Source organism: Callorhinus ursinus, unplaced genomic scaffold, assembly GCF_003265705.2.
Source record: "Callorhinus ursinus isolate GAN/ISIS: 27379988/994484 unplaced genomic scaffold, GSC_fseal_2.0 scaffold17, whole genome shotgun sequence".
NCBI classification, from domain to species: Eukaryota; Metazoa; Chordata; class Mammalia; order Carnivora; family Otariidae; genus Callorhinus; species Callorhinus ursinus.
In genome coordinates, this window is record NW_027397079.1 from 34,761,517 (window position 1) to 34,902,133 (window position 140,617).

The 140,617-nt window shown below is 49.4% G+C and overlaps 5 protein-coding genes and 1 long non-coding RNA gene across 9 annotated transcripts in view; 3 read left to right on the top strand and 3 right to left on the bottom strand.

Moving 5' to 3' along the window:
- PLPBP (pyridoxal phosphate binding protein) overlaps window positions 1-7,183 on the top strand; it is an 18,054-nt gene extending 10,871 nt beyond the window's left edge. The window contains exons 5-8 of the mRNA XM_025886184.2: window positions 2,449-2,583; window positions 4,230-4,372; window positions 4,811-4,909; window positions 5,815-7,183. Of these exons, the coding sequence (XP_025741969.2) occupies window positions 2,449-2,583; window positions 4,230-4,372; window positions 4,811-4,909; window positions 5,815-5,946 (509 nt within the window). The 3' untranslated portion in view covers window positions 5,947-7,183. The remainder of the gene's footprint in view (window positions 1-2,448; window positions 2,584-4,229; window positions 4,373-4,810; window positions 4,910-5,814) is intronic.
- A 13,380-nt stretch (window positions 7,184-20,563) lies between these two features.
- Window positions 20,564-54,801, top strand: ADGRA2 (adhesion G protein-coupled receptor A2). 2 transcript variants are annotated; one of them, XM_025886198.2, is made up of 19 exons: window positions 20,564-21,234; window positions 33,711-33,782; window positions 43,399-43,470; window positions 43,736-43,807; window positions 43,981-44,052; window positions 44,332-44,495; window positions 44,708-44,921; window positions 45,479-45,643; window positions 46,237-46,435; window positions 46,952-47,101; window positions 47,231-47,392; window positions 48,221-48,445; window positions 48,632-48,848; window positions 49,438-49,646; window positions 50,378-50,505; window positions 50,819-50,942; window positions 51,416-51,561; window positions 52,005-52,094; window positions 52,329-54,801. In XM_025886198.2, exons 1-19 carry the CDS (start codon window positions 20,972-20,974, stop codon window positions 53,578-53,580), a joined length of 3,996 nt encoding a protein of 1,331 aa, XP_025741983.1. In that variant the 5' UTR covers window positions 20,564-20,971; the 3' UTR covers window positions 53,581-54,801. The 2 variants fall into 2 exon arrangements, with proteins under 2 accessions (XP_025741983.1, XP_073758564.1); XM_073902463.1 differs by lacking the exon at window positions 43,981-44,052.
- A 282-nt stretch (window positions 54,802-55,083) lies between these two features.
- BRF2 (BRF2 general transcription factor IIIB subunit) lies at window positions 55,084-59,223 on the bottom strand. The gene is made up of 4 exons (XM_025886197.2): window positions 58,942-59,223; window positions 58,060-58,119; window positions 57,281-57,602; window positions 55,084-56,433 (listed from the first exon to the last, which is right to left on the bottom strand). Exons 1-4 carry the CDS (start codon window positions 59,093-59,095, stop codon window positions 55,704-55,706), a joined length of 1,266 nt encoding a protein of 421 aa, XP_025741982.1. The 5' UTR covers window positions 59,096-59,223; the 3' UTR covers window positions 55,084-55,703.
- A 6,647-nt stretch (window positions 59,224-65,870) lies between these two features.
- RAB11FIP1 (RAB11 family interacting protein 1) lies at window positions 65,871-97,509 on the bottom strand. Of its 2 annotated transcripts, XM_025885905.2 has the most exons (6): window positions 97,061-97,509; window positions 81,821-82,263; window positions 79,820-80,621; window positions 76,878-78,758; window positions 76,000-76,108; window positions 65,871-68,997 (listed from the first exon to the last, which is right to left on the bottom strand). In XM_025885905.2, the coding sequence occupies exons 1-6, from the start codon at window positions 97,429-97,431 to the stop codon at window positions 68,779-68,781; spliced, it is 3,825 nt and encodes a 1,274-aa protein (XP_025741690.2). In that variant the 5' UTR covers window positions 97,432-97,509; the 3' UTR covers window positions 65,871-68,778. The 2 variants fall into 2 exon arrangements, with proteins under 2 accessions (XP_025741690.2, XP_025741691.2); XM_025885906.2 differs by lacking the exon at window positions 76,878-78,758.
- Window positions 97,510-97,784: 275 nt separating this feature from the next.
- On the top strand, window positions 97,785-115,153 carry LOC112834843 (uncharacterized). Of its 2 annotated transcripts, none has more exons than XR_012381236.1 (3): window positions 97,785-97,941; window positions 98,354-98,430; window positions 114,526-115,153. It is a non-coding gene; the product is annotated as an uncharacterized lncRNA (long non-coding RNA). The 2 variants fall into 2 exon arrangements; XR_003211040.2 differs by lacking the exon at window positions 114,526-115,153 and adding an exon at window positions 108,894-109,518.
- A 15,644-nt stretch (window positions 115,154-130,797) lies between these two features.
- Window positions 130,798-135,394, bottom strand: GOT1L1 (glutamic-oxaloacetic transaminase 1 like 1). Its single transcript, XM_025886203.2, has 9 exons — window positions 135,181-135,394; window positions 134,289-134,470; window positions 133,866-133,977; window positions 133,511-133,620; window positions 133,199-133,291; window positions 132,955-133,105; window positions 131,828-131,993; window positions 131,219-131,361; window positions 130,798-130,993 (listed from the first exon to the last, which is right to left on the bottom strand). The coding sequence occupies exons 1-9, from the start codon at window positions 135,293-135,295 to the stop codon at window positions 130,845-130,847; spliced, it is 1,221 nt and encodes a 406-aa protein (XP_025741988.2). The 5' UTR covers window positions 135,296-135,394; the 3' UTR covers window positions 130,798-130,844.
- Window positions 135,395-140,617: the final 5,223 nt, after the last annotated feature.

A 140,617-nucleotide genomic window follows, 5' to 3' on the forward strand; every position in this document is an offset into this window, starting at 1 on the left:
AGCACAGATTGGTAGTAAAATAATATTTTTTTAAAAGGGGAAGAGATTAATGTCCATAATGTTTAAAGAACCATATGTATATTTGTTAATGCATAAGAAAAAACATAGGGAAAAACTAATAGGCCATTTATAAGGATAAAATATACAAAAGACCAGTAATCGAATGAAAAATGCTTACCCTCAATAAGAGAAATGCAGAATACAATAATAAATTCTACTTTTCACTGATCAGGTTTGCAAAAAATAAAAAGTCTGCTAATATCCAGTGTTTTGAGAGCATGAGTAAATGAGCACTCCACCATTTGCCAGGAAGATTCTAAAATGGTAGGGCTTTTTTGGATTTCTAGTATCTAACACAGTTTTAATTGTACTTCCTCCCTAACTAGTAATTTCAATTCTGAGAACTCATGTATCCTATAGCAACTTGTATATGTGCCCAAAGATCTGTTTCTAAGCTTTGGTTTTATAGTTAAAAAAAAAAAACAATATAGTTAAAAAAGAAACAATAAGAACAATGTTAAGTAAATTGTGATCATCTGTTCTGTGGAATGTTGCAGTTGTTAAAAGTACCAGTAGATTTATGGTACTAATGTAAAAAAAATTATGTAACTGGAAAAAAAAAATGCTAACTGGAAGCAAGCAACCCATAAAACATTTACTGTGATCCAGGGCGCCTGACTGGCTCAGTCAGTGGAACGTGCAACTCTTGATCTCAGGGTTATAAGTTATAAGTTCAAGTCCCACATTGGGTGTAGAGATTACTTAAAAATAAAATCTTTAGGGGAAAAAAAACCAGTATGATCCAATCTGTATGTTATTTAAAAAAATAACAGGAAATTATGCATCAGGGGGCTGTGTGTGTGTGATTGGATGGAAATACACTAAAATAGATGTGGAAGAATCCTCAGCCCAATGGTAATAGTGGTAGTTTCTAGGGTGAGAGGCTTTGAGTTTTTACTGCATATACTTCTATATTGCATTTTTTTTTTTTTTACTTCAAGCATGTCTACTTTTGGTCTCTTTTTTAAATACATATTTTTTTTAAGATTTTATTTGTTTATCTGACAGAGGGAGACACAGCGAGAGAGGGAACTCAAGCAGGGGGAGTGGAAGAGGGAGAAGCAGGCTTCCTGCTGAGCAGGGAGCCCAGTGCGGGGCTCCATCCCAGGACCCTGGGATCATGACCTGAGCCGAAGGCAGATGCTTAACGACTGAGCCACCCAGGCGCCCCTTTAAATACATATTTTTTAAAGTCAAGTAGCCTGAGCTCAAATTCAGCATTAAGAATATGGAGTCAGGGGACGCCTGGATGGCTCAGTCGGTTGAGCATCTGCCTTCAGCTCAGGTCATGATCCCAGGGTCCTGCATCAGGCTCCTTGCTCAGCGGGGAACCTGCTTCTCCTCTGCCTGCCGCTCCCCTTGCTTGTGCTTTCTTGCTCTCTCCTTCCCTCTCACACACACATAAATAAATAAATGAAAAATCTTTAAAAAAAAAAAAAGAATTTGGAGTCATGGGGCTCCTGGGTGGCTCAGATGGTTAAGCAGATCTTAGGGTCCTGGGATGAAGCCCCATGTTGGGCTCCCTGCTCAGCAGGGAGTCTGCTTGCCCCTTTCCCCTTGCCCCTCCCCACCAACTCTCACTCTCTCTCTCCCAAACAAATAAAATCTTTTTAAAAATACGGAGTTTGCCATTGTTTAAATTACAGCTCTAATATTTGTTAGTTTTGTAAACTTGAATACACTTTATCCTTTCTGAGCCTCAGTTTCCCCTCTCTGTAAGGTGGAGGTAATAATAGTGCTTCATGAACCATGGTAAAGATTAAAAAGCAGTAATGCATGTATACTGGTTAGCAAATTGCCTGTTTGACAAGAGCAAGCTGCTAATGTTGCTGATGTGTCTGTTGTTACGTATCTGAGGCAAGAGTGATGATACTTCATGTCACATGCTTCTTTGGAAAAGGAGATGGTTTCGATGACGTCAGCATCTCCCTTAGCTGTCATTCTGCCGTCCTTGTTGAATCAGAGCACCCCCGTCCCATAGTTTAAGAACATGGCGTTTTCATGCCAGGGAAGCACTTTGGCCTCCATAGTTATCCTTTCTTTTTGGTCATCTTGACCCAGTTCTCACAGTGTGAACTGAGATGTATAGTCCCATCAAGCCTGCTCTTGGGAATCTGCACAATTTCCAGCCCTCTTGAATGTGTGTGTCACCTGGTTGCGGTAGGTCACTATTTCCCTGATTGGTCCTTTCTGATGAGATAGCAGTGGGCCGACATTCAAACTGACATCTAGTAAAACCGTCAATAAGTCTGAACAGAACTGATACTTCACTGTCTTGTTCTTTTTCTGGGAAATAGTTCTTTCATCCACCAAGTCAAAAAGATTGGTTGTATGTTGCTTGCTGCAGTAGGGTGAGTGAAGAATTACCTTGCCTCTTTCTTGTTACAGCTGTCCCCAATCTCTTCATGCTGGAAACAGTGGATTCTGTGAAGTTGGCAGACAAAGTGAACAGTTCGTGGCAGAAAAAAGGTTCTCCTGAAAGGTTAAAGGTTATGGTCCAGGTTAACACCAGTGGAGAGGAGAGTAAGTGACCCGACCTGAATTGTAGATTTTTCTTCCTTTAGGATGGTTGAAGGTCAGGAAGAATGGCAGGCCTAAGTATCTGATAGCTAAGGTTCTAGAAGGAAATGACAGGCCTTTAAGTAAGCTGTTTTCTGTAGGATCTAGATGGCACAATGACATCTAAGCCAATCCATGTATAATTCTTTCATACATTGTGGTTTGGTAATTCTTAATTTTTTGGTGGCCCAGAATAGGACAAGTCAGGACGGGGACTGTAACTCTGATCTGAAAATTCCTAGAAGTCCATCACTCCTGAAAGAGATGGCATAGTTACATTTGTAACGCTCAGGTGTTAAAAAAATTATTTAGTGTTACATTGGGAGAGAATAGAAGAAAGTCACCAGTTAATATCTTTAAGGGGCTTGGGTTGACAGGGTAACCTAGTGAACAGAGCAGGAGCTTTGAAATCAGACCTCGGGTTTGAGCCCCCGCACTTTCCAGCATTGTAACCTCGGGCAAGTTACCTGACCACTCTGTACCTCAGCTTCCTTGGCAGACAGTGGTAATCATAATGGTGCCTACGTCAGAGGGTGTTGTGAGGATTGAAAGTGGTAATATGGGCAGAGCTGTTGGCAGGGAAGCCTGTACATCTTACTTGTTAGCACTTGTTAAGAGTAAGTGTTCACAGACCGACCAGCAGAACCCCAATATTTACCAAACCGTAACATGAAGGAACACAGTGCAGGCTGTTTTCCAGATAGACCCTCAGGCCACGTGTCCTGACTTTAAATCTCAGCTGCATAGTTTCTAGTTGTGTGACCTTGGACAAGGTACTGAGCCTCCTTGTGCCTCAGTTTCCTCATTTTTCGAGTGGAGATAGAGTACTTACTGTATCGTTATTATATTAAGTGAAAAGCTCTTAGGACTTGGCACATGTGCCTGACACATAGGTGCTCTGTAAATTGTAACAATTATTATTTCTGCATGCACCTAGATTATATAATACGTTATCAATATAGGTACATCTGAAATTAACTCCAGGTTGAGTCTGTGACATCATTCCTTGATAATTAGCTATAATTTGCTGTAACTAAAGATTAAAGTGAACATTCATAGCATCTCCATTTGATAAATGAGGGAAAGAGAATATCCATATTGCTTATAACTGCGTAACAAATAATCATTTGCAGCAGATTCCTCCTCCGGTTGTTAATTAGCAAGTTCCATTAAATTTTACAAATACATAGTGAACACTGTGATGCATACTTTATTTTAAAATGTTTACAGTCCTAATAAATTAATGAAACTATAGACATACCAGAGCTAGGAAAAGAATTCTCCGGTGAGTCTGGCATTTTGACAATGTGAGTCTTCTTGGTGTCCCAAGAAAAGCAGTGGTTTTTTCTCTTCCCTCTGCTCTAGCTGTTCTCAACGCAGATCACTGAGATTCAGATGATTATTGCTCATTTCATGACCAGAAGGGAAGCAACATAGACAAAGACCTCAAAAATAAAGTTACTCTTTAGGACTTGAGGATACATTTCTTTCAAGAAGTCCTCCAGCCCGAAAGTCACCTCCTTTGTTATAAGGAAGGGATGAAAATGAAGGCTTTTCTCTGGCTACTTCTAACATGTTGGTACTAGTGTCTTCTCTTCCTTTTTGTGAAGGTAAACACGGCCTTCTGCCTTCAGAGACAGTAGCCGTGGTGGAACACATAAATGCCAAGTGCCCCAGCCTGGAATTTGTGGGGCTGATGACCATAGGAAGCTTTGGCTATGATCTTAGTCAAGGACCAAATCCGGACTTCCAGGTACTGGGGGCCAAGGATGGGGTGGGGGGCGGATTGCTCGCATTCTAAGGAACCATCTTAGCGAAATGCTGTCACAGGACTGGCTGTCGTAATAAACTTCATAGACATCCCAGATATTGCCTCGGGGGTTATAGCCGTCTTCTGAACTCTTCTCATAAGGAGAGGAGAAAATAGGTTTCCAAAACCCCACAGACCTTTCTCAACCCCACTTGAACCTGGCTAAAACATGAGTTCTTTTCTTCCTTTTCCAATGGCTGATCAGTTTTTTTTGAAAATAGGAGCATTTGCTAAAAACAACTTTCACTTCTGGAAATTTTGACAGGCCTTGAAACCACTAGGAATCAATAATCTTTGGCAGAGATGTTCAGATTCAGCCACTTTCAGGCATCCTTAGAGAAGGCAGGAATAGAATAAATGTCACTCTTGTCTTTCTGTCAGGTGTTACTGTCCCTCCGAGAGGAGCTGTGTAAAAAGCTGAACATCCCCACTGAGCAGGTCGAGCTGAGCATGGGCATGTCCATGGACTTCCAACATGCAGTGAGTGTCCTCCCTGGGGGCCCTTATCCACCTCAAGGGGAGGGTCCAAAAGGCTACAGCAGGAAGCGGTTTTTACCAGAGGAATCTTTGAAAATGCCTCATCGTAGCAATAGGGCCCCAAATAGCAGTGGCTTTCAACTGTTCCAGCATCCCCCACCCCCTTCTTTTTTGAAATGAAATGTATAGAAATTATAGCCTGACACATAACTTTTTTAAACTCAATATTAATTCCCTAAGTGGATTCTAAAGAACTAAGAAGGGGTACCTGGTTGGCCCAGTCGGTAGAGCACGCAACTCTTGATCTCGGGGTCGTGAGGTCAAGCCCCATGGTGGGTATAGAGATTACTTAAAAGTAAAAAATTAAAAAAATTAAACTATGATTTTTTTAAGTTTATTTATCATATATGCTTTTCTGGAAGTAACTTGATAAAGTGCTAAAAATCAAAATATAAACTTCACTCTGTGCATCCAGTAATTGCATTCTTGGAAAGTCACATAAATCAGAACAGTGCAAAAATACTTTGTGTTTATAAGTACGATGGAACTGGATCCTGTGCTCAATCGGGAGGAGATTTTTTCACCTGCCTAATCATGGAGCATTAGGAAGGGCCGTGGGCTGTGAGACCTCTCATTGTGCCACCGCGTCTCAGTCACACAGCATGACCTCTCATATCCCCAGCCCCAGATAAGCGGCAGTCATCTTCCCTAATCATGGTGACCGCCAGGGACGGGCTTACTGATTTCTCAAACACACCCAAGGTTAACCACTGCGCCGTGGCCCTCTTCAGCTGCCTTATCGTTGTTGTTTGTAGAAGGCCCTCGAGAGCCACAGTGACAGGCACGGCTTCCGCAGCCGCTTCCTTATTTTAAACTCGGGCCCCGATACTTTCTCTTCTTTCCCGCAGATTGAAGTGGGATCTACGAATGTCCGAGTAGGAAGCACCATTTTTGGAGAGCGAGATTACTCCAAGAAACCTGCCCTGGACAAGTCAGCAGCCGACCTGAAGGCACCGGTGGAAGTGGCACAGGGACACTGAGGCCAGGGCCTGTCCAGGAGGACGAACTCTGCACTCAGCTGGATTTCCGTCTTGACAATCCCTGTGTTACAGCACGGCCGTGCCCTCCTTGTGACCTGCAGAGAACGTGCTGATGATGACATGTGTTGACTGAAACCATCTGTACTTAGGGTCTGACCCAAGAAGTTCACTTCAGGTAGTGGCTGTGGATTGGAGCTGAGAAATCTAGACATCTCCGCAGAATGGATATAAGTCAGCAGCCAGGGATTGAGTTCAGTTTCCAGGCCTGCCCGGGAATACCAACCAGCCCATGAATGCCTTCCCCAGGTTAAAATGTGGCCACTGATGGCTATAATCACCAAAGTGAGAGGGATTCACATTTGTCATCCCCTTTCATAGAAAATTATCTTCTTACAAACCCCTCCTGAGTAATTGTCTTTGCTGCTCTGGAGCAAGATGATTGCTGCCCCCAGTTTCCACCCCACCCAGTAAATATTTATCTCTGCTCTGGAATGGCAGTACAGGTAACTTCAGGAACTGGCTCAAGGCAGTGCTCCAAACCCAAATCATGGCTCCTGAGAGTTTATGGCACTCGCCACCTCGCGGTATTGACCCTGGAAATGACAGAGGTAACGTAAATGGGTTTGGGCCTTTCTAACATCCTCCTCAAGAGACAGGGCTTTGAGCTTTTTCCCCTGGGCTCTCCGGTGAGGAGAACTGAATGCTGTGATTTCTTCATCACCATAATCCTCTTAATGGTAATTTCTTATCAAAGACCTGTGAATCTCATCGCTTCCCAGAAATTCCTTCAAAGCCAGTTCAGGCTCACACTTCCAATGAGGCCTGGCTTTGAGGTTCCCGCCCCTGCAGAGCATTTTCCAGGCACATCTATAGCCTCCCCTCCCCTGCTATCCTGATAAGCCAGAATTTTACAACTTTTTGGTTGTTAATAAAGTAGCAAGATCTTCAAAAACCAGAAAGCACAATTCTCAGATATTCGTAACAGGTAACTTCGGTCTGCATTGTTTATTTTCTGGATATTTTTTCCTAATTTTTTCAAGCCCCAGTCTTTTAATTTCATGAAATAACTTCTAGAACCTATTGTTGCTGCTGAATGTAATTTTGTAAAACCTAAAACCATGATGATTCCGTATTCTTTCAGTCAGAGCTATAACATGTTTCAGAGTGTGTTAAAAATATGAGTTTGAATTATACCATCTGTGCCGATTACAAAGCAATTAAAAGATTTATTTTTTAAGACCTGGTGTAATGAGTGAGTCTAACAGGAGCGGGGCATCGGGGCCAACAGGTAGCAGTTGTGCCCATCAATTGACACCGTGCCAGCCCGGCATTAGAGGAGGATTTGCCCTGGGTCAGAGATGCAGCCAAAGCCACACCGTAGATGAAAGAGGAATTCTGAACTTCTAAAGGCAAGAAAATGAAATGCCGGCATTTCAGGAATTACGAAGGAAAGCGGTAAGAACCTCTATTTTAAGTGGCCTCTAGGTGGCGACATTGGCTAGCCTTGGGGCAAGCACTGGGACTCCACCAACGCAAATTTCCTGGGAGGGACCCCTCACCCTGAGTCTCACCCCTTCAGGGGGCAGGAAAGGAGGCCAAAGAGAACATGATTTTTCCAAGTGATAGGGCTGACTCTTGCAAAGCCACTAGGTTTTTCCAGATATCTCATTTCTTTGCTAACCGGACTAGGGGTCCAAGGGTGGCTGTGGAACACTGGGAAAGGTGACCTGGTCTAAGCTTTTTCATAAAGAACTCTCTGGATTGTGCCTTGAGATTGAGAACAATGAAGGAGGCAAGCCAGGGGAGGCTGAGTCAAAACCAGATAAGGAAAGGAAAGGAAAGTAGGTCTGTCCAGTGTACCCACAGCAGGCCAGGACCTTTGGCAGAGAGAAAAGTGAGCAAAACGGTGACTTTGATTTGGGTACACGTGATAGGCAGCAGATCTGAATCCTTCCAGATTTTCATCAGATCGGTGACAGCATCCACAGCAAGTTTCCTGAGTTAAAACAGCTGTTCCGGGACAGACCCACCATGCAGCCTAGCATTCTCTCCCTGCCCCCAGCCTGGGCCCTTGTCTGCCTCGTGCCCGCCTCAGAAGGTTCCGATGCTCAAAGGCTCCCGATAATCCAGCAAGGTTTTGTCCTTGCAAACTTCCTCAGAGATTCCAACCATTGCATCTCTTAATTACTCAAATTAACTCTACCCCCTCCCTTTTTTAAACATTCCCAGCCCATAAAGCACTCTCCCCTATATTCTCTCATTTTGCCCTCACAAGAGCTGATGGGATAATTTCAGCGACATGGTGTCCCAGAGAAGATCCTGTTCTCCTTTTCTGAGGTCCCAGTGGGTTGGTGGCAGAACGAGAAATAAGCTCAAGGCTCTTCATTCCCAGTCCAGAAGGGGATACCACTGGTATCTACTATTGTCCCGGGCTTATAACAATTGTTAAGTGGCATATTCTTAGATTTATAGGTTTAAAGTTAAGACAAGCATATTACCATAAAAGAAGTGTATGTTTTTAGTCTATTGTAGTTGTTGAGAACTGACACATTTTTAATGCAGAACAAACTTTGAAACCGCAGGCCATGGGGATGAGCAGGGAGGAGAGAATTAAGCCCAGCCTGAGTGGAATTAGCCTCCCCCTTCTGTCATCCTCCTTCCCTAACACACACATTCCTCCCCCGGATTCAAACTATCCCATGGGCTGCGAGGCCCCGATCATGCAGAGCTGTGCCCTTTTCCCCCCAGAGCCAGACTGACAGATGATTCTGTTCCCCACGGCTACAGCGGAGAAATGAGGTCAAATGGGACGTTCGTAAAACCCAAGACACCCCTGTCTTTCTGAAAGGAAGCGGCCCTGTGCTTTCCCCCAAAGCTCTGGACAGGAAGGACTCGCCCACCAATTTGAAGGGCTGCGCTAAGGGGGGTGTCGCCAGCGGTGCAATTGGAACCGATTTGCTCTGGGAACTGTGACCGTCTTTACCATGAAATCAGTTGAATGCTATTACATCAGCCTCATGACTAAGGGCAAAAGAATCCAAACTGTCCACCGAGAAGCTTTGCTAATCTGCCCTCTCCCCTCAAGAAGCACATAGGTGAAGAAAACGGCTTCCAGGACGCCTGGGTGGCTCAGTCATTAAGCATCTGCCTTCGGCTCAGGTCATGATCCCAAGGTCCTGGGATCGAGCCCCGCATCGGGCTCCCTGCTCAATGGGAAGCCTGCTTCTCCCTCTCCCACTCCCCCTGCTTGTGTTCCCTCTCTCGCTGTGTCTCTCTCTGTCAAATAAATAAAATAAAATCTTAAAAAAAGAAAAAAAGAAAGAACGAAAACGGCTTCCTTTTCCACAGAGTCTGCATCACCGGGCATCCACCGTAGCTGTGTGGGGCTGGGTGGCTAGTCACAGGGTAGGGGGCTCCTAACCTTCAGCTCCTCTCCTAAAACCCTTTCAAGGGCCCAAGGGACCTCAGAGCTAACACTCTATTCCCCATGAAGTCCAGCACAGATGAGCTGAAATGGAATATGCTAGGGACAAAGGGGAGGGGGCCTTTGGCACCTTTCTTGTATTTAAAAGATGTTTTCTGAGCTCACAAAGGAGCAGAAGCCACCGCCTGGGGGCCTGCATGTCTTCACTCTGGGGCTCGAGGGGCTCCCCACACACTCCCTGCCACACCCGTGCCCCAGCCCAGCTCCCCGGCTCTCGGGCTCCAGAGCAAAGCCTGACCCAGCTGCCAATCTCCCAAATAAGATCAATGTGTGACCTTACTCAGCAGCTGTACCAAAGAAACTAGCATAAACTAGGCCCAACTTTGAAGCCAAGAAGGGAAGATGAGAAGTTGGGAGAGAGAGAGAAAGAGGGGGGATAACTTGGCTGGACTTGAAAGGTGTCTTGTCTGTCTGTTCCCCATTAGGCGCAACTCTCTTGCAATCTGCAGCCTCGACATAATTCTTTTGACCAGAAACTCTCCAGAGAGATAGTGTCAGAAGGAAAAACAAACAGAATAGCATCTCTGACAGCAAAGTCACTGAAAGCCCTATTTGGGGGAGGGAAGGGAGAAAAGAGATGTCAGCGAAGGCACTCCACGGTGGGCCACGTGCGGAGCCGCGCTTACCCTGGAACGGGACAAGGGCAGGACAGGGAGCCCAGGCGAGGGCAGCCCAGGAAGTGAAGCTCCCAAGTCCTCTGCCCTACAAGCCCCCCTCGCAGCTGAGGTGCACTTTGTCTGGCTTTCTGACCTGTGCGCTCAACACCAAAACCCACAGTGCTGGGCTCTTTACTGAATCCCCCAAGAGGGATTCAGAAGGACTGTCTTAGGGGAAAAAAAGGGGTCCCCTGTCCTCACTTCCCCACTGCTGACCGCCCCCCAGCAGCAGCAGAAGGCCGAGGACCTAGCTCTCCCCGTAAACTGGCAGCCAGGTCCCCAGGCAGCAAAGACCCTTCTCCCCAAGACCCTTCGACCTGCCTTTGAGCCAAGTCTCCTAGGGTTGGGGAAGGCAGCCCCCCACCCATGTCTGCAGGAGCCCAGGGGGTAAGGACCAGGGAGTGGGGAATACAGGCCGGGAGAGAGCACAGTTCTGGGCTCAAGTTTCTGGGGCTGGCGTCCTGTTAGAGGAGAAAACTTTTTTTTAAGGGAAGAAAAACTAATCAGAAGAAAGAAGCAAGAGCTTTCCCCTGCCTTTCGGACTTGTTTATTACTAGGATATCTGATTGCAGCAGAGGAAGCAGGCACCGAAGCTAGGTTTTTATTGGCCATGAGCAAGAGGAATTCAGGGTTTGCCTCTGACTTGGCTTCCCCAGAACATGCAGCCCCGAAAGAAGAGTGCTCGCTGCTTTCAGGGAGTAGCTCGGTGCTCCGGGGCCCCCAGAACTCCCACTTTCTGCAGCTTCCACTAGAATTCCCTTTGGAGGATGAGGGCGGAGCAAGGGGCCCCCGCGTGGAAAGTGGCCTCATAAACGTTTCGGAGAGCAAAATAGGGGACAAAAGTTAAGAAGTTCGGAGACTGGCTCCAGGGGGGTGCGAGTGAGGCTGTGCTCACCGCCCCCCCGTTTCCACGTGGGGACCCGGAGGAGGGCAGGCCCGGTTTGGATGAAAGCGCACTGTCTCTAGCTGACAGAGCCAGGCGGGCTGCAGTCGCAGGGCCCGGCCTGATGGTTTCAATGTGTGGGGAAGATAAAGCCAGGATGTGCAGAGGCAGCCTCTGCCAACAGCTTCCTCAGCTGGGGCGGCGGGCCTCTGGGGAGGGGATTACCGGCTGGGCCTCAGGCTCGAGGAGCTGCTGCTGACCCCCCAGGGCTCCCCACGGACACCTCCCCGCATAGTCAGCCTGGCCTCCCTGCCCCCCCGCTGGCTTCCAGAGAGGGACACGGAGAAAGGGCGAGGGTGTCCCTCCAACTGGGGGCCTCTGGGGGAGCCCAGCCATCTCCCTCTCTTCCTCCCCCCCCTTTCCTCTTTCTAGCCACCTTTCCCTCTGAGCCCTCTCATAAGCCTTCCCCCACAAACCACGGGGGACAGGAAGAACCTCGAAGCAGAGATCTCGAAGAGTCCCCCGCAGACTCTAGCCGCAAATGCGGATAAGGACTGTCCCGCCTGACCCACCAGAAGCAGGACCCTGCTGCCGAGGGTGTGGGGACTTGGGGGTCTGCACGGGCTGGAGAGGGCAGCGCCTCTGCCTGGCTATGGCTCTCTTCCAGGTTTGACAGCCACTTTCCTCCCCTGCCTTGGTGTGCGTCTCTGGGACAGGTCACCGGCCCTCTCCGGGGTTGAGTGTGCGCCCGGGCCGTGCTGTCGGCTGTCCCCAGTTGGCTCTGCTCACCTGTGGGGCCCAGGCCCACTTTGGCAGCCACGATGCCACTGGGAGATCTGAACTGGGGCCCAGAGCATGGGGGTGTGGGGCTGTGGGATGGATGAACAGGGCTCTCACTGTGTCGGCTTCAAGGGGCCCAGGCATCAAAAGGACTTTATGCAGTCAGTTTGGGAACATGCTCACAGGGAGAGGAGCTGCAGGAGTAAAAGCAGATGGCCCACACTAGGGGTGAGGAGCTGCTACTGCGGGCAGGCACGCACACGTGCACACGTGTGTACCTGCACGTGCACAAACACACACACACACGTGTGCACACACACGCACAGCCAAAATGCTTGCTCCGAGACTCTGGAACCAGTCTGTCTGGGTTTGACTCCCCACATCTGTTCCTCACCAGTCAAATCACCTTGGGCCAAAGACTTAAGCTCCTTGGTGCCTCAGTTTCCTCATCGGTAAATAGGGGGTTATCAAGAGTGACTGCCTCCTGGTGTTGTTGCAAAATTTAAATGTGACAAAGCGTGGAGCCCCCAGGCTGGCTCAGTCAGTAAGAGTCCGCAACTCTTGATCTCAGGGTCTCGAGTTCAAGCCCCACGTGATGTGTAGAGATGACTTAAACATTTAAAGTCAAGGACACATTTTCCTTTAATGGGACAAAGCAGGTAAAGCGCTGTGCACAGAACCGGGCACATAATAGCAGCTCAGTAAATGTTGGTGCGTCTGCACCAGACCCACCCTGGTTGGGCTTTGCAGTCTGCTGAGTCTCCATGGAGAAACCGGGTGGAGCTCTGATGGACCGAGCAGATAAGGACCTTCGGGAAAGCTGGGGCCTTCCTTCACAGATGAAACATGATCCTCTAAGGCTGAGGAGGAAGGGTGACCTTCCGAGAGGCAGCTAAAGCTCTGAGTGCCCACGACAAGCTCTCCTTGCGGGCACCTCACTGGGCACATAACGAGGCTGGACGCAGAGAGGTGGGAAGGCCCAGCATCCCCTTAACGTGCTGCCCAAATGTGGACGCCCAAGCCTTCCCTTCCTGTCCCCACAGCTTTTAACTAAAGACCTTGCTGGGGACCGGGGCATAAAAACAGCAAAATCAGCCCAGAGTGAAACCAAAACTAGACACTCTGGCTCACATACCCTGGGCGTTGAGACTCTGGTGACACACCCAAACTCCCCAAGTGCAGTCCCCGGGAGGGAGGCCCAGGGAGGGGGCTCCTGTTTCTGCATTTCTCCCAACCTCCCCGTCCATGACCACGGGCCTGCCAGGGCCCCAAGGCCGCCAACCAGATCTTAGGTAATAGAGCCCAACCTCCTGCCCAGAAGTCTGACCTTGACCTTCCAGTGAAGTTGTGGGGGGGGGGTGGTTAGGGTACACAAAGTGGACAGGAGAGGAAAGGAGAAAGAAAAGACAGAGAGAGGGAAAGAAGCTGAGGGAGATAAGGGAGACAAAGGCTGAAGGGCCAGCCCAGAAACCCCCCATGGCCAGCTAGGCATCCAGAGGACAGCGGCTTCAGGGAATTGGGGTTCCACGCAAATTACAAATCCAACTTGCCAGGCTGCTGATCAGCCTCAGCTGTGTGTTAATGAGGCTCCCCGTGACCTGAGGGGCTTCTCAAACGCTCCAAGTGGGCCAGAGTGCCCTGCGGGGACAGGGAGAAGGTGACAGTGACCCAGAGAATCAGACTTGAAAATCTATGGAGAGCCACCACCCTGAAGGCCACCCTGGCCCGGTGGGGAGCTGGAGGGGGCGCTTCTCGAATTTGGACCTGCAGAGCCACCCTCAGACAGGGACGTCCTCTCAGTACTAAGGCTCCTTCAGTGGCTGTGTCCACAAATCCACAAAGTACAGAACTAAAAGCAGACCAGGTGAGAGCCACCTCTGGAGAGCTGGTTCCAGAGGAGAATGTTGCTTCCATGCTATTTCATTTCTAACCATGTATGTGCGCTACTTTGATAAAAATAATTTTTCTAAATAGTGGTGAGGACTGGAAGCAGGCTTAACTCTAGACAAAGTTTGAGGTCTGCCTCGACCTGGGCCCCTTGCCATGTGCCTTGCAAAGGGAGAGCCCAGTCTTCAATCTCACTGGCCCCCAGCTGACCCTGTCCCCCTGCATTGGGGGGACCCCTAACACTCCAGGCTTGTCTGGACCTCTCCTCCTGCCCAGAATAACACGAAAAGCCACTAAGTAGCTTTTTGCTCCTCTTCTGTTTTCTTTAGTGCTGCCTCAGGCCTCCCCTCCCCCATCCCACCCCCATCCACACACACTCGAGCTCTTCCGGCCAGTGTTGCTCAGCTCACCAGAAAAGGCCTTCCCTCTGTGACCTGATAAGGCTGTGAATGAGGGGCGCCTGGGTGGCTCAGTCATTCAGCATCTGCCTTCGGCTCAGGTCATGGTCCCAGGGTCCTGGGATCGAGCCCCGCATCGGGCTCCCTGCTCAATGGGAAGCCTGCTTCTCCCTCTCCCACTCCCTCTGCTTGTGTTCCCTCTCTCGCTGTGTCTCTCTCTGTCAAATAATAAAATCTTTAAAAAAAAAAAAAAAAAAAAAAGGCTGTGAATAGAGAGGCTTCCTGAGTCCTGATCCATCTGTAGGATCCTGAGCTGGAGAGACACACTCTATCCCCTGAGCTCTGAGGAGCCTAGGAGCCTGCAGAGGTGCCTCAGGGCCCACCTGGGAAAGGAAGGGGGGAGGAGAGGAACCCTCACCCCTCTGCCACCAGCCCCCCTTCACTCCCTCACACAACACGGGTTCCCCCCTGTCTAAGGCACCAAGCTTTTTCCTGCCCAGGCTTAGGGAAGCTCCTGGCCTCCTCGCCTGGCTGATGCCTGTCTACCCTCCAGGTTAGCCTCGCCACTCTCCCTCCAAGAGGACTTTCTGGTCCCCAGTGGACCCTACGGGCTCTCTGTTCCCCCATTATTCTAACGGCCCCTTTCCCTTCACACACATCACCCGTATCACAGTTGGTAATTATGGAATCATCTGTGCCCTTCTCTGTTCAATCACAGCCTCTCCTACTAGATTCTCAACTCCCTGAGGGCGGCAACCATAGCTTTTCTTTTGTTTTCTTTAACCATTGTATATCCAGCTCCGAGGCCCCCAGTGATAGACCAAACTCTTGATTTTCTCCCCCAATTTTATCCTTGCCTAAATGTTGCTTAAATGAATGACTAAGACTTCAGTAACACTTTGTTGAACAAATTAAATAAATGTGTCTTCTATTTGTTGAGCACTAGAACAGGCTGGAAATCATAGAAATAAAGAAGAGAATTCCCTCCTTGGGGACGTTAGAGGCTAATGGAAGAATCAGATACGTAAAGAGTGAACTCTAAGGGAGGACAGAACTGAAAAAAAAAATGAAATTCAACTGACCCCATTTGAGGATCTAATTGGCTTTACTCACTGATTCATGAATCAGGCAGCATCCCATCTAGCAAGTAGAACGGGGCTCCTTAAAGCTGTACAAAACTGAAGGCTTTTATAGGCAGAAGGGGGTGGGAAAAGGAAGTTTCTAGCAAAGAGTGGATCGGTTCAGGCAAGATCTCCTTCCTTTGGGAAAAGGCTTGGGTCTATCGGGCAGATTACCTCACTAGTGCTGACAAGGTAATTCCAGACTGACTGGTGAAAGGTCAGATTTCTGGGAAGGCTAAGACTAAAATTAGGCTGGGTATTAAGTCTTGGTTTGCTGATGTGGGGCTTAGCACAAGTGACTCTATTTTGGATCTGTTGTTTCTTTTTCAACAGTACCAATAAGAAAAACAGCAACAAGTCTAGGGGAGGAGCCTAGTGAACATTTACTGAGTACTTGTGTGTGCCAGGCTGGGGTGTTCTCTGACACCAATCAATTCCCCACTGAGTATCCTACAATACAGTTCCACTCAGAGATAGTGCAAACCCCACAGGTTAAGGGCTCAGTCCCCCACTTCAGATGCGAGTTGGGAGTCTTGGTCCACCCATACTTCTGACTGACTGGCTGTCAATCTGAGCTTCCCATGATCCCTTCTTCAGTTTCGGTAACTTGCTAGTATGGCTCACAGGACTCAGGAAAACACTTACTTACATTAGCGGGTTTATTTTTAAGGATTCAACGCAGGAACAGCCAAATGGAAGAGATGCCTAGGACAAGGTATGGGGAGAGGAGACCGAGCTCCCATGCCCTCGGCAGGTGTGTGGCCCTCCGAGCACCCTGATGTGCTCGCCAACCAGGAAGCACTCTGAATCTCACTGTGAGAGATTCTCTAGCCCTCAATCTCCGGCGCCCCTATTCCTTTCCCAGAGGCAGAGGCCAGTGGCAACAAAAGTTCCAACCCCGCCCCCAATCACTAGGCCTTTCTGGTGACCAGCCCCATCCGGAGGCTACCTAAGAGTCCCACCCTCAGTCATTAGCATAAATTCAGGTGTGATCAAAGAGGCTCCTTAGGATTAAGAAAAGACACTCCAACCCCAATCACTCAGAAAATGTCAAGGGTTTGAGGAGCTCTGGGTCAGGAACCAGGACAAAGGGCAAGTGTACTTTTGTGTTATACCACACAGGCATCATTTATATACAACTCACATCATCAGTACAGTTCTCTGAAGTAAATGTTATTTTTTATCCCCCATTTCACGGGTGAGAAAACTGAGACTTTGGTAAATTAAGTGATTTGCCCAAAGTCACATGATCCATAAGCTAGAGAGCCAGGATTTGAATCCAGCTGCAGAGTCCATGCTTGTCACTAAACTTAAAGTGCAGGAGATAGTCCATCATCTGAGGGAATGTGAGTAGATTTCACTTTAAGGGTGAGTCCAATTTAATAGACACAGAGATCATGACCATTTCCTGTGGGAGTGCCTAAATTATACCCAGGTACCTAACGTGGTAAAATCTGATCACCAAAGGGAAGCCCTTGCAGGCCCAAATATTTATCCAGGTAGCCTCTCACAATTCTTTCTTTTTTTTTTTTTTTTAAGATTTCATTTATTTGAGAGATAGAGCAAGAGAGAGAGTGTGTACAAGCATGGGGAGCGGCAGAGGGAGAGGGAGAAGCAGGCTTCCTGCTGAGCAGGGAGCCCCATGTGCGGCTCGATCCCAGAACCCTGAGATGATGACCTGAGCCGAAGGCAAATGCTTAACTGACTGAGCCACCCAGGTGCCCCAGCTTCTCACAATTCTTATTCATTCCTTCTGGTTGAGGCACGAGCATTTCTCCCTCATGAATACCCAGTGTGAGTGTTCCAACAGGACAGGCAGCTCAGCAACTGACAGGACAGGGAAGAAGGCAGAGAGCTCCCAGGATGGCCCAGCGCAGCCATTCTGGGAGGCAGGTAGGAGAACGGGGCTGGGGGGTGGGGGTGGGCTGGGTGTCACAGGCTCTGTGCCTCTGCAGTGTCTGTCTAAGCTAATGGAGCTCTGGAGGAATGTCATATTTGCTTTACCAACCCAATTATGGGCCATTATCTCCTCTACTGTTGTCCTGGGTCTGTATTAGGACCCTGCTTCTGAAAGGCCACAAGGGAGTTAGAAAACCTAAGAATTCATGGGGCACCTGGGTGGCTCAGTAGATTAAGCATCTGCCTTCAGCTCAGGTCATGATCCCAGGGTCCTGGGATTGAGCCCCACATTAGGCTCCCTGCCCAGCAGGAAGTCTGCTCCTCCTTCTGCTGCTGCCTCTCCCGTTGCTCACGCTCTCTCTTGTTCACTCTCTATCTCAAATAAATAAATAAAATCTTAAAAAAAAAAAAAAAAAAGAAAACCTAAGATTTCAAAGGTGAACATCCAGGTTGGGGCCCCCTGCCAGCTGGGGGGAGAGAGTAGCACGTGGGGCTGGGACTCTTGCCGGCTCAGAGTCTTTAGTCACCCCTTCCTTTCTTCTAGCTGAGCAGCAAGGCTACTTTGGAAAGTTTCTTCCCTCCTCGATTCTATTAGACTGGGGGGCGGGGGCTGGCCCTACTACAAGCTATGGTTTGGGAGTGGACACCTCTAGAGATTCTGCTCAGAAAGGGCCAGGGAATCAAAATGAGAAAACCTCAAGGAGAAGTAAACTTTGGGGGGAATTGTTGAGAGCCCCTTCTCCTCCCTACAAATTACAGAGCACAGTGGTTAAAAATTTGGACTCTGGAGCCCAGAGTGACTGGGTTCAAATCCTGGTCCTATTACTTACTAGCTTGTGTCCTTGGACTACTAAGGTACCTTTTCAAGCCTCAGTTCCCAGTCTGCTAAAACAGTCATCCCCATCCTGTTGGGAGGACTCAATGAGCGAATTCTTATAAAATGTAGTCAACAAATGTCTGGCACATAATAAGCCCTCAGTAGATGTTAGCTCTTGTAGTCTGCTCCGAGCTCGGAGGGAGGAGACACCGACCATTACCCCCACCTTCCACCCTCAGCTGCTCCTATCGGAGGGGCTAGTCTACCAGGTGGTAAGAGGCCCCAGCTCCTCCTTGACAAGGAGGACTGGATCAGCATTGAAGCTGGGGGCAGAGAGAGAGGTTGGCTAGCAGCTAGAACCTAGCAAAGGCAAGTTTCTTTTGAGAGAGGCAGAGCAGACGTGAGCCCCAGATATTAAGGGAATAATGATGGTTTAGTAGACTCAGGTGGGTTACACTCTGCCCTAAACTGGACTAAAACTTTTGGTAAGCCCCCCCCTCTCTTGCTTCAATAGGATCAATTCAGCCTCCTCTCTATTATCATGGTACCTTACCCCTAGTCCGTTAAAAAGCTTATCACACTATCAGGGTGTATTTAATTGGCCTAACTCCTTAGCCAGATTTCTTGAGATATGGACTAAATTTGAGTTCTCCTTCCGATTCAAACAAACCTCAAAATAAAAAAGACGTTCATGTGGGCCACTCATCCATCCCACCCTGCTCCTCTGAGGACAGATAAGCCAGCTTCCTGTAGGAAAAGCTTTGAGTGGCTCAGAGGAAAGAGCACTTGAAAAGCAACCAGAGGGTAAATCCCCACCCCTGGCTCTTTACTGCTCATGATTCAGTTTCCTCATCCACACTTGTAAAATGGGAAAATAACTTCTGCCCCATTCACCTCTCTGCAGGGGGAGGGTAAGGAAGCCAAACATGATGACATACGGAACAGGACAGCGTTTTATTCTTTTTTTATTTTTTTAATTTTTACTTATTTAGCAAAAAGAATTGACAAAAAAACCCTGTGTGACCTAGGCCAGAGGCCTCTCCTCCTCCTCTCGAAGTTTCCCCTGCCCGGGAGCAAGAGAGTTGACTGGCAGACCCTGCCTGTGGCCAAGGCTCCATCTCGACCCTGCCAAAGGAATGCAGTCTCAGCCTGCCCCCGTGTGCGCAGAGGGCTCCTGCTGGGGAGTCCATTCCCCTTCTCTCTTACTCCATTTGCAATCACTATTTATTTATCTTTGGAAGTTGAAGGCACCAGAGCCTGCAGCCGGGAGAGACTGGTGGAGCCAGAGAGGGAAAGTGAAGAAGCCAGTGTCTGGGCCCAGGGTCTGCCTCTGAAGGGCCAGGGAGGGAAGGTGTTTCCCTGCAGAGGGGGCTGGGAGACTGGACGGAAAAGCCACGGGGCTGGAAAAGGTGCCACACACACGAGCAGGGCCAAGACCACAGAAAGGAGGTGGCGGCGACCTTCTTTGGCGATACAGTGAAAAATGCGGAATAGGAGTTCTGCCCAGGGATCCCCCAACCCAGGCAGCCTGCCCCTCAGCAGCAAAGGGTCTATTAAGTGTCAGAAAAGGCAGTGTTTGTGGGGAAACTGAGGGAGCAGACACACTAGGCCACACTTCCTTTTCCGTCTGTCCCCAGCCCCATTCCCAGCTTGCATCACAGTCCATCTAGGATCCTCAGGCAACTTTCACTCCCATCCCCCTTTGTCAAGGTCAGACACGACCCAAAGCCACCAGCCCTGTGCCTTTGGGAACTGAGTGCCGCCTCTCTTCCACTAGCTCATTCAAATGCCACAACTGACATTCATAAACTAGGAGGCACGCAGAGCCCCATGCTGACCCCAGAGATTAGATACTCCAGGACGTTAGAGGCTGTATCCAAAGTCAAATAGAGCCATCTAGAATGAAGCTCTCCTGACTGACTCACAGTGCAGTGCTCTTTCCACACCCCGGCCCAGATCCCTGCTTTTCTTCCCATTTCTCTCATTCCTACTGCCACCCAAACACACACACACACACACACACACACACACACACACACACACTGGGATATGGAAAAGGTAGGAGGCCAGATCTAGCCTGTTGCCTTGGCCTTTGACCCCTCCGTGGCCGAGTGACATGCACCCCCCGCTGGGTGAGGTCACTGGCAGCAGAGGAGGGTCTGAGCCTTCCTAAGTCTCTGGTTTGTATCCTGCAGTGGCTGGAGCAGGGCTGCGGGAGGGAGAGCCGGCTTCCAGACTGGCCCATCAGGTCAGGGGCCAAGAGAAGCCGAGTGTCAGCAACGCCAGGGCGGTGAACAAAGTTCAATCCCAACCCCAAACAAGGAGCACCAGCCATCTTTGGCCAAACCCGCAAGTCAATGAAAGACCCAGAACAAGGGGGTGCGGGCTGAGCAAGAGCGAGGGAGGGTTTCGTGGAAAGTGATGTTGGTTGGCTTTGAGGGCTGGGATGGGTTGTGGAGAGGAAGAGTCCTGGCCCCAGGGGAAGAGGGGCGGGAGAGAGAAGGAGTCTCGGCCCAGGGCGGGCTCGGGGACACGCGCGGCCTCAAGCAGCCTGGCCCGCTCTCGCTCCGAGGAGGGCAGCGGCCGGGCTGCGTAGCGGGAGGCGCTAGGGCCTCGCGGACGGGCGAGCTGGCGAGGGGAGGGCGCCCTCTCCAGAGGGCGGGCGGGGGCTGGCGGCGGCGGGAGCGGCGCCGCGCCGAGCTGCCTCCATCCATGGCACGGAGCGGCGGCGGCGGCGGCGGCAGCAGGAGGAGCCCGGCACGATCCGCTAGGTCCCAGCCCAGCGCGGAGCGAGCAGGCGACGCGGAGGGACCCGGCCTCAGGCGGCCCGGGAGCACGGCGCAGAGACTCGGGCCGCGCCGCCGGGGGCCGCCCGCGCAGCGCTGACAGCCGCGCCCGCGTCCTCCCCGCCGGGGCGCTCGCCGGACATGCCCCCGGGGCGCGGCGGCGGGGACCCCGGGGCTTGCCTCCGCCCAGGGCCCCCTGCCCCGCCCTCGGACGCCCCGGGCCCCCGCTGAGCACGCCTCCCGCAAGCCCAGGTCCCTCTGGCCGGCGCGCAGACGGGCCCCAGCGCTGTGGGTCCCCGCGGGGCGATGGGCTGATGGGCGCCGCGGGACGCAGGATGCGGGGGGCGCCAGCGCGCCTGCTGCTGCCGCTGCTGCCGTGGCTACTGCTCCTGGCGCCCGAGACCCGGGGCGCGCCCGGCTGCCCCGTCCCCATTCGCAGCTGCAAATGCTCGGGGGAGCGGCCCAAGGGGCTGAGCGGCGGCGCCCCCAACCCCGCGCGCAGGAGAGTGGTGTGCGGCGGCGGGGACCTCCCCGAGCCTCCCGAGCCAGGCCTTCTGCCTAACGGCACCGTGACCCTGTGAGTACCCTAGTCGGCCCCGCCCGGCGCGAGCCCCGACGAGGGGACGAACGGAGACAGGACGGGAGGGGCGGGAGGAGGGGGACGGGGACCTTGCCGCCACTTCAGAGACTCTGGGACACGCCTGAGTCCGGGCGCCGAGCAGGGAGACTTGGAGAAGTACGGGGAGGATTAGGGCTCCAGGGGTGTGGAGGAAGGAAGGGGCTTCGGGGGGCGGCTGCGCCCGAGAGAGGGGCACCACCGGCGCCCACTCACCTGCACAGGTGAAGGGAATGCGCGCTGGCGGGACGCCCACGCCCCTTGACTTTCCAGCCTGGGCTGGTGTTGCAGACTTCGGGGACGTGAGGTGGGTGGGCTTGGGGAAGGCTCGGGAAAGATCGACGCCCGCGGCCTCAAAGGTGGCTGCGGTCGTTACCTCCGCGGACGCGTCCTTGGCGGGACTGGAGGAGTCTCCCGGGTTCACCCCGCAGGCCTGGCTCCTCCAGTGGGGGGCGCCCCATCCGCCCCCCCCCCTCCCGCGAGCCTGCCAGCCCCGCTTCCAGCTCGTCTCCATAGGGCAGGCGGAGGGGGGAGGGTGTCGGAAAATCTGTCCTTGGGATTGCGGCGCTTCTGGCCTGAAGGAGACCCCGGCGTCCCGGTTCGTCTCGGGCCCCTCTCCCTCTGCGCGCGTCTGTGAAGTGAGCCGTGCGCCGGGTCCTGCACCCCGCCCTCTTCTTTGCCTCCCCTGGGTATAACCCGAGCTTTGGCTGTTAATCGATTGACTTCTTCGCTCCAAGACTGCGAAAAATAAAACCCGGCTGAGAGGGAGGCGGCTGCCTCCCAGCCTCCTTCCGTCCTCCCGTTTCCTTTCCCAGCCAGGGCCCTACGGAGCCCTCACTCTGGGGCCTGCGAGCGCGGCCCCTCGGGCCGCGCCCCCACCCCAAGCCTCCTCGATGGAGGTCTGAAGCCCCCCCCACTGCCGCAGGAGAATTCGCGACCCCAGCCCGCCGCCGCGGTTTCCTGCTCGGACCACGTGCTCCCAGCTCCACGCACGCCGTGGAGTGGAGGGTCCGGCCCGAGCGGCGGCCCGTGCCTTTCCTGTCCCGGACCCAACCTGCAAGCGCTTCCCCTTTGCTGTCTTCCTGACCCTGGTGGCAACCGTTTCCCCACCGCCCCTTGCCCAGACTTGGGGCTGGCTCACAGTCTATCCTGATTGTGTCCAGAACAATGCAGTAATGCCTCTGGTTGGGTGAGTTCAGAGGCTGCCGGCTTCCTGACAGGACACGACTGGTCAGCCTCTGACGTTGGCCGCCCGGCCTGCATTTTCCCCAGCTGGGGTTTGTGTATGTGTGTGTGTGCGCGCGCGTGCTTGAGTGTATGTGTGTGCACTGGGGGGGGGGGTTTGGAGGCAATGTGTCTGCTTCTCTCCCACGTCTCAGCAGCAGCTCTGGAATATGGCCGTGGCCTGGGAAGGCAGCTGGGGCTGCTCATTCCTGGTCTCTTTGACTGTCCACTGGTGTTAAAGGGTCCAGACAGGCCCGGGCATTCCCCAGCCCACTCAGATCTGGAGGAGAAATATGCTTGCTGTGTGGAATCGTTGGGCCGGTGTCTGTGTGAGCCCCCGCTGGGCAATGATAACTCAGTTCAAGAGAGCGAGGTGTGTGTGTGTGTGTCTATTCGATCTTGTGGTTGTACTTACACACATATGTGGGACACCATCTCCCTGTGTGTCTGCTTGTTGGGATTAAGGAATCCACACATACTGAAGGCAGAAAAGAGGGGGAAAACATTAAAAGGTGGTTTTGCAGTACATCTTAGAATGATTTGGTAACTAATGCTTTCCAGCCATAGCTAATTCCCATCGACGCCACTCCAAGGAGTGAGCGCAGCCGACTCTCGGTGCGAATATATTGTGACAGAGTGGCAGCAAACGTGACTGCTGGCTCACCTTCCCATCCCAAACCATTCCCAGAGGAAGGGCCCCTTCTTTGTCCCAGGCCACTGACCTAGCTGGCTTAAGATACCTTGCAAAGGAACAGCTCCTGAGCCTGGCTGGGCATCCCCACAGCGATGACAGGGCAGGCCCTAGAAGCTCCGAAGAGCCCGCTGGTCCCTCAGCCTGGAGTGTGGCTGAATCCCAGCCACAGACAGATTTCTTGAGCTCTCCCTCCAGGCTCCACCTAATCCCGACCCTGATTGCTGGGCAGGGGCTCTCCTCCCAGGGCTCAGCCCCTCCAGCGCACCCATCCCTGCCCAGCATGCCTCTTGAGGGAAGAAGGAAGAGAAGTGCCGGGAAGGGGCTTCAGCCTGGCAGCAAAACAGGAGGCCAGGAGCTCAAGAACCTTCTCCACACCCTCCCAGACTCCTCTTCCTTACTCTTTCTGTTTCCACACGGATTTCCCCTGCCATCTTTTTGCCTGTCACCTGGTACAAACAACAGGACTTTCGTGGATCGATTTTTGCCCCTGTGGCTTTATCTCCCTCCTCCTCCCCTCTTTTCCTCTAGAATGGGCCACCCGGTCCCAGTCCCCTTCACACCCCACCCTGCTCCCTTGGGTCCTTGGGGGACCCAGGACTCCACCTTGGGAAGCCTGGTAGCCACCAGTGCTGGGACTCTTCAGGCGAACAAAGTGCTAGAAAAGATGCCTGTCTGCAAGGAGCCTCCAGTCTGTGCTCCAAGAAAGCTTTCAGGCAGTTCTGAGGCAATTCTGTGAGAGTCCCGTTTACCTCACTGAAAACCCTTCCACCCTGTTATCCTAACTTCTGCCTTCTGTTTTTGTAGACTCTGTGCCCCCATCTCCCCACCCTTTACTTTTTCCCCTTCTAATGGATTTTCATTCGCAGTTTTCCAGGAAAGCAGAACTCTTGGCTTCCTTCCTGATCCATCTGTCGTCGTCCCCCCCAGCTCAGTCCTCAGGGCAGCTGTGGGTGCCCGATGCCCCTGTCTAGAACAGCAGGCTTTATGGCTCTCCCTCAAGGCGAAAGGTCTCATGGGGGGTGGTGAATTTCAGAGAGAGCCTGGGTACGGGAGGGAGGTGGAGACCCCTGTGAACCCCCCACCCATCCCTGGGCAGCAGCTGATGGGTCTGTCCTTCTGCTTCCCCACTCTGGGAGTGAGAGTGAAGGGGGGCGGGGATTATAAGGAATTCTAGGAAAGGACTGATCATAGCTAACTCCAGAAGGAAATCACCTACAAGGACCTTCTGGGACATCTGAGCAGCCCCTCAGAGGGTTCTGGCCAGTGTCATAAATTCCTAGACCGTCTGCGCTGAAAAGGCCCTTACAGATCAGCAAATCCAGCCCCTGCATCTTCATCTTAGAGCTGAGAGAAACTGAGGCCGGGGTGGGGGGAGGGGCAGTGTCCCTACAGTCACACACTAGCAGACACCAGGATGAGCTGGTTGGGTTCTCTTACACTTCTCTTGGGTGACAGACTCGCCATTCACCTGGCTGGACTTGGGACCCAATGGACGCAAAGCCGCTTTTAAAAACCCAGTTCCTTCCCAGCAGAACCTAGGCCCTTTTGACCTGGGAACATTCCAAGGCTGGGTGGGGAGGGGGCAGGCAAGGTACAGGTCACTCTGGATTCTCCCAGAACCCACAAACCCTTGTCCACTTCGCCTCCCCTTTTTGGGGCAGGGGGTTGTCTACCGCATCAGCAGCCCACATAGGGGAGAAGGGGCATTTGCCATTCCGATGCCCCTACCGGTGGCCACATCCTTTTGCTGGGGGGTTGGTGGTCTTTAGAGATAGCATGGGGGAAGGGGAGGCCCCTTCACAGCCCTTGTGTTTGCTCCAGCCTCAGGAAAGTGGTTCTGGAACACAGATCTCCCTCTGAACCTCCAGCTCTGGACTGGTCCCTCCCCTCAGTGCCCCTCACCCCAGCTGCCGGGATCCAGTTAGGGGAGTTCGGGGCAAAGTGTGCCAACTGCCTTGCACATAGCCTGAGGGGAGTGGAAAGATGCTGGTTGGAGGGGCGGGTCCTTGCCATCTTCCCCACCCCCTTCTCTTCCACCCTCTTTCCCCCATATGGTTCTCATAAGGTCTGGGCTCAGAGACAGCAGTCAGAGGAAGTGGCTGTGTACAGAGAGCTTTTGTGAGGGGAGGAGGGGGAGGGGCAGAGAGCGCGGAGAGAAGGAAAGAAAAGAGGGAAGAGGCTGGGGACAGAATGTGGGAGCAAGCTGGGAGACTCCAGCACCCTACCTCACCGTCCTGATGCAGGGTCTCAGCTGCAGCACGCCCAGCGTGGGCTCCTGACCCCGCCTGCCGGAAATGAGGGGCCCCGAAAAAATCCAGGTTCCCCTCTGACTTCGCAACTACCTGCAGGAGAAGCTGGAGGAGCCCCTTCCCGGAGTTCTTGGGGACTCTTTGGGCTCCCTCATGTGCAGGATGTCAGGGTCCATGGTCCCATCTCAGGGCAAGCACTGGACAGAGAACAGAGTCCCCTGGGGGTTACTGGTTGAGTCCTCACTGCGCCAAAGAGACTGGAGAGGCCACCACACTGAACTCCAAAGACAACCCCTATAATTCAACATCCCAGTGGTTCCAGGACCCAGAATGGGTAATTTGGCCTGAATTATTCAGAACATGTGCACGAACCCAGCCACTCCTGGCCCAAGATGGTCCCTTCCTACCGACTACCATGGATCACCCTTCCGTGATGGGGGAGGGGGTGGTGGGCAATCCCTTGCCCTGGGGGTGTGAGTCTGAGAATTTCCCCCAAAGGCAAAGGCAAACCAGCATAATTTGAACCTGACCATAAATTGACCCTTAAATTGGGGGTCATGTTTTTAAAGGGAGAGAGTTTCCAAGTTTATGCCACGTGAGAATCAGTTAGGGTAAGAACACTTTCCTGAAGGAGAAAAAGTTCCAACCACCTCTGAGTCGATCCATGTCCATCCATTCAGTGGGCTCTCCTCACCAAAGCCCAGAGAGGAGAGGTGAGTTCCCCAACGCCTCACAGTCTGGACCAGTACTCCTCACTCCCTCATGACCCTGAGATAGAGACCCCCCCCCCCCCCCCCCCCCCCCCCGGACCTGACGGAGAGCAGGGGAGAAGAGAGGAGGGAAATGGCCCTGGCTGAGGAACTAGAAGGAAAGTCCGGTAACTGCTCGGAAGGGGCTGCTTGGAGGGGCTGTTTATTTTCATTCCCCCAGCCCGGCGCTCTGTTCTATTTAGAGCTCAGACACTGACAGGACAAAGCTGCCTCCTCCCCTTCCTCCCTCCTCTGGCGGGCCCCCATCCTTCCCAAACTCTAGAACATTCCTTTGCTTTTAGGACTGGGTAATGGGGGTGGGGGAGCAGAGAAACTGTGGAGCATAGCTAACTCCAGCAACTTCCCAGGACCCAGCTTCCCTAGCGCTGGGAGAGGGGAGAGGCCGGTTGGGGGAGCAAAGGGGTGTGCAAGATGGATGGAGCCAGGTGAGGGCAGGGAACAGGGCGGAGAGAGGCCTGAGGAGGGAGTTCCAGCCTGAACTTGAGGGGCCAGACATCTCCCAGCTGGAAAGGGAAGGGAAAGTCTGAGAGTCGCTCTCCCCCCTTCCCACCCACCCACCTAGGGCTCTTTGCCTGCTGGGAACTGTGTGGTGAGGCAGAAACTTTAGACTTCAGGCTCCAGGAGACCTGGTATCCAGGGTGAGAAAAGCCATCAAATATAAGGAGTGGGAGTCTTCAGTCCAGACCCTTCTTTTACTGAGAAGAAACCTCCAGAGAGGGGCTGACCTGCCCAAGATCACACAACTAGCCAGACCCCAGGGCTCTTGGTCCTGGGTCAGCCTCTTTCCATAGGGGCCTCATCCCTGGGGACAGAGCAGGGGAGATGGTGACCCACTCCCTCCATATGGACACATGAGCCAGGGAAAAGGAGCAGATAACCTAATAAACACTTGTGTACTTAGGGGACCTCTGTACAAAATCTCTGCACAGAATACTGGAAATCAGATGGACCCAGGGCAAGTGGTCTCTAAAGCATCCTTCCTGTTGTTTCTCTCCCTCTCGTGCACCACGCACAGCTTAAGGACTACACCCCCAGGTGGCAGCCGAAGTCTCAGGAGGGCTGTACTGTGGAGCCGAGGGATGGGTGCTGTCTCCAAGCTGTCAGGACTGAGCTCTGCTAAGACTGACTGGGTGGGGGGGCAGAGGGAGGAGGGGGAGGCGAGTGGAGGTAGGAGGAAACTGCTCCATGACTTGAGAAAACCCGGGTTCAGCATGAACCCTGTCCGTTGACCACCCCCACCTTGCCTAGAGCTCTGTGCCTCCAGATACCAGTCCCTTCGTTCAGCCAGTGCCTGCTGTGTCCAGCCCCACACCAGTGCCAGGAGGTGAGAGATCTGGTGTCTGACCTCAGGGCCATACGGTCTCATCGTGGAGACTGGATACAGGCTCACAAAGCAGGACAGGATCAGGGCCTCTGGGCTCCCAAGGAAAACTTCTGGGGTAGAAAGATTAAAGTACTAATTTATATTTGAGTGTAAAAGACTGATAACAGGGTGCCTGGGTGGCTCAGTCAGTTAAGCCTCTGCTTTTCCCTCTGCCCTTCTCCCCTGCTTGTGATCTCTCTCTCTCTCAAAAAACAACAACAACAACAAAACAAACGAACAAAAAACCAAGACTGGTAACAAATTGATCCTTTCAGGTTTATTTGTATTTGAAAAGAAATCCACTTTCTTCACCCAAAACCGTGGCTTCCCCTCGGCCATGTTTGGAGAAGCACTTAAGGCCGATTGGGAGTAATTTTCCAGCTTCCTTGAATCGAGTGGACACATATACACACAAGCATTCCATCCGGTCTGACACACGTCCCTCCACCTTCCATGAATGGAAGATTGTAGACCCCACCGTCTCATTGATGTTTGTAGTACTATTGTGTTACACAGGGCCGGGCACACAAAAGGCGTTAGGGTAGACTTGAAGATTGAATGAGTACCCAGGCATGAATGACCACAGCAAACTTGATTCCATGCACTCAAGCTAGGGTGCTGGGGCCCCAAACCCCCAGCAAGACACACCGACCACCTACCACAAACACCCTGAGCCCCTTTCCTCAGGCTGCGGTCTCCCTCAGATTAGTCCTCCCCATCTCAGCCCCAATTTCTTGGTCCTGCCCACTCACCACCAAGCTGGGGTGCCCTTGTAAAGAGGGTAGGTTAGAGAAAAGGAGACAAGAAGGCCCCATACATGGAGCCATTCCAAGACTATTTTCTTTCCTGACCTTGACCTCAGGCACTGCCTGGACAGTTCAGCTTCAAGGCTGAGGTCAGAGGCCATATCCAGACACAACCCCCTACAGCCTAGGGAAGGAAGGTCCTACCTGGGTCTCCTTCTAATCACGTATTCCGGGCTGTGTGGACAGGCTTCCAGCCGGGGGAAGTAATGGCGAGGAAGTTCTGGAGTGCTGTGTGTCCTCTCCACCAGTTAAGTCCCCTGCAGTGAGCCTAAATGGACGTGAAGGGCAGACTGGAAGGGAAGGGAGGCCACAGGAGGGCAGTCTTTAGCCTGAGGCTGTTTGCCAGGGCAGGGCCTGTGGACCAGAGGCAGTTTTGATTTTGGAGACCTTGTTGTCATATCAAGCCTACTGGAATACACCCCCCCTCCTTTGTGAAACATAGTAATTCTTGCTAATCAACGTGATTTGACGTTTGGTTGTTACTTAAGGAAGTGTTAATTGCAATTTTATAGCATTTGTATTTCAGAGGTGGTGATTATTTTTGTAGGTTTCAGACATCTTTGTGGGCCCTGGAACTGCTCAGAGGCCTTGGGCACTATGCCTGCAGGAAGGGCTGGGAGTCCGTTTTCACTTGCTGGTTCAGAGTGGCTATGGGCCTGAGACCGCCTCACTGATGGTCTCCGTAAGACACTCACTGCTAAGGTGCAGATGTTGGAGACAGGTCCTTCTGAGCCCAGAGGGCCCTGGTGATGCCCTGAACTCCAGGCTCAGACTCCCTGGAGAAGCTAGATTCCCCAAGTGTCCAGGCCTGTGGTCCTTGCATCTGTTACAAGTGGAGTGGGGCGGGGGGTGGGCGCTGACATGTATGGGTCTTCCAGCACATGAGAGAACAATTTGGTTCGGGCATGCGTTGGCCCCACGTCCCACGGAGTGGTGCCCACATGACCCCTACAGGGTCATCTCTGATGTGGGGCTGGGATCTGGTGAGTTCCTGTGGCTGCCCAAAGGCCACAGGGCCTCTCTGTAGACGCCAGCCACTCCTTTGGCCTCCAGCCTCATTAGCGGTAACTCCGCTTGCTTGCTTCTCTTCCCTAAAATAGGACCCTAGCTGGGAGAGAGTTCTGGAATGGACTCAGTGTGCCCCCTCTCCTTGGCCAGATTTCAGACTCTAGGGTAAGAGAACAGGGGACTCCAGGGACCGGCCCCCCTGCCTGTGAAAATCTGATGGTGTTGGAGTAGTAGACAGGGAGGGAGGGAAGAAAGCTGGAGATGCTGGGTTGGGTGAGCCAGAGGTCTGAGAGGCGGGTTGGCGTGGTTGAGAAGGAAATCCACCTGGCAGGCTCCTTGTGCTGTTGCAGGGCGAGGGGTTGGTGCAGGCTGAGGAAGTCGCTGTCTGGTAGGGGTGGCAGGGCGGTGAAGAGGGGGCCAAGCTGACACTGTGTCTACGAAGCTGGACAGAACCATAGGGCCAAGGCTCCCTCCTTCCCGGCCTGATGGTTGGGGCCGCCCTGCCTGCTTCCGTCCCATGTGGCAGCCTAGTGTGGTGGGAACATTTTCCTTCCCATTGGACGAGGCTGGCTGTGTGTTTTCCTCTACTCCCAGTAACTGCCAGCTTCCTACCTGCCCCAAAAAACGCCAGACCCAAGCACTTTCTGCCCCAATCACTGCCCTCCCCACCACCCAGACCCACAAGGGGGCAGCTCCCAGAGCTGAACCATTGAACCCATAGGCACAATTGAAGCCATTGTCTGGACAACCTGGGTCTCAAGCAAAATTTCCTCAGCCCCATCTAGGTTGTAAAGGCCAAAAGGTCCAATTATGGGTATTTGGGGACTGGGATCACAGAGATATCTGCCTGAAGTTTGTCCAAGAGCTGGAAATGCGGCAAGAAGGGGGGCCATTGGAGGAGAAGGACAAACCACTGTTTGCCTGGCATCCCTGCTTTTGCGAATGGCTTATAGAGAGTTGGGGATCAGGGACATGCTCTCTGCCTCAGAGAAGTCTCTCCTTTCCAGACTTTCTGGGCTGGGGTTTGCACCGGGCTAGTCAAACTGGAAATGTGGGCTGCAGCTGACCTCCTACTCCTTCCCAGCACAACGGTGGTTGGGGAGGGGGGGGGCTGCCAGAGAGGGTTAGGACATCAAGGGATGAGTTGTGCCTTGTTCTGAGCCACCGTCTCATCTTCACCTGCATCAGGGGCTGCTCCCCAATTCTGTGCTCTGCTCCCATACCATCACACACACACACACACACACACACACACACACACACACACACACACACACACACCACCCCAGTTGCCTCCTATCTCACAAGCAACCCAAACTTCCTCCTGGGGAGGTGCAGCCCAGGAGGAAACCAGATAAGGGTTAAGCCACCAGCCACACGTGGCCCCCGAGCACCTGTAATGTGGCTGGTCTGAACTGAAATGTGCCAGAACAGTAGAACACACACAGCTTCCAAAGTCTCCATAAAAAAAAAAAAAAGGAAAATATCTCGTTAATAATTTTGCATATTGATTACATATTGAAATGATAACTTTAATACATTGGGTTACTAAAATACATGATTAGAATTAACTTTTTAACTTTAAAAAATATGGCTACTAGAACATTTGAAATTGCATACTCAGTTCACATCATCGTATACTTCCACTGACCAGCTCTGGGTTAAAGAATTTGGGGTATGCAAAAGGTGTTCAGGGGTTAAAGGCTGAAGAGTCTGAAGAATGTGGGGTGTACCCCAATACCACTTCTAGACCTGTCTGGACAGGATCCTCAAATTAGGATCCCAGGTTTTAATCTCAGGGAGTTGGAGGATTTTTTTAAATTTCCTGTTTTCAATTCAATGATCTTTATTTTTTCTTTATTAAAGATTATTTATTTGAGAGAGGGAGACAGAGTGAGAGGAAAAAAGCACGCACGCATGCATGAGCATGAGTGGGGGGGTGGGGCAGAGGGAGAGGGAGAAGCAGACCCCCCCACACACTGAGCAGGGAGCCCGATGTGGGGCTCCATCCCCGGACCCCAGGATCATGACCTGAGCCGAAGGCAGATGCTTAACTGACTAAGCCACCCAGGCGCCCCTCAATTCAATGATCTTTAAGCAAAAATCTTTTGCAGATAATTTTGAGATAATTATTTATTAGAAGGTATTTCCTAGATATTCCCAGATAAGTGCAGAGACCTTAATAAAATTAGACAAATCTTTTAGACAAAAAAAAAAAAAGAAGGTATTTTCCTAGTGTTAGATTTTCATTTCGAAAGTCAATGTTTCTCACACTAGAATCCTCAGACGTATTCTCAGGAAATAAGATACTTTTCCCCTCCCTTTAACAGGTCTCTACTCAAGTTTGAGAAATAATATTCTCGGGCTTCCCCCTTCATGAACTGGGCTGTGATAATCTGGCAGCCCTGTCCCTCTCTCCTTCCATACCTCCTCCCTCCCCCTGCCCCCAGCCTCATCAGCACCCTCATTCCCACAAACCCAGGAGGGGGCAGCCCCTGGGAGAGACCCTTGGGACTGGGGGACCGGGGAGGTTGAAACACATGCCTTTTGTCCACCCTTCTTCCTGACACTTCAGGACCCCTCTCTGATATTACTAAAAGTACCGAGGGGTCCTCTCACCCTCTTTGACATTTAATGCAACCTCTGAGCCTCAGACTCTGGGGGCATGTGAAGGGGATGAAACAGAGATGAGGTGAGGCGGGCTTTGGTTTATAAGTCACACTGTGAAGAGCCTGTCACCACTGAGGGGGCCACCACCAGGGCCTGAATGAGACCATTAGAGGCCCTAAGAACTGACACAATTATTTATGATTTACCACCACCGTGGATAATGCCAATTAAAATGAGAATAAAGAGGGCCATGTGAGTTCTAATTATTCATATAATGACAACTATGATGAACTTTTTGAAATGTCAAGATTGTGTGTATGTGAGAGAGAGAGAGCGCGCCATTTGGAAACCCAACATCCCCCCGCACCCCATAACCCCTTCACACAACCACTCTTCAGGAGCTGCTAGGAAGTGTCAGCGTTGGAGGGACAGTTAGGTGGGGACTAGAAGGTAGGAGGGGTCTATCTGGAAAGCAGAGAAGGGAGGAAGCCCCCTTCCACTCTTGCCTCCATCCTGGCCATTGTCAGTTCTCCATGAGCCTCCTGAAGTTGGACTGGCTGGAACGTCAGATGTCTGGGGTCCTCGCCCTGCCTGTCTTGATATATTCACCTAGTGTTCACCAGTAAGCTTGGGGGCAGAGCTCTAGACAGCTGCCTGCATGCCTTGTCCCCACCCCCCACCTGAGAGCCGAAGTCCATCCCAGAGGCTGCCCACTCAAGAGAAGTTTCCAGACTTGTACCTCTGGCCTTCCCATGTCCCCCAATAAGAGCAAAGAAGTGAAACCCTTTGTCTCGGCTCAGAGCAGGCAAAAGTTTGGGCTGCGAGGCTCATTAAAGCGTTTTAATAAGCAATTAACTCAAAGGATGAGCCCTTTGGCTGGTCTGGAACTTCCTCCTCCCAGGGAGGGAGTCTGGCAGAGAAAGGCTAAGTGGGTGGGCAGAGTGGGTTTAGTCAGTAGCTTGGGGCCTCTCTCCTCCCCCTCTAAATACAAATAAATAAACAGAACCTCTGAGTGGGCAGAGGCAAAGGCTGAGGCCTGGGCCTCCACCAGGCAGGCCCCAGGGCTCTATCAGTTTTCTGTCGAGGCTGAGGCCGCAGACAGGCTTGGGGAGGCAAGGGTGCTCAGTGCCTCTGTACTGGGGGCCTTTGGGGACCGGGAAGAGTCCCCTTGTGGGAAGTCCTCCGCTCACAGAGTGGGGCCCAAGGAAGGGCAGCTCCTTGCACCTGCCTCCACACCTGCGGGGCCTCCTGTTTCACCTGCCAGAGCCCTGACCCGGTTCGGGCCGTTCTCCCTACCACTCTCCTCAGGATGTGGGGCTGAAGGCCTGTGAAGGACAGAGCCCCGGGGGGCAGGCGGAGAGCTCTGTGGCTCAGGCCTGTGGTTCCAAGGTGTAAAGGGGGCGTCGCAACTTGACGCCCACTCAGCCCACTTGCCTACAGAGCCCTAAGTCAGGTCCAGGCCATGGGGGAACCCAGGGCAGGTGAAATGTCTGATTTGGAGCTCAGTGGGCTAATCGGTCTGCCTGAACCATTCACTGGCTCTTTCCTATAATCTGGAGCAGAGGGTGGGGCTCCTGCCTTGCACAACTTCAGGGGGTGCCATTGATACAGAAAGCGACATGGTTATACCAGGGAAACCGTATCCCCTCTCCATCCACACTTTCTGGCTTGTAACAGCATGTTCTCCTGCCTGTGTTCTCCCTGTTCCTTCAGGCTCTTGAGCAACAACAAGATTACTGGGCTCCGGAATGGATCCTTCTTGGGACTGTCCCTGCTGGAGAAGCTGTAAGTGCTGGGGCAAAGTGGGGCGGAGTTGGGGGCCGGTGGTCATGGGCAAGAAGTCAATCCAGGCAGGATGAGGAGGGACCCCTCAACCCCAGAACCTGCTGGCTAAGTGGGGTCCAGAGTCAGACCCACGGGAACCCTGCCCAGGGCTTGACCACCAGGTGGAGGGTACGGAGAGAGGGACCAGCTCCTTCCCCAGTGACAGCAGTGAGAAGTAGGGAAACCTTGCTGGTCTAGGGAAGGATGGGGCTCAGGGAAGTTCATTAACGCTCTTTAATGAGCAATTAGCTGTGAGGGCTGAGCCCCTTAGCTGGCCAGATGCCACCTCCCTGCTCCAGCTGGGGGCCCAGCATAAAAGGGCTGAGGAGGATTTAGTGGGACTGAGGCCTCTTCCCCCCCACCCCCGCCCCGCAAACAAATCAACAAACAAAGCCCATGGGGCTAGTGCCCTGGGCCGAGGGTGGGGAGAGTGGATCCCATCCAAAGGGCCCCCACCCCACCGGCCCTGGTTTGGAGCTGCATCCTCCGGGCTGCCCTACAGGCCCAGGCAGCCTGGCTCTGCGCTCAGGACTACAGGGGCCCTGCTAGCCAGAAGGGACTTTTTTTCCCAGAGTTGGGGGCCTGACTTAGTTGAGGGCAAGTCACTTAACCTGCCAAATGAGGGGACTGACGCAGCCCCTCGATTCCCCGCTCAGGTGGCCTGCCCCAGGAACCACAGCCCGTACGACAGCTTTGGGTCCTGTCTCCTCCACAGGAGACCTGGGCCCCTGTCCCTCCTGGAGCCTGATCCTTGCATTCTCCCCTGCCTCCGGCACCCTGTCTCCTGCCTCTGCTCCCACCCTGCGGGGCGTTCCCAAATCCTTCAACAGGGCCCCTGCCCCTTGACTTCCATTTTTCCCCGCCAGGCGTGGATCAGTGTGATGGAGGATACAGAAAAATAAGGTGGAAGCCTGCCCTCAAAGAGCCCGAGATTACGGTCTAGTGGAGACTGCCAGTGCCATGTGTGTTAGAATTCAGTAGGTTGGGGTTTCCATAAAACCCAAAGGAGGGACGTCACTGACCGGTGAAGGCTGGAAAATTCGAGGGTAATTGGGAGGCAGTCTCTCCATGACATGGAGTGTAGATCTTCAACCATGACAACAACCTTACAAGGTTACCTCTATGACAGCCCACTTCACAGGGGAAGGGAAAAGCTGTCTCGCAAACTCCCCAGCCTGTGAGGAAGGCGCGGTGGCCTGGCTGGCTTCGTGGCGGTGGGAAGGGGCAACCCCATGTTGGGGGTGGAAGGCCGAGCACGTTCTGTCGGATCTGGGGCGTGGCCGGGGTGGGAGGGGGTGTTGGGACGTTGGTGGTGGTGCATGCACACAGCGCCGTGACCAGGTCCCTCCACTGTCTGCTCTGTCGCTCACAGACCGGGTGTCCAGACGAGGAAAAAGGGCTGCCACCGAGCGGCTAGCAAAAAGTGTCCTGGGTACCGACAGATCGGGAACATTTTCCTCTCCCACAGGCAGTCAGGCGTGTGGGAGCTCTGATTCCTGAGCTCAGCCCAAGCTTGGTCTCCGAGGGCTGAGTGGCAGGAAACCACTCGCTCCTTCCAGGAATCTTTTGGAGGATGACAAACTGCAGCTGCCTCCAGCCCGTTGCCGCCCAGAGGCGCTGTCGCTTCTCCTTACCGTGAGCCAGACAGCTCTGAGCCTCTCGTGGCCCCACTGGCATCTTCCCATCTTTACCCCTCTCACTTTATCAAAGACCTGCCGGGTCTCCCCGCTTCTCCTCCGTTAGTCTCACGAGGGTCAACTTCCTGATGAAGAAGAGAAGAGGGTCCTTTCCTTCCCACCCCTGCCCACGTACTGAATCCCCCCAGCACCGGGGACCCGGGTGACGGTGCAGCAGGTGCTTTCAAAGCATGGGAAGCAGAGAGAAATGAGAGCATGGTCAATGACGAAAAGCTGAATCACATGGCGGGGCAGGAGCGTGGGGCGGGAGACAGATGAGAGTTCAGAATCCTGAGTGTGAGCCCTGCTCTGTTAGGAATCATCCAAGGCCTTCATTCTAGAGATATGTACTGAGCCCCCTTTGTGTGCCGAGCTCTGTTCTAGGCATTGGGAGTGGACCCAGCGCCTGCCCTCAGGGAACTTACCCTCTATGGAGGGGACACAGAAAATGGCAAATAAATGTGTAATATATCAGGTGATAAGTCTACAAAGAAAAACAAAGCAGGGTTAGGGGGAAAGAAAGCAGTGATGGTAGGGGGAGGCTGCTATTTGGTGTAGCGAGGTCAAGGAAGGCCTCGCTGACAAGGTGACTGAGCCCGAGGTCTGAGGGAGGGAGGAATCTGGAGGGGAAGGCCCTTGGGTCCCCTCTATGCCTGATGGGTCCGGGGAGCAGAAGGACCTGTCGATGGGAAGTGGTAGGAGCTGAGGTCAGAGTGATGCCGCGGTGGGTGCCAGGTCTGGGATCTCAGTTTCCTCATCTGTACAAAAGGGGGGGTAGGGTGATTTGTAAGCTACGTTACGGATTTTCAATGCTATGACCCTTGGATGTGTATGTGTGTGATACCCACGAGTGCTGCTTGAGAAGGAAAAAAAATCAGAGCACCCAAGGTTGCAGCCAGGCTTTCCAGAAGAGGGGAAGCCTCTGGGCAGAGGCGTGTGCTGTGTTCAGCAGGTATGCATGCTTCCCAGGGATAGAAAGGCCGGGCAGGGGCTGTAGGAGCCCAGGACCTCCAGCCTGGCTGATCACCACTGTTTCAGTTGGGTTCTCCAGAGAAAGAAAACCAATAGGAGATGTGTGTGTGTGTCTTTATATAGATATGTAAAGAATTATTTTATATTAGTTCTTTATAAAGAAATTTATTTTAAGGAAATGGGTCATGTTGTTTGTGGGGGCTGGCAAATCCAAAATCTGTAAGGCCAGGCCAGCAGGCTGGGAAGTCAGGCAGGAGTTGATGCTTTAGTCTCCAGACAGAATTTCTTCTCCAGGAAACCTCAGTTTTTTTTTTTTTTTTTTTTTTTTTTTTGCTCTTAAGCCCTTCAACTGATTAGATGAGGCCCACCCTTGTTATCCAAGGTAATCTCCTTTATTTAAAGTCAACTGCTTGTAGATGTCCACCGCATCTACAAATTACCTTCACAGTAACACCTCCATTAAGTGTTTGATTAAGTCACAAGGTGCTATCGCCTGGCCGAGTGAACACATAAAACTAGTCCTCAAAACCACTGTCCCACCATCCCAGGGATGGGGAGAGATCCTATGCCCCACTCCCAGAGATGCTAATTCATCAGGTCGGAAGGGGCCTGGGAATTTTTTACAAGGTATGCAGACGATTCTCATGCTCATCCGGGGTTGGGAACCAGTGGACCAGATGACCCCGAGACTGTGGGCCTATTCATCACAAATGAGACGCTGTGGCCTGGCGTGCAGTTGGTGCCAGGAAACACTGATCTCTCTGTCCTGTCAAGCTCAGACATCCAGGCTTGGGCAGCTGAGTCCATGGCAGCTTAACATCCCACAGTCTGTGAGCTGCAAGTCCCGTGGGAGGGTTGGGGCCTAGCCTAATAACTGAAATGGTAGGTCTGGGCTGCAGAGAATGCCAGCATTGCCTCCTTGTGCTGAGAGCCTCTCTGGCCTTTGAAAATGGGTCAAGTATAAGCGTATGGGGGGAGGAGGTCAGCCTGGTCCCTGTTAATGGCAGGGGCTTGAGGCTGGGAGGGGATACGGACAGGGCGCTGCGTGGGGATGTGCCTTCGATGATCTCAGGGGAGGACAGGTGCTCCAGAAAGGCTGGGGGAAGAGTGGGGGACTTACCTTGTGGGGCTCTATCAGCCAGGCAGGATGGACAAGAAAAGCGTATGGGGGGAGAGTGGGGGACTTACCTTGTGGGGCTCTATCAGCCAAGCAGGATGGACAAGAAAACCTTAAACAGGGTCCAGCAGAGCAGTTCACCGCCAGCCCACGGCGTGTACAGAATCGTCCAGATGGGCGCTGAGGCCCTGTCTCTGAGCCTTCCCCTCTGTATCCCACCAGCCCTCAGCATGGACAAGCCTGTTACCCAGAGGAAAGACTTCTGGGGTGGAGGAGACGGGGTGGGCCAGGAAGGGCACGGAACTCCATTCTGGAGTCAAAGAGGCCTGGGACTGAGTCCTGCCTCTGTCATTTACTTTCTGCGTGCCTCCCCAAGCCTGGGGTTTCTCCCCTGGAAAAGGGGGCAATACGGGACTCCTAGACAGGCTGTCGTGGGGACGGCATGGGCTTTCGGTAAATGCCTGTTCCCTTCCCTTCTCCTCGGGAGAGTTTGAAGTTGCAAGATGTTATGTCGGCAGCCCCCCGTTGCACGGGATTTGCCCAGAGCTCCCCAGCCTTGGCGGGCAGTCCTGGAGCTGAAACGAGCGTGCGTGCATGCGTGCCTGCCGAAAGTACTCGCAGCTGGCCCACCCCTCTGGTCCCTGGCATCTCCGCCCACATCCCCCACCACGCGCCTTCAACAGGAAGCAGGCCACCAGAAGACCTTCCCGGGCTCCCAGGGTGCCCCGGCCACAGTGGGAAGCTCCCCAGAATGGGGACCAAGTGGGCCACGGGACAGCCAGCCCCCAGAAGAGGCCAAGGGAGAGAGCCTGGGCATGCACGCGACAGCGAGGGGCTCTGTGTGGACACACGGCCCCAGAGGCCTGTGCATGCCTGGAGGAGAGGACCTGGTGAGGGGAGCCTGGTCAGCCCCAGGATGATTTGTCATTGCCTAATGAGATTAATGAGCCCAGGGGGCTGGTATGCGGCGGTGCTGGGGCACTCATTAGAAGCAGATGCTCATGGGAATGGGGGGGGGGGCTCCGGGGGTGGAGTGGTTCTCACCCGCCAGGTGGTTTCCATTAATCTATGGGCGGGGCCATGAGCAAGGCCGCCTGGCCGGGTCCTCCTCCCCTTCCCATCCCCACTCACACTGGGGAGGAATGCCGGAGAGAGGCTGCTGACGCTGGGAACAGCTGAGGGCTGGGAAGGGAGGCTTGTGGGCTTGGGGACAGCCCTCGTGCCTGCCCTCGTAGCCCCAGTGCCTGGCAGAGTGTCCATGCTGAATAAATAACTGTTGGATGATCTCAGAGACAAGAGGGGCCCGGCAGGGGGTGGGACCATCTCGGGTTTTCTCCCGCCAGATCCTCTCCCTGCCCTCCCCCACACACCCTCCATACCTGCGCAGGGGTCTGGCCGGCTTCTCGGCCAGCCCCCGCTTTCGAAAGACCCTTGGAAGTCCTGGAGGGTCCAGGGAAAGCTGCTGTGCGGCCTCCGAACCTATAATTTGGTTTCTAAACCCACAAGCGGGGAGGTCTTTGGGGGCCGGAGGGAGCCAACTTGGGGCCACCCCACCCTGTCCAAACGTGGTACACGGCTCGTCCTCACACGTGCACGCTCTGGTGTGCAAACTCACTCTTTAACAGCTTTCGCGAGATAGAATTATCATCCCGGAACGTTCGCCCACTAAAAGTGTGCCATCCGATGGCTCGGGGTGTATTCACACAGTTGTGCAGCCATCGTCGTCTAATTTTAGAACATTTTCATCATCTCCAAAAGCAACCGTGCATCATTAGCAGCCACTCCCCACTCCCCCTCCTACTCCCAGCCCTAAGCAACCACTAATCTCTCTGCCTCTGTAGATCTGCCTATTCTGGACATTTCATCTAAATGGAATCATATCATATGTAATCCTTTATAACTGGGCTTTTTTCACTTAGCATAATGGCTTCAAGCCTCATCCAGATTATAGCATATATCAGCAGTTCATTCCATAAAATACGGCCGAATAGTATTCTGTTGTGCGAATGGAACACAGAAGCTTTATCCGGTGACGGGCACTTGGGATGTTTCCACTCTGGGGCTGTGACCATTCCTGTTCAGGATTCTGCGCGGACGTACCCTTCTTTCTCCTGCACATGTACCTGGGAGTGCAATTGCTGGGTCCCTTGGTAACTCTGCCGAACTGGTTTTCACGGTGGCTGCACCATTTTACGCCAGTAATGTATAAGGGGTCCAGTCTTTCCACACCCACATCAACTCTTGCTGTGGCCCATTTTTTCTATTATCACCATCTTAGCGCATATGAGGTGATATCTCACTGTGGTTTTGCTTTGCATTTCCCTAATGACTTAAGAGTGTCGACTCTCTCTTCGTGTGTTATTTGGTCATTTGTATCTGCTCGTTGAAGAAATGTCTATGCAAGTCCTTTGCCCATTTTTTTCAGCTGATTTGTCTTTTTATTATTAGAGTTGGAAGAGTTCTTTGTATGTTCTAGATAGGAGTCCTTTATCAGATACATGATTTGCAAACATTTTCTCTCATTCCCTGGGTTGCCTTTCACTTTCTTGATGGTGTCCTTCAGAGAGCAGAAGTTTTAAGTTTTTATGAAGTCCACTTTATTAATCTCTTTTGTTGCTTCTGCTTCCATACTCAGTCTTACACTCAGCTTCCTGAGCTCCAGCTTTCCCAAGAAGGGTATAGGGTATGATTTGCTCTCAGGAACAGCCCCCCTCCCCGACTTCTGCCATAGAGTCCATTCTCCATACTGGCATAGATACAGGGAGAGGATGCCTTGAGTCAGGGTAGCCTGCTCTGGGTTGGGCGAGGGGTGGTCGGGAGAGGAGGCTCCATCCACACACCAAACCTTTCCCAGCTTCCAAGACCTGGGCTCTATGGAGGCAGGGAGAAGATGAGAGATTCCACATCATAGAAACATCTGTTCACCCCCATGACCTCACCTAAGAAATGAAGGGATCTTGGGGTACCTGGATGGCTCAGTCGGTGGAGTTTGCAACTCTTGATGTTGGGGCTGTGAGTTCGAGCCCCACCCTGGGTGTAGGAATTTCTTAAAATTTTTTTTAAATCTTAAGGGAAAAAAAGGAAAGAAATGAAGGGATCAGATTAGACAATCCAGGGCAGGGGTTCATCACCTGGGTTCCACAAGCCCCCTGAAATCATGGACACAGTGTTGGGTAGAGTGCATTTTTCTGAGGCAGGAGTCCATAGCAAGAAGCACCAACCTATCGGGACCTTGCTGGTCAAAAAAAAAAAAAATCCAAGTTCTAGGATAGCATTTCCTCCTGCTGCTAGGGAGGGTAGAGCCCCAACCTGCTTCCCCTGCCTTAGAGACCAGGACCCCACCGGGCTGTCAGAGCTCAGCCCAGTGAGCAGCCGTGGGCCTGCACCCCTCAGGAGAAGACCCAGGCCTGGCCCTTCTGGGCACTCGAGGGGCTGCCTGGGTCACCCCTGAAACCACTCTGTGGGCGTGAGGCAAGGGGGCAGGAATGCCAGCGCTTGGTGGAAGCTCCCCTCTCAGAGGGCCCCGGCATGGCTCTGGGCGGCAGGAAATCCAGGGCAGGAAGGGGCTGGGGCCCAAGTGGCCGCCTTGCTCCCATCTGCAGAGCATCAGTGGGGCAGGCGGGGTGGGGGCTCTCAAGGGGGGCCAGGGAGGAAATGAGAATAAACACAGCGAGCGGAGAGGGAAGAGGCGGGGGGCTGCGGCCTCAGCCCCTTGGCAGCCCATGAAGGGAAGTGACACAATGAGGAATGTGTTTCCCTCTGCCCGTCCCCTGCGTGGGGGTGGGAGGCAGAGCCCTGAGAATGGCCAGACCCCAACCGGGGCCAGGGGGCACATGCTGGAACGGCACCGGAGGGGGTTGCTTTGAGGGTGGGGAACCAAAAGGGGGGTGCCGGCAGGAGGGGCAACCCAGGGCAGGCGGGGCACTCCCCCCCCCAACCCCGTCCATCTCCGGTCTCCATACTGCATGAGCATCCAGGGTCTGCGTTCTTGCACGTTCCCTGCTGGGGTACCACCAGCACGCCTGAGTATGGAAGCCATCTCTTCTTTAGGAAGCTGGCCCCTTCTGGTGGCTTTCCCTTCTTTCTCAAGGGGCTTAGGGTTATGGAGGCCAAGTCCTTGGTATGAGGGTGTTTCATTTCTCTCTCTCTCTCTCTCTCTCTCTCTCTCTGGGTGTTTTTGTCCCCAGCTGGGACTGGCTATGCGAAAACAGGCCCCCTGGTGGGATGGCACCTCCCCATCCTGGACACCCATTTCCTCTCCCAGAGCTGGGAGTGGCTGGTTAACCCCCTCCTACCCATAATCCAGACATATCCCTGAGACTTTGGCAGGCAGGGCCAAGTGCCCCGTGTGTCAGCCTGGGCTGGAGGGTCACAGGGCCTTGGAAAACAGGTCGACCCCAGATATCTCTGTCAATCTCCTCCTTCCTGTGTAGGCTCTTTCCAACAGGTTGATTAATTCCAGGAATCCTCCACCCCAGCCCTCTGCCTCATAAGCACCCTCTGCCTGGGTGGAGAGCAGAGAGCAAGCAAGGAGGCTGCAGCCCCCATCCCAGGGTCCCAGGAGGGCAGGCAGGCTGGCTGAGGAGTGAGGCTTCCTGCCACATTGCTCTGTGGGGCTGCAAGCGTGCTGGTTGGGCTCAGGAAAGACTCAGGTGGTCCTTGAGTAGTTGGGTGAATGGCCAGTTGGTGGTCTAAGCACCTCTTCTGGTGGCTGTGCTCAGAAAGCAGAGGATGGGAGGGTAGCCAGTGGGCCAGCACTCACCTTGGTCCTTAGTGGCCCCAGAGAGCTGCCAGTCTGGTTTTGAGCTGGGGCCAGGTGGGCACTGGTGGGGCCCCAGGGGGCAGGAACTGCCCCTTCACCTCTGTCCCCGCCACCACTGGGGGAGGGGATGTAAGGGAGGAGGGTTGCTGTCTGGTCATGTGGTTGCCTTTGAGCAACCAAATCCTGGGACAGAAGCTGCTCTGATGACTAACCTGCACTTCACTCCCCTGAGTGGGTGGCCCTTGGCCCCATGGAGCCCTGGGGTGGGGAGGCACCACCTTCTGTCTGGACCCGCTGGAGCTCAGCCCAGGGATGGCGTTTCCCTTGCCACCTTCCCTCAGCACTGTGGGCTCCTAGGAGACCCTGGGGGGACGGGGGGGGAGGCAGGTGAGCAAGTCTTTACCCCCTCAGCCTTGCCTTCCTCTTCTGAAGAATGAGGGGCTGCCATGGGGGTTTATAATTCTGCCTTGGAGTCAGAGACCCGGGTCAGCCTGCAGGCGGTCATCAGCTGCCTGACCTGTTTCCTCACCTGTCAGATGGAGAGATCAACATGGACAGAACAGCTATGGAAGTACCTCCCCCAGGGCCAGGCTCCAGAAGATCTTACCTTTGTATAGCAATTTACGAAAGACTTAAAAAAAAAAAAAAAAAAAGACTTTCCCTCCCATTTTCAAATGGTTCTCATAGCCCCTGTGAGATCCTTGGCAGCTCAGATGGGAGCGACCTGGGTGAGGCCTCCCGGCTCCTAGTTCAGTGCTGGCTCCATTCCTTGTTTCCACCCAAGGGGACCCCATCCCATCTCTTGGCTTCTATATTCTTCCTGACATCTTTCTGACCAGCACCCCTTGATGGTAGCCGGGGGAGGGGTGGGTGGCAAGGAGACCTATCTGAGAGTTGGGGTCCTTCGTCCAACCTCCCCACCAGCACTGAGGAGAGTAGAAGAAAATCCACTTCCCAACACTGCTGGTAAAAATGGGGCTTCCCCACCCCAGGGGAGTGTGTGGCCCCCAGAGTGGGAGAGGGCTGAGGGCTCCCACTTGCCTCCCACAGGGACCTGAGGAACAATGTCATCAGCACGGTGCAGCCTGGTGCCTTCCTGGGCCTGGGGGAGCTGAAGCGTTTGTGAGTGGCATGTCCTGCCCCCCAAGCCCTCCCAGCCCGCCCCCTCCCTGGAGATGGTCCCCTGGGTCCCAGGACCAGCTATCCCTTCTTGTCTCCCCACTCAGAGCTCCCCTCTCCCCACACAGTGTTTGGGGGAGACACTTCAAGCCCATCTCCTCGTTCATCCTGCTCCCACACAAGCCCCGGCCACACACGTGTGTCCCACACAAGCGGATCCGTGTGCTACTGTCTGGCCGGCTTGCTGAGGTTGTGTGTGTCCCCCTAGAGATCTCTCCAACAACCGGATTGGCTGTCTCACGTCTGAGACCTTCCAAGGCCTCCCCAGGCTTCTCCGACTGTGAGTGAGGGGCAGTTAGTGGGGAGGAGGGGGAGGGAAGGCTCGCCTCGAAAGAGGGGTTGGGAGGAAGGAGGCAGCAGCAGACCCTCATAGGCCCCCCGCATTCCCTTCACTCACTCCTCCCTCCTCTGGCCCAGGGAGACCCTAAGATCCTGGCTCCCTGTTCCCTGCAGAAACATATCTGGAAACATCTTCTCCAATCTGCAACCTGGGGTCTTTGATGAGCTGCCAGCCCTTAAGGTTGTGTGAGTATCTGTTCCCAGCCCAAGGACTCAGAGCCCTGCTGCCTTTCTCTGCCCAGGAAGGACACACATAAGCATCATGACCACGGTGGCCAGCCTTATGAGTAGGCAGGACGGGCAATGGCTGAAACCGCCGTATTTGACTTCCCACTATCGCCAGGCTGGGGGTGCGCATGTACCCCCCATACCCCTTCAAGCCACAGTCTCTCCCAGGGCTCCATCCCCGCCCTGGAGCCCACACTCGCTGTGCTCTAGTCTGTGGCCCCTCTCCCCATTCTGCAGGGATCTGGGCACCGAGTACCTGACATGTGACTGCCGCCTGCGCTGGCTACTGTCCTGGGCCCGCAATCGCTCCCTGCAGCTGTCCGAGCACACACTCTGTGCCTACCCCAGTGCCCTTCATGCCCAGGCCCTGGGGGGCCTCCAGGAGGCCCAGCTGCGCTGCGGTGAGCACATCCCCCCCTGCACACCTGCCGCTTGGTGCAGATGCGCTCCTGAAGCCCCCCCGCCCCCCCCCCCGCTGGCTCCATGCTCCCTCTGCCTTAAGGGTCATTGGGTGGTGGGCGCCTTCTCCAGGGCATGCATCCTCTCCCTCAGATCCAACTGGGGGTCCCACCCTGGTGCATGAAGGCCTCCCTGCCCATGTCTCCTCCCACAGAAGGGGCCCTGGAGCTGCACACGCACCACCTCATCCCGTCCCTGCGCCAAGTCGTGTTCCAGGGTGACCGGCTGCCCTTCCAGTGCTCCGCCAGCTACCTGGGCAATGACACCCGCATCCGCTGGTACCACAACCGGGCCCCCCTAGAGGGCGACGAGCAGGCGGGCATCCTCCTGGCCGAGAGCCTCATCCACGACTGCACCTTCATCACCAGGTACAGGCCCTGCTGCCCCTTCCCAGCCCAAGGCATGGGGTAGGGGAGGCACAGTGCCCATCACCCGCCCCCCAAAGGAGCCCTGCTCAGACATGTTCTGGAGAGTAGTTCCTATGCGTGAGAGCACACGTGTGTGTTTATGGAAATCCAGGACTGAGTCATAAATGGTCTGACTAGGCGATAGAAAGTCAACGCCTGATAGAAAAAAAAAAAAGGATTACATTTGACGTTTCTTTAGCGCTTTTACAATGTATATAGTGACTCTCACCAAATTATGGGACTGAATCTCTCCAAGAGACTTGCATGGGAGGTCCTATTAGCTCCATGCTAAGGGTGGGGAAATTGAAGTTCAGGAAAACCATACCATAAGGCCAGTCGGAATTAAAGGAGTATGTACTTGTATCCCTCGCTCAGTCAAAGAGAAAAGAACCCCAGAGCTCCTGCCCCACACGCCCCCAGTCAGGGGCTGCGTGTGGGTAGACGGGGCCAGGGCGCTTAGGGAGGGTGGCGCGGCCACCGAGAGTGCCTCGCGCAGCCAGCCCTCCGCCCGCCCGCAGCGAGCTGACCCTGTCTCACATCGGCGTGTGGGCGTCAGGGGAGTGGGAGTGCTCCGTGTCCACGGCCCAGGGCAACGCCAGCAAGAAGGTGGAGATTGTGGTGCTGGAGACCTCCGCCTCCTACTGCCCCGCTGAGCGAGTTGCCAACAACCGCGGGGACTTCAGGTGCGGTGCCCTCTGCCACCCTGGCCCCGCCCCCACCTCCGCCCCAGCTCCTGCGTCGTCGTTGGAGAACACGCGCCCCTCCCCCCCTCCCGGCTGCCCATCTCCTGTAAGTCCCCAGCCCCAAGTCCCACTGTCCCGCTGTTGTTTTTACAGAGACCTTATCTTTTTGTATAAAGTCCCCATGTGACATATGCTGTGCAGAACAAAAAGTTTGGGTGGGTTTTTTTTGTTTGTCTTGTTACTTTGCATTAATAGTTCACAAAACTATCCCACAACGGATATCAGATTTTAATATCCCCATGGGCGTCTCCGTGAGGAAGGGCAGGTATTATCCTCCCCATGGACAGCTGAGAACACTCAAGCCCAGAAAGGGTAAGGGGCTTGAAGTCAGGGCTCCAGGTCTGAACAAACACGGACTCAGAGAGAAGGTGGAGCTCGGGAGCCCCTCGGAGCCCCTCGAAGGCCAGTCCGAACCCTCTCTCTGAATCCCTCCCCCAGGTCCCAAGGGGTTCAGCATCCCAGGTCTAAGGGCAGAGGAGGGACCCTTGCTCTGAGGAGCTGGGGCATCAGCAACCTCCCGCCTCTGCCCCCAGGTGGCCTCGGACTCTGGCTGGCATCACAGCCTACCAGTCCTGCCTACAGTACCCCTTCACCTCGGTGCCCCTGAGTGGGGGGGCCCCAGGCACCCGAGCCTCCCGCCGGTGTGACCGAGCTGGCCGCTGGGAGCCAGGGGACTACTCCCACTGTCTATACACCAATGACATCACCCGGGTGCTCTACACCTTCGTGCTGGTGAGGCCAGGAGAGGAGAGGGGCGGGGGGGGGGGGGGAAGGTGGTGGCATCCCATCAGCTCTGGTTCTGGGGAATGGGGAGGGGAGCCCCTTCATGGCTGTGGGCTCTGCTGTGCCTCCAGTCTGTGGGCGTGAGCAGTGAGGGGCTCTTGGTCTTCTCATCTAGCTTTTCTCCTTCTAGGGCATTCAGATCCCTCCTCCTCCCCCTCCAGGGCCACCCCAAGCATCTTTATTCCCAAACACAGCAAGGGCAGCCTGAAGGAGGAAAACAAGGAGAGCGTGAGGTTGTCCCATTATCCTTAGGCCAGTGGTGTTAGAAGTGGGCATCCCTGAGTCCTGATGAGTTCATTCCTTCCATGTGCCTCTTGTCTTGATTAGACCCCGCTGGTGGGCTAGACCCCTCTCCCCAGGCCTTATCGCCCCGAGCGTCGGCACAGACAAGGGGGCCCCCTAGGGGCAGTTCTCCGGGAGAAGGGGCAGAACTGGACCATCTCCTTTCTCCTTCAATTCTCCCAGATGCCCATCAACGCCTCCAATGCGCTGACCCTGGCTCACCAGCTGCGCGTGTACACGGCGGAGGCAGCCAGCTTCTCGGACATGATGGATGTTGTCTACGTGGCTCAGATGATCCAGAAATTTTTGGGTTATGTCGACCAGATCAAAGAGGTGAGATTCAACCCGGCCTCTGGGGCCCCTGAAAACCGCCCCCCATTTGCTCAAGCCTCTTGTGCCCCCAGCCCCTGGGCCCCACACCCGACTCCTGCCCTCAGTGACTCCCTGCCCCCCCGCCGCCAGCTGGTGGAGGTGATGGTGGACATGGCCAGCAACCTGATGCTGGTGGACGAGCACCTGCTGTGGCTGGCCCAGCGCGAGGACAAGGCCTGCAGTGGCATCGTGGGCGCCCTGGAGCGCATCGGGGGGGCTGCCCTCAGCCCCCACGCCCAGCACATCTCTGTGGTAATATGGGTCAGCTGGGAGGGAGCTCCTTGGGGAGCCCAGCCCTGGGAGGGACCTTAGAGTCAACTGGGGCCGGCCCCTGCCTGCCAGGAGGAAAACACTCCTGTCTCCGGGCAGCAGGTCCTCCAAGTATGCACCTGCCATGAGCCCAGCTAGCGAGAACCCTGGTGCATGACTCAGTTGTGTGGAATCTGCCTCCGAGTCGTCAGGGGCAGTGCAGAGGAGAGGGAGGGGGCCAGTGACAGGGAGAAGTTATGCCAGACTTCATGGTGGGGAACCGAGTTGTTAACGCTAGCCCAACAGAAATAAACAGGAGGCAGGGTAAAAGGAGCCGAAGGGATGAATATAGGAGGAGACTTGGAAGCAGGCGACAGCACTGTGATAGAATGAGGAATCACGGAGACTCCTGCTCCCTAAGAAGAGGGTGACATTGCCAATGGTGGGTTGTGAACCGATGAACAACCACCACAGCGCATCTTCTACGTGCAAGATACTGTGCTAGGCACCCCGGGTGGTGTAAGGAGGCTGGACGTGGACCCTCCTCTGTGGCTTGGCTGGGGTGGCAGAACTAGTATCCGCTAAGAGGTGAGCCAGATACAAGGTAGGGTGTGAGTGGGAGGAAGGCTCTCAGAGAAGGTGCCATGGCCAGGGCTTGGGGAGCCCCCACAGCAGATGTCACATGGCCAGGCCTTGAGAAGACAGGAATAACGTGTAGGGGGGCACAGCCTGAGCAAACCTGCAGGGAGGGGGAGTGGGCAGTGGCGGGTGCGAAGCCAAGAGAGAGCTGCTGTATCTCAGATGGGGAGGTGACAGGCTCCCTGTCCCTAGAACTCACGGAACGTGGCATTGGAGGCCTACCTCATCAAGCCCCACAGCTACGTGGGGCTGACCTGCACAGCCTTCCAGAGAAGGGAGGCAGGAGCCCCAGGCGTGCGGCCCGGGGGCCCTAGCCAGAACCCCTCCCCGGAGCCCGAGCCCCTGGCTGACCAGCAGCTCCGCTTCCGCTGTACCACAGGGAGACCCAGCATTTCTCTGTCCTCTTTCCACATCAAGGTGGGCACCGGGGGTGGGCCGCGGGGGCGGACACGCCTAGACGCAGGTGCCTGGGGCGGGGTGTGTGTGAGTGTGAGTGGAAGCAGATCCAGAAAAGGGGGTTCAGGGGAGGGGGGAGGAGGGGACCGGAAGGCCCGAGTCCTAGGGGTTCCCAGATGTCTCTGAGGAACTCCCATGTCCCCCCAGAACAGCGTGGCCCTGGCCTCCATCCAGCTGCCGCCCAGTCTGTTCTCGTCCCTTCCGGCTGCCCTGGCTCCCCCTGTCCCCCCAGACTGCACCCTGCAACTGCTGGTCTTCCGAAATGGCCGCCTCTTCCGCAGCCACGGCAACACCTCTCGCCCTGGAGCCGCTGGGCCTGGCAAGAGACGCGGTGTGGCCACCCCCGTCATCTTTGCTGGAACCAGTAAGGGACTGAGCTCCCCATGCTGCACGGAGCGCTCCCAAGTGTCTGCCCGGTGCCCCTTCCCCCTGCCCTCCCCTCACCCACAGCCCCCCTAACACCCTGGGGGAGGTGGCCAAGGAGAGTGGCCCCTCAGCATTTCCCAGGGGCATAAGGGAAAGAGACATCCTCTCAAGGAAGGGACTGCTGGAGAAAAGGCTCTGGAAGACATTGGAATTTATAGCCCAGATCTGTCAAATTTCAAAAGGGTTACAAACACCCCCCCGCTCTACCCCGAGTCCTCTCTTCACCTTCCTGTCCCTCAGAATTACCTTCTCCCTTCCTTTCCCTGAGCCCAGCCATCACTCGTTTGGCATTTAGAATGGGCCACCTCCCAATGCTTTTTGATTCATCCTTGGGTCTCCCTGGTGAGACGGACAACCTGGAAGGCAGGGCCCGAACTGGCATCCAACTCCATCCGGAAGCCCAGCACACGCCCTGCCCCCCCCGGGGAGCCCTGCTGTCTTGCTGCTGCTTAGCTCTGTAGGGTGAGCCTCCCCACGGCCTGGTTCTACCTTGGTTCTACCCGTGTGGACCTCCCTCTCCCCTGCAGGTGGCTGTGGTGTGGGCAACCTGACCGAGCCAGTGGCCATTTCACTTCGGCACTGGGCTGAGGGGGCTGAACCTATGGCAGCTTGGTGGAGCCAGGACGGGCCGGGGGGCCCCGGGGGTTGGAGCTCCGAGGGCTGCCAGCTCCGCTCCAGCCAGCCCAATGTCAGCTCCCTGCACTGCCGGCACTTGGGCAACGTGGCCGTGCTCGTGGTGAGTGGAATGGCGGTGGGAACTTGGGAGGACCAGGGACCAGGGACCAGGGGTGAGGTGGGGGTGAGGGTAGGAGTATTCTGATCACCTGGAGCCATATTGAACTACAGAAAGGACAGCGGCCTCATCAGGCCTCATGACTGTAGGATTCATGGGGAAATGTCCCTCTGGTCTTCCCCACACCTTTTTCATCTTTCAGGAGACAGGGAGGTCCTGCCTCCACTCATCGAGACAGATAGATCTGGAACTACCCAGCCTGGTCTTCACATCCTGCACTCTCTGAGACCCAGATTGTTAAAGTGGGGGGAAAAAATCTGGGACCATTTCTCCTTTCTGGTCACCCTCCTCACTCATGGTCTGGCTCCCCCCTCCCTCACCACATTTTGCACCCCACTTTCCCAGATCCTGAGCAGACACGCAGCTGGATTATAGACAGAAACCTCCCCCTCTTCCGTCATCTCTGATTTTTAGGCTGAGAAGAGTCCCCAGAAGGGCAAGAGACGAGGAGGGAGGGACCGGTAGATCATTAACACTACCTGGGACTGACTTTCTAAGAGTGGCTGTCTCCACACTTACATCTTTGCCCACCTGGATGGACGAGGGGCCGAAGCTGAGGACCAAAGCTGACCGGGCTTGGGAAGAGGAAGAATGGTGTGGGGGACTGGCCAGGACTCCATGGGGTGGCCTCTACCCCTGGCTTCCTACTACTTCCTCTTTCCTACTCTTTCCAGGAGCTGAGTGCCTTCCCCAGGGAGGCGGGGGGCTCTGGGGCAGGGCTGCATCCTGTCGTGTACCCCTGCACGGGCCTGCTGCTGCTCTGCCTCTTCTCCACCATCATCACCTACATCCTCAACCACAGGTGGGGGCCCCTGCGGTGGGGAGGATGGGGAGGGAAGGCTGTGGGTCTCCCTGAGTACTGGCCAAGGGTTCCTTTCCTAAGTGGGTCCACATGGCGTCCCCAGGCTCTTGCCTAGCATCTTACTGGAAGGTTCCAGGGCTGGAAAACACATTTTGGGGGTTAAGCCCTCCCTGCCCTGGGGCATCTCTCACATTCACACACACACATGCGCACAGATATCTGCCTTCCCCCCTTGCTCTCCCAATGGCCTTGAGACCCCATGGACCTGACCTTGGGTGGGTGGCCCATTAATTAAAGACTGTTTCTGGGGCAGCTCCATCCATGTGTCCCGGAAGGGCTGGCACATGCTGCTGAACCTGTGCTTCCACATGGCCATGACCTCCGCCGTCTTTGCTGGAGGCATCACACTCACCAACTACCACATGATCTGCCAGGCAGTAAGCAGGAGAAGGGGCTGGAGTGGGGGTGGGGGGCGGTCCAAGATGAGTGGTGGCAGCCTAGGCACAGAGTCAGGAGGTGCACGGGAAAAAACGGGGGCTCCTGCTAATAGGCTGCAGGTCCGCCGTTGTGTCCAGCCTTGCTGGCGTGGGGGCCATGGGAGTCGGGGTGGTAAGAAGTAGAGAAACTACGAGATGGGTCTTCAAAGTGGAGACTGGGGATCTGCAATGGAGGAGAGGTCAGGGACAAGGCAGACAGCAACGGCAGGGTTGTGAAAAGTCCCCCGAGTGGGAGAGAAGCATGGGCTGGAAGGAGAGAGGGTGACAGCAGGGACAGAACCTTGAGGAGGCTCAGGGTAGAGCTGGGGGTGGAACAGTGGGAGGAGTGGGAGAGTAATACCGTGGATTGGGGCTCTGGGGTGGCTCCAGTACTAGCGGCCTGGTCCCCCAGCCTCTGTGGCTTGATCCCGCAGGTGGGCATCACTCTGCACTACTCTTCGTTGTCCACACTGCTCTGGATGGGTGTGAAGGCCCGAGTCCTCCACAAGGAGCTCACCTGGAGAGCGCCCCCTCCACAAGAAGGGGACTCGGCCCCGCCCGCGCCCCGCCCCATGCTCCGGTACTGGCCTCCAACTGTCAGCTTTGCAAGGGTGAAGGGCTCCGAGGCGGGTGAAGGACACCACCATCTGTTTTCCCAGGGTGGAGGCGGGGCGGGTCCAAAGTCCTGGGTGAGCACTCTCCAAAGAGAGAAGAGGCAAAGCCCTAGGTGGCGCCAAGTTGCCCAAGGCCATGGAGTGGGTGCACCCTTAGGGCACCCCTCTTCAGGGCTGACAAGGCCAGGGAAGGAAGTGACTCCAAAGGGCATTGGGTAGGGATCCTGGCAACCCGAGTGGCATCGAACAGTCAAGTCCCCTAGGAACTTACTGAGCCTGCAAAAATAATCTGAGAGAATTTAAAGGGGAAAGAGGATGGGACAGAGTCCCCGAGTCAAGGTGTCTGAGCATCTGTTTGCAACCCACTTGGTTCCCCACATCTCTGACCCCAAACCCCATTCCCCTCCAGGTTCTATCTGATCGCCGGAGGGATCCCACTCATTATCTGTGGTATCACAGCTGCGGTCAGCATCCACAACTACCGGGACCACAGCCCCTAGTGAGCGCCACCGCCTGCCTGCCCCACACCACACCTACCCGCCCCTATGCTGGATGCCTTCTACTTCACTGGCAGGGGCACCTGCAGGCCCACCTGGCCAGTGACCCAACCCAAACCCACGCATGTTGCCTAAGCCAGTCTCTGCCTTGCCACTCACCCTGTCCTATCTCCCCAACCACCCAGCCACCTCAGACATGCTCCCCGTCCTCACCCACTGCCTGTGTCTCCCCTCAGCTGCTGGCTGGTGTGGCGTCCGAGCCTAGGAGCCTTCTACATCCCGGTGGCTTTGATTCTGCTGATCACCTGGATCTATTTCCTGTGTGCGGGGCTGCGCTTAAGGGGTCCTCTGGCACAGAGCCCGAAGGGGGGCACCAGCAGGGTCTCCCTGGAGACAGGGGAGGAGCTGAGGGGTTCCACCAGGCTCAGGAGCAGCGGCCCCCTCCTGAATGACTCAGGTTCCCTTCTGGCTACTGGGAGCGCTGGGGTGGTGACACCAGGGCCCCCGGAGGATGGTGACGGCCTCTATTCTCCGGGAGTCCAACTGGGGGCGCTGGTGACCACGCATTTCCTGTACCTGGCCATGTGGGCCTGTGGGGCTCTGGCCGTGTCGCAGCGCTGGCTGCCCCGGGTGGTGTGCAGCTGCCTATATGGGGCGGCGGCCTCCGCCCTGGGACTCTTCGTCTTCACCCACCACTGCGCCCGGCGCCGGGACGTTAGGGCCTCCTGGCGTGCCTGCTGCCCCCGGGCCTCGGCCTCCCGCGCCTCACCACGGGCCGAGCCCACCGCCCCAGAGGACGGTTCCCCCGTATTCGGAGAGGGCGCCCCCTCCCTCAAGTCCTCCCCGAGTGGCGGCAGCAGCAGCCACGCGCCGCCCCTGGGCCCCTGCAAGCTCACCAACCTGCAGCTGGCCCAGAGTCAGGTGTGCGAGGCGGGGGCCCGCGGGGAAGGGGAGCCGGAGCCCGCGGGCTCCCGGGGCGGCCTCGCTCCCCGCCACCCCAACAACGTGCACCACGGGCGCCGCGCGCACAAGAGTCGGGCCAAGGGGCACCGCACGGGGGAATCCGGCACCAAGAACCGGCTCAAGGCGCTGCGCGGGGGCGCGGCGGCCGGGGCGCCGGAGCTGCTGTCCAGCGAGAGCGGCAGCCTGCACAACAGCCCGTCCGACAGCTACCCGGGCAGCAGCCGCAACAGCCCGGGCCTGCAGCTCGAGGGCGAGCCCATGCTCACGCCGTCGGAGGGCAGCGACACGAGCGCCGCGCCGGCCCCCGAGGCCGGCCGGCCGGGCCAGCGCCGCAGCGTCAGTCGCGACAACCTCAAGGGCGGAGGGGTCGGCGCGCCCGAGCGGGACAGCAAGCGGCGCTCGTACCCGCTCAACGCCGCCAGTCTCAACGGCGCGCCCAAGGGGGCCAAGTACGATGACCTCGGCGGGGCGGCCACGGGCGCCTGCATGAAGACGGGCCTCTGGAAGAGCGAGACCACCGTCTAGGGCGGGGGTGGGCAACCCTGTGGGACACACCGGCTTCCCTGGGGCCCTCAAAGACGTCCACCGGTGCGTCAGCAGGTTTGAGGGAGACACACCAGCGTTAGTCCCGGAGGCTGGGGAAAAGGACAGGCAGAAGGCCTGCCACTGCCCTGAGCGCCGTCCCTCCGGGGTAGCGACGATCCCAGGACCCCGAGCGGGATACATTTCCGTCCCAGCCCAGGCTAGTTTGGGCAGTCGACTCGGTGCCGTCCAGGGTAGTGGGGGAATGTGCTGTCGGCCCCCAGGTGGACCCCTCCCTAGGTACTCCCCACATCTCATCCACCCTGCCTCGCTGGTGGCCGTCCGCCCCATCAGGAAAACACAGATGACGGAGCTTGAGAACCGTGTTCTCTCCTCACTGCCCTCCTCTGCGGTCAGCCATCTGTGCCTAGATCCTAGGGCCTCTCCCCCACCCAGCTTTCAGCCAACTAGGCGGCCAGGCTAGCAGATGAGCCAGGTGGCCAGGACCCATAGGTGCTGCTTTTAAGATAAACTATGCAAGAGAAAGTGGAACAGTGTGCAAGGCAGCCCTGGAGATGGCCTTCTAGGGAAAGGGTGCACAATCGGGGACAGACATGTCCCACAGGAGTGGTGCGCAAACCATACAGCAGGGCTTTAGAGGTGGTGCCTCAGGACAGAGCCAAGGCCCTGCGCCTAAGAAGCTGCCTCTGCCAGATACCCAGGAAAGATCTGAGGCAAGTAGAGAGTAGTACTTAGATTTGGAGTTGAACGCAGTCCTGCCCTAAACCTGGCCCTATAAACAGTGCTCTGAAGAGAGGTGCCACCACAAGGCCACAGGCGGGGCTGGAGAAGCACTTACTGTTCAATGACAAGACCCATATCCCCAGTCTGCGCCTGCCAACACCAAGGCACTGGGGAAGAGCACTTCCCTGCCTCCATGAGGCCATATGCAAGAACCATTCCAAGAATTTGATCTCTAGCTCCATATTAGGGAGAAACCTCCCCAACATCAAACCAGTTTCCTGCCTCACAGAAGCCCAAGCTGAATCCCCCAGGGCGGCAGGTTGGGTCCCTGTGGCTCACGTGGGGCCTGTGCCTTCACTACTTTTAAACACCAGCACCCGTATTTCCCCCAACCTAAAAACAACCACCAGCCTTTTACTACAGGACCCAACGAAAAGTGGAGGGAAAGCTGAGCCCGGGGAAGAGGAACAGGAAAACCAGACCTGCTCCAGGTCCCTCTCAGTGTCCATATTCCCGCAGTCTGATCACCAAGGCAAAAGACAAAAGGGAGGGGAGAAAACCGACACACCTTGGGATGAATCCTGTTATTTATGCTTGCTGCACAGACAATATTAGACCAAAAAAAAAAAAAAAAAGCTTCGTATTATTCTTCCACGTATGCTGGCTGTTTACATACCCTGCCAATGCCTTAGCACTGGAGAGCTTTTTGCAATACGCTGGGGAAAAGGGAGGGAGGGGATGAAAAGTGCCAAAGAAAACATGTTTTTAAAAGCTCGGGTTTTATACAATAGAATGTTTTCTAGCAGATGCCTCTTGTTTTAATATATTAAAATTTTGCAAAGCCCTTTGAGCTATATAACTTTAGTCCACCCACGGTCCTTTTGTTATGAGGTAGAGGATTTTGTGACCCCTGTACATGAGAACCCACCCATGCCTGTAGATGGATGCAGGACCAAGAGGTGCCCAGTTCCCGACCTCTGAGGGCTGATAGCATCCGCAACACCAACCGCTCCACACCAGCACGGAGGGCCCATCAGGCCTGCAGCAGCAGTGTATCCAAGCCAAACCAGGAGAAAGCCTGACATTCTCCAGCCAGGCTAGGAGGAAAGCCATCCCTCATAACATGAATGTGTGCACCTTCCTCTCTGGGACCATCCCTCTCAGGGATGGGATTCTCTCCAACCCAGCTGTCCCTGCATTGCTCCTGACTTCTATTCCAGGACCCAGGGTCCAATTAACTGCAGAGTCCCTTGGTTCCTTTAAACAAGGAAAACAAACAAACAAAACCTGCCTCAGGACTCACAGACACTTATTTCTCCAGATAGGACAGGCCTATGATCAAGCTGCTGTCCGAATGGTGGGAGTGCTCTCTCGGATGCACCTCAGGGAGGGTTAGAACCCCCCGTGGCAGCCTGTCTTGCAGCTTGAGCTTTCTGAAAGTCCCTCACTTCCTGAGGGGTACGCAAATACTGCTCTATTTCACTGTCAGAAATATCCTCGTCTCCAGTGGCCGTGGAGATAGGGGGTGGGGGACAGACCCGCTTTGGGGGCTTCAGCATGCAAGGTGGGAGGAGAAGGGCAGGACTGGCTGGCCGCTTGCCCTCGGGCGGACCTAAGGAACTACTCGCCACCTCCTCTTTTCCCTGCCCTGGCCCCTGGCCCCGTCCCTGCTGCTCCTCCTCCCCAGCGTCCGACTCTGCCGGTCCGTCTCGAAAGGCCTTGCGGACCAACGTGTGGCGGTGCTGCAGGAGGTCGCCGATGTGCTTCACCACAGACCGTTTGTCGAGCCTCAGCACCTGCAGCCAGGCCAGCTGCTCAGCCATCCGCAGCAGCACAGCCAGCAGCTCCTGCAGGCGGGAGGAAGCAGGGCAGGGCAGGTCCACATTTGCCAACTTACAAAACCGGGCAAGGGAGCACGTCAGACGCTCTGAAGGCTGCAGCGACTGCCAAGCCAGGAAGGTAGCAGCAGTGATGACAGGCAAGGGATGCCGCCCGGTCACCAGCCACGTCTCGTCCGCCAGCTCCACCAACTGCAGTGTGCGCGACAGCATCTTCTCTTTGTCTTCCACATATTTGGCTGGCACGGATGGGGAAGCTTGGAACAGTCTGAAGCTGAAAGAACCAAAATGAGAGTCTGGGCTCCGTGCCTATGGGGGAGGGGGCTGCTCTGCCAAAGTGAGGAAAAGCAGTCTCCTAATGACGGGCAAGCTAGTCTCCCTCCTTGGAACACTCAAGCCTGCTGGGTAGCGAGTTTCTACAGGTGCTGAGAGAAGACAGGTGGAGTGTTCTACTTGTGCAGTGAAGGGCAGGAGAACCCACAAGGAAGCACACGTTTGTCAGCACCCCCGTCAGCCATTATTCTGAGCGCTTTCCAAATGTTCTCCTTTCATCTCCTCTACACCCCATTATATGCATTTATAGTTTAAAAAAAAAAAAAAAAGGCCCATAGTCATCCAGCTAGAAAGTATCTGAGCAAACGAAAACCAACACCACTTGACACTGACAGCCTTTGCTTTCTACGGTATTTTTCAGAAAAAAAGAAAAGAACACAGCTACTTAGGAGAAAAAAAAAAAAAAAGGCCCAAGCTTCTGCCTCCAGCCCCATCACTAACATCCTCTCACCTGCATTCACAGATGATCCTGCTGAGGCAGGGCTGTTACACACAGCCAAGCGGGCCACGCCAACATGAGAGCTGCAACTCAGCAGCCCCGTACCAAGGCTAACGCCTACTTTGCCTACAACATTAGGCTGCAGTAAGGCCAAAGGGATTTGGAAATGGCAGCAGTTTAGAACTGTAAAATGGAATTAACCTTATTAGTCCTAGACACAAGGGAGGGAGAATAGATTTTTTCTCCCAAATCCCTTTCGAGGGGCTTTGGTGAAAAAGAGCCAGCCACAGGTCAAAGGACGCAGGCCTAAGGAGCCAGCCCATCCCAGGGTTTCCCAGCGGGCGGGTACCTGCTGCAGTAAGTCTTCACCAGGTCTGCTAAGCACAGAGATGGCACATCCAGCCCCAGGAGCTTCACTATCTGCATGTAGGTGCCAGAAAACACATCCAGATCTGCATACAACAGGGTGCAGATGGTTCCCATGGTGAGGGGCCAGTTATGCTGCCGGCAGGTGATTAAGACACAGCACCCAACTAACACCTCCTTCTTCTGCAGCCTGGCAGCACGGATTCCAGAGTGCCGGTAGGCCTGCTGGTAGTAGGCAACTGCTGTGTCCTCAAATGTCGATGGCAACTGCAGGACTCGGCAGAGGTCTCTCACTCGGCGGAGACCTAAGAAAGCCCACCACAGGAGTTAAGAGGGGTCGAAGGCGCTACTGTGCAGCTCCTAGCAATTTTTGCTAAACTTGCCTCCAATACCAGATGCATGAATAATGCACCTTTCTACGGTGACAAGAGTGACATTTGGTGAGGTCATTCTAAAGACAAATCTGTGGAGAGAGTCAAGTTTAACCCACCATTCTTTGGAGGCTGGCTTGATTCAGAGCCAAGCCAAAGTATGATCTGGGATGCGTGGCTCTACCTCTGACACAACCCCAACAAACCCAAACTGTATACTGAATTAGAACTTATACTCTCTTAGAACCACCTCCATTCTTTATTTCTATTTACCATTCTCTTCTACTCTACCTTACACAATAATGCTGAAAACAGGAAAAGCAAGAGGATGGGCTGGACCATCAGGAGAATTTTCTTTAAGGTCACCATATCACAAAAGGTTGATTCTCACCTCGTTGCTGGCTGCGACTAACTTGTTCGTTTTCCCCTGTGCTTCGGGAATAGGTTACTTCTGCAAGATAATGGACAAGAAATAGCTTGTTTAGCTTTTATTCACCAGACCCCTGGCCTCCCACCATACAAAACCAGAGAGAAATCATATCATTAGGCTCTGCTCCCTGTCTCACAGAAGGTACCCATTTTTGCACATTAAAAGTCTATCCAGTCTTCTATGTCCACAAGTAGTATCAAATACAGAGATTGAGGAAGGTCAGGAGCGCACTAAAGTGGCTTTGAGTATTCCAAATTTTCAGCCCTCCCTCCTGCATATCCAATCCAGGCAATTTTCCTGACTTGATTTTGAGGGCTGCACTGGCCAGGGACTCAGAAAGCAAAGAAAAAAAGGATATTTTTGCCAATTAGTACTAAAGACTACTTCGGGGGTAATAATTTGTCCGTATTTGTAAAGAATTGACCCACAATCCTTCCATCACACCCAGACTAGGTAAATTGAGTGGAACTTTGTTTCTCTTTGTTTCACTTGGTCAACGTTTATTATTCTCTCTACACACACACACACACGTTTATTATTCTCTCTCTACACACACACACGTTTATTATTCTCTCTCTCTACACACACACACACACACACACACACACACACACACACACACACACACACACACACACACACCTGGATGCCAGATACCGCACTAGGTGCTAGAAAAACACAGATGAAGGGCAGTCCCTGAGCTCCTGCAGCTCACTCGCTCGCTTTCTCCAGTAGTTTAGCGTACACGTGACGAGAGAGCGCGAGAGGAATCAGAGGACTCTGATATCAATCCCTCACCACCCCAGGCTATACGCACGGCCCTGGAAAGGTCGGCACAGATACCTCGGAGGTTGCCTTCGTCGCTGAAGGTGGTAGTAAGGACCCCCTCGGTGACCACGCAGCCACAGTCTGAGCACACCAGCTGGCTCTGCGAATAGTGCGAGTCTTCCACGAGCTCGGTGGACCCGCAGTCGGGGCAGTGGCCGCCGCCCGGCATCTCACAACCCAGGGCCGCGTAAGCTTTCAGGTCTGTACTCCCACGTCGGCGACAGCAATAGTGAAGCAGGAACTAGGAGGGGAGCCTTCTAAGCGCTGCACCTTTCTCTTCCGGCCAGAGCAATCGCGGTATACGTAGGTAGTTCTGTCTGCCGACCACGCGTCACTTCCGGTCCGTTTCTCTGCGGGCTCGGGTAGAAAGGTGAGCTAGGAAAGAAGGTTCCTAGTGCGGACCCCGTCTTCGCCTCCCCTGGTATCTGCGGTCAGTTTGACTGGGGGTTGAATTTGGGTGAAGTATCTACCTACATGGACACACTTAACACACAAGAAATTGTTGCCGTTCCCACAACTCTCTTTTCTGAAACTCTAGGAGAGTCGTAGATTCTCCGTTTCTCTTTGGTAACAAATGTTGATTTTGGCCATAGTAGTTTGCCTAAAAGGAAGAATATTGTAGTGAGAGAGCAGGAAATTGTGTTCCACTCTCCAGAGCGGCTTTTCCCAGGCAAGTTGTTTCCTCTCTTTGCAGTCTGTTTTTCTAGAATGAGGGAGTTGAATGAAAATCCAGAGGGGCGAACACAAATGCTTTCAGAGGCTAGGCAAGGAATGTCTAAGGAGTTGGGAGTGAAAGAATATGGGGGTGGTGAGGCTTTGGGCAAACTGGAGGCTTCAAGCAGATTTAGGTGTTTTTAAAAGCTGAGCTTTAAGATACTCCAAGATTCTGAGTCCAAAGTTCCTAACTTGGTACAGTATAGATCAAAGAATCTTGAGCAAAATTGTGCCTCTAGTTACACTATCATAGAAACCAAGCTTACACATTTAAATTCTGTTATGTTTGAATATAAATTAAAAGGCACCAAAGAGAGTATTTTCTAAGTAAATCCTAATTGCACTCATGAAGAATCAGCTATGTCTGAAAAACAAGAACATTGAGTTAAATGACAAGTGCCACCAGAAGCCTGTCCCTTATGACTCCAAGAAAGCAGATGGGAGTCCGCACAGCGAGTGCCTAAATTGTATGTGGAGAATTTGTTTCTCGGGCTGACAGTAAAGAATTTCAGGTAGGCCCCTGGCATTAGCAGATTTTAGGAACTGTTGTGGGCTCAATTTCAACCTTACATTGGGGGTTGAGGATGGAAAGGTAAGATGAGCACTTTCCACTGAGAACAGAAAATGACTGGACAGCTCTATGCAGAATGAATTGAGGAATAAGGATGTTTTGTCAGGCCTTAACAAAATGGGATACTCCCTTGAGGAATAAGATACAGGTTACAGCTGCCTTCCTTAGAAGACTAATAAATTATGCATTCTAGAGAATTTTCAAAATAAAAAATGGAGCTTATTAGTCTAAAGAGACAGGTGACATAATGACCATGTACCCAGAGAGTCCTCAGAGGATTTGGGCCTCAAAAAGAAGGGGATCTGATCGGACAGGGCTGTAGGTTCTTTTGAAAGACCTATGATCAGTGGTCAGGTACACAGGATTCCCTGTATGCCTAAGGAGACAGTGAGTTCCCTCGACCACAGTGGGGAACAAGGGCATTTCTGACACAAAGATTGCATTTTATCTACAATCCAAGCGTCAGCTTTCTCTGCTTCAGATGTCACTTACCTTTAGTATAAATTGGGAAAGAGGTGCTGTTCCTTACAAGAATTGTCCATTCAACAGAAGCCCCCCTGGCTCACAAGTTCCTTCCCTCTGCCCATGGCTATTCCCTAAACCTCCCCTGCTTTGCTACAGGCACAACAGAATTTCCTGCACCTTGGACCTCAGTGGGCTGGCAGGATGCCTTTCCACTGACCAGCTGTTAGTTGGCCTGTGAACACAAAGCAGCCAGATTTCCATTTTCTCATTTTCCACACCAGCATCACGAGACTGTTAATGTACCTTCCTGAAGGGTTGAGGAACTTAAGGTATTGTAATAGAAATGAAAAATATATTTGTAAAATGGGAAATTTCATAAGACTCTCCTCACAGTTCAAGAGGAATGCATTAAAAAAAAGAAGCAAACCAAACCAAAATACCTTCAAAAGTTGTCAGCCCCTTCTTTTCCAGTTTCTTTCCTTACTATCCAGACCTAAAGACACCACTCCATCCCCAAGAGATTGCTTTCTCACAACATAGAACCTCTTCTCCTTTCTAGAGAAGTCCCACCTACTACCACAGGACTTGATCATGCTGGAACATTCACTCCCTCCCCCCAACCAAGGGATGCAGTAATCCCCAACCGTCCACACCCTTACGTTTGAATTACTCACTCTAGCCCCACACCACAAGGGGGATCAGCACAATAGCTTTGGGTGGGCACTGGTATTCCAAGTCCCCTTTCTTCTAGACTTGCCCACTAGAGTAAGATATGTGATAAGGATTTACTTCTGGCTATCCAGCAGATAAATATTGAGACACACTTGCATGCTTACTTATGCACACACACACTTGTCAGAGACATCCATTAGTTTTAGACAATACCATCGACATTCTGATTGGAGTGGAGAAATATGTCTCCAAAAGCAACACAACTGCATTGGGAATGCTTCTTCATATTATCATACAGAACAGCATCGGACTCCTCTCATCCCCAATTTTGTGCAGATCTTGACCCTAACTGCATTAAAAAAAAAAAAAGTGGGATTTTATTAGAATCCCCTACCCATGATAGAAGTCTCAAAATTCTGCTTTCCCCAACATTACTCATCATAAAGTGGAAGAGCGATTTTGTGATCCTCCAACCAGCATCTCTAAGGGGTAGAGAGGAGTGATTCTGTTTTCCAGTCACAGGTGTGTGATACCGTAAGAGAGCCTGGCCCTCAGATGTAAACAGGCTGGGAGGTAGGCGGGACCCAGGCCAGAAGGTGGCGCACTCTATTAAGACTTGTAAGTCGAGGGGACCCTGGTTGGCTCAGTCACCTGGCTGGCTCAGTCCATCGAGTATATGATTCTGGATCTTGGGGTCGTGAGTTGGGGCCCCACGTTGGGGAGGTAAATTGTACTTAAATTTTTTTAAAAAATGAAAAAAAAAAAAGACTTGTAAGTCTGGGGTTCTCTACTTTCTTAGGAAGAAAGTGATTTATTTAGGAAATGGATTTGCCTTCCCCTGGAAATCAGGACAGACACAACATCCTTGGTGCCTTTCCTGCCACTACAGACTCTTCTAAGAATTACCATCATTCAGTGATAGTGATGATCTGTTTACCAGATGCTCCTCAAGTCCCTCTCCACCACGCCACCCTCCAGCTTGTGAAGCTGGAATCATGTTTCTCGTCTCTGTATCACCAGTGCCCACATGGTGCCTGGCACATAGGCTTTTGGAATGCTGAGTGCCCAGAGTGTGGGGGATTTGTGTAGAAAGCTCCTGGGGAGGGGAGGCTGTTGAAAAGGCTGCCCCAGCCACGTCCAGATGTGAAATACTGACCTTAAGCCACAGTTCTTTCCAGAGAGGTAGAGGAAGAAGGGTTTTCTGATGGACAAGGAAGGCACTGACGGTGTGGGATGGAAGGAAGCTCTCACCAGTCCTCCCTCCGAGGAGGGATGTGTGTATTCTAGTTAGTTGTTTGCCTGTCTGGCTCTCCCTCTGCTTGCAAGTCTTTGTGGAATGATGTGGCTCTCTCGGCCCTGTGTCCAGGGAGCCCCTCCTACGGTGAGGATCGGCACTCAGCAAAGAGCCTGTCAACTCCTGTGACTACCCGTCCCCACGCTGGGCCTGTCAGGAGCAACAGATAGACTAAATTTCTCAGAGGCAAGATGATTCTAATTTAAAATAAGTAACCGGGGAGAGTTAGGCTGCCTCCAGTCCTTAATCTGGCCTCACCCCTGGGCTCCTCCCAGCTCAGCTGACTGAAACGTTGTCACTCTAAGCCAGTTTCACTCTGAGCTCAGGACACTCTCTCCTTGTCACACTAAGCCAGGCTGCGACTCAGGCCGTGCAGTCTTTCTGACTGGATTTCCTTCCCATCACCTCAGCTCTTTGGTGGATACTCCTTCTTCTCTACCACTCTTGGTGACACTGCCATGGTATATAGACCTAAATCCTGGTGCCAGCTAACTTCCCTTGCTCATATCTGCTTTCCTCTTTTGCGTTGTTTATTCCATCCCCACTACCCACTTTGCCTTTCCCCGGACGGAGGATTAATGTGTTCAGTTTCTTGAACTCCTAGGAACAAAGGCATCTGAAAACTCTAAGAAGGTGGTCACAGGCCACCACTGGCTGCCCAGACTGAGAGCATGAATACTAGTCAGCTTACTTACCTGGAACTTCCTTCCTCAGGGCGGCTGTGGCTTCGCTGGCCTCATCTTGAGGGGAAACTGAGTCACACCTGCCTGCTCCAATCCTCTAGGATTCCAAGAGAATCAGAACATTATCTCTCTGACCCCCAAAGTGATCCTAGACTAGCGGTGAGCAAACTCTTTCTGTAAAGGGCCAGACAGCAAATATTTAGGTTTGGCAGATGGTAAGGTCTCTGTTACAACTACTCGGGTCTGCTTTTATAATGTGGGAACAGCCGTAGACCATGACATAAACGAATGGGCATGGCTGTATTCCAATAAAACTTGGTGGGAACTGACATTGGAATTTCAAGTCATTTTCATGTGTCATGAAATATTGGTTTTTTTTTGTTAAAAAATTCCAGTATTCAGTGTGGTGGTGTTGACAGGTGGTCATCATTCCGTACATTAGATCCCCAGACGCATTCATTTGACGTTAAAAAAAAAAAGTAAAAATCATTCTTGCCTCGAGGGCCATGCAAAACTAGGAAGCAGGCTGTACTTGCTGACCTCTGTTCTCCATCTCCAGGTCAGACAGATGAGTTCAAATCCATTCTGAAGTACTTACTGTGTGACCCTAGGGGAACTAAAGTTCTGATGCCCAAGACTCAGTTTCCTCATCTGCATAATGGACATACTGTCTACCTTGATGAGATTTAGAAATAGGATATGTCAGTGCTTAGGGAACAGTAATAATGCAGAAAACGAGCCTTCCTTTTGCAGTCAGGCTCCACCTGAAGTGCGCTTGCTAGGCAAAGACAGGAGCAGCTTTCTCTCACCTCTGTGAGGGCTTATCAGAGGCACCAGGGTGACTATTTCCAGGGCGCCGAGACAGGTTTCTGCAGAAGAGTCAAGAGGCTGAGCACACTCCCGCAGGAGTGTTTGGGGCTTTGGAGTATGCTGGCCCCACAGAGCTGAAGGAAGCCTGTTTTGAATGCGAAGTAAAAGCTCCTGCTTGCCAGGAGGGCGAGACGGCAGAGTCCCCAAGGTGACTCCTGAAGAGAAGCCGAGGGAACAGGGTCCATCTGCTTAGAGACTGGGTTCCGGGGCTGAGGGAGCCTGTGATGTTTGGGCCACAGCTGAAGAGTCCTACCCATGCCCTGTTAGTGGCTGTTTTCCCTGGCGGGGGGGGGTGGGGGGGGGGGGGGGGGGGGGGTGGGAAATAACCGGGGTGGGTGCTGCCACCCCCGGGGGCTTTTGGGGGGGGGCCGGGGGGGGGGGGGGGGAGGGGGTAGTTGGCTGGGGCACCTTCTCCCCCGGAATCACTCTCTGTCCTTGCTGCAGAAGAGTATCCAAAGGCGTGCGGAAATGTTCAAAGCTATCCGTACTGTACCGCGTACTTCGTGTTCCCATCTTCATTTTATTTTCTTTTTAAAGGTTTTATTTATTTGACAGAAACACAGCTAGAGAGGGAACACAAGCAGGGGGAGTGGGAGAGGGAGAAGCAGGCTTCCCGCTGAGCAGGGAGCCCGATGTGGGGTCGATCCCAGGACGCTGGGATCATGACCTGAGCTGAAGGCAGACGCTTCACGACTGAGCCACCCAGGTGCCCCCCCCATCTTCATTTTAAAGTGTATCTAAACACATAAGCTCCCCCATCCCACCCCGGGGGGCTTCATAGGCACTGCCTGCCTCTGTCTCTCTAGTGTGACTTTTATCACTGAGCAAGAAAAAGTGTCTCCTCCCTTTCAAGAGGTTGGGGTCCTTGGAGCATGGACTATGGGTGGGAGGCAGGCAGACCTCGAATCTCATCAGGAAAGGCTCCGAGTCCTGGGAGAGCTGAGCTCAGGAGAAGATTCTCGGTGCTTCCCTAATACCCTCTACTCAGAAATGAATAAACAGGGTTGACTGAACCAGGGATTTGGCTCCCAGGTCTGGGGCAGTCTGAAGCCAATCAATTTAAATCATGTCCCCATAGTGAAACTTTTACTCTCTAGGAAATCGGGGGTGGGGGGTGGGGATCAAGGAAGGGACCTCATTCACATGCTTAGCCAAAAGTGCCCGGTGCCAAGGAAGAGGTAGCAGCTCTTCGCAGTGGGGGCAGAGAATTCAAATGATGTTCTTCTGGTAAATGCCATGGTCCCTGCAGGCCAAGATGAGGGGCGTGTCATAGGGATCAAAGATGTCCCACCCTCTGCTGGAGAAAGGACACTGGGACCTCTGGGCCCCAGGCAAGGTGACAGCCACAGGAATCTAGATGAGGGAAGCTCATGGGGTGAGAAACACTGGTCACTCCCTAAGAAAGGTTTTCTTTTTTTTTTCTTTTTTTTAAAGATTTCATTTATTTATTTGACAGAGAAAGACACAGAGAGGGAACACAAGCAGGGGGAGAGGGAGAGGGAGAAGCAGGCTTCCTGCTGAGCAGGGAGCCCAATGCGGGGCTCGATCCCAGGACCCTGGGATGACGACCCGAGCCGAAGGCAGATGCTTAATGACTGAGCCACCCAGGCGACCCGAGAGGTTTTCTTTAAGAAGACATTTTTATTGCACCCACATGAAAGTACAGACACAAATCTTTGAAAGGTAGTACCATTTTATTTAGTGTTGTAGAAATTTTAGGTTACTTCTTAAACACAAAACCAAAGAAATTAAAAACTCCCAAACTAACAAGGCAGGAAATTATTTTATAATCCAAAAATGCTGGGCAATCTTTCGTTCGGAGGATGGAAGAAGTCAAGTTAGTAGCTCATATAATATAGATAGAAACCAGAGAGTCAAGGCTGGTATGACTACTAGGAGGCTAAATTCTCCACCTAAAGCAATTAATCTGTCAGCCTTGAGGGATCATTAATTCGTAGTTCTCAAAAAGAAAATAAAAAGATCGACTGGGAAAAGGGACTCAGGGAGGGAAGATCCTGCCTAATTTAACATTAAATTGCCTCTGGCCTTCAGTTGGGTATGTGGCTGAGTGTCCTGGGCCCTCCTCCCTCCCTCTCCGTCCTTTTGAGCTCCCATGGTTAGCAAAGCTGGAAACCACACACACACACACACACACACACACACACACACACACACACACACACCCTATTCATGTGCACACACCTCCCACTCAGGGTCAAGAGCTCTTCCTCATGGCAAAGGGCAGACTTTCTTGTTCCTCCATGACATTTTTTTCAGGAGGCTGACCTCCAGCTGAAGTTCCCTGCAAGGGGTTCAGTGTTTAATCTGATGCTTCCCTGAAGTACTGACCGCTCTTTCTGGAGGCAGCCGGGCAAGGCCAGGAAAAGACCTGCTCCTGCTTCTGCAGAACACAGCTTCCTCCCAGCATCCTTCAGTCAGGTTGGTGTTTCTAGCAGCCAGAGGCAAGTCCCAACTCTCCTCGTGTAGGGGAGCGCGCGCTTTCCAACACGTGCCAGGCACGGGAGCTCCAACACTCCGATTCACCAGCCCCTGCTAATGGCTCAGGGCAGACTGAAGCTTCTCCTAGATAAATCCTCCCCCAAAGTAGAGCCCTCCAGGACAGTCATTACCTCATGCCCTCCAGGTTAGCTACTTTGAGAGATGCAGGAATGCTATAAATTGGATTTTTTTCCCCAGCAGTGGTAGAAGCCAGACACCCTTGAAGTAAATTGTCCTTCATCCTCCAGAGTCCCCAAGTGGCATTTCAGAGCACAGGAATTCACTCTTCTACCCAGACATCCCTCTCAAATACTGACCGAGTTACATACCCGAGGTCCTAGCAGCAGATAATATCTCCAGACCAAGCACCTCTCGTGAACAATGCAGGTCTCCACACCAGCTCTTCTAAGGAGAAATCATTCAGAGCACCTCTGCCCCCAGTGCCCTTGGGTTATCACAGTCAAAATACGTTTTTAAGTAAAAAACCTATTGCGGAACAAATATATATACATGTACGTTTTCAGAGTTGAGGCAAATACATGGTTCTCTTTATAGGTATGTAAATAACTCTCACAGCACTACAAAAATACAAGTCATCTGGGAAGTTTACAGTGGCCCCCACTCCTGTAAGAGTATTAAATAAAACAGCTACAGATAATCAAAAGCTGATTAATCAAGTTATAGTAGTATCACCCTTCAGGTTAAAGTGCTCCGATATAACTAACATTGCAGCAAGTGTGTGATTCTGAAAAGGGGTTCTGCTGCCCACCACCTTGCCTCTTTACCCTCCACAGAACAAGAACATGCAGAGAAGAGACCCCGCCGTCTAATAACTGTTGTTGCCTCAATCCCTGCCCACCGCGCTGGCCTGTGATCTTCTTCCGCCCCAGAGAGAGGTGAAAGTTTGATAAGATTCTGTCACAACCAGGAGGAAAAAAAAAAACAAGCAACACAGAAACATTGTAATTCCAGTATTAGGTTCTGAACAAGGAAACTACCTGAGGAATCCGAACCGGAGCTATTAGTTCAGAAGCGTCCTAGCTTTAAAAAATTGGTGTGTTCTTCTAGGTTTAAAAATACGGCCAACCAAAACTAAGTGTTATCTTCTTGCTCTTCGTAATTTTGTAACAAGGGTTGGTCGGGGGCGGGAATCACCAGGAAGTGTTGCTGAGGAAATCAGGGAGCCAAGCAAAGGCACTAGGGGAACAGGCCACAGGAGTCCTACTGAGATCATCCCATACCTGGTGGAACGGAGTGAGTAAATGCTTGGGCCACCCGATCCCTTCTCAAGCACTGACGAGGCCACTCTAGTCAGCAGGAACCTGGCTACCGGCTACCGTGAGCCTTTGACCAACCCCCGTTAAGTGAGTGCAAAGTGATGAATTCCCTCTTCTACTTCTCATGTCCCCACAGACAGGCCCTATGGACTGATCAGGAGCACCCTGTAAGGCTAAAGAGTAGTGCAGCTGGTACTTAGAAAAGGCAGCTTGTTCCAAATCTACAAGGCACACTCAGAGGCTTTCTTTAACCTCCCCTGCTTTGGTCAAATCAACAAGATCAGGTCCAAGAAGCCCAGAAGGTTTACACGGTATCAAAACAGCACCTGCAGCCAAACGCCACCGTGAGCTACTCAAAAGCCAGGCAAGTATGTGCCCAGTCCTTCTCATTTCACCCCACACTTTACTGACGGGGTGGGGGTGGGAGTGGGAGTATGTAGTTTTAAATGTCAATATCGAAGAAAGAAAATCTCAATGTTAAATACATGAATAACCCTGCGCCATCTGAGTCTCTGGGCCAGGAGCAGATCTTATGACCACGTCTCTGGTCAGAGCATAAAATATTTACAATATAGTTAAAGGCACAGTGGCATTTAAAAATAAAACCCTGGGAATGTACAGTAAAAGATTCATTGTAATAATTAACCTGGCTTCAGTTGGTGGAACTGACTCTTGCCAGATAACAGGCAAGGGAGGCAGCTGGTGACTTTGAGCCTGTATGCTGGTTATCAGGCATACGGAGTCCTTGGCCTCAGGAGCAGGTGGAAACAAACTCACAAAACAGTCTCCGTCTCCTAGGCTGACAATTCACATCTTTCCTGCCTTTTTGCCAACCTGAGCCGGAATACGGAGGATGTTGGGGGTTTCCTCCATGACCCTGACGAGCAGATTGTCAATGTAGTCTTCCAGCTCTCGAACCTGAAACTCTTTCTTGCTTATCGTCTCCTTCTGTTTGAGGACCAACTGGATCAGCTCATCGTGGGTTAGCTGTGCGTAAGCAAAGGCGGGGTCCGAGGGGTTGTATTTCTTTAGAAGGGGAGAGAGGGGGAGAAAAAGTGGTAAAGTCAGCAAAGAAGGCAAATATCGAAAAGAAATCTAAAAGAGGAAAATGTTATTAGCGATCGGAGTCTCCTGGGAATGTGTTTTCAGTTCAGGTAGAAAACCGGTTTATTGACAAAGTTTTCTGTAAAGGATCAGAGAGTAAATAGTTTAGGCTTTGCAGGCCATATATGGCCTGTGTTGTCTGTTCTTCTTTGCTGGTTCGTTTGTTCTTTCTGTCTTATGACTTTTTAAAAATGTAAAAACCATACTTGGCTCATAGGCTACAAACCCCTGGATTAGACTCTGGATTTGAGGTTTTAGGAAATGTAACAATTGGAGGTCTCTGAACACTAGGAGCTGGCACAACGAAATATCAATGCGAAGCTGAGAGCCCCAAGCTAAGGTGGCCCATGAAGAAACCCTAGTGACAGAAGGTGCGGGAGACGATGCTCACCCATCACCACCCCACGTAGCCACTCATCCTGGACTACCTGCTACTTCCTCAGCTACACTCAGAAGGAGTCCACGGGTAGGTTGATGCACTGGCCACTCAGAGACCCCACTTTAAATCACTTCATACTCAAGACATGTGCAGAGTCAGAGCTAAGTGCCACGGTGGCGCATCACCCAGTCAGCAGCTCAGAATCGTGGTGCACCCTCTGGGCACACCGCAGCCAGTGCCAGGGCTGAGCGGCCCCACTCTTGCCAACAGCAGGAGCCCTAAGGAGTTACTCCATCAGCATTTATAATGGGATGACTGGAGTCCAGCTGCAAAGTGACCAGGCCCAAACTGTGAGGAAACACAAGATAAGGCTTGAATGGAAAGTACCAGGTCGTACCAAGTCTCCCGCTGGAGAAGCTAAGTCAAGAGCAGAATCATCATTCACTCTTTTGACAACACGATAGAAGGCGTTGCTCAGTGCAGTGATGTAAGCTGCCTACACGCTAGCCAGACATCAGAGAGAAATCCCATCCATCTTCTCCTGGCTCGGAAGGAAAGCACAGGGCTCGTAGTCCCGGCTTAGAAGCACACACCGACAATTCCATGCACAGAGCAGGTTTTCACCTAACACAGGCTGCACGGTAACAGGCAAGGTGTTGGACTACTTTTTCGAAAAACCACTTCTCCCTTAATCCTTTTGTTGTTTTTGTTTTTTAACTTGTTGAAGGCACACATTCCTCTGGACCTCAATCACCCTATTAGTAATTCTGAAACCATCTTCAACCAAAAAGTTGAGTGTCTGGAAAAGGATTCTGGAGACTGGTTGTACAAGGTGAATGTACTTAACGCTACTGATCTGTACACTTAAAAATGCTTATGATCCTTTATGCACTGTTGCTGGGAATGCAAGCTGGTGCAGCCACTGCGGAAAACAGTATGGAGGTTCCTTAAAAAATTAAAAATAGAATTGATCCGGTAATCCTGCTACTAGGTATTTACCCAAAGAATACAAAAACACTAATTTGAAAAGATACATGCACCCCTATGTTTGTTGCAGCGTTATTTACAAGAGCCAAACTATGGAAGCAGCCCAAGTGTCCCTCCTCTGATGAATGGATAAAGAAGTGGTACACACACACACACACACACACACACACACGGAGTATTACTCAGCCATAAAAAAAGAATGACATCTTGCCATTTGCAACAACGTGGACGGACCTAGAGTATAATGCTAAGCAAAACAAGTCAGCCCGAGAAAGACAAATACCATATGATTTCACTCATACGTGGAATTTAAGAAACAAACCAAATGAACAAAGAAAAAAAAAGAGACAAACCAAGAAACAGACTCTTAAACTGTAGAGAACAAACTGATGGTTACCACGGGGCGGGGGAATGGGTGAAATAGATGATGGGGATGAAGAACACACTTACGATGAGCAGAGTAATATATAAAATTGTTGAATCACTAAACTGTACACCTGAAACTAATATAACACTATTGTGCTTGATTGAAATTTTTTTTTTAATTTTTAAATGCTTAAGAGGGTAAAAGTTTTATGTTATGTTTATTTTACCACAATTTTTAAAAAAGGAGTTGTCCTGATGTCCTCAAGTGTTTTTAGATTATGGCTCTGTCATACAGGGATTTTATTTATTGAAAAATGTGGGTCATATAAGATACGGTGCAAGATGGTTTTTGAGATAAAAAGATGAAGAAGCTGTCACCTGGAGGCAGGAGCAGCAGGTGCTCCTGGAGAGTAGAGACCAGGTCCTTAGAGGCCTCACACACTAGGCTCAGAGAGCTGGAAACCAAGAGCCCTCTGCTACACAGGAAGTCGAGACAAACTGCAGAGATGGGGTGTGACAGCTCAACTAGACTTTGAAGACGAATTAAAATTCATTTTCCCCAGGGGCGCCTGGGTGGCTCAGTCAGTGAGGCATCTGCCTTGGGCTCTGGTCATGATCCCGGGGTCCTGGGATCAAGCCCTGCGACAGGCTCCCTGCTCAGCGGGGAGTCTGCTTCTCCCTCTCCCTCTGCGCTCTCTTGCTCTCTCTCAAGTAAATAAATAAAATCTTTTCTAAAAAATTAATTTTCCCCCAAAATAACAGAATTCTGTTTTCACTATAAAGGGGATATTTCCTCATAAGGGAAAATCTCAAATACAGAAGAAGGAAAAAACTATTACCTGGAACTCCAACTTATACATAACATTTGGGTCTCTTATTTCTTCCTTAGTTTCTTTATGGTAAGTTTTATAACTTTAAGCATCATGCAGAATATGGTTTTCAAGCATTTTAAAATTACTTTATGAGCATTTTCCCATCACTAAATTTTAGCAAAAATCATTTTTTTAAAAGATTTTACTTATTTATTTGACAGAGAGAGAGAACACAAGCAGGGGGAGCGGGAGAGGGAGAAGCAGGCTCCCCACCAAGCAGGGAGCCTGACTCGGGGCTCAATCCCAGGACCCTGGGATCACAACCAGAGCTAAAGGTCTGCAGACACTTAACGGACTGAGCAACCCAGGCGCCCCCACCTTTTTTTTTTTTTTTAGCAAAAATCATTTTTTTTTTAAAGATTTTATTTATTTATTTGACAGAGAGAGAGATAGGGAGAGCAGGAACACAAGCAGGGGGAGTGGGAGAGGGAGAAGCAGGCTTCCCGCGGAGCAGGGAGCCCGATGCAGGGCTCTATCCCAGGACCCTGGGATCATGACCTGAGCTGAAGGCAGACGCTTAACGACTGAGCCACCCAGGCGCCCCAGCAAAAATCATTTTCAATGGATGCTTAAAACTTCATTATATTTTACCTGTCTCCTTTGCTATTTAGATTTTTTCAGTTTTCAAATTATATATAACATTTTTATTAAAATGCATGAGCATAAATCTTTGATCACGTCTCTAAAATATTTCCTTATGATAAATGCATAGGGTTGAAAAGGCATGTGCGCTTCATACCTTACAAACTATGAAACAGCTATTCAATTTGGATTTCATAATCCAAAGGGGGGAAAGAATGTAAGACTTTGAAATCATTAGGTAATCCTAGATACGTGATGATTTAAAAAATTATAAAATGATCCAGCATCACAGAAAGTGAGCAACAGCCATGGCAAGGAAGAGGTACAAAGAAAATAACCATTAATTCAAGAAAAAACACTGCCCATTGTCACATATTTCCTTCCAGGATTTTCACCTTGGATGTTCCCACCGTAGTTGTAATAATAATGACGTATATTCAAATTTGTGTCTAACTTTTTCCATATTAACAGAACAGATGATTTTTGGATCTAATTGGCTGTATTATTTTTAAATGGAAGTGTTAAAGCCACCTGGGTAAATAATACACTCATCTATAAGGGACAGAGGCCCTAAAACAGCAACCCCCAAAAAAACCCATTATGGTAATGACTCAGCTAGCTTTTCATAACTTTAGTTATGCAATTTCTTTCCCTAACCTCGCTGGTACTTTGCAACATTCCAAAGAGTAGTTACTTTTGTAAATATTATTTATGGCTTAGTACAAAGCATCTGTTATATGGGGGGCCAAGAGGAGTCTCTAGGAAACTTTCCGTATTTGCTCAGAATATTTACTAGGTATGGTCCAGGACCAAGCGCTTTGTTGCAGGCAGCCCGAGGGACAGCTGCCGGGCTTACAAATCATGAGCAAAATAAGCAGCAGTTGCCTTTGTTTTAAGGCAAGTTATTCTCTCAGTCAGGGCCAGGAGATAAGCCCCTGATTAAATGAGCTTTGAAGAATAAATAAAATGGGAGCCAAGGGTCTTGCTCACTTCCCGAGAGCTAGGTGTTTGTTTCTCTTTGGAGCCCAGCTGCATTCCACAGTACAAGAGGGGATGGGAGGCTGCTCCATGACCCTAGTTTTCAATACTGTCCCTTTTATGCTGTTCTTTTTCCTGGTTTCCTGGTAAATATCATTAACTCCAGGAAGGTAAGTGCTGCCTCTTCATACCCTCAGAGGCCCGCCAAGCTGAGCTGGGCGAGTTATGGGGCATTTTTAGGCTAGGGCTAAAACATAGCAGGTATGTCTGAGAATGATGCTCACTTACCACTGGCCCCGACAGCATGCAGTACAACGGAAGAGAAGGCAAGGCAGCTAGAAGATGCTAGCTTGTTCGCAATGACCATCTGTTACCACTATTCAGCCTCCTTCCCTGAACCTCAGACCTCCAGCTTTCAGTAAACCCTTCACCCAGCTCCTGGCGGCAGAGATGCAATGGAACCCAGTGGTGACAACTAACTGGCACTTTAAAAACGCTTACAGGGGGCGCCTGGGTGGCTCAGATGGTTAAGCGTCTGCCTTCGGCTCAGGTCATGATCCCAGGGTCCTGGGATCGAGTCCTGCATCAGGCTCCCTGCTCAGCTGAGAGCCTGCTTCTCCCTCTCCTCCCTGCTCATGCTGTCTCTCCCTATCTCTCTCTCTCTCTCTCACAAATAAATAAAATCTTAAAAAAATATAAAAATGCTTACAGGAGTAAAGGAGATACGAGCAAGAAATTTTTATTCTAAAATCGCGAAGACTACTTGATGTTTTACAGTGCATAGGACTGTAAAATTCTCATTAAATGAAGCGTTTAGATGCCTTGGACTAAAATAGAAATAAAGTTTATTTCTACTGACAGTGGTCCTCAGTAGTCAGTTAGGAAATTCCTCTCCACATATTTGAAACGCAACACAGCCTTGCCAACCAGTTCCTCCATAAATCATTCTCCTCCAGCCCAAGTGATTATGAGTCAAAGACCAGAGGTTTGCAACAAGGTGGTGTTCCATAGCCTCCTGATTTTAGAACCAGAAAGGGCAGGATGGAGACGCTCCAAAGCAGAGATCATCTGGGGGGTTGGTTTGGTTTGGCTGGTGGGCAGGAGTTGTTTTTTTTCAAGTTAGCCCAAGCTTTTGAAAGAGAAGAGATCCTCTAATCAAACGATATTCTTCTGGGAAATTTAGCTTAAGAAGGGTAAAAGTTCGGGTGCCTGGGTGGCTCAGTTGGTTAAGCGACTGCCTTCGGCTCAGGTCACGATCCTGGAGTCCCGGGATCGAGTCCCGCATCGGGCTCCCTGCTCTGCAGGGAGTCTGCTTCTCCCTCTGACCCTCTCCCCTCTCATGCTCTCTCTCTCTCTCATTCTCTCTCTCAAATAAATAAATAAAATCTTAAAAAAGGGGAATGGTTAAGCAAATATTGGTACAACCATTTCAAAGACTATTTAAGGAGCAACATGCAAAAATGCTTATGATCTACTGAATGAAAAAGAGAATCGGACAGTGTTTCTACACGGGCGATGGAACTGGAAAATCACCATTTCGCCACTGCCATATTCACCAATGGATCTGAAAGCCTGAGAACAACAGGATGTTTACATAGTCTGAAATTAACTCCCCACGAATTTCATATTGATTGTAAAAGGGGAAAATAGCAACTTTACACTAGAGAGCCTCCTGGACACCACCTAAAGTCAGTCATCAGAGTTAACATGCCCACTACCACGACAAGCGGATGTAATGTGCCTCCTTCTACGAACCACCGAGGACTCATGATTTGCACGGTTAATTCCTGCCAGGAATGCGCGACCTCAACCAAACCATGAGAAGATAGCAGACAAATCCAAACAGAGGAAAATTCTACAAAACAACTGATCTAAAGTCTTAGAGAATGTCAAGGTTCTTCAAGAAGGCCGGGGAACTGTTCCAGGATAAAGGAGTCTAGGGAGACACGGCAACAAAACAGCAAGAGATCCTGGACTGGATCCTGGACTGGAAAGAAAAACAGGAAAACTAGGGAGCACACTCATGAGACAACGGGTGAAGCTCAAGTATGGGCTACAGATGAGAAAAGGGGATTACATCAACTTTACATGTCTTGACCTTGATTAAATGACCTTATACTTAGGAATTACACACTTAAGTATTTAGTGGTAAATGGGGCATGGGGTAGGCAACTTACCCTCCAATGGTTCAGACAAGGAAAAAAGTCTGTATATACAAAGAGAGAACGGACAGGGAACAGGAGAGAGAGAGGGTGAAAGTGATAAAGCCAATGTGGTAAAATGTCAACAATTAATGAAAGGTTTATAGCAGTCCTTTGTACTATTCTTGCAACTTTTTTTAAGTTTGAAATGATTGCAGAATAAAGTTTCAAAAAAGTATATCTAGGCAATGATGACAACCACAAGAATTTTACATTCTTGCAAAAGATAAGAAAGAACACACGGGGAAATGAAAATATCTGATTGGAACGGACCAGATGGTGGGTGACATTTTCTTCTCACCAAAAAGCAGCACCGGTATCAATCATGTTGCTTGAGACCTAAGCAATTCAACAATAACTAAGTAACTCTCAGGGGAGCAGTAATAATCCCCTGGGAAGCGTAGGGGCTTCCAAAGATTATCTGAAGACCCAGACGTTTGTATGGCCAAGTCACTCCCGGCGTTACCTGCTGCCGAGAAGGTGTATATCATGGTGACTCCAGAAACGGGTTTTTTCATAGATCCCTAACTAGCACGCCTACTTCCTGGAGGAGACATACCTTCATCATGGTCTCATGGATCAAGTTCTCACTGATGATGGTGGCGGTGCCCAAGCTGGAGTTAGCAATCTTGGTGGCTGTTGTGTTCATTGGCTTCACGGGGTGGAGTCTAAAGAGAAGGGGACAGGATCCTTAGACCTTTCAGTAATGACAAAACCGAGAAACCGTCCATCTCGCGGATGGCAGCTGGCCAGACAGACAAGAGGGCAGAGTGGTGACACGTTAGGTTCACACCTCCAGTCCGACACACACCAGCATTCCTGTGGAAATGAGGGCGGCCGGCACGAGGCAGCCGCATGCAGGCCCACCACGCACACTGGATAGCCAGGTGTCCTGATGCTCTCACAAGACCCCTGGTCTCATTGTCAATGTCAGAAGAACATTAAAGACAGCCTCTGATTTGGGGGGCAACTACAGCCTAGGACCCGCACCATGGGAGTCGCTACAGAGCCTTTCGTTCCTCAACAGTAAAGAAAGAGTTCGGAACAAACTCGCCAGCTTCACCTTACAGCAAGCTTTCAGCACTGCTGCGTTCTACCACTCCGTCTCGGCTGCTTTCTGATGCTAGGAAGAGACGGGTCACAGGACATCGCTGCAGTTCGAGAGCCCCAACTCTGACTGGGCAGAACAATTCCTAAACTACCTCGGAAGACTGTCACTATGTTCTCCCTACAAACGCAGGAGTGTCTTGAGGAGGTATTCCCACCATGGGGCGGGGGGAGACCCTTTGAAAATAGGCCCTAACAGCACAATGCATGGGATGTGCCATCGGGATAGCCGTGCAGTTAGAAAGCCAAAACCTCTGCAGGCAGAAGGCAAAGGGTTGGGGGTGGGGGGGCATCGCTCCCGTGGATGAAACGATCTTCCCCGACTCTCACCTGTGCTTGGCTGACCCCGTTCCCGCGCTCGGCTGAGCTGACACTGGATGTGTCTCTGAGGGTGAGACCCAGGCCTGAAGAAGCGGCTTCCTCTTGCTAGAATTTTCCACCTTACCAGCGGAGCCCTCTGCTGTTGCTTTTTTTTGAGATTCTGCTGTACCGGTGGGGTGAGTGTCAGTGTGTGGGTAGCTAGGGGAAGAGTGTGTAACAGGAAAGGTCTCAGAAAAGGAGGGGCTGGATATAGGAGAATCCAGGGCCCTATCAGGAGGCTGGCTTGGCCTCCCATTTCCCATCAGCTTTTCCTTCTCGCCACCGCCAGGACCTGGCAGCCGTTTATCCAAGCGTGAGCCCTTGCCAAGATCTGGTTTGTGAATTCCTGAAGCTGCAGTTGGCCCTGAAGAGGCTGCAGCAGATGCTTTGGGTGCTTTTGACCTGAGGTCATGCGGGCTCTCCACAGGCGCCGCCCACCCGTCTGCCTCGCCCCTCGGCCCCTTTTCCCTCTCAGGACGGGCAGGGCACAGGCTCAAGGAAGAAGGCCCTCCTTCCAGGGCTGCCACCTGGGCTGTCTCTCTGTCGTCTTCAACCTGATCCACTCTCTCATCATCCGATGCCACCTCAGGAATGGAAGGAAGGGTTAAGCCCAGATCAGCCATGACTGGAGAGTTCACACCTGGGGTAGAGTGAAGGCCACTCAGGGGATTGGACGATAAACCTTCGTGATCACTGGCTTTGCTCTGATTTTGAGCCGTAAGTATATCGTCTGGCTCGATCCTCAAGAGAGGAATGTCTTTCCCTGAGCTTGCTTCACTCACGGGCCCTTCTGAGACGCTCTCCTCGCATGAGGGGCAGGGAAGGGGGTCTGCCTCGGAAGCCGGCACACCACACTTCGCGCGGCCGGGTGGGGACATGGCGTCCTTCTCCACGTCCTCTGCGTGGAGAGACCCAGCAGGCTCGCGGTCTGACACGTCTCCAGCAGCGGCTCCTTCATGCGTCAGCTCCTGGGGATCACTTCTGTCTTCTTCCACCAGCCTGGCGGACTTCTCTAGCTCCTCTTGCGTAAAGAGCTGCTCAGAAAATGACACGTGCTTCTTGATTTTCTTTTGGCTCTCGCCCACATTCTCTCTGTGTCTCTGTATCACGGAGCCAAGAGGGGGAGCCGATTCTCCCATCTGAAGAGGGGGCACCGCTTCCTTCATGGCAGAAGTCATACTGTCTTCCTGAAGCCCGTTCTCCCCAAAAGACGCAGACAGACTCTCTGAGTCTGTGTTTGCCCCCATCCGAGGCCTCCCCGCTGGGCTTTCAGTCTGCCCACTTCTGAGTGAAAGGGCAAATGTTACTTCTTGGGTCTCCTGAGATGAAGGGACGTAGTCTTGTTCTGAGGGGGGAAACCCCAGATCTTCCCCCTGGTGCCCCATTTCAGGCTGCTTCAGGAGAGACTTTTCTGAGTCACTACCGATGGTGCTCTCTGGGCCTACCTCACTGATCTTCCTCGTGGGAGAATCTTCCGTCCCTTTACAAGCTGGAGTGGGTAGCTTTTTGGAAAGTGACCCCGAGGCACCAGAAATAGTCTTTGGAACTTGTGTTAAACTCTCCCTTGGCAATTCTGCCTTAAGGAGCAAAGATGGCTCTTCAGGATGGGCCTGGCCCTTGTCTGTGGAAGGCCAGCTCTCAACCGGTGTGGAGGTGGAAATGGGAGGCGCTATGGGAGATGAGAAAGAGAAGACAGAGGGAGATTCAGAGGACGGTGTCTCTGCATCATGTCCCGATTTAGAAGGGACTGGTGTGTGGCCAGAACTGGAAAAAAGAGCAGAGAAGAAGAGAGGAGAGTCAGGGGAAGAAGGAAGCCTGGCTGTGGGTTGAGCCTCTGGAGACACGTCCAGTCTGCAAAAAGGACAAAATAAAATCTGCAGGTCAGTTGCAGATGCATCGTGAGAGGCGAGAAACACTTACAAATAAAGTTGCTCCAAAGGGGAGAACACTTTTATATTTGGGGCGATATCTTAAGAAGTGAGAGAAGGAACATCAATCACTTAACGTACCAAAGGGACACTTTTATCACCAACACACATGCCACACGAGGGGCTGTTGCAACAGAAACAGAAAGCTCCAGGTAAAGCAACAGCCCACAGTTTCTTTTGGTGATAAACAAAAAGTATCTACAAAGTTCGAAGCAGTAAAAGATATAAAAGATACACCTGGAGGCAACAGGCACCAATCTTGAAGAGGACAGTCTGTGTGTGCGTGTGCGTGTGCGTGTGCGTGTGTCTGTGTGTGTCTGTATGTGTGTGTCCGTGTGTCTGTGTGTGTGAAATCAAAGTAAGCAGAATCTCAAAAAAAGTCTCTCCCACCCCAGACCACAGAAATATTGTTAGTGTGAATGTGAGAAAGCAGAAAGCCCCCAGCGCTCACTCAGGCTCTTGCAACAAGATGCACATTGAACACGCAGAGAATGGGCACACTCGGGAGTGGACCAAGGGTCTCCCGTGCCAGCACACCAATGCCAAATTGCAAGGAGGAAAGATATCATCTGCCTCAAAGGGAAATATGTGATAAGAACTCTAAATAAACACATGTTCTGCACATACCACAACCAGAATCTGGTATGCCCAACTTGCAATACTCAGAATCTGCTACAAACCAGGGCATTCCACCGGGGGCTGATTATCTTACTGAGATGGACAGACCATGCCTGCTGGCAGTGGCTCTGAGCTGGGACACATCACTGTAATCTGGGCCAGGACACATCACTGTAATCTGGGCCAGGGTGGGCCAGCCAGGCAGGCAGGCAGGATGTGCTGGTAAAAATAACTCAGGCCATTAAATGCTTGCCATACACTGGTACCACCCTGGAACCACATGCAAGATTTGCTCTACCGGCAGACCTTGCTGACCACCACGAACAGTGAGGTGCAGGCCCTATACCAGGGGGGGCGAAGACTCACCGAGGCTTGACAGCTTTGGTCTGTGGAGCCCTTGCAGAGCTGACAGCTGGTGCAGGTTCTGACTTGGGCTCTCGGTCAGCTTCCGGTTCTGTGATCGTCACTTCCTCAAAGGGATTCAGGGATTTACCCCATCCAGAGACGACAGCCAGAGTGTCCTTCTCAGAGCTTTTCACTAGGTCTTTGTCAGGCCCTGGCTGGTCCTCCCTTGGTTGGACTTCCATCAGCGTGCCTTCCTTCTCCTTCCCTGGGATGGTAGGCGGGCTTCCACCTTCACTGCCCTTAGCCACGTCCTTCTTTCCCGTCACCAGAGAAAGCAAAGAGGACTTCTTGTTCTCCTGCTTCTTGCTCTCTTTGGTTTCTTTTGCAGCTTCTAAGCTCGCCGGAGCCGTGTTCTCCCGAACAGCCCCACTGCCCTGCGGCCGGTAGGTCGGCAGAGACATGGATTTCGGAGAGTCCTTTGTGGAAGACTCAGAGAACCGCCTGTCGGAAGACACCGCCCCTCCATCCCCAGGCTCCTTCCAAGACCTAGGAGCCAGGTTCTCGGTGGAGGAGAACAGATGCTTCTTCCTGAAGCCCTGGGGGGATGGGGAAGAGGAGGGGCTGCTGTCCTTGGTCTCACTCTTGGCTTCCGGCTCCTCCATGTAAACATGGTTCCCGTTGATACAGACATTAGAGCGAGAAAGGACATCATTCTTAGACCGAAGGCCGCCAAGAAAGGAGAGTCCTTCCTTTTTGGGAAGGTTGAAATTGATCTGGTTCAGTTGCTTAGCATCTGCACTCTCCGTTCTCTTGTGAGACATGACTGTGGAAAGAAAAACAAAGATCAAAAGGAAACAAGAAGTTAAACGACCGGTTCACAACTGGAAGGGGGTGACCATCTCTTGTGTCTGAATGCATTTCTGGTTACCGACATGGGGGTGTGTTACTGGCATCTAACAGGTGGAGGCCAGGGATGCTGCTAAAGATCCTACGATGCATAGGGCAGTCCCCACAATGAGGAATTATCTGGCCCCAGCTACAAACAGTGCGGAGGTTGAGAAACCCTGCATTAAACCAATGAGAAGGGCAGAATCTGGCCAACAGTTAAGGATTTGGTCATTGAAACTGAAGTTCAAATCCACAGTTAATTCACAGTTAAAGGAACTAGATTCCTCCACTTTCATTAAGGATGATTCCCATGAGGGTTAAACACATTAATAGGATCTCAATAAATACCCGATGAGTTAATAAAATGTCAGAACTGCTCTAAGGTTCTATGATTTTACTCTTAATTAAAAACAAAAATCCTGGATATATTCATTGTTAACTCCAAAAGCTTTTTTAATGTACATCAGTTACAGAGCCAGACATTTTATTTTTTTATTACCTTTTTCTAAAAAGATTTTATTTATTTATTTGAGAGAGCACAAGCAGGGGGAGCGGCAGAGGGAGAGGAAGAAGCAGGTTCCCCAGTGAGCAGGGAGCCCGACATGGGGCTCAATCTTGAGACCCAGGGATCATGACCTGAGCCAAAGGCAGGCGCTTAGCCAACTGAGCCACCCAGGCGCCCCAAGCCAGACATTTTAGAAAAGGAATTTATACATTCTTAGAAACCAGAGGGCTTAGAAATACAGAAGCCCTTCTAACCAAGATTAACCACCATCACGGCCACCATCACCACCATCACCACCATCATGACCATCACCATCATTTCAGTAACCGAGGAACTGAATTAAAACCTTCCTCTTGGGCGCCTGGGTGGCTCAGATGGTTAAGCGTCTGCCTTCGGCTCAGGTCATGATCCTGGAGTCCTGGGATCGAGTCCCGCATCGGGCTCCCTGCTCAGCGAGGAGCCTGCTTCTCCCTCTGCTTCTCTCTCTCTCTCTCTGACTCTCATGAATAAATAAATAAAACATTAAAAAAAAAAATTTTTAAAACCTTCCTCTTTAAGATCTGCTTCTTCTCCCTTAATGCAAATAGGCTGAGAGAGAGGGCCCAAGTAAGAAGGAGGAGAAAACTTACCGTCCGAGGCAGAGGAGGATTCCTTCTCCTGGTCATCATCCTCCCACCGCGACTGAAAGTCGCCGGGACGAAGCAGCACTCGGTCTGACTTCGAAGTGGACAGGACGGACATCGACTGGGAAAGTGGTGTTTTCTGCAAACTCGACTTGGAAAACAGGGTCTTGATCTTCGATTTCTTTTTCTGGTCTTTGGAAGGAGACTCATCATCACTGCCCGCGGAGGGTGTCGTGCTGGGAATGACGGCTGAAGCAGTATCTGACGCGCTTTCCTTATGCTTCCCCTTGGTCTTGTCCTTCCGTTTCCCAAATGGATTCCGAGACTTATCTTTCACGGAGAGGTCAAACATGCTTGCGGTCATGTTGCTTCTCATAAACTGGATGTCAACTTCAATTTCTCCTCGCTCTTTATGCTTCTTTCCTGGTTTGGATTTCAAAGTGTACCACCTACAAGGAGAAAGGCTGAGAGGTTACCTGGCAATCAAGGAGCCTAAAACAACGTTCACCGTCCCCATTAACCAGCCTCTCTTCTCTGCTACCACCGACCTCTTACATAAGCACATTCTTGGGCTCTCTTCTTTGGAGTAGAGGGTGAGGTAGGGGAATGAGGGCAGAACTTGCAGTTTCGTTTTTGAGAAGACATTCACCAGGCAAAGATAGGATCTGATTCTGTACTTAATGTACAGTCACTTAAAATCTTGATTCAATAGCTATTTCTAACAATAAAATAAATCAAATATTCCATCCAATCATTTCCTGTGACTGGTATTTTCCATCAATAGGGTAAAAATGCAAAGCTCATACACAAACAGTTAAGAAGGCAGAATGCAAATTCACACACACATCTCAGAAAAAAAAGCAAGAGTTTGTAGAACAGTCCCTGCTAGGGAATAATAGAAAGTATAAGACAGAGTAAATAGACGTTTTTTTCTTTTGGTTTTTGTTTTCAAAAGGAACGAAATATGCCAGTCACAAAATAACATTGTGGAACACCTGGGTGGCTCAGTTGGTTAAGCGTCTGCCTTTGGCTCAAGTCATGATCCCGGGGTCCTGGGATTGAGTCCCACATGGGGCTCCCTGCTCAGTGGGGAGCCTGCTTCTCCCTCTGCCTGCCGCTCCCCCGCTTGTGCGCTCTCTCTCTCTGACAAATAAATAAATAAAATCTTTAAAAACAAATGCCATTGTATGATTCTACTTATATGAGGTACCTACCTACAGCAGTCTAATTCATAGAGTAGGAATGGCGGTTGCCAGGGACTGGGGGCAAAAGTGAATGGAGAATTAGTATTTAATGGGCACGGTTTCAGCTGGAGAGATAAAAAAGTTCTGGCCAAGGATGGTGGTGATGGCGGCACAACAATGTGAATGTACTTAACGCCACAGAACTATACACTAAAAAAATGGTGAAAATGGTAAATTTTGTGATGTATATTTTACCACCCTAAAAAAAAAAAAAGGAAATTGAAAGGAGGCATTCTTTCCTAACTTAATAATCCGAAAAAGGAAAATTTCAAACATTATTCAAGTATTTCAACTGGTTGTTTGCAAACTACCTCAAGGTATGGCAAATATTCTATCAGTCCAACTCTCCCGAAAGACGACCGTCAGAAAAAGGAAATCTCCCGTGGGCATTTTCCATCTGGTGAACTGCAAGAATGTGAGCTGGATTAGTAGCATGACCACTATAGAGCAGAAAAGTCTGAATACATGGTCCACTGACAGCCATCCCCAGGGTTACCATCACAGACGGAGAAACCACATTTGGATGTTCTGTGTAGTGACCTACTTAACAGCTGAGGGCCGGGGATGTTAAGGAAATGATAGGTTTGCTCAAATGAGCACAGTTTCCCCTTTCACCCTCAGCCGGTCTTGCTCACAGGGCAGATCGCTGCCCCACTATCTCAGCTTATTGTACACTAAAAGGAAAGGGGCAGAGGAAGCAGATACCTAACACTTAAACAGCGCCTACAGCATACCTGGCACTGTGCACATCCTCATCTAAGTCTCGCAAGAATGACACGGAATGGACATTATACCCATTTTACAAAGACACTGAGGCGCACAAGGCAGGTGATTTGTCCAAGGTCTTGCAACTGGCAAAGGGCATAGGCAGGATTCTGAGTCAGTTCTGCATTTCTCCAAAGCTCCTATTCTTTCTCTTACACCAAACTTCCCACTTCGCACCCTCTCCTAACTCACCTCCCCTTTGCAAGACACAAGAGGAGGGCTCAAATTTAAATTCTTTCCGAGGCAAGTTTAAGCTTCTCAGGTAAAAGTCCTATCATAAGAAAAAAAGAAAGTGTTCTCAATAGAAAGGGGGAAAACCTGCCATACCCAGTCACCCCTCATAAATCATAAGGTTACATGTAAAGTCCAGTATGCAAAGCCATCGAGAAGAACTTAGACTGGATTTCAAAAATACAGCCAACATCGGAGAAAATGATGTGAGCTCTGATTCTGGACCTTTAGGGGGAAATCTTTTATAGTTTCTAAAAACCACAGCCCACAGCCGGGGGGGGGTGGTGGGATGCGGTGGAGATGCAAGGTGTTTACACACCACCTCACCCCTGCCAGTCTGGTGTTTTTCCAGTATATCTTCCAAGACCTAGCCTGGAAGCATTTGCATATTTGTCATTTAGACGTCCAGAAGATTATTTGTATTTTTCTCTTCGGACAGTCACGTGGCTCAACGGTAGCCTGGGTGATGAAGGGTGGTTAGCTTTTGTAAATACCCATTGCAGGCACCTGGAAAGGGGAAGTTGCTGAAAGCTGACTGCGGAGCTCAGATGACCAACAGCAGCCACAAGCAGTTTCACCTCTCCACCCTGGGGAGGCCCATGGGTCAGGCCGCCTCCCCAAGCTCTTCCACGCAACTCAGTCCCGTCCCGCAGCCTCCCAAGGGATGCAGAGATGACCTTCAAAGATGCAGAGACCTTCAAAGCAGGCTGTCGACAGTTCCTGGGACCAGCCCGCCTCTCCAAAAGTATCAGCGTCAGTCTGTTTGTTCTGAGTGACGCTACAACCAACTCTAGAATCCTCCCTGGGGGACCTATTACTACCCGATGCACAGGTTCGGTCCCCTGGCATTAAAGTGGGATTTGTTTGGGGAACCTCTAAAACCACTAGGAGGTATGAACAGACACTTCATCAACTGTTCCTATCATTTATTTTCACAGGCAAACCTAAAACCAAACACCAGGTAGCCAAGAGCGGGCACAGGGCTATTTAAGGATGGAAGAGCAGCCTGAATCACAGGTAAGCATCCCATGCAAATGTTCAGAATTTTTAAAAATCCGTGGATTTATTAAAGCTGGAAAAGAAGACAGGAATTGTTTCTTCTCACAGTATTACCCTCATCATTAAAAATTCAAACCGTTTAAGCAAGGGTTCTTGCACACGCATAACTCAAAAATAAATGAAAGCCATGATTCATGAATGTCTCACCCTAAGAAATCCCAAACCAGACACGTTTGTAGGTTTCAACATTCAAACATCAATTCGATTTTAAGTGTTTCTATCCATTTGTTTTTGTTTTGTTTTGTTTTTTTAGCTCATTTAATTCCATCACTTCACGGAAGTAGTTCATAAATAATGAAGTCCCAGCAGGGCCACACAGCCTCTGATGCAGAATGGGCGTGTTCCAGCATTGCCTTTCATGGAGGCCCAGAAAGCTTGAATTATCTCAGAAATCAGGGCCGGGTTCATTTTCCTAGTCCAAAGGGCAGAGTACAGAAAGAAAGCCATCATCCCAAGGTAGTGAGTTTGTTTTTAAGCCCATATTCTGGAAAAATCCTGCAACCGATCAAGAAAAATCAAGCAGTCCCTTCCACAAATAATTATTTTAACTTATAATTAAAAACCCAGTTCTTCAAAAATCAAAAGGACCTCTGAATACATAGAAAGTGACAGAAGACTCACATAAACTGTATTTTAAAGTAATAACAGGCATAAGGTAAAAATTCAAATCATACAAAACAGTACAAAATGAAAACTTTAATCTTCCTACCTCCCTATGCTGCTCAGTCAAGTGATGGTCCTGGGCATATATACACAAAAATGCCTATTATCCAAATAGGCTGCCCTGCTGTTTTGGAATTTTTTGGGTTTGGGGTTTTGTTTTTGTTTTTTGGGTTTGGTGTTTTTTTGTTTTTTTTTTTTTTTTTGTCAAACACAAGACAAGGCAACGGCTAAAAATATAGAAAAATTCATTTGTCTTCTATTGTCTGGATCCGCGCTGTCAAATCTCCTGGGGTTTAAACAGTCATTTTGAGAAGAGCTAAAATTACCCAACCATGCCCAATTCTCTGGGCTAGTCTGCTTCGGAGCGCACCGTTTCTTACTGTGCAGCTCAACTACAGGGCAGGCTGATCACAGGGGGCCTTCCATCGGAATGTGGCAGGGTGAGGGCGGGGTGGTTCCTGCTCTTGGGAAATGCAAAGTCTCACAGCGATGCAGACTTTCAGGATTACACTTGTAAAGGACTGGCTGGTATGTCTCAAAAATAATCTTTCTGCAGCTGAAACAAACATGTTTTTCCTTTAAAACATTCCAGAGGCAGACAGGTACAGGGAAACAATGCCTTCAAAGATTCAGTTCAAACATTTTTACGTAGCCGGCACTGGAAATACAAAACGAACGGGCCAGATTCTGCCCTAAAAAGCTTACCCTCCAGTGGGAGAAAGAGACCAGGCTCACCAAACATCCCCGTGTTACATTAGGATCACTGCTGCCTTTTCTTTCTGACTTGGAAGCATGAGAAAATAATTAGACACAGGAAGAAGTGCCTACTAAAGGGTACAATTTTATCCCAAATAAGGGCTCTCACACACAAATAAGGTCCTTGGCAAAATTAAATCCCAAGGGGCTACACGAACCACCTACGTAGGGGCACCAGCAAAATGAATACTGCATACTTGTATTAGACACAGGAGGCTCCAGGAAAGGGAGGGGAAGAAAGACCACTAGCTCCCCAAGTGACTTCAACATTTTCATGTGTGTTAATTTCAAGAGCTCTGTCTGTGGGTCCAGTCGGGACCCCCGGGTCCATGGTGGACTGCCTATTTCCCTCCCCCTGCAAAATCTCTACCTGACTTGTAGTGTGAGTCACCCCCACCGTAACTGAGCATTGTGACATGGGGGATTAGGCCTCAGGTCAGGGAAGAAGCAGGAAGAACAGAATAGCACCTGATGTAGTGTTTGACACAGAGGATACTCTCAATCTTTCTTAGATGAAGAATTTTTTCAAAGCAATTCATTAGTTGGCTTCACCAGGGAATAAAAATAAGGCTGAAAATCACATGGGGTTAGCAGTTGAGAACATCTAAAAGCTGTTCTGAAAAGGGGTGAGTCCAGATGGGTGATATGTCTGGACTCTTCACTTAGTAGCCTAGAAGCAACGCAGAGCAAACAGGGACAGAAATATTTACAACCTATAAAACATTTGTGGTGTGTACCCTACAGAGGCTAAGTAGTTTAACAAGTTTTGTGATTGCCCTTGGTAGCTGGTCATCATTACCTAACTCGGAATACAGAATGCCTGATTGGCCAACCTTGCCTCCTTAGGTGGCCCTTCCTCTCTGCCCATTGTCAACAACTTGGAAGAATTTGTGGTCAATCATGAGAGAGGCAAATGGCTCATTTTTTTTACTCCAATCCCTAAAACAGCCATTCTGGCAGCAGTGAAAAGGTATGTGTAGCCACCAAACTTGATCCTAAAAGCTGGTAAGTGCCATGCTCCAGGAGAGAGAACAGAAAAAGCAGGTTGAAAATACTTTGGGTCCTTTCCATATTATTTGCTCTATGGAAATTCTCTTAGAAAGTGAGCAAACAGGTTACAGAAATTTTTTTGTTAGGGCGCCTGGGTGGTTCAGTCAGTTAAGCATCCGACTCTTGATCTCAGCTCAGGTTTTGATCTCAGGGTTGTGAGATCCAGCCCCATGTTGGGCTCCATGCTGGGCATACAGCCTATGAAATGAAGAGAAAAGAAAAAGAAAAAGAGGGGCGCCTGGGTAGCTCAGTCGTTAAGCATCTGCCTTTGGCTCAGGTCATGATCCCAGGGTCCTGGGATCGAGCCCCACATCGAGCCCCACAGTGAGCAGGAAGCCTGCTTCTCCCTCTCCCACGCCCCCTGCTTGTGTTCCCTCTCTGCTGTGTCTCTCTCTCTCTGTCAAATAAATAAATAAAATCTTTAAAAGACAAACAAAAACTTAAAAAAAAGAAAAATTATGTTAATTGTTTTTAAATGAACTCACTTTCATGTGAATCTGACCATTATTACCTTTTTATGTATCTTCTTGAAGTCTTTCTCCTGTACATTTTAACAATCACTAGCTGAAAGACTTTAGGCAAGTTACTTACCCTCTCTGTGGCTGAGACACCCCCTCTGAAACAGGGCTAAAAGCACCTACCTCATTAGGATGTTACCAAGATAAAATGACCTAATACATGTCAAGTGCTCAGAACAGTGCCTGGCACTTAACTTAGTAAGCGTTCGATAAGTGTTAGCTATAATCCTTACTCAGCTGTAACCAGAGCAGACATGCAATTTTATTTATAGTGTGTTGTACATTATTGCCCTGCCATTTCTAAGGGCTGCATGACCTGCGAAGTGCACATATACCATGGTTTACCCATTCAGATTGTTCTCGGAAGGGAATTTAAGATATTAACATTTCTGACTGGCTGTACTCCCAGTTATCTGACCTTTTCCATCAAATCCAAACAACAATGGTTTGCATATAAGGGAGGAGGAAAAGACTCAGTTACAAAATCAGTTTGTATTACACAATTTCTGAAATTAAGAAGTATATAAGAGTTTTAAAAATAGCATGATAGGTGTATAGTTTCTGTAACTTACTGAGAGATTTACTGACCCTCAGATACAACTCTTCAGCGTTCCTACATAGCAGGGATAAGAAACAGAGGGCTTCCAAACCCTTGTGGAAATAAGACACGATGGCATGACTGACTGAAGTATCAGGATCAAGACCTGTGTTTTATTTTTTTTATAAACTTTATTTTTTAAGAATTAAAAAAAATTTTTTTAATTTATTTTTGTGAGAGACAGCACACAAGCATGGGGTGGGGTGCGTTGAGGGAGAAGGAGGCTCCCCACTGAGCAAGGATCCCAATGCGGGACTCGATCCCAGAACCCTGGGATCATGACCCAAGCCAAAGGCAGACACTTAAAAAACCGAGCGACCCAGGTGCCCAAGACCTGTGTTTTTTTGGCTTTTGTTTGTTTGTTTTTTTAAAGATTTTATTTATTTATTTGACAGAGAGAGACAGCGAGAGAGGAAACACAAGCAGGGGGAGTGGGAGAGGGAGAAGCAGGCTTCCCGCCGAGCAGGGAGCCCGATGCGGGGCTCGATCCCAGGACCCCGGGACCATGACCTGAGCCGAAGGCAGACGCTTAACAACTGAGCCACCCAGGCGCCCCATCAAGACCTGTGTTTTAAATGGAAAGTAATCACTCAGCGCTAAATTCCTTGTAGGTGAGGACTAAAGAGATAGCAAGCGTCAATATTCTAAGATTCTCTAAAAATTAGAAAAATCAGGGCGCCTGGGTGGCTCAGCTGGCTGGGTGTCTGCCTTCAGCTCAGGTCATGATCCCAGGGTCCTGGGGTGGAGCCCCGTGTCATCAGGCTCCCTGCTAGGCGGGGAGCCTGCTTCTCCCTCTCCCTCTGTCCCTCCCCACCTTGAGCACATGTATGCGCTCTCTCTCTCCCTCAAATAAATAGAATCTCTAAAAAATAATAATAAAAATTAGAAAAATCAACACGTTTTTAAACATGGAAGTCTACCCCTCCTATAATCATTTGTCAATTTGTTTTTTTACTTGGTCATATCTCAAAAAGCCACAAATGTTAATATTCTACCATCAGATCCGGTATCTCGCCTCTTGCCCAATGGATCTGTCAAAGAACAATCTCCTAGCAATCACGGGGTCCTTTATCAGTCACGCAAAGGGACTTGAAGAATGGGACAAAAATGCAGTGGCCTGGTTCCCCATCTCTTGACCAGGACAAAAGAAAACAAACACACCCTAGCATAAGGGAACTACCAGTCCACTCCCCTCCCCACAGACAGTTTCTCGCACTCTTTTGGTGAGAGTTCCGGGCAAGGAAACAGAGTATCGATTTATCTTGCCATCAAGTTAAGACTGGGGAAGGAGGGGGGGAAAAAAACCCACATTTTTAAATCCTGTTTTAACAACCAATGATTAGTAAAAATGAGAAGTGCCATTGGCGTACAAGGAAAACCCCACAAGACCGGTGCTAGAGGAGGCAACACCCCCTAAGAAGTATCCCGGGGCCCAGCCTGCGCTGGGGCCCTTCGCACAGGACACCAATTCTTCACGATCACAAGAGGCCTTTTCAGACCAGGCTTTCTGGAAGCCTTAATTGTTCTACCTAGCTTAGCCGAAGTACGCAGCAGCCACACCTCTAGAAACATTTTTCTGGGATTCCTTATAAATGCCTCCCCTCTACTCCATTCAAAGGCCAGCGTTCAGGAAAGGACACTTAATTACCACTGCCTTTTTTCTTTCCACAGCCACATTCCAAAATGTGTCCCTCGGGGACACCCTGGAGACTAAAATCCTTGATTTTTCTCTAGCAGATTATCTACAGACTTCTCCCTGCAGGAAAGGAATTTCTCATCTCATTAGTAGCTAAAAGCAGCTCCTTTGCCAAATGCACGGTTAACCTGCTTCTTCAGGGTTAAGAAAAGGCACTGGCAAACAAGCCACAGCCCAAACTGAGAAACGGAAAGAAACAAGACCTCTGCCTTCATACCTCAGACGCCCCTGGTCTTTAATCCACTGGGCTAAATGTAAGATTAAACCCTTCTCCACATCCACGAAGGGCAAACGCCTGCCCGCCCTGTGCCACCAGGGACCTCAACCAATCATCACTCCTTCCCTCACTCCCTCACAGAGAGGTTCTGAGCTCCTGCCCTGGGTCACAGGGCAAAGAACAAGACCAAAGTGGTCCACGGCCAAGGGGAAAGCAGGCGAAGTCAGGCTTGGAATCCTGAGCCCACTGGGGCACCGAAGGGGACGCCTTAAGAGGAGTTCTCAACTGCCAAGTCTTTTCCAAAACAAATGATCTTGGCAGGGGACTGATGTTCTTCAAAGACCAAAAGGAGGGTCTGGGTGTTGATTTTTTTGGAATTCAAAGACCTCGAGGCTTAGAGATCTGCACAAGACCCAGAATCAAAGGCCACCCAGGAGACTGCTCTGGGAGGAAGATAAGGCCTGAAATGACCTCCTCGCACTTTCTCCATTAGGCCAGGGCTTCTTAATCCTTCTGGAGCTAAGCCAGAGCTAGCGTCTCCAAGAGCGTAGAGCGCGGAGTTTTCTAGGATGTATGGCAACTAAAATTGTAGTATTTTAATTGATATCTGAGATTACTGTTAAGGGGGAAAAGAGTAAGGTCAGCAAATCCATGCTGGGGTGGATAGCATTTTAATAAGCACATGTATTGCTTTTAATGTACTTAGAACATTTTTTTAGTTAATCACTACAATTAAAATAACATATCAGATACTATTTCTAAAAACCTCCCTCTGATGGTAGTTACAGAAATACAATAGAGGTCTTTGTAACCAAAGGGAATTTTAAGCAAAGTGAAAAAGGCACAAGACTCCTTTGTACACTTACCTTCCCTAATGTGAAAAATATGCAAGTGGGTGACTTACTTGCCTCCAGTGTTTTATTTTTCACTTACAGTTTATTTTTCCTAATGTTATGTATGATTTTTTTCCTTTTCTTAGTCCTGTATTCCTTGAAGCGGTGACTTCATCAGCTGTGTTAGGGCACACCAGTGAAGTTTCATTAGCTATGTGCACTATTACAAAACAAAGATGTGGCCTGTATTAAAACTGTAAACACTTGGAGACACACACACACACACACACACACACACACACACACACACACACACCCTGGTTTCAGTGCTGTTTCCTACAGAAGACTCGACTCATAGGTGTCACTGCCCAAAGCTGTCTTTGTACTGGTGACCTCACTCCAGTATCACGGTGGCTGCTAGGGAAAGAAATTGCCACCACTTCCTGGTTTGTTTTCAACGGCAAGCTCTCCCTACTTTATTAGTTCATTTTTAACACTTCCTCTCTCTCACCCCCACCCACATGCAACCCATCACAAAGCAGGCCAACCGAACCTCCAAAATGTTTCTGAAATCCACCACCTCTGTGTACCTCCATGACCGTCACCCTAGGGCAAGCCACCACCATCGGTGGCCTAGGTTAGCACAACGGCCTCCCATTTTTGTCTGTCTGATTCCAGGCGAGGCCTGCTTGAGATCCATTCTCCACCCAACAGCCACAGCAAATCACAACACCCCTCTGCTTTTAATACTCAGGGACTTCCCACTGCTCTTAAATAAAGCCCTGCTGGGGCGCCTGGGTGGCTCAGTTGTTAAGCGTCTGCCTTCGGCTCAGGTCATGATCCCAGTGTCCTGGGATCGAGCCCCCGCATCGGGCTCCCTGCTCGGCGGGAAGCCTGCTTCTCCCTCTCCCACTCCGCCTGCTTGTGTTCCCTCTCTCTCTGTCAAATAAATAAATAAAATCTTTAAAAAAAAAATTAAAATAAAGCCCTGCCTTCCGCTTTGGCCTCAATCTACACACACTCTCCAGCTTCCCAGGTGCTCCTGCCCCAGGGCCTTTGCAAAGGCGGCTCCCTCTCCCTCAGGTCCCCTTCCTCTACTTTTCACCAGAAAAATCTCTTCGTACTTCAGGTTTCTGCCTCAGAGAAGCTATTGGCCATCTCCTTCTTTAAGTCATGTCTTTCCCCCTCCATCCTCTTATGATACCCTGTTCTCTTCCTCCACAGTACTTATCACAATACATGATTATTTATTTACGTGTTCATTTGTTTAATGTCTATCTTCCCCACAGGGCTCTGAGCTTCCTGAAAGTAAGGATCATATCTGTTTCAGTCACTATCGTTTACACCCCAGTGCTTGGCACACAGTAGGTATTAAAAATATTTACTAAAAATATAAGAATGAGATCTTGCCATTTGCACCAACACGGACGGGCCTAGAGGGCATAACGCTAAGTGTAATAAGACAGGGAAAGACAAATACTGTATGGTTTCACCTATCTGTGGAATCTAAAAAACCAAAACAAATAGCAGAAACAGACTCATCAATACAGAGAACAAAGTGGGTGGTTTCCAGGGGAGGAGGAAGTGGGGGATGGGCAAAATGGGTAAAAGGCAGTGGGAGGTACAGGCTTCCAGCTATAGAATGAGTAAGTCATGGAGGATGAAAGGCCAGCACAGGGAACAGTCAGCGGAAATGTAACAGCATTATGTGGCAGACGGTAGCCACCCTTGTGGTGAGCGCGGCATAAAATCACTATGCTGTACACCTGAAACTAATGTAATATTGTGTGTCAACTATACTTCAGTTAAAACAATGTCCTAAAAATATAGATTTTAACGACCAAAAAAAAAAAAAGCAGTTGAAACTTTCCCCAGGCTAACTGAATGTCTTACAGATGAAATCATAATCAAGTAAAACCACGAGGGAACTTCTTTCACATGACCAGAACAATGACTCTAAAGTAACCCTCCCTCTTCTTAGTCACTTCATTCCATGGCTATAGGCAGGTTAGGGTTACTTATCCCAGAGCGGACAGAGAACTCAGGCTCTGGCATCTGCAGCCGGAGCCATCAGCCATCAGTTTGCTACACGAATGGCAGGGGACTGTGGTCCTGTGAGAGGTGGGATGGTTTCCAGTAAGGCCCAATGTTATCTTTAAGGGGAATCCCAAGAAAGGAAAAACTTCATCAGTATCATTGCTCCAATTTTCCAATTTGTCACAAAAAATCCTAAATGCACTTAGGAGACTTGACAGTACAGGGACAAACACTGCCTGCTTATTACCTATCTCTTTGCTCATCTAAATCTTTTTCTGCATCCGACTCTTCCATAAAAACAACTATCGAGCCCTTATTTCTTTTTAATAACCCGGATTTCCTTTGGCAACTTACGACAGCATCTTACTACACTTACAGTTCCTCAACACCTCTAACCTTTATTATCAAATCCTTTTGTATGCAACCAAAATCCCTCTTGCATTTTCAAGAGATGTAAGAAAATGACTCTCCATCACTCACTCTCTCTTCGTGGCTGGAAAACTATTACAGTATTAAGTTTCATGATATACAGTAGCCTTCCAGTCGCCAGGCTGAATGGATATTTATTTTAATCTGCCCCAAACAGATTATTTCCCCACATCTTGTTGCTCTTAGTATCCCAAAAAGTTTTTTTTTTCCTTAGATCAACCTAGGATCCCCACTACATGAGACTAGAGAGCTAAGCAGAGAATCCCACACGTTGGTCACCTGTTTCTGCCTCGCAGATTCATGTCTGTTTTATGATCATGAGACTTAACTGGTTTCCACTTAACCAAGGCCCAACTTTGACCCTGGGTCTTTAACAGGTAAGGATAAGTGCAAAATCAATGCATTTCAATTTCCTCTTAACGACAGGGGCCAGGCACTCCTCCCTATTAAAAGTATCCTACGTATAAGTCAGCCGCGGTGTGGTGTTTTAAAGATATGTGTCATCACACTAAATTTGAGGTCTGCAAAATCTAAGTCCCGAAAAGCATATTCTCTTGCCTCCAAATGTATGCCAGAGGAGGGCTTATCAAGAGAACAAAGGGAAATTCTAGCACAGTTAGCTCTTGACATCTTGAGTTTCTGGACCTATGACAAGAGTCATACTCTTCTTTGCTCGAGATTAACACACATTCACACACATTCACACACATTCACACACACACACACACACACACACACACACACACACACACACACCTAGAGACCAAAAATTGAGCTTTTGTTTTGTTGCTGGTTTTTAATACCTAAGGTGGAGTCAAACCATTAATAACTGGATCAAATGCCTTTCCTAGCCCAACCAGTTTCTTTCTGGTAAACTTCCTCCTCTCGGTATATATCTCACTCTCCAAATCTCGGCTATCTTGAGCACCCAAGGGACATACCGGGGCAGCAGAGAGGCTTGGTTTAAGTAGGTTCCCCAGCACCGTGGAAAGTCCCAGGAAGCCGGATGGAAAGCTTGCAATTTCACCTACTGCTGAGGGGGTAAAGAAGACTTCGTTTGCAATTACGGGGGTGGGGGAACCCAACACATCAACTAAGCATCACGTTCTTACAGGTTGATACTGTGACTAAGGGGGAATCAGCTCATACAACAGAGACAGAAGTAACCATCTAGGTTTAGGATTACATTGGAGAGGAGGACGGAAATGAAGATGCAGACCTCTGAATCCTTCCCAAAATAGGGGACTTAAGGAGGTTTTCATTTCTCGCAAAGCAGTAACAGAACCTTTGGAGTCTATACACAGGCCCCAGTAATCCAGGAACCCAGAAACATCTTATAAATACCAATTAAGCCTGGCAACAAGCTCCATGTATAAATAGGGAAATTTGGGTGTTTAGAGACCGAGCAGCCCAAAGCCTAACAATGAGTCAAGACCACAGTGGGCACCAGACCCAGGAATCTGGAATCCTCATCTCTGGCGGGGCCACGCGATCTGTCTTTCAAGGGAATAAAATGTTCACACAAGAAACAGACGGCAGAGACAGATGATAATACCCGTGCATCTTGGGATGGAACAAGACAAGGGATGGCCAAATGGCGCCCAGTTGAAGCTGGAAAGGAAGCCAACCCAAAGCCCCAAATGTCATTTAATCAAATGTAAAATTAGCATTGCTTCAGCACCTCCTTAGCAAAGGCACTGCTCACCTTATGGCTTATAAGTTAATGCCAAGAGATACCCTACCCATCCTCACCTCAAGGCTCTCTATTTTTATCTGATTTGAATTCAGAAATGCCTATTCATCTTTGGCCAAATAAGTGAATCAGGTATTGCATTTGCAAGCATGCAAGCTGAAACTGGACCCACGATGCAGAAAAGGGAGTCTGGCAACTTCAAACCCTCTGGCTTTTCCTGTCCCCTTCACAAGGGAAAGTTAAAATACCATTTATATCTAAAACACCCAATTGGAATCCGTGTGCTTCACAAATAGGAGTTGTGGTAATATGACTGACTTGCATATTTAAGTTCCAGCAAAGTAACCAATTAAGCTAAGGAGGCCAGCTTTTGGTACAGTACACGAGCATAATCAAATGTTCCATAATCAAACGCTCCATGGCAAACACCTGCGAAAGAGAACAAATAAATGGGTGATACCTTGAAGTGAAATGGGTGGTGCCCAGCTCTCCCTGTGGGAGTCAGATACCCTAGCACACAACTCTAGACTGAGAAGCTACAGGTGAGCAGCCAACCTTTCAGAGGAGGACCAGAGAGAACCTGACAAAGGCCAAAAAGAAACACAGCCTACCTCCCACTTCAGCTGGGCCAAGGGCAGACCCTCGCTCCAACTAGCATTGGGAAATCCTTACTAACTTTGGGGCTCAGGGCAAACCGGGTTAATAATTTTCAGTCTGAAAGTGAAGACCAAACTGTTCTAGCAGGCTTTGGGGGCGGGGGTGGGAGAAGAAAAGGGGAAGAGGGAGGAGCAGATTCTCTTCACCAAGCCCGTAGGCCGCAGTTGAGGTGGGGGTGAGGGACAGCCATCTCTGGGCAGCCTCCACCCCGCACTGTAATGCCCCAGCTCTGTCCCCGGGTGAGCCTCTAGGGCCAGAGAGTGTCCGTGGGGTTCACCCTCCACCTTGACCCTGCCTGCTCCCAGGCCCAGCCATTCCCAGCTCAGTGTCTAGGACAGTTAAATACCCAGGAGGCTTTCCACATAAGCTAATGAGTGTATCAAACATCCACACTACCCACACTAGTAAGAAGAATTCGTCAGCCCACAAGTATTTCCAATTCATCGAAAATTCATTAAGTGCTTACTAAGTTCCGGGCGCTGAGCGACGTCCCGCAGATTCAAAAACACCCCAGGTACTCCCCCACCCCCACCCCTAGCGCCGGCTTCAAAGAGCCCACACACTGGGAGAGCTGGGGCTGGACAGCCGAAGGAGAAGTTGAAGCTAGGTGAGACTGATTATCGGCCCGGGGGATCCCTGTCCAAAGGCCTCTCTCTGTCCGTCCCCTTGGGACACAGCGGTGCGGGGAGCGCCGCGCTCGCTCTAAAAGGATCTCAGCGCCCAGCCACACGTTCCCCACCCCGCACTGCCCCGCTCCCCGGCCCGCCGCTCCCCGTTCTCTCCCCTCGGCCCGCACTCACTGGGTCTTCCTGCGGCCCTGGTCCCGGTGCAGCTCCCGCAGGTCCACCTCGGCCCGGCCCAGGAACTTGTCGAGGCCGAGCAGCGCGCGGTGCAGCACGGTGAGCTGCAGGGTGGCGGCGGCCGCGGCCCCGTCGGACAGCAGCGGCGGCAGTTCGAAGGTGGCCTCCTCCCGCCACACTGGCGCGCCCAGGCTGCGCTCCGACACCGAGGTGGCGTATTTCTCCTTGCCCACCTGGATCACCGCGTACGCGTCGCTCGTGCCCCCGGGGCCCTTGGCCCGCAGGCCCCGCGCCTGCAGCACCGTCACCTGCACGTGCGTTGGGGACCACACGGCCCCCGGGCCTCGGCCCGCCGAGGCCGCCAGGGACATGGTGACGGTGCCGCGATCGGCTCGGAAGCGAGGAGACGATCGCCGCAATCCGCGGCCGCTGCGGCCCGCCCCGCCGCCCCAGCTTCTTTAAGGCTTCCGGCCACGCCCCCCGCCAGGCCCCGCCTCTCCTCGCCCGGGCCGCGGCGCTGGCCCCGCCCGCTCCACCTGCCCGCGCTGTGCCGGCCTCCGCGGCTCCGGCGGGCTAGCAGCTCGGGCGCCGAAGGCTGGCGAGGCCGGGGCGGGGGCGGGAGCTTGGAGAATTCCGGTGCGAGAGGTGTTGGTTAAGGGACGGGGTCCCCAACTGCCAAAGGTCGCACGGCGCAACCGGAACTGACCGGGGCACTGCCCTGGGAGTCAGACCTCATTTCCAATCTGGCACCGCCAACTGGCAGGTGTGTGAGCTGGCACAGATTACTTAACATCTTTTGGTCTGAGTTTCTTCACCCATAAAATGAGATAACAATCTCCTCCTAGTGTTGCCGTAAAAAAGATAATGTAGCCTGGCATACGGTGAGTTCTCAATCAAGAGTAGCTATGAGGGTGATAATGAACGCGATCCCCGATTCACTGCTCTTTTGATTTTGGCCAGCCGGTGGTTTACTCTGGGATGGCGCCAGGTGGGTCGGGGAGGAGGAGGATCATTTGAGGGCACGAAAAGGGGAAGGTAAGGGGTGGGGGGGCGGTCAGGAGGTGATGTGGGAGTGTCCTATTTTGCCTGCCCTCGCCAAATAAGGTGAGGCTAGGAGGCTAAATTAGGGAAGGTGAATAAAGGAGGAACTGAAAATAGGATTGCCAAACCAAACATAAGGAGAACAGAGTGCCACCCCCACTCCAGTTCCCCCAGCTCTCCCTGAGTGGATCCTGGTCAGTCTCTCCATGCTCCTTATCTCTGGGCTTCCAATCATTCACTTCTTTGTTCCAGATGTCCATTGGATTGGCAGATTCCCTTCATTCCCAGGTCCTGCTAACCATGACACTTCACTCACATTTACTCCATGGGTAAGCTTCCAGTAGTCCCTGTCTGGGCAGGGACCAGGTGGTGACTTATTTAACTTGTCCCTTCCGTAGCCCCTGGCAGAAACCTAGGTACACAGTGGGTCCTCAGGAAGTGCTATGGAATTGAAGAGTGTGCAGGTTATACCAGCCAACCATGAGCACATAGTGTATCCTTTTCCCATGGAGGAAATTAGAAGATGCATGATGCCTGGGCTTTGCACTGAGGGTGGCTCCGGAGTGGGAAAGACCTATTCAGTACGTTGTAAATATGTAATGGTGATAGAAAGGGAAAAGAAAGGAGGCACCAGACAGGTAAGTGATGGGCAAGCCCTAATAGAACTTTGTTGTTTTGGTGCCATTTCTGCTTCTTGACCATCTATTGGTGTCATTCAACCTCATGGCTCCATTCATTACCATAAAGATTTACTGAGACCTTACTTGGTGCCTGTGCTAGGAGCTACGGAGGGCACAAAGCCCTCTGAACAAGATCCAGTTTCAAGGCACACCATGACAAATGCTATAAAGGAAGTCCTAGGGACACCTGGGTGGCTCAGTCAGTTAAGTGTCTGCCTTCGGCTCAGGTCGTGGTCCCGGGGTCCTGGGATCGAGCCCCGCATTGGGCTCCCTGCTCAGCGGGGAGCCTGCTTCTCCCTCTCCCGCTCCTCCTGCTTGTGTTCCCTCTCTCTCTCTCTCTCTCTCTGACAAATAAATAAATAAAATCTTAAAAAAAAAAAGGAAGTCCTATACTAATAAAATGCTTTGGGGGTTTTGAGGTTGGAGTGACTTCTCTAAGCAGGTGGATTTTTTTATGAAGGCAGTGACATTGAGCTGGGCCCTAAAGCATATACCAGATTTGACAGGCAGAGAGGGGGGCACAAGGGAAGAGCATTTCAGGAAGAGAGAAAAGAACAGCCTAAGCAATGGTATGGGGGCCAGAAAGTTCAAGGCATGTTTAGGGGTTACGGGCACCCCATGGCGCTGGAATGTGGGCTATTTTAGGAGGGCACTGGGGGTGGATGGTAGAGATAAGACAGGCAAGGTAGGTGGGCCCAGATCATGCAGATCATGAACACCAGACTAAGGAGTTTATACCGCAGTGTTAGGCCAGGGTGAGCCAGACTTCAGAGGATTTTGAGCAGTGGTGTGATGAGGCTGTGTTTCACGTTGTAAGGCAGGTATGAGCAGAAGTCACCCAGCGCCCAATATCATGGCGGGTCACAGCCAGATGCCTTCATGTTCACCTAGGGCCTGTCTGCCTCTGGCCTCACCCCACCCTGCCACTTATCCATCCTTGCTGTCTATTCCAACTTGGTACTTTATTAAATAAGGCATTGACTTCCCTCCTGGTTTTCCTACCTGTGCACTGCTCCACGACATCCCAGCTGGACAAAGTCAGAGATCTGGGGTCCAACCTGACCCTGGGAGTAAAGTTTTTCAGCTCTCCTCTCCCGTCCGCCCCCACACTCACATCGTTAGTGCTGCCCCACAATAAAGATAGCAAGGAATGAAACCTAGCCGGACAGCCTCACAGGCTGAGTAGGACACCAAGCATCCCTTCCACTCATGGAAAGGATTAGAGGACAAAGCGGGTGGGGGCAAGGGGGAAGGAAAAATTATGAGTACCTTGTGACTTCATGTGTTTGGGTTTTGTCAGACACACATAGGCTCTGTGGTTAAAGCAGAGGTGGTAGGTTGGGAGGGTAGAGCTGTCCCACCACCACCACCAGGAAATCAAGATCAAGATCCTTCTAGACACTGGACGTTGGCATGGGTTAACTCAGAGGAGTCGGGGCTCACTAGAGGCAGGAATTGGAAATATGTCAGGGGAGAGAGAGAAGCCAGGAGCTAGAGCACTGGGTGCACTTGGTGCTAGAATGCCTGGGTGGCTGTTTTCTCCCTTCCTCCAGCCAGAACACATTGTCCCTCAAGCCTCACTTGCTGACCGCCTGGGAGTAAGTCTGTCTTCTCCTAATTTTATAGCCCCACAGTCCATGCTGGGGGGTGTGCAGTTGCAACAACAAGGATGACGACAGGGCTGGCACTCCACCCGGCCCTGTTCCCTACCTGCCTTCAGAGGAATCCACCTGGGCATCCCTCCCACCCTCTCCCACAGGCCAGGTGGTCCTGGGACGGCTGGCCCCTCGCAGGTTCACTGCATTCCAGGAGCATTTATAAACACCTCCCACAGCCAGGGTGCAGCGAGTTGACTTCTCGTTCCTCTCACCGGCCCGCCTCTAGCCCTGACTGAAAGAGGAAGAGTTTCTGTTGGCCCTGAGCGCGTGGACAAGGTGCCTGGCAGGTTGGACTGGACAGGTTAGCCACCTGTCCTCCTCCCAAAGCAACAGACTAGAGCATGCCGGGACTCCCAGACACCAGCCGTGCAGTTAGATGACCAGCACAGGTTTGCTTTTGGGAGCAACCAGGAACAATCCCCCAGGATAAGACATTGTGTAGAGCCATGCTGGGGGTGGGGAGGAAGGGCCAGCAGAGGGAGAGACGTTTACCACCCTGCCACTGTCAACCACTCCTGCCCACAGGTCCTCAGTACACCCCCAACTGCAAGGGAACTAACTCAAAAACCACCGGCGGGGGAACCTGGGGGCCTCAGTCAGTTCAGCTAACTCTTGGTTTCAGCTCAGGTCATGATCTCAGGGGTGTGAGACCAAGCCCTGCATCAGGCTCTGCGCTCAGTGCGGGTCTGCTTGTCGCTCTCCCACTGCTCCTCCCCCTCCTCAAAAAAAAAAAAAAAAACCCACACCTCTGGGTGCTCTGAATGGGCTAATGTGCTGTCCCAAGGGAGGAGCAGAAAGTGGCTAGTAATGGTTGCTTGTCTTTCTCCTTTGCCTCGGACTCTGGGGTGTGGTGACAAACGTCCACACACATGACTCATTCACTGGAGCGCTTGTAAACAGCCTTCTGGCTTCTCCAGGTCCAGCTGCCTCAGACTCTTGCCCACTTGGCTGACCAAGGAGACTACTTTCCAGGTGTCAGCTCTGGGAATAAGGGGCTCCTGCTTCAGGGGTCAGCAAGCCAGGGGAACAAGTCCCCAACATCAGGCTCTCTTTCCATTGCCCCAGTGGGTGTGGCAATGCGAAAGTTAAAACTATGGCCACACTGAGGGGACCTGGGGGGCTCAGTTGGTTAAGCATCCAACTCTTGGTTTCTGCTAGGTCATGATCTCATGGACTGTGGAATCGAGCCCTGTGTTGGGCTCCACGCTCAGCAGGGAGTCTGCTGGAGATTCTCTCCTCCTGCCCCTCCCCTCATGTGCATGCACAGTCTCCTCTCTCCTCTCAAATCTAAAAACACAAAAAACAAAAACAACTACAGCCACACTGGACAGAGGATGGTCTCAAGAGGCTAAGGGCTCACACTTCCCCCTTCCCCCCATTACTTTGTTTAACAAAACTTGCATCATAGATAACACAAAGATACTATCTTTCTAATTTGCAGAGAAGGCCCTTGAAGCTTACAACTACAGTCCTACAGACCGTAGAGAGAGAACGTGAACCCCTTACCTTCCCCTTTCTCCACTAAGCCTGCTGTGCCTCTCCCATTCAGAATGGCTTCTGGTCTCCTAGCTTCTTTCTTAGACTCTGATTCAGTGCTTCTTTTATTCCCCTGTAAGCATCTCAAAGGCAGGAAACATGGTCCTCACCATTTCCCAGTGCCTTGCAAGCAGAAGGCAGGTCGGGTTAAGTGGGAGAGGCATAGATGACTCTGAAGCCTTTTAGCACCACCTGATATAAACATCTTTTGAAAATCTAGGTTCATTTTTTTCTGATTATAAAAGAAATATGTGTTCCTCATTAGTGCAAAGCTGTACCTCACCTTTCCAGAATCAGTTTCACGACATACCAGAGGACAGCAGAAGCTCTGAGCGTTTATTCCTCCTTGAATCGTCCCATTGGAAACCACCCCTCAGGGGCTTGTTCTCCTTCTGGCCTCTTCCATATAAGCCACGAGCCTCCCCCTTCTCAACTGCGGGACCCCTGGGCACAGACCCAGAGGCGGAGCTGGCCAAGAGGTGCTGTGAGGAGCCCCAGCACCCCTTTCTTCTCTTCCCTTTGGACCCCACAGCACATGGCGCGAGGCTGACGGGTATGTTGACTTTTGACCCAAAGGAATTATAATATAGGCCTGGAAGCCGCAAGGCAAGCCCCGCGTTCGACATTTCACCAATTCCAAGGCTGGGGTGGGGTGGGGGTGGGCACAGCCAGAATAAGACTCCTTACCAAGGGGTCCCAGGTTCAAACCAGGTTCTATCCTTAAGTACCCTCTTCTTACCTGCCCTTATGGTGCCTCTGACGAATCTCTGCCTGACTTTGGGAAATGCTACCCCTTACCTAGCCTACAATGCATAACGCTTTTCCTAAGTCTAAGCCCTTTTCCTAAGACTAATCATTCACCCTGAAGTAACATTTCCCATTGCCGTCCCAACCACCGGCACTCCAAGTTTGGGGGACGCCTTCAGCCAGGAAAGTCAGTGACACTAAGGGCTTATAGAGCACTTTGGGAACAAATTACAAAACAGCACATCCTGTGGCCCCATTGGGTCCCCCGATTCAAGGTTCTGTCAAAACCCGTTAGACTAAAAAATATATATACATGTCCCTAAAACAGACATTCCTGAGCGATGGTAGCACCTAACCCCTAATGAGAAAGAAAATATTGTCAATAATCATTCATAATTTTTAATAAACAGAGGTATTGAAATCTAATATATACAGGAAGTAGAAGGAAATGTGAAGAAGGCGAAAAAGGAAAATGTCCTATAAACATTATCTGCAGAAAAGTGCATTGAAAGTGCATAGACGTGTTCGGTGTGGTGAGTCCTCACAACCCATATCAAGAAATAGAGCAGTATTGACACGTGCAGAAGCCATGCCTTCGTCCCTCTCGGTCACTGCCTTCTTTCCATAGGGTAGCAACCACCATCCCAGCTCTCTCTCCTTGATTAGTCTTGCTATTTTTGAACATTATATAAATGAATCATACACTGGGTATTTATTTGGGGTCGGGCTCCTTTCACTCAGTATTATGAGAGTCGCCGGTGGTGTTCATGTAGCAGTAATGTGTTCATCTTTATTGTTTTATAGTCATCTATCACAATTTATTTTTCATTCTACAGTTGATAGACATTTAGGTTGTTTCTAGTTTGGGGCTTGTAGTGGGTTAAATGATGCCCCCCCAACCCCACAAATATATGCACATCCTAATCCCTGGAACCTGTGAATGCTACTTGTTTAGAAATCGAGTTTTTGCAGGGGCGCCTGGGTGGCTCGGTCAATTAAGTGTCTGCCTTAGGCTCAGGTCATGATCCCAGGGTCCTGGGATCGAGCCCCACATTGGGCTCCCTGCTCGGCGAGAAGCCTGCTTCTCCCTCTCCCACTCCCCCTGCTTGTGTTCCCTCCCTGTCAAATAAATAAATAAAATCCTTAAAAAAAAGAATACATTGCTGTACATTCTCCTATGTCTTTTTGTACATATACATATCCATAAACATACGCACACACCTAAGAATGGAATTACTGAATCGGGTTGGGTATATGTTTAGTGCTAAGAGATATTGCCGAATAATTTTTCAAAGCAGTTATACCAATTTATACTCCCACCTGCGATGTTGGAGAAATCCAGGTTCTCCACATTTTTGTCAACCTTGGCATTGTCAATCTTTTGTATTTTGCCCTTCAGGTAGATGTACAGCAGTTTTAATTTGTATTTCCATGATGACTAATGAGGTTGGGCACTTGTTTATTGGCCGTTTGGATACGGTCTTTTGTGATGTGCTATCGGGTCTTTTGTCCATTTTTCTTTTCTGTTGTCTATGTTCTTATTGATTTGTGATATTTATATATATATATTATATATAATACATAATTTCAAGAATTCTATTGTGTATATATAATATATGTATATATATTAAATACCTTGGTCCAAAAATGCATTGCAAATATCTTCTCCCACTCTGTGGCTTGCCTTTTCAGTCTCCGTGGTGTTCCTGGGTGAAAAGTACTAAGTTTTAATGAAATTTGAGTTATTCGTCTTTTCTTTTATGATTGGTACTTTTGTGTCCTGTTTAAGAAATCTTTTTTTTAAAGATTTTATTTATTTATTTGTGAGAGAGAAAGAGAGCACAAGTAGGGGGAGGGACAGAGGGAGAAGCAGGCTCCCTGCTCCACAGGGAGCCCGGTGCGGGGCTCGATCCCAGGACCCTGGGATCATGACCTGAGCCGAAGGCAGATGCTTAACCGACTGAGACACCCAGGTGCCCCATGTTTAAAGAAACCTTTGTTGCCCCAAAGTCATGAATATATTCTCCTTTATAATCTTCTAGAAACTTTATTGCTTTACCTTTCACATTTAGGTTAGCAATCCATCTGGAATTAATTTGTATGAATTGTTGGGGCTTGTGTTCCCTCTCTTGATGTCTCTCTCTCTGTCGAATAAATAAATAAAATCTTTTTTAAAAATTGTATGAATTGTTAAAAGACAATTTTTTATTTATTTTTTAAAAGATTTTATTTATTTATTCGACAGAGAGAGAGAGAGAGAGATCACAAGTAGGCAGAGCGGCAGAAAAGATAATTTTTTAAAAGATAAAATCATGACTCTCGTACAGATATAAAAACTAATCCATTAAAAATTTATTTAACTTACTAAGAAGAAAAACTGGCAAGGTGTTTCGGCCTGTTCAAAAGTGGGTCCAAAGAACAGACACATTTATAGATCAGGAATATTGAAACGAAATATGCAAATTGAGGCAAAATAAGTTTTTCCATGGCGGGGGGAAGGTGTCCCTCCACCAGACAGAATTTATTTTCATGAATTCTGCTTTGCTATCAGCTATCTACAATTTACAGAGTTATAAAATAGTTGCCATAAAATCACAATCAGATAACCCAGAGGCTATGCTACAAAAATGCGGTTTTCCATGGAAGCATAAATTTTTCCAACCATATAGTATCAGATAGGAATCAAGATTCTTTTGGTTTTTCACAATATATCCCATAGACCGAGCACCATTTATTGAAAAACCTAGCTTTCCCCCACCAGCTCTTCACCGTCACGGTTATGTGTGGATTTGTTTCTGACCTCTATTCTGGTCCATTGGTCTACTGGTCTGTTCTTGAGCCAATGCCACACTGTCCTATTATTATAGCTTTCTCATACTTCTCAATATCTACTAATGTAAAGCCTGCAGCTTTGTCCTTCATCCCTCTAAATTTCTTGGCTATTCTTGGCCCTTTGTGTTTTCATATTCATTTTAGAATCAACTTCTTCATTTTTTTTTAAAGATTTTATTTATTTGAGAGAGAGAAAGCACAAGGTGGGGAGGGGCAGAGGGAGAGGGAGAAGCAGACTCCTGGCCGAGCAAGGAGCCAGATGTGGGGTTCAATCCCAGGACCCCGGGATCGTGACCTGAGCCGAAGGCACACGCTTAATCGACTGAGCCACCCAGGCGCCCTCAACTTGTTCATTTCTAAAACACAACAAGACAAAACAAAACAATAAAAACTTGCTCAAATTTTAATTGAGATTGCACTGAATTTATAGATCAACTTGGGGGAAATTTCACATCTTTACAATATTGAATCTTTCAAACAATGAGCAAGATAGATTCTTTTTGAATTTAATTTCTCTCAACATTTGTAGTTTTCTACATAGGTCTTGTACATCTTTTGTTAGATTTATTCCTAGGCATTTGATGTTTTTGATTCTATTGTAAACAGTATCACTTTACATTTTCTTTTTTTTTTTAAGATTTTATTTATTTGTCAGAGAGAGAGCACAAGCAGGGGGAGCGGCAGGCAGAGGGAGAAGCAGGCTCCCTGCTGAGCAAGGAGCCCAATTCGGGGCTCGATCCCAGGACCCTGGGATCATGACCTGAGCCAAAGGCAGACGCTTAACCGACTGAGCCTACATTTTCATTTTCAATAACCATTCATAATTTGTAAAACCTCTCTGATCCCGGGGTGCCTGGCTGGCTCAGCTGGAAGATTGTTCGACTCTTCATCCCAGGGTTGTAATTTCAAGTCCCATGTTGGGTGTAGAGATTACTTAAAAATAAAATCCATGTTCGGTCGTTCTCCTTCATTTTCTCTCTTCTTCTCTGACATATACACCAGCCTGTGAGGTCTCTGAGGCCTACCAGGAAAAAGAGAGCTCCCTTGAGAATGCAAAGAGATGACCCTTTGAATATGGACTCTATTAAACTCTTAACCTAAAACCTTCATTCACTTCAGTTTCCTTTTTTTTTAATACCAAGCCTTCCTTTATTTATTTATGTATTTACTTGAGATATTATTCACATAACCTAAAATTCACCATTTTATTTATTTTTTTAAAGGATTTTATTTATTCATTTGAGAGAGAGAGAGCACAGCAGGGGGAGAGCGCAGAGGGAGAGTGGGAAGCAGACTCCCTGCTGAGCAAGGAGCCCGATGCGGGGCTCGATCCCAGGACCCTGAGATCATGACGTGAGCTGAAGGCAGTCGCTCAACCATCTGAGCCACCCAGACGCCCCAAAATTCACCATTTTAAAGTGTACAGTGCAGTGTTTTTTAGGATCATCACTATGTTGTGCAACCGTCACCACCATTTAGTTCCAGAACATTTCCATCACCCGAGAAAGAAACCCCATGCCTCTGAGCAATCAGTCCCAGTTCCTCCTCCCGAGCCCCTGGTGACTACTAATCTGCTTTCTGTCTCTATGGATTTGCCTTTTCTGGACGTTTCATATAATATGTCCTTTTGTGTCTGGCTTCCTTCACTTAGCCTCAGGTTTTCGAGGTTCGTCCAAGTCGTAGTATGTGTCAGGACTTGATTTGTTTTTATGGCATCGGCTCTGTGTTCACATGGGAAAGCAGTGAGGATTGGTTCATAGGAAATCCAGAAAGCAAAGACAAGTAGAAAAACATAAAAAAAAAATTTATATTCTATCTTGGAAAAATAGCAACAGAAAAACAGCATGTTTTTCTTTTTCTTTTACAAAAGTTTTTAGTTTCTTTTTTTTAAGTTTTTTTTAAGATTTTATTTATTTATTTGAGAGAGAGAGAATGAGTGGGGGGGAGGGGAAGAGGGAGAAGCAGACTCCCTGCTGAGCAAGGAGTCTGACGTGGGGCTCGATCCCGGGACCCTGCCTGGGATCATGACCTGAGCTGAAGGCAGATGCCTAACCAACTGAGCCACCCAGGTGCCCCAAAAAACCCAACATGTTATTCTATGCACATTTGTCTTTACCTGCAGTTGCGATTATACTGTATACACACACTTTTGTATCCTATTTTTCCCACGTTTTCTCATTTTATTGGAAAATTTCATATACTTAATTTCCAACGGTTAATTTCATCATTGAATGTACACTAGTTTTTAAATGATGTCCTTATTATTAAACATGATGCTATAAATAATACTTCCATGAAAATCTCTGTGCATAAAACACTGCCCATACTTAGATTTATTTCCTTAACACATTTCCTGATGATATATTCTGGGAAATAGGTCAAAAGCTGTAAACATTTTTAATATTCGTTATTCATAATGACAAATATCACCCCCCCGGCAATGTATTGGGAAAGCGATTTCCCCCATCCTTGTCCAATACTGAGTATTATACACTTTTTATTTCTGTTAATTTGATAGATTAAAACAGTGATTTTTGCATTTATGCAATTGTGAAATGTGTAATTTGCATTTTTTACATTTCGGGCAAGGCTGAATATTTTTTCATGTGTCAATCACTATATTTTACATGTGAAGTGTCTGTTCCTATCCTTTGACCAATTTCTTCACTGAGTCTTAGCACTTGTTTACAAATTTATAAACATCCTTATGTAATACAGACATTGACCTTTTGTAGTTTCTTTTTTTTTTTAAGATTTTATTTATTTATTTGAGAGAGAGAGAGAATGAGAGACAGAGAGCATGAGAGGGAAGAGGGTCAGAGGGAGAAGCAGACTCCCTGCTGAGCAGGGAGCCCGATGTGGGACTCGATCCCGGGACTCCAGGATCATGACCTGAGCCGAAGGCAGTCGCTTAACCAACTGAGCCACCCAGGCGCCCCAACCTTTTGTAGTTTCTGATCATCTATTTTTCCTCCATTTTGTTGTTTACCTTTTAACTTGGTCATTAATTTTTCATTTTTATGTGGTCATTTTCTTTTGGGGGGGTGGGAATAATGTTTTCCATTGCCCTTAAGCTGAGAATGCCTTCCTCCCTGTGGATATGAGATAAATGTTCACTTACGTTTTCATATAGCCTTTTTTGGCTTGAATTTTTGCCATTTAGCATGTTAATCTTTCTGAAACTTATACTGGTACATGACTCATGGTTTAAAGATAAATTTTACTTTTTCCCATGAACTGCTAATTAAATATTAAAAGATAATTTGTTGAATAAACTGACCCTTCCCTAATTGGATTTATAATCCTTCCTTATCATGTAATAAGTGCCTATATTTACAGGGTCTGTTTGAAACACCTAGTCTGCCTGAGTGATTCTAACCATCTTAATATATGATTCCATCAACTTACCCATTTGGGGAACTTTCAAGAAAAGAGAAGATATATATTGGAGAAGATAACCTGGATAAGCCCTTCTTTGCTTGACTTTATTGAATCCTGATATCACAGGCAAAGGCAGTATCTTCTAAAGGTCGATAATCTATCTCCAGGCTAAACTACACTTAAACCATCCCCGAAGGCATTCATGAACCAAGGAGGACCTCGCTGAGATGATAGCATCCTGGGAGATTTTTATCAAACATTAGTAATCTTTGGAGGGTTGATATCTGATAGAAAAAAAAAAAAGAATACAGGTAAATATATTCGATGGTAATTTCCAAAAACACATGAAGAGAGAGATGATGACTTATGTTTTAATGGTCCTTGACTAGGTCCTTGACTTCATATAGGAAGACAGACTAAAACATCTTACAAGTTGTGAAGCTTCATGCAGAAAATAATTATAAAAACAAATATAAAAAACCATGACAAGTGCTACGGAGCTATCTCTTTTCAGTATCTTTCAAGTTATTTTGACTATGACTTTTCTGTCAAATACATTTGACATCAGGACCTACAGGAACTAGTACTCTAAGCTCTGAGAGTGACATCAGGAGGATGAGTAGAAATTAAGTGGGTGGAGAGGAGAAGAATGGTTCCAGCAGAGAAAGCAATATGTGCAAAGGCCCTGTGGCAGGACAGAACAAGTGATCATAGGCATTGTAAAAAAGCCTACCTGGCTGAAATCTAAAGAGCCAAGGTGATCATGATTTGAGACGAGGCTGCAAGAGTCATAGGATACAGACCATGTATGACCTCAGAGGCTACGGCAAGAGCACTTGTCTCAGATTCAGATTTGTTTTGAAAAGATCACTGGCCACCGTGGAAGATATATAGAAATAGGGCTGAGCATGGATGAAGGGAGATTAGTCAGAAGGCTATGGCAGTTGTGCCAGTGAGAGGTTATGGTGGCCGGACTGAACAGTAATGGTGGAGATGAAGGAAAATGAATGCAATCCAGAGATTGCAGACAGTCATTCCACAGGACATAATCAGTACCCTCTCTGTGCCATGCACTGTTCTAGGTCGTGAAGACACAGTGGAAAACAAGACAGGCCGGGTCCCTGCCCTTAGGGAGATTACGTTCCGGCTCCAGTTTTCTGGCTTGCATAACTGTGCGGACAATGATGCCATTGACTGAGATAGGGAATCCTGGAAGAGGGATCAGGGGCTATTTTGGACACGTTGAACTTTGGATACTTTTGACACACCCCAAGAGGATGGCAAACAGACTGTTGGAAATCGGAGTCTGGAGCTCAGAGGAGAAGTCTGGCCTGGAAATATAAGTGTATTTTCTTCATCAGACCTAGAACCAAACCAAAAGATAAGAGACACACCATGACGTATCTTTGTGCGCATAAAGCTGAGCAGAAGCTGTACAAGAATTCATCTCAAATGACATCATCCTTGCTTACTGGATACTTACAATACACTGAAAAATCACATTATGTGAATGGGCAGCTGCTACGTATCTGTACATGTGTATATACACACCTTGACATACCCGAACACACGTGATTTGCTTGTACTTACTGGTAAGTTTCCCCGTTTGTGTTACTATTTTTTTCGCATATAGTGATCCTAAACTCCTTACTAAATTGTGACAGTGATGAGCAAAGTCAGCTTTATATTAGAATTATTTAAGCCTATGTCTACCCATCATGAACTTCTAGAGGGTAGGGCCTTGCCTAAATTTCATCGTTTGCCCTAGAGTTCTGCATTCAATGGATAAAATTAAAATTTTTTTCTCCCTCGGACTCATTCATTCATTCCATTTATTGGGAGTCCAGATTTGCATCTGTGCATACCTTAAGACACTCATCACAAACAGCTAAAATTGTGCACACAACACAAATAATCATTCCTCTGTTACTTTAATTCCTAATTCTATTACCTTACGTGTGTGTGTGTGTGTGTGTGTGTGTGTGTGTGTGTTTGCGTCTATGTATATCTACTTCTGTAAAGAAAGTCCTGGTCACGATTATACTCCTATTTAGATGTGCAAGAGGCCAAGCTGGGTAGCGCAGTGAGGAAAAGAATGGTCTGGGTATCAATAGGCATAAATCTTAGTTTATGCTCTTCAGCTCTGGGACCGTCAGCAAGTCATTTAATCACTTCCAGCCTGAATACTCTGCACGAATGGCAATAAATGGTCTCTCTGGTCTCTTATATCTCCAAGATCCATTGAAATCCAATTTGATGGTAAAAAACGGCTTTTCAACACTTATATGCCTCCGACCACAAACCTTTGAAATACCTCAGAGAAAGCAGGAAATACTTCTAAGTATTGCGTATGGCTACATTCATCTTCTAAGATTGCAGGGGGGCCGGGGAGGGGAATGTGTGACTTAAAACTGAAATCCAACGTTGGTGCTGGAGTTATGAAGCATCATCTCGTTTGAAAGTTGCTCTAGAAAGGGGTACTTGAAGGACCACCCTGCTGAGGAAGGGGAACACGAGGTCCTGCACTTTGAGAATTGTTTAGATTTGTAGCTAGTGTAAGAATATGATAACCAGGGGCACCTGGGTGGCTCAGTTGGTTAAGCGCCTGCCTTCTGCTCAGGTCAAGATCTCAGGGTCCTGGGATCAAGCCTCGCTTCGGGCTCCCTGCTCAGCGGGGAGCCTGCTTCTCCCTTTCACTCTCCCTCCGTGCTCCCCCCCCAATAAATAAGTAAAATCTTAAAAAACAAAAACATATGACCAACAGCCTGATCGGCTTTCATATGAATGTGGAAGTCACCACAGTGGTGCGTAATGGAAAATAAAATATCAGGAGCTCTCGCTTAGATGACCTAGTTTCATGTTATTTTCTGCTTACGTTTTGCTCATCTAATAGTCTTTTTAGAAGTCATTTCAAATGTGCCGGTCTTGTGAGTTTAGAGCGCTGCAGGGAGCATTAGGGAAAGGTCATGAGTCCACAGTAGCAAATGGTTAAAGGGGCACAGCGTCCCCAGCCCTCACCCCGCCCTAATGCTTGGCGGTAACAGCAGGGACCCTAGAACCGGGGGGAGGGGGGAGGCACCCTGGGAATGCCAGGAGTCAAAAGTCAAGTCTGCGGTCCTGTCACCTCTTTCCATGAGGAGACAGCCTTTCTCTACTGTGAGTTGTGGAAGATTGTGGATGTTATGGTCACTAAGGGCTGTAAGTCATTTTCGCACATTAGCACAAGGTTTAGCCAATATCAAAACATCTGACCTTTCCGCGTCGTGTTTTTCTTTCTTTTTATTTGTACCCTGCCCTGTCTCAAAAAGGATTTAAGACTGTTTACAAAATCACGTAAGTGAATTCAAACAGCATAAATTAGAACACCCCGAGGAAGGTGAGGCAGAGGAGAAGCAGGAATAGGGACATAAATGCGTGTCGAGAGTGAGGCTGGCAAGCGTGGGGTTCCAAAGGCTCACTGGCCTTTGGCGTGTTCGGCTTAAAACTTGCTGAAGCTGTCAAACCAGTGTTGTGTTTGCATTCCCCAGAATCCTATCATTGTTGGGGACAAAGCCCAGCGACGCAATCAAATCCAGATTCACTGGATAGGAGGAGACCTACCTCATCCAATGCCCTAACCGAGTGCAAAGTACCCAGTTCCCCAACTAGTCCCCATGGATGCTTTCTGGAACCTGAGCTCACTGGATAAGAGCCCCAGATTTAAAACTAGAAGGAAAGAGAGGTTTCCCGAGCCTTTGGTCTGTTTGACTGCGGAGTTCCAGACTCCTCAGAGCAGTTTGAACTTTCTAAGGGGAGTGGGGAGGGGGCACTCCCAGGAGTTTAAAAGGAGCAGGCAAAGCCAGGGAAGCCACCCTGAGCTGGGTCCAGGGTGAGTCAGCCCGGCTGATGGAGGGGTGTGTAAGGATGCCTCCAGATTTCTTTACCCCTCCCAAACTGCTGGTGGCCACCACCCAGGATTTCACCTGAGCGGCATTCCAAAGACATTTGGGATACCAGCGCACGTGGGAACCACGCAAGAGAACAGATCCCAGCCCTCCCTCCTCACGGGGCGAGCTGAAGAGCCCTAAAGAGCTCGAAGAGGAAGATGATCCCCATCTCCCACACCCTCCTCTGCTCTGGCCGCTGGAAGGGAGAGAGTTACCAGGATAGAGATGCCCTACTTCTCAAGTTCAAAGTTCAGGTTTCCTCTTCTGGGCTCCCAAGTTTACTCAACAGCACCACCTGCTGTCTCCAAAGTCGGGAAACCGGAGAGAGCCGCTGTGTGTGTGAGCCTTGCAGATTCAGGTTTCCCCCTCGCAGTGCCTGTAAGACTCTTAGAAAAGGGAGGGCAGGACACCCCTGCAGGCCAGCTTTATGCCCTCTCCTGCACGGCCCCTGTTTCCCTCCTCCACGGCAGCCCTGCCCCGTCAAAACCTACCAATTTCCCACAGCTTTCTGCTAATTCCGCCACTAGTACCACCACAACCATCCCTCTGACACCCACTTAACCATTGCTAAAGCAGGTCCTGGACCCGAAATCTGTCTCCGGCTTCTGCACTTCCTGATAGGAAGGGGTGGTTAACTACTTAGGGGCTGGTAGGGCGGCAGACCCCTAAACGTTCTCATGGGGGACACGCTGCCCAGTAATTTTTTTAAATTGTGATAAAACACACATAACATAAAATTCACATTTTTGTTTTCTTTTAAGATTTTATTTATTTATTTGAGAGAGAGCATGAGCAGGGTGGGGAGAGGGAAAAGCAGGCTTCCCGCTGAGCAGGGAGCCCGATGCGGGGTTCTATCCCAGGACCCTGGGATCATGACCTGAGCCGAAGGCAGACGCTTAACCGACTGAGCCACCCAGGCGCCCCTAAAATTTACATTTTCGTGTACGGTTCAGTGGGGTCAGTAGTTCACAGTGTCCCGAACTCTTTTCATCGTAACCCTGGTAACATTCTCAACACCGTTCTCCCGCCAACTCCCACCTCTCCTGTCCCCTCTCATTATCTCAAGTTCTTCTTCATTGTCATATATTCTTTAAATTGATCTCATGAGTCCTCATGGAGCTCACAAAATATACTCCATGAGCCTCGCCATCTCTCAATTTCCCACTGGCTGTCTTTAAACACTGGTTTAGGGGCGCCTGGGTGGCTCAGATGGTTAGGCGTCTGCCTTTGGCTCGGGTCATGATCTCCAGGTCCTGGGACCAAGACTCATGTCAGGCTCCCTGCTCAGCGGGGAGTCTGCTTCTCCCTCTGCCTCTCCCTCTGACCCCGCTTGTGCTCGCTCTCTCTCTCTCTCTCTCAAATGAATAAAATAAAATTTAAAAAATAAACACTGGTTTATTTTGTTTTTCTTTCTCCTCTCCTTAAAGCAGTTTCAGTTCCTTGTTTTGACACCTCTTGACAAAGAGAAGGCAGGGCAAGAGAAAGGAGTTGAGGTTTGCTCATTTTTCTGCTGCTGAGCTCTGTGAGAGTCAGCCCAGGAAGGAGCAAAAGAATGAGTCCTCTACGGGGCACTGGATCCACTGGCTTCCCTGAGTATTGTACGCAAATTGTATGTACCTGTGGGAATATATATATTTAGGGAGACATTCTCTACCTTTCCTCAGATTCTCAAAGGGGTCCCTGGCCCAGAAAAAGCTAAGAGCCACCGACAGCCACCCTGGAGATTAGCATCTGGAGCTTTCGTTTATCCAGTTCCTTCCTTGATCAATCAATGGCGGTGAACCACATGATGCCCAACAGTGTTCTTGCCTTGTATTGACCACAGTTGTGGACTGAGTGAGTAAGGACATCAAAGAGTGGCAAGAACATCACAGAAGGAAAATTGGAACAAAGAGCCCAAAAGAACATTGAAGTGGAATCATGTGTGAGGGGGGTTATAATCTGCAGACGTTCCTGCGAAGCCAGAGAGATAAGGAGGCTAAACAGAAGCCTTTCATACCCTACCATGGCCTTGTGTGGCTCCTTGAGTTCTCACCTAGTGACTTTAGTGACCACAGAAACTTCTGGAAGATTTCTGCTAATAATAACTCTTACTGAGCACTTATTATGCTCTTTACAGACATGACCTTCTTCATCTTCACCACAACACATTAAAGTGGGCATTTTAATCCTCATTTTACAGAGGAGAAAACCGAGCCTTAGGAATAATAGGTAATTTTCCCAAGGTCAAAGCACAGATTTGAACCCAGGTTTGCCTCACTTCAAAGCACATCCTCCTGACCACTAGGCTGTCCCTTGGTGTTTTTTTTTTTTTATTGTAATAAAATGGAGAAAAGCTCATTTCTCTTAAATACAGAATACACCCTACCTCCTCCTCACTCCCTCCATGGAAATCCATTTCCATTGGGGAAATACTAAATAAGCTGTTCAGGTGTGTGTAGAGGGAGATGGTACCCCCAGGTATACCCCCAGGTGCTCCAGTAACAAGGGGTGCTTTCTAAACTGCCTTCTAAAGGCTGGACACTGCTGAACGGAGAGTATAAGCTTGGGGTCTGAACTAAGCTGCTCAAGATCATTAAGAAATTTGTGAGATGTAAACAGGAGAGAGGAAGGGGAGGAAAAGGTGGCTAGTAACCAGCCAGGGACTTTCAGGGAACAACAGGAAAGTCTACTAGGGAATTTACTAAGTTTGCCATATGGGGTGCCAAAACAAGACAGAGACACCACAAAAAAAAAAGAGGCCAATATTTCTGATGAACATAAATTCAAAAATCCTCAACAAAATACTAGCAAATGGAATTCAACAATACATTTTAAAAAATGATACACCGTGATCAAGTGGGATTTATTCCTGGGATGCAAAGGTAGTTCAATATTTGCAAATCAATCACTATGATACATGACATCAATAAGAGAAAGAATAAAAACCATATGATCATTTCAATAGACCCAGTAAAAACATTTGACAAAATACAACATCTATTCATGATGAAAACCCTCAACAAGGTATGTCTAGAGAGAAAATACCTCAACATAATAAAGGCCATCTATGAAAAACCCACAGTGAACATCATACTCAATGGGGAAAAACTGAGAGCTTTCCCCCCAAGGTCAGGAACAAAACAGGGATGTCCACTCTCACCACTTTTAGCCAACATAGAACTGGAAGTCCAGTACTCCAGACAACATAAAGAAATAAAAGGCATCCAAACTCCTAAGGAAGAAGTTAAAATCTCACTATTTGCAGATGACAAGATACCATATATAGAAAACCCTAAAGACTTCACCAGAAAACTACTAGAACTGATAAATGAATTCAGTAAAGTCACAAGATACTAAATCAATGGTTCAGAAATCTGTTGCATTCCTATACGCCAATAATGATACAGCAGAAGGATAAATTAAAAAAAAATCCCATCTACAACTGCACCCAAAACAATAAAATATCTAGGAAGAAACTTAACCAAAGAGGTGAAAGACCTGTAATCTGATATCTATAAAACACACTGATGAAAGAAATTGAGGATGACACAACGAAATGGAAAGACGTTACGTGCTCATGGATTGGAAGAACAAATATTGTTAAAATGTCCATACTACCCAAAACAACCTACAGATTTTTTTTGAAGATTTTATTTATTTGACAGAGAGAGAGAAGAGAGAGAGCACAAGCAGGGGGAGCAGGAGAGGGAGAAGCAGACTCCTCGCAGAGCAGGGAGCCTGATGTGGGGTTCAATCCCAGGACCCTGAGCCGAATGCAGACTTTTAACTGACTGAGCGACGCAGGTGCCCCACAATCTACAGATTTAATGCAATCCCTATCAAAATACCAACAGCATTTTTCACAGAACTAGAATAAAGAATCCTAAAGTTTGTATGGAACCACAGAAGACCCCCAAATAGCCAAAGCAATCTTGAAAAAGAAAAGCAAAGCTGGTGGCATCACAATTCCAGACTTCAAGCTCTATTACAAAGCTGTAATCATCAAGACAGTATGGTAGTGGCACAAAAACAGACACACAGAGCAATGCAATAGAATAGAAAACCCAGAAGTAAACCCACAGTTATATGGTCAATTGATTTTCAACAAAGCAGGAAAGAATATTGAATGGGAAAAAGACAGTCTCTTCAAAAAATGGTGTCAAGAAAACAGGACAGCAACACACAGAAGAATGAAACTGGACCGCTTTCTTTCACCATACACAAAAATAAACTGAAAATGGACTAAAGACCTAAATGTGAGACCTAAACCATAAAAATCCTAGGAGAGAGCACAGCCAGTAATGTCTCTGACATCAGCTTTGGCAACATTTTTCTAGATATGTCTCTTGGGACAAGGGAAATAAAAGCTGAAATAAGTTATTGGGACTGCACCAAAATAAAAAGCTTATGCACAGCAAAGGAAACAGTCAACAAAACTAAAAGGCAGCCTATTGAATGGGAGAAGATATTTGCAAATGTCTTATCAGATAAAGGGTTAGTATCCAAAATATATAAAGAATCTACAAAACTCAACACGCAAAACAAATAATCCAATTAAAAAATGGGCAGAAGACATAAACAGACATTTCTCCAAAGAAAGCAATCCAGATGGCCAACAGACACATGAAAAGATGCTCAACATCACTCATCATCAGGGAAATACAAATCAAAACTACTATGAGATATCACCTCATACCTGTCAGAATGGCTAAAATAAAAAACACAAGAAATAACAGGTGTTGGCGAGGATGTGGAGAAAAAAGAACCCTCCTGCACTGTTGGTGGGAAGGCAAACTGGTGCAGCCACTGTGGAAAACAGTATGAGGTTCCTCAAAAATTTAAAAATAAAACTACGCTATGATCTAGTAATCACAGTACTGGGTATTTACCCAAAAATACAAACACTAATTCAAAGGGTACATGCACTGCTATGTTTATAGCAGCATTATCAACAATAGCCAAATTAAGGAAGCAGCCCAAGTGTCCATCAATAGATGAGTGGATAAAGAAGAGGTGGTGTGTGTGTGTGTGTGTGTGTAATGGAATATTATACAGCCATAAAAAAGAATATAATCTTGCCATTTGCGACATGGATGGAGCTAATGAATATAACGCTAAGTGAAATAAGTTGGAGAAAGAAAAATACCATTTGATTTCACTCATATGTGGAATTTAAGAAACAAGAGAGAGAGACAAACCAAGAAACAGACTCTGAACTATAGAGAACACACTGCTGGTTACCAGAGGGGAGGTGGGTGGAGGGGTGGGTGAAATAGGTGATGGGGATTAAAAGCACACTTACCATGAACACTGGGTGATGTTGGAAGTGTTGAATCACTATATTGTACACCAGAAACAAATATAATGGTGTATGTTAACTATATTGGAATTAAAATTTTAAAACTAATTTTAAAAAGATATAAACATATCTTTAAAAGATATCTTATATATATAAAAGATATAAGATATATAAAAGATATATTTAAGTTTACAACTTAAACAAACACAAAAAAACAAAAAGGATTGTAGGTAGATCAATGATTTTTTTGTATTGTAAGAAAAATGCTACTCAATTATATCTTGACGTTTCAAGGTCAAAAAGAAATTCTTTCCATATGGGGTAAATTCACTTCTCTGTCCCCATGACAGCTTCAGCTTTGTGGTGTAAGATCAGTTTTGAAGAAATGGGGTGATGTGCTGAATTTGCATCAAAGGGAGAATGGTGAAAAGCCAAGGCTGGGGGTGGGGGGCGGCCCACCCACACTCAGTGTCCCATATTTATTGAGCTTCTGAGTGCCAGACCCTGTATGAGGTCCCAGGAATACTGCCCTACAGAGGTACCTGACTTAGGTCTCTAAGGGAAGATACAGGGAATGAAGACTATACCTAGGTGCCAAACTTACATACTGACAGACTGGAGCTGCTGCAAAACCACAGGTTTTTGCAGAGCTGGGGAGGCTGCCCTGTCCCAGGAGGCATTTTTCTGGCTCTAATGTTCTATGGAGCAAGGAGTCAATGAATTAATAAAAGTGTGATCACAAGAACTTCAGAACCTGTTATGTGCCAGTCACAGGCTTGACAAGGCAACATGTTCCCTGCTTTATGTTACATTAAATTGTCAAAGTTAGAGAATAAAATAAAAGAAACACAAAGTGTACATAAAGAGGATAAAGGAAACAAAAAAGAAATAAATATGTTTGTGGGGAGCGAAGACCCTACTTTGTAGGAGGATTAGATAACAGCTTTTCTGAAGGGGGAGACATTTAAGCTGAGAAGTGAGAGCCACACGATGAGAAAGAGCTGACCTTGCAAAAAAGCAGAGACAGTGTTAACTGGCATAAGAGAGAGCGTGTGCAAAGGGCCTGAGACAGGAAACCCTATTGATGTTCCAAGAACTGAAAGAAGACCGGTGAGGCTGCGGTGAGGTGCACAAGTGAGAGAAGGCGCTTAAATCGCTTAAATCTTGTATCACAGAGTTGGGTGAGGTCCATGGCAGAGGAGTAGGCGAGTCCACAGATTTGGCTGCCCAGGGCGACCCTAGAGTCAGAACAGGATGGAAACCTCGAGCAAAGGCGAAGGCCTGCTTGGGGGCGCTCAAGTCCCTCCTCCACCCGCACCCCTAACTCCCAGCCCTCCGCGGATCAGCTGTGGGGATTTCTCCGCGGTTCGCCCTCCAGTCCTTGTGCGGAGACGGGAGTCCCAGCCCTGGCTAGCCCAGGGCCCCAAGCCGATGCCTGGGTGGAGAATGCCTTCCTCCCACCTCTGGGCTCCCACCCACGGGGCAGGCTGGCTGTCGGCCGCAGCGCCCGAGGTCGGAAGCGCGGCCAGCTGTCACGCCTTCAGTCCCCGCGGTCCGGGCGGTCCTGGAGGCCGTGCTCTTGCTCCGCCCCAGAACCCCATCCTCGGCTTTTCTCAGCCGAAGCGAGGGGTCACCCCCGCCAACACACCCGCGCGCGCGCGCGGGATCCGGGGCCCGAGCCTCGGGCCGTCTCTGCCTGCAGAGAGCGGAGAACCGGGCCCCGGCCTGGAAAAAGCGCCCCAGTGCCAGGCTTTCCTCCTGTGCGTCCGCAGCCATCTGTTGACCAGGGCAGGCCTACCTGCCCCCACCTCCTTTTCTTCTTACTACGAGGTCTTGCTGGGACCCACGGCCCATGGAAAAGGGGAGAAGGCAGCCCAAGAAATGCTGGGTAAAGCTCAGCGCGCGCACCCACAAACTGCTGGGCTCGGGCGCCCGCACCCGTCAGTAAACCCGAGGGCGTACGTCGTTGGGATGCCACGGAACCCTCTGGAATCTCAGGGTGCCCCTACTGGGAGAACGTCGGAGTTGCGAGGCACTTTCAGAGGCGGATTCACTTAAAGAACCAGCTCCCCGACGGCAGGTCAGGGCTCATCGCGGGGCGCCGATTACTGCCCTTCGGAATACTTCCTCCGGGAAGCTGTCCTACCCACAGCACCGAACGATCCGAGAACAGATCCGAGAAGAAGCGTGGGCTAGCGGGGTCCACGTTGGCCGTCAGCAATACCGGGGAGGAGCTCGACTGCCACCAGAAAAGGCGGAGCCGCAGGGACTGTGCAGACCCCGCCTCGAGGCTCGGCCGCTGGCTGGCTTCTCTGCAGCCACCCGCGCCCGCGGCTGCTCCCGAGCGGCTGGTGGCGCGGCGCGTACTTCCCCGCGCTTTCCCCGTCCCAAGAAAGCCTGTTGACCGTTCCGTCCCTCCTACCTGTTCCTGTAACTCTTTGTCCCTACCAGACCCTCTGTGCGCCAAGTGTCGTCCCCCCCCCCCACCCCCGCGCAGAGGACTGTATCTGCTCCGAGGGGACGCAGTTGTGCTACTCTTCCTTCTCCGCAGGGCGCAGGCGGTTACGCTTGACTCCCAGCGCGCAGAGCCTGGAGGGCAGTCTCCCTCTGGGCCCTGTTCTGCGTGCTTCTTACCTCCTCAGAGTTGGATGCAAGAGCCCTTGGGGGGCGAGAGTAAAGGAGTGATGGGAGCAGCCTGGATGCGGGAAGGCGGCACCCTTAGCAGGGCTCAGGGCACTATGCACATGGACCTCTGCAGCCCCTTTCTAGCTGTGTGGCCAGCGTCGGGCACCTTACCGGGAGCTCATGTCAGCAAGACATGAGCTGTTGGACGTAAAGTGCTTAGAACGGTACGGCTCCAGATGACGTCCATTAGCTATGACAGTAATGGTCATTATTACAGTCTGGACTCATTGGAAGAACGAGATGCATTTACAGACAATTTACTCAACCTAGGTACCCATACTTCCGGTGTCCTAGGCTGGGTTACAAAGGAAAAGAGGCCCCTAAGAACAAAAAGTGAAAACGTATTCTTTCCCATGTTAACTCCACCAGAAAATGGAAATCCTGTCTAACTTCCCACCCGCAGACCATCACCTTCTATATTTCTCTGATTCCAAGTCTTCTAATTCACTGGCTCCCGTGACTTTTTCACTTTTTATCACTCCTCTCATAAACTTTTTTAAAAAAAGTGGACTGTATGGGGCGCCTGGGTGGCTCAGTTGGTTAAGCGACTGCCTTCGGCTCAGGTCATGATCCTGGAGTCCCGGGATCGAGTCCCACATCGGGCTTCCTGCTCAGCAGGGAGTCAGCTCCTCCCTCTGACCCTCTTCCCTCTCGTGCTCTCTGTCTCTCATTATCTCTCTCTCAAATAAATAAATAAAATCTTTAAAAAAAAAGTGGACTGTATAAGCTGCACATATTTAAAGTATACAATTTGATAAGCTTTGACATATGTACACGCCTGTGAAATCAACACTATGGTCAAGATAATGAACGAATCTACCACCTCCAAGAGCTTTCTTGTGTCCCCCTTCCCTCCCAGGCAACCACTGATCTTTTTGTCACTACAGCTTAGTTTGCGCTTTCTAGAATATTATACAAATGGAATCATACAGTATGCACTTTTTTGTCTAGTTCCTTTTACTCAGCATAAATATTTTGCAATTTATTCATGTTCATGTATCTCAATATGGACGTTCAGTTTTCATTGCTAAGTCATGTTCCATTGTATAGCTGTACCACAATTTGTAAATCTGTTCAAATCCATTCACCTGTTCGTGGGCATTTCAGTTGTTTCTAGTTATTGGCTATTACAAATAAAACTGCCACGAACATTCATGGCACAAGATTCTATATGGATGTATATTTCTTTTTCTCTTGGGTAAATACCTAGTAATGGAATAACTAGATCATATGGTAAGTAGTGTTTAACTCTCTAAACCACTGCCAAAATGTTTTCCAAAGTGGGTGTGTCATTTCACACTCCCAGCAGCATTGTATGAGAGTTTCAGTTTCTCCACATCCTCACCAACACTTAGTGTGGTCAGTCTTATTTGACTCCTTATTGACTACTGATGTTGAGCATCTTTTCACATGCTTTATTTTGCCATTAGTATATCTTGTTTTTTCTTGGTGAAGTATCTGTTCAAATCTTCCCCATTTAAAAAATTGTGTTTTCTTATTACTAAGTTTATAGTTATTTAAATATTCTAGACACAAGTCCTTTATCAGATATATGATTTGCAAATTTTTTCCCAGTCTGTGACTTGTCTTTTCACTCTCTTAACAATGACTTCAAATAGCAGAAATGTTTAACTAAAAAAAAAATAAATGTTTAACTTCAATAAATTCAAATTTGTCTGTTCTTTCTTTTATGGATATTTTGATGTCATATCTAAGAAATCTTTGCCTAACCCATGGTCACAAAGATTTTCTCCTGTGCTTTCTTCTACAAGTTTTAAAATTTTAGGTTTTACATTTTACATTTAGGCCTATGATCCATTTTGCGTTAAATTTTATATATGGTGCATTAAATTTTATATATGGTGCAAAGATTGAATTCTTTTCTTCCTTTTTTTTTTTTTTTTTGCATGTGGATATCCAATATTTACAGCCCCTTCTGTCACATTGCCTTTGCATCTCATCAAAAATCAGTTGTCCAGGGGCCCCTGGGTGGCTTGGTCAGTTAAACGTCTGACTCATGATTTTTGGCTCAGTTCGTGATCTCCAGGTCATGGGATCCAACCCTGTACTGGGCTCAGTGCTCAGCATAGGATAGGCTTGGAATTCTCTCTCCTTCTCCCTCCGCCCCTCCCCCTGCTTGTGCTCTCTATATGCATAAATCAATCAATAAATAAAATCTTTAAAGAAAAAAATTAGTTGTCCATATATATGTGTGTGTTTATTTCTAAAACTCTATTCCAGTCTACCTTTACACCGATATCACACCATCTTGATTACTATCGCTTTATAAGACTTGAAATCAAGTAGGGTTAGTTCTCCAAATTTGTTGTTTCTCAAAGTTGTTTTGGCTGTTCTAGGTCCTTTGCATTTCCACATGAATTTTATTTGTTTGTTTGCTTGTTTGTTGGTTTTATTTTATCTGTTCCCCCCGACACACTTCCCCTCTTGCAACCATCAGTATGTTCTCCATATTTAAGAGTCTGTTTATTTTGCTTGTTTGCTCATTTGCTTTTTTCTTTTTTAGATTCCACATATAAGTGAAATCAGATGATATTTGTTTTTCTCTGTCTGACTTATTTCACTTAGCATAATACCCTCCAGGTCCATTCCTGTTGTAGCAAATGGCAAGATCTCATTCTCTTTTGTGACTGAGTAATACTCCATAATATATATGTACCACATCTTCTTTATCCATTTATCTATCGATGGACACCTGGGTTGCTTCTATATCCTGGCAACTGTAAACAATGCTGCAAAAAATGTAGGAGTGCATATATATTTTAGAATTCATGGTTTTATTTTCTTTGGGTAAACACCCAGTAGTGGAATTACTAGATGATATGGTATTTCCATTTTTTTAAAGGTTTTATTTATTTATTTGAGACAGTGGGGATGGGGAGAACAGAGGGAGAGAATCCCAAGCAGACTCCCTGCTGAGCACGAAGCCCAATGCAGGGCTTGATCTCACGACCCGTGAGATCATGACCTGAAATGGAAACCAAGAGTTGGAGCCTTACCGACTGAGCCACTCAGGCGCCCTATAGTAGTTCTATTTTTAATTTTTTGAGGAAACTCCACACTGCTTTCCACAGTGGTTGCACTAATTTTCATTTCCACCAACAGTGTACAAGGGTTCCTTCTTCTCCACAGCCTCACCAACACCTGTTATTTCTTATCTTTTTGATTCTTGCCATTCTGACTGGTGTGAGGTGATATCTGACTGTGGTTTTGATTCCACATGAGTTTTAGAATCAGCTCCTCAATATCTATTTTTTGAAAAAGGCCGATGGGACAACAGTTCTGCTTTAATGCTTGTTTTGAAAACTTGAATTTGTTCCAACACAATTGATATATTAGGGAATAATATGAACATAACTTGGGTGCAATTTCTTCTGCAAGAAGCACTAGGGGAATGCCAACAGCTGCCCGCCAGCTGAGAATAAGGCTATGAAGGAGCTCCAACTTGCTGGCATTCACCATGTTTGTCACTGTTGGTTTGTTTGTTTCTTTGTTTTTGTTTTTTCACTGTTGGTTTTTAAGACTATGCAGAGCTAGAGAGAGGGGATGGGAACATGGCCAGTTAAAATCCCACAACGCTCACTGCTCTTATCAAGAGTCGGCTGTTTTTTCTTGAATAAACACTCCCTAGGTTGCTGCAAACCTTTGGTTAATTTCCAGAGTTATGAAAAAGTTGCTTCTGATAATTTTTGCCAGTTTCTCATTGCTTTTATGGAGGAGAGAATTTTCAGAGGTCCTTACGGCACCATTTTCATTGACATCACTTCCTCCCTTCACATCAGCTTTCCTTCACAGCCAGCCCTGGTGCCATGGTCCAGACACCAGCGGCTGCCTCATGTTCTCGGGTCCCTCTCACATTTCTCTCTTCTGTCATACTCTTTACTGCAGGATCCCCGTCCTGATCACACCTGGTTGCCTTCTTACTCCAAGCCTGCATATAAGAAACTGAATTTTGCTGGAGAAAACCATAAAACCTTACTCAAGTGAACATTCCACAAAAGCAGACAGTCTTACTATAATTAATCAATACTTTCCCACTCTTAAAGAGAAGTAGAGAAATGGGTATTGATTCCTAATTTTTCAGTTCCCATGCAGTATCACAGATATATGTGTCTCATTTCCTGCCCTCAGATGCTGATGAGATTAACTGTTTTATCCTTATTGTCTGTTGAATCGTTCTCCACACTCTTGCCAATTATTTTAGTTTGCATTCTTTAATAATGAATAATAATTTCTTCAGGTTGAATGCTTCCTTTTTAGTAAATTGCTCGCTAATGTCCTAAATCCTTTAATAAATTGCTTGTTTATGTCCATTTTCCATCAAGGTATTTTTTTCCAAGATTTTATTTTTAGGTGGGGTGCCTGGATGACTCAGTTGGCTAAGCGTTTGACTCTTGGTTTCGGCTCAGGTCATGATCTCATGGGTCATGGGATCAAGCCACATGTGGGGCTCTTCACTCAGCAGGGAGTCTGCTTGAAGATTCCCTCTGCCACTCCCCCCACTCGCTCTCTCTCTCTCTAAAATAAATCTCAAAAAAAAAAAGATTTTATTTTTAAGTAGTCTCTACACCCAACATGGGGCTAGAATTCACGACCCAGAGAGGAAGAGTCACAAGTCCTACCAACTGAGCCAGCCAGGCACCCCAAGGTATGTATTATTTTTCTTGTTGTCATATATGTTGCAAATCAACAAGTGTGTGTGTGTGTGTGTGTGTATGTGTGTGTGTGTGTTTTACTTTGGAACCGAAAGCAAATACTATTGGTCAGAATTGGTGTTTCTTAATGACATTTAAACAACACAACTCATAATATCCTATACCTCTTTGTATCCCAATGAGCCAAAACATAAAGGAGGCTCAAAATTTACTGTGGATGATGACTCAAATGATACAAGAATATCTTGGAGCAAAAGGTCCCTAATTCCCAAAGGCTGCTTTCTAGAGAAGCCAGCCTGGCAAATGCTTGACATAGTCTTGTAGAATTTAAGAACCAGAAGAAAGTTGAGGTGATGATATATTTCATTCTGGACAATTTAAGAAAATTTAAGGGGCGCCTGTGTGGCTTAGTCAGTGAAGCATCCAACTCTTGATTTTTGCTCAAATCATGGTCTCAGTGTCGTGAGATTGAGCCCCATGTTGGGCTCTACCCTGAGCATGGAGCCTGCTTAAGATTCTCTCTCTCCCTCTCCTTCTACCCCTCCCCCTACCACTCTCACATGCTCTCTCTGTCTCTCTCTAAAAAAACAAAAAAAGAAAAGAAAAATTTAAGATAATTTTTAAAATTACATTAAGAAATTTAAGAAAAGGATGACCAGCTAAAGAAAGTGTAGGGAATAATAAAGTTTCCAGGTAAAAAAAGATCTTGAGAAAATTTTATTCCAACCTATCATTTATTAAATGAGCCCCAGAAAAAGGAAATGACTAGTCAAAGATACACATCTAGTTAGAATCTCACTAGTTATTCATGAAATGAATGGACTTCAAACTGCAAAGTTAGACTCCAGTCTGGAAAGATGAAAGCCAAATGAACATAGGATGCAGATAGGGTAAATGTAGATACCTCTTTTTTTTTTTAAGATTTTATTTATTTATTTGATAGAGAGAGACAGCGAGAAAGGGAACACAAGCAGGGGGAGTGGGAGAGGGAGAAGCAGGCTTCTTGCCGAGCAAGGAGCCCGATGAGGGGCTCGATCCCAGGACCCTGGGATCATGACCTGAGCTGAAGGCAGACGCTTAACAACTGAGCCACCCAGGTGCCCCCGGATGTAGATGCTTCATAAGACTGAGCGTTTAAATTTGAGATCAACCAATGAAATACTACTTATATGTTTATTAGGCTACTGCCTAAGAAAAGTTAGGAATACTTAACACACATGCACATAGATATTTGATTACCATTTTAAACAAAATGGAAGAATAAACCATTCAATTTGTACAAATGTTATCTATGAGGGCGAAGGGAGTAGCATGGAGAGTACAGTAAAAAACAGACCTCTTTGAATATACCTTGTTGTATAGATCTGATTTTATGTAAGTATTTTACATAATCATAAAAGAAAAGTAAAAATTATTCTCTAAAACAGTGAAATAAAACAAATGAATTCAACTGTACATTGAATTAGTGGCATAACCATACAAAGGAACTATTCTAAGTATCTTTAAAACAAGTAATTCAGGTATATATCCCCAGTGGGGTGTAACCCAAGGACAAAAACTCTGCAAAAAATGGGGCACCTGGGTGGCTCAGTCGCTAAGCGTCTGCCTTTGGCTCAGGTCATGATCCCAGGGTCCTGGGATGGAGCCCTGCGTCGGGCTCCCTGCTCAGTGGGGAGCCTGCTTCTCCCTCTCCCACTCCCCCTGCTTGTGTTCTCTCTCTGTCAAATAAATAAATAAAATCCTTAAAAAAAAAACCTCTGCAAAAAATATATTTTTAATTGTTTTTAGTAATCATATCAGTACTGGTATTGGTATTATTTTTCAGAAGCTACTGTGTAGGTAGTGTCAGGTAAAACAAGTAATCATATTGGTGTTGTCAAAAACACTGGAATTTGGAGCATGAGAGAAAGGAGATTGTAAGGAGATGTGAAACCAATGGGGTCAATAAAAACACTGAAGTTCTGAATTGTGACTGGAACATCAGTATGCACTCAATGTATTTTATGTTACTGAAAAGGCTTGGAAATGATGACCAGTCCAGCAGCAATGAACACTTTAAGAGCCCAGATTGTGGTGTTATAAATACTTTTATCTGCTAAAAGTGATTATAGCTCCTTTGAGAAATGACTGATTCCAGGTCTGGGGCAGAAGATGTTCAAAATTTCCTGGAACATCTTGTCATGCCAGAAAGCGGAGAAGCCATCAGAGTACTAGGGTTGTATCAAAAGATCTCAGAAACTAATTTGAATTGGTTCCTACAGGTCAAAGATGGGACATTTTTAACATCAATAAGGGTAATGTTTGCAGTGGACTAAAACACATAAAATAGGCTTAAACCCATACATTCATAACACTTTTTAAAATATCTCATCAATCACCTTTAGAGAATGCTAGTATAATAACTCATTGATTTAAAAACTGGTAAATGGCGGGACAGAATCAAGCATTAATTCTGCCTTTCCTATATAAAATGCAGCTCAGATTCATCAAATCACAGTGAGAGGAAATTCCTATTTAAAAAAGTATTCTAGCTAAAAAATGAATAATGTTAGACTTAGAATATCACCATTCTGCAATACTAATGAATTAATGAAGCTAGGCAATGATCATCAATAACTACTAACATCACAGAAAAACAGCTAGTATCATATGCTTCTTGATGAAACATACCACCACCATCTATGATGTGACCTTACTAAGACAAGGAATAATAACAATAAACCAGAATCTGATCAAGTCTTTAGTCTTAATTCTTATTTTCAAGTCAGTGGGATCTCCACTAGGGCCAGGGCCAAAATACCTGCACATGACTCCCAGTGAGCCTGCTTGAATTGTCCACAGACCAGTGGCTTGGGTTCCAAAAGCAAAAAATCCTAGAGATTGAGAAAACCTGGTTGAATAAATTCTATTTTCATGCTAACACACCTTCAACAGTGGTTAAAATGTACCACCCATATGCACTGAGTGTTCCACAAAAGTTCTCTGACATTGAGGTTAGAAGCCCTTAAAAGCTAAGGACAAAAAGAGTCTTCCGAAGACCTAAGAGAAGAACCTGCATCTGTGAGGAAACACAGGGAATCAAGATAAATCCATCTGTAAGCAACAGGAACGGGCTCCACTTGTTCCATGAACTTGCTTGAAATCCTTCTCACTTATGAGACCTGTAGGCAGAGGCTCTGCCTCCTATCCTAAGAATTACAATCTATGGGAAAGGTACTATTTATTTTCCAGGCAGTAACCCACTAGTCTTGGCAGACAGGCTTTGGGATCTGAAGCCCAACCCCATGAGGCTGATCACTTGTCTGCATGCCTTGTAAGTACAGTCTTCATGGAATGCAAGGAAGCTTGCATTGTATTTGCTCAAATCCTTGTGCTAAACCCAGCACAAACAGAGCTCAGTTCATCACCAGTGTGTGATAATATGTATAAAGTGTTGCCAATCAGGGATACCAATACTTTGGGATCCAAAGTTTTATTGGGGGTCAGTCACATAGGCGTGCAGTGCCCATGTAACTGACCTTAACCAGTCAATCTCCAGCCCCCAGAGGTCAAACATGTCTCAAGATCTTGGGCATACAAAGCCATTTTTTTTTTAAAGATTTTATTTATTTGACAGAGAGAGACAGCGAGAGCAGGAACACAAGCAGGTGGAGTGGAAGAGGGAGAAGCAGGCTTCCCGCTGAGCAGGGAGCCCGACGCGGGACTCGATCCCAGGACCCCGGGACCACGACCCGAGCCGAAGGCAGACGCCCAACGACTGAGCCACCCAGGCGCCCCAAAGCCATTTTTATCAAGCAGGATACTCCAAGGGCTCAGAGTTCATTTCCCAGGAACCAGTCAAGGACCAGTCCCAAAGACTTTTGAGATGTACACATTTGAGCAAGCAAGTCCTCTTGAGTTAACCACTTACTGACACTCATTTAGCACATATTACATGTCACCCTTTTTTTTTAAGATAGTATTTATTTATTTGAGAGAGAGAGAGAGAGCAGGGTTGGGATGGGAAGGGAGAGGAAGAAGCAGATTCCCCATGGTGCAGGGACTCCAATGCCGGACTCGATCCCAGGACCCCGGGATCATGACCTGAGCTGAAGGCAGATGATTAAACCACTCAGCCACCCAGGTGCCCTATGTCACCTTTTATTCTTTTTTTTTTAAAGATTTTATTTATTTATTTGAGAGATAGAGAACAGGAGAGGGAAGAGGGTCAGAGGGAGAAGCAGACTCCCTGCTGAGCAGGGAGCCCGATGTGGGACTCGATCCCGGGACTCCAGGATCATGGCCTGAGCTGAAGGCAGTCACTTAACCAACTGAGCCACCCAGGCACCCTATTCTTAATGACATTTTTACCATGTAGGTTGTGTCTCCCCAGCTAGGGTGGAGGCCACCATAAGAGAAGCAGCTGTCATACCTTTTAGTATCTTGGGGGCTTGCAGAATTCCATATATTAGCAGATAGATGCCCAATAAATAATCATATTTTACAACCATGCCAGTGGCCCTTGCTCAGGTTGCTCTGTGCCTAGGATATCCTTCTAGCTCCCTTCTACCTATTATCATTACTCCTAGCTATCCGTCAGTACCCAAACCAATTTGTAGTTCCTTGTGAGATCTTCCCCAACCGTTCTGGCCCACATTAATGTTTTTCTTCTCTAAATTCTTGACATATTTCCTGTCCAGATAATCTATGTGACTTTTTATTATATTCAACCTTGAAATGTTACTTAGCTTTCATAGGACTAAGGCTCTTCTCCCAACTAGACTCTAAGCTTCTAGAGAAAAAGGACTGGATTGTACCTGGTTTTTTGCCTTCCCTTTGACGCCCCGATGCTATGATCTGAATGTTCCTGTCCCCTCAGGAGTCATATGTTGAAACCTAATCTCCAATGTGATGGTGTTTCGATGTGGTTAGATCATGGAGGCAGGGCCCTCATGAATGGGATTAGTGCCCTTGTAAAAGAAGCCCTAGGGAGACCCCCTGCTTCTTCCACCATGTGACGTTACAGTTACAGGATGCTGTTTATGAACCAGGAGGAGGGCCTTCACCAGACACTGGATTTGTTGGTATTTTGATGTAGCAGCCTAAACAAACTAAGGCACCAGATCAGGGCCTTAATATAGTAGCTGTTAAATAATTATGAGATGGTCACTGAAGATAGACATTCCCTTCTTCTCTGGGCCTTTTTAACCTCTCTCTGCTGAGGCCAAACCAATGCTTCATAAACAGGTGGAAAGAGAGAATGCTTTGCAGAGAAATGAATTGTAGCAATGAATACTCAGCACAGAGTTTTTGCAAAGACTAAAGCTTTTTATTCTGACCGGGAGTCATCAATTTTCTGCAGCTGCTACTCTGAGCCCTTGGTGGAGAGGACAGCCTCATTGATGCTCTGAGTGATATAATCTATGTTGCAGGCATTGATACAGGTGAAGTTGATCCGACCATTCTTGGGGAGGTAGATATGCTTTTTCTTGACCAGGTATTCCACCTGTTGGGCTGGTGATCATCCCAGGGTCTGAGATACTAACTCCCCTCTAGCCCAGGGTAGATTACAGGTGATAGGAAGTGCCAGCATTTCTGGGGATCCAGAAGGGTCTTTAAAGCAACTCTACTTCCCTCGAATCAAACAGCTAGGGACTGGTCACCTAGTCAGTGAAGCTTAATGCTCAAATACAATCCCAAGGTCAGAAAAGGGGGAGCTACCCCCTCCTAGACACTTACAGTTGAGTCCAAGATAACTATGGGGCCCATTCTGGTCTGTGATATGATCCCAGGAACCAGGGGTTCCCAGGAGCCGGAGCTTCTCCTTCACCTTTTCCTTGATCAGCATGATGTTCTCTACAAGCCCTTTCAGGCTCTGCTTCCTACCAAAAAAAAAGACAGCAAGAAATTAAAGTATGAGGTTTCCCTGCTGTCAAGCTCCTCATTGCCACTGCACGCTTCTTGCCTTCAAAAGCCCCAAGGATAGTGCCTGAGGGCACACTGGTGGAGCCCAGGATCTGGTTACAAGTGGGAAAGGAGTTTCAGCCCATATTAATTTAAGCGAGCCAAGCAGGCTTGTAGGCAGATTTTGACAGAGTAGCAAGCCCTTGATGTTGCCTAATCTCCTGCAATCTGGAAGACTTCAAATAATTCATTGGCCTGTGTCCAAAAAGAATGTCCTTTTGCCTACTCCCCCAAGGTGTTGGTACACAATGAGTCCTCAGCAAATGTTGATGAATGAATGGAGTCAAAGAGGCAACTGGGCAGGAAGAATCCTGTGAATGGGCAAGTCTATATGTATGTCTAGAGGCTCTGCCATCCCTTCCTGCCCCCACCCTTTGCCCTTACCATTCTTCCTGAAGAGCAGGGTTACAGAGGACAGAGGTGATAATGCGAGCCCCCATAGTAGGAGGGTTTAGCCACAGGGCCTGGGTGAGTTTCATCAGTTGGGAGAGGACACATAGCAGGAGCTGGTTGTTGAGTGCTACCACGACCAGGATCCCAACTCCTTCATCTGCAGCATTGGGACAGACAGCCCCTCAGTCTCCTTCTCCATTACCAGGGACTTCCCTGATGACTTTACTTCCAACCTTGCAGAAGAGAGGGTTGGACTACCGGGCCCCCCCTCCCAGCCCAGCCGAGCAGGTATCCAGATCCCAGGAAGTTTCCAGAGGCTCTTCTTCCAGAAAAAAGTAGCTATAAGGGTCTCAAAGATGGGGGACACCTGGGTGGCTCAGGCGGTTGGGTGTCTGCCTTCAGCTCAGGTCATGATCCCAGGGTCCTGGAATCGAGTCCTGCATCAGGCTCCCTGTTCAGCGGGGTGCCTGCTTCTCTCTCTACCTGCTGCTCCCCCTGCTTATGTTCTCTCTCTCTCTCTGACAAATAAATAAATAAATCTAAAAAAATAAAAAATAAATAAAGTGTAGAGTCTCAAAGATGGGAAGCACTTAAAAGATCACTCAGCCCTCCCCCTCATCTTATAGCTGAGGAAAGAGAGGCCCAAAGGGGCAAAATGATTTAGCTGGAGTCAGTCTTGGGGCACCTGGTTGGCTCAGTCAGGTGAGTCAAATCTGACTCTTGATTTCAGCTCAGGTCATGATCTCAGGGTCATGATATCAAGCCCCCTGAGTTTCTCTCTCTCCCTCTCCCTCTGCCTCTCCTCCCTCTCTCCCTCTCTAAAAATAAATAAATAAATAGATAAATAAATAAATAAATAAATAAATAAATAAATAAATAAATAAAATTTAAAAAAAGAACTGGAGTCAGTTTTAGTAGCTAGTTTTAGGAACTGAGCTGAGACAATACCGCAGAACCTGACTCGTAGCTCAGTGCTCTTCCCTTCTGCCTCCATGGTACTCTCTCTGGAGGCCTTGGCTCTCTCCAGAGGGTAGGAGATATCAAGCACATCGTTTCTGCCATGGCTAAGGCATCACTTCAGCACAAGCCCTTCCCCTCCCCTTTGGCCCATTCCATACCATAGATGCCAAAAGTCCTGGACAGAGACTGGCTGCAGAAGAACTCAAAGCCTTGAGACACAAAGTACTGTAAGAATCCAGTATCTTCTTCCAAGTCCCCGGTGGATAAACCTTGATTGGGAATGTCAAAAAATGGGAATATCTGCTTGCTCTGTAGGAGAAAGGAGAATGGAAAAAGGATGAAGTTGGTGGAGGAGATGGTAGATGGCAAGAGGGAGGAAAGTCCAGCGGATGTTGGGCTCACCTTCATGCTGGCCATCAACCTTGCCCACTGACTTTGTGTCAAGTTGCAGTCACCAATGTTCCCAATCACAAAGATACAGCCATGTGGGGCCTGCTGCAGGTAGACACTGTCTCATCAGGCACTTCCCCTACCAAGTGGGAGTGGCACTAGGGCATATGGAGGAGAATTCCTCCTCCATGTTGGTTCCTACTAGAGGGCCAGGCAAATTCAAGCCTAGAAAAGGCCTTTCATGACAACAGGGGTGGAGAGGACGAAAGGAAAATAAAACTGTAATCAGGTCTGGGGAGAAGTTTCTGAGAGGGGCCCCTCTACCTCCACCACATTGAGGAGCACGTTGGAGTCCACGCACAGCTGCTTGGAGTCCCAGAAGGAGTATTCACAGACTGTAAAGCCCATGTCCTGGAAGACGAGTCCATAGGGTTCTGTGGGAACACAGCCCCCCTCCAGCTGGTACTGAGGAAATGGAGGCAGACATGCCAGGGAATGGGTCTGAGGGTCACTGGCAGAAGGTGGGACAATAACAGGAAAGCACAAGCATACTTGGCTTGTCTACCATCTTGCTCATGACAGAGAGTAAGAAGGGCAACAGTGAAGATTGCAAATGGGGTGGGACTCAGGAACAGGAGAGAGGGAACTTCTGTCACCCCCATTTTGCATAAAAACTCACCTTTTTGGGAAGAAATAATGTAAACTATTTGAGAATCCTTACACCAGATTTTGAGGAACTGGGCCCCAAGTTGGAAGGCTCCATTGTCACCAACAGTGTGCACACCCCCTACCTGCCAACAGAAAATAAACAGAAGGAACTCTTTAAAAGAGTAATAATGATGCCGTTACTGCCTCAGGTTCAGATGATTACTTCCTGGAAAGAACTTGTACATCAGCAGTGTGGGCTGATGCAAAGAACAGTGGCTCCAAGTTCGGATCCTGGCTCTGTCCCCCACTGACCAAGTCTCTGGACTCTGAGTCTCACAGTCCTCTCTGTCAATGCCAGGAAGCCCTCCAACGCCCCTGTCTGGTTAAGGACTATGCAGCCCCAGAGCTCCGCTCCCCTAGTCCCGGTGAGTCAGCAAAGGGCCCTTCATCTCACCCTGTTCTCCACAATGGCTTGGCTGTGTTTTCCAAAGAGGAGCTTCAAGGAGGCCTCAGTGAATGATTTCATGCCCTTCACGGGCACATACTCGTAGTTCAGAGAGGGATCATACGCGATCTGCAGTCGGATCTTGGGCACCACGGAAGACACCCAGGGATGGCCCTCGCTGGTCATGCAGACTGTGAGGGAAGCCACAGAGGGAGCCCTGGATGCCCAGGCTCAGGGCTTCTGAGTCAGGGCTCTGCAGACAGCCCGCAAACAATTCATCGGGCCTAGCTTTCTTGGGGCTTTGGAAAGTTGCCTAGGAAAAGACAGCTTTCTTTTTTTTTTTTTCTTCCCCTTTATAAAAACAATGTGCCGAGTGAATGTGTATAATTTTTGTCTTTTTAAAGAAGACAGCTGAAGCTTATGCCATTTTTTTAAACCCTGTGTCATTTTAAAGGGCAAACATGACATACGACGTGGGAGTTCTAGACCCATGAGGCTAAACAAAGGTAACCCCAACTTTCACAGTGGCGAGGACTGGCTGCATTTCAGAAGGGTCAGTTTAGGGAATGATGCTCAGTTCAGGAACAGAAGAGGAAGGCGGGGGGAGAGGAAGAGGCTGAAGAAAGTAGCGTGCCCCTGCAGACCCCGAAGCATTGAGCTGGAGGAGAAGGCATAGCTCTTACCAAATCCCCAGAAGCCCTCAGCTAAGGGCAAAGGGCACAGAATGACCCGGGACATTTTTTGCACTTTTCCCCACCAGGCAATTCTGTTAACAAGAACAGAGCTCTCCACTTGCAGAGGCGCGGCTACCTCCCGATTCCTCCGTGGCAACGGCAGACTGCTCTCCTAGAGGCAATCAGGATAAGAGTCTTATAACGCTCCAAAACCATAAGGCATCTACCTCTGAAGGCCAGGAAAATCTTGTTAGGACAATTGTCTTGCTTGTAGGTCTTTAACAAGCTGCCTTCTAGCTTCTGGGCTAGGGGCACATCCATGAACACCGAAAGGGTAGGCATCACTGAAATACAAGTACAACCAAGCCTACACTGTTCCCTGCTCCTGTTCCAAAGCCTTCCTCCAAGCCTGGCCCAGCCAGGCCTGCCTTTTCCCGGAACCCTGGCAGATCCAATGCAGAGGCTCTGGACAACTGGTCACCAGAGCAACAGAACCCTACAATCCCCAGTCTCCATGGTGGCGATCCCCAAAGCCTATGGGAATATTCCATGAGTGTTGAGGAGGATCCCCTGAGAGAGTGGGCAGAGATGGGGGAGGAGGGAGGGAGGAGCTGGAATTCCCCGGCACCTCTCTTCAACTCACTGCCTTCTCTGGCTCCCAGTTGCCCAACCCAAAGTAACAAGGCAGCCTTTGGAAGATAGGGCAAGGCTGGCAGCCCAGGAATAGGGTGCAGAAGTGAAAACCTCAGATCCAGCAGTAATGCAACTTGAGGGATACATTTAAAAAGCTTCTATTTTTGTTTTGTTAAGGGCCCCAGATTTTAAAAGGAATAGAAAGAAAGCACTGTTTCCTTCCTTAGTTATTTTAAATAAAGAATCCTATGTTTAAAAACAGGATAAGCTGCAACTCGGCAAGCCAATCCTATTTTCTCTCAGTTCTAGAGCCAAGACTTCTACACTTGTTAACCTATTCAGTGGTGGCCCGGCAGCAAGTGTAGATGGCAGAAATCAAGGGTGCAAAGAGCTGGCCTCTGTAGGATCAGTCTTGCGATTTGCTTTCTTTTTTTATTTTTTTTTAAATAACTTTGTAGGGGGCGCCTGGTGGCTCAGTCGTTAAGCATCTGCCTTTGGCTCAGGTCATGATCTCAGGGTCCTGGGATCGAGCCCCCACATCGGGCTCCCTGCTCGGCGGGAAGCCTGCTTCTCCCTCTCCCTATGCTCCTCCACCTGCTTGTGCTCTCTCTCTCTCGCTGTGTCTCTCTCTGTCAAATAAATAAAATCTTAAAAAAAATTTTTGTTTAAAAAAATAACTTTGTAAGTGATTGCTGTAGATACTGCTGGTGTCTCATGCAGATACCCTTTGCACGGCCCACCCCAAAAAGGTCAAGGCTAGACTTGACCTGGGACCACATCCTTGTAAGGCCCGTTTCCTCTTCACAGTTCTACTTCCTTACGGGTTCCTCCTACATTGTGCTCCCTCTGCAAATCATGAGCCCCAAATCCCCTTCTCAGGCTGTGCTTCCGGGGAAACTGCCTTAAGGCAAATGCTTATGAAAATCATCCCCATAATTGTAGAAAACCTTAAAACCTCAAAAAACTATAATGACCAACACCGATTTGCTACAATCAATCTACAACCACACTTAACATTTTGGTGCACCCCCTTTCAGTTTCTCTTCTATGATGTTTATATTTCAAGACAATTGAAATAAAAATGTACATGTAATCGTCATCATACATTTTTCACTTTACATTTCAGTTGTGAGAATTCTAACACGCGTGCCAATCAGAACTGTTCCTGTTGCAAGTAATAAAAAGCCCAACCCACTAGCTTGAGCAAGAGAGATCTTTTATTGGCTCTATAACTGGGCAGGCCAGGGTACATCTGACTTCAATCGCAGTTCAGTCCCGAGTATCAGCGTGTCAGCAGAGCTCCAGCTTCATTCCCTGTGATTTCCTTGACTCTGCTCTTCTGGATGCTTCAGCTTTGTTCTCCTGCTCTGGGCACAGGAGCAAAAGTGAATGTAGTGAGTGCAAAATGATACCCATTTGAAAGAAATTTACAATGCAGCTCTATTTGCAAATAAACAAAATGCCAATTACTAAAGGCATGTTTGAATTAATAATGGGACATCCATATAATAGAATTCTATGCAGCTGTTAAATGTAGCCCTCCGTGTACAGATGTGGAAAAATCTCCAAGATACCTCCATAAGTAAAAACCAGGGAGGTACAGAATAGAGAGCAAAGTGGAGGAACATTTGCGGGGAGGTATGGGGGGGAATAAAAGATACATTTGCATGTGTATGAATGGAAAATCTCTGGAGGGATACACACCAGTAGCAGTTCTGCCTCTGGAAAGCAGAACTGGGTGGCTGATGGACAAGGACAGGGAAGAAAACTGACTTGCTTTTCACTGTACGCCATTATGTACTTGGGAAATGCTAAACCAAGCGCACAGATTTCCCATTCAAAAACCGTGTTCATGTTTTTAAAAATGGCTGCAGCCTTTCGGACATTACACCCTTACAGTCCAGAGGAAGGGAGAGCATCTCTTCTCGTAGGTCCCTGGAAGAACGAGGACATTTTCTTCCCTGAAGCCCCCAGCCTCCTTTTTCCTTTCTCTTGGCTGCAGTGAGTCACTGGCCCATCTCTGACCTTATCATGGCTGAGGATGGGATACTCTAGTGAGTTTACGCCAACTACCTAGAGCTGAGCGTGGGGTGGATCCCTCCCAGACCACACAACTAAGAAAGAACAGAAGATTTCCCTAAAATAGATCTCAAGTGTTCTTAAAAATGGGAATGGGGGAAGGGATGCTGGGAAGGCAGTCAGCAAGTGTTCACTGCATCATCCATTCTGAAGTCTTAAAAACCACCAGTTTTAATGCCTATTTTTAGGTGTGTTGGCCTTGTACTTCCAAATCCAATAATCATCCAGGGTCGCCGTTGCTGTCTCAGCAGCCATGGGATGCAGGGAATGTTTTTCTCTGGACCTCCCCAGGCTATAGACTATGACAGCAGGTGGGCAGTCATCATGGAGGAGTTGGCTGGCTTGGGCCAGAGGCCCTGCCTGGGAGCTGATCAGCTGATAACTGGGGGTGGAATGTTTATGGCCCCAAGTTCCCATCTGTTGACAGCCCAGGTACCAACATGGTAGCATACTAGTTAACTAGAATAACCTGCCTTTTCCTACACAGTATGGACCACTAGCTGACCTTAGTCTTCCCCAGTTGATCCTGACTATTCTTAAGGTGTTCTTGTATGACTTTGGGGAAAATTCTTTCACATTCATCCAGTCCTAGCCTCCTCGTCCACATCTGTTTCTTAGGACATCACTTGCGTGCAGCGTTTTCCACTGCCACAGGTACCAGTGACCATTCTGACAACTACAGGACATCAGTGTGAATGCCGAGGATCCATTCTCTTAAAGCCTCCAAAGCCATAAACTCTCACCTACCAGAGCAGTCAGTACATGTCTATAACCCTCAGAGTGCCCTGAAAATAGTTCCTTCAGGTCTTATCTACCTCCCTCTTGGCCACAGCACTCAGATGTAAGGCCCACCCCCAGCCCCCACCCCCCACTGTCAACTAGAGCCTCACAGTGGAATGCACAGAGGAGGGTCTTTGGTGCTAGGCAGATCTGGTTTTCCATCTCAGTTTTTCCCCTTAGTACTTATATACTCTTAGGTAAGTGGTTTAAAATATCTCCACCTCAGTGTGCGCATTTTATTTTTTTTTAAGATTTATTATTTATTTTGAGAGAGAGAGAGAGAGAGAGAGAGAATACGCAAGAGTGGGAAGGGCAGGGGGAGAGGGAGAGAGAATCCCAAGCAAACTCTGCACTGAGCACGGAGCCCAACATGGGGCTCCATCTCATGACCCTGAGATCATGACCTGAGACAAAACCAAGAGTCCAATGTTTAACTGACTGCGCCACCCAGGCGCCCCCATGCATTTTAAAATGTGGATAAACAAATATTATAGAATTGTGTAAGGTTTATTATGGAAATAAGCGTGTCCCTTGGGCTACCAAGAGAGACAGAAACTACAAAATCAATGTCCAAGGAAGTTTGACTATAGAGTTTATAACACAGAGTATTTGGGAGGTTCAAACTAACATTTAAACAGACTAGGTTCAGAAAATTAACTACCCCAGAAAATTGCAAGATCCTAATCTTCAGGTTCTAGTAACCATGCTCACAGAAGTTGGCTGCTAAAGTGGAATAGTCCTCACAGGGCAAACTTCCTATAGCCCCCCTCAGGCTCAGCCAAGGAGGACAAAGGGTAAAGAAAAATCCTAAAGGGCTGGGAGAGGAGGGTGTCCTTATTAGCTGATCCAAAGAGCTCATTCCATTGCTGGGAACATGGATCCAAAAAATGGTTGCACCTGAGGTCCCTGTCCACGTAAATGTGGTACGTGCTCTGGACAAGTGATCACTGTGTGTTGCTCCCCTTTCCTGCTTTTCTAGATGGCCTTTATAGCCATTTCTCTCCCAGCATTGAACATTGGATGTATTAGGGAATAGTTAAATTCAGTTTTAGTCCATAAGCTGCAGTATTATGGCTAGCCGCTTTCAGATGAAGAAAATGCACCTCACCCAGAGATCCTGACTCTGAGCTGGATGTTGGATGTGAGTTTGGGTTGTTGCCTTTGGGGAGGAGAGAGTGAGTTTTTACTTGCATGCAGAAACATCATATTATGTTAGTTTTGACCATTCTTAAAATTACATGTTTGGAGAAAAAAAAAAATATGGGCTGATAGGATTCCAAAAGGTGGAAGGTGGTGATTTTTCACTAAGTCCACCAGAAACCCTTACCCTATTCTTTCTGGTTGCAGGTCCCACCCCACTCCCCAGCTTTGGTCCTTGAATCCCGAGCGCCAGAGCTTGCCCGGAGAAGAGGCATGTGGCTCAAATCTGGGCTCTTGGGGTCTTATTGGAGCTGGCAGAGAAGAGCCGTTCATTACTCTCTAGTCATAGAGCTATAAGGAAATGACCTTAAAGCTCTCAGAAGCTACTGGCCCTGCCATGTAGGAAACCCCCAAAATGATGCCAACTGCTGGTGAAGAGGAATTGGAAAAAAGAATTAGTTGGCTCAAGTCTCTGATTCCTGTCAGTACCTGTTTAGATTCTTGGCTGCAAGCAACAGAGATGGTCTCTAACTGATTTATGTATAAGAGAGACTTATTGAAAATATATATAGTAGCTCACATAACTGATAGGGAGGCTGGAGATTTGGGAGCAGGAAGCCCAGCCACCATCAGACCATGAAAGAAAGCAGGTGGGGATCCTACTGCCGAACATCAGATGATACAGTGAGTGGCCCCCACCCTCACAGTCCTCTGCTTGGCCACCGGAAGGCCGGCTGCCACTGCAGGTCCCAGAGATGGGTCTTCACTGCCACACCTACTGCTGTGGATCAGGACCCTCCATGGTCCTTACTTTCCAACTTCCCGGCTTTGAAGGCCCACAGACCAGGAAGTCTGTGCCTGATTGGCTGAACCCATTCACGTGTCCTCTGCCCCGCCCCCAAAGCCCTATTTAAGGGGTGGGAGGAGAGCGGGTCTCGTCTTTACAGCTTCAGTTATGGCAGGCGGGCACTGCCTTCCAACAAGAGTCAGAAAATGGAAAATTCTCCAAACTTTAGAAAGAGGTACACAGGA

Excerpts from the sequence above, each read along its gene's own strand:
- GOT1L1 (XM_025886203.2), bottom strand. The coding sequence starts at position 135,295 with ATGCCTACCCTTTCGGTGTTCATGGATGTGCCCCTAGCCCAGAAGCTA. Across the intron at positions 131,994-132,954 it reads CAGGACTTTTGGCATCTATG|ATGAAGGAGTTGGGATCCTG; the intron begins GTATGGAATGGG and ends CCAATGCTGCAG. Across the intron at positions 130,994-131,218 it reads TAGTTATCTTGGACTCAACT|CCCAACAGGTGGAATACCTG; the intron begins GTAAGTGTCTAG and ends GATGATCACCAG.
- BRF2 (XM_025886197.2), bottom strand. The coding sequence starts at position 59,095 with ATGCCGGGCGGCGGCCACTGCCCCGACTGCGGGTCCACCGAGCTCGTG. Across the intron at positions 57,603-58,059 it reads TAGTCGCAGCCAGCAACGAG|GTCTCCGCCGAGTGAGAGAC; the intron begins GTGAGAATCAAC and ends GGGCTTTCTTAG. Across the intron at positions 56,434-57,280 it reads GTGAAGACTTACTGCAGCAG|CTTCAGACTGTTCCAAGCTT; the intron begins GTACCCGCCCGC and ends TGGTTCTTTCAG.
- ADGRA2 (XM_025886198.2), top strand. The coding sequence starts at position 20,972 with ATGGGCGCCGCGGGACGCAGGATGCGGGGGGCGCCAGCGCGCCTGCTG. Across the intron at positions 33,783-43,398 it reads CTGTCCCTGCTGGAGAAGCT|GGACCTGAGGAACAATGTCA; the intron begins GTAAGTGCTGGG and ends TGCCTCCCACAG. Across the intron at positions 52,095-52,328 it reads TACCGGGACCACAGCCCCTA|CTGCTGGCTGGTGTGGCGTC; the intron begins GTGAGCGCCACC and ends GTCTCCCCTCAG.
- RAB11FIP1 (XM_025885905.2), bottom strand. The coding sequence starts at position 97,431 with ATGTCCCTGGCGGCCTCGGCGGGCCGAGGCCCGGGGGCCGTGTGGTCC. Across the intron at positions 80,622-81,820 it reads ATCCTCCTCTGCCTCGGACG|TCATGTCTCACAAGAGAACG; the intron begins GTAAGTTTTCTC and ends TTCTTTCCACAG. Across the intron at positions 68,998-75,999 it reads TCCATGAGACCATGATGAAG|AAATACAACCCCTCGGACCC; the intron begins GTATGTCTCCTC and ends CCCCTTCTAAAG.